This window comes from Nyctibius grandis, chromosome 1 (genome assembly GCF_013368605.1).
Source record: "Nyctibius grandis isolate bNycGra1 chromosome 1, bNycGra1.pri, whole genome shotgun sequence".
Lineage (NCBI taxonomy): Eukaryota > Metazoa > Chordata > Aves > Nyctibiiformes > Nyctibiidae > Nyctibius > Nyctibius grandis.
The window spans coordinates 114,359,112-114,503,290 of record NC_090658.1 but is presented as its reverse complement, the minus strand read 5'-3'; the positions used below and the strand labels follow the sequence as shown (position 1 = coordinate 114,503,290).

General features: G+C 41.7%; 3 protein-coding genes across 4 annotated transcripts; 1 reads left to right on the top strand and 2 right to left on the bottom strand.

The window, feature by feature from the left end:
• Positions 1-43,035: 43,035 nt before the first annotated feature.
• Positions 43,036-115,585, bottom strand: RNF144A (ring finger protein 144A). 2 transcript variants are annotated; one of them, XM_068403709.1, is made up of 10 exons: positions 115,460-115,585; positions 94,546-94,635; positions 93,741-93,780; positions 70,912-71,057; positions 54,987-55,091; positions 54,723-54,783; positions 53,493-53,700; positions 52,429-52,576; positions 51,043-51,132; positions 43,036-44,949 (listed from the first exon to the last, which is right to left on the bottom strand). In XM_068403709.1, the coding sequence occupies exons 4-10, from the start codon at positions 71,044-71,046 to the stop codon at positions 44,818-44,820; spliced, it is 879 nt and encodes a 292-aa protein (XP_068259810.1). In that variant the 5' UTR covers positions 71,047-71,057; positions 93,741-93,780; positions 94,546-94,635; positions 115,460-115,585; the 3' UTR covers positions 43,036-44,817. The 2 variants fall into 2 exon arrangements, with proteins under 2 accessions (XP_068259810.1, XP_068259820.1); XM_068403719.1 differs by lacking the exon at positions 93,741-93,780.
• Positions 115,586-120,085: 4,500 nt separating this feature from the next.
• RSAD2 (radical S-adenosyl methionine domain containing 2) lies at positions 120,086-125,515 on the bottom strand. Its single transcript, XM_068413654.1, has 6 exons — positions 125,173-125,515; positions 124,809-124,970; positions 124,132-124,361; positions 122,711-122,860; positions 120,813-120,845; positions 120,086-120,250 (listed from the first exon to the last, which is right to left on the bottom strand). The coding sequence occupies exons 1-6, from the start codon at positions 125,513-125,515 to the stop codon at positions 120,086-120,088; spliced, it is 1,083 nt and encodes a 360-aa protein (XP_068269755.1).
• A 9,430-nt stretch (positions 125,516-134,945) lies between these two features.
• CMPK2 (cytidine/uridine monophosphate kinase 2) lies at positions 134,946-139,963 on the top strand. The gene is made up of 5 exons (XM_068396538.1): positions 134,946-135,041; positions 135,133-135,247; positions 136,424-136,625; positions 137,762-137,995; positions 139,843-139,963. The coding sequence occupies exons 1-5, from the start codon at positions 134,946-134,948 to the stop codon at positions 139,961-139,963; spliced, it is 768 nt and encodes a 255-aa protein (XP_068252639.1).
• The last annotated feature ends 4,216 nt before the right edge of the window (positions 139,964-144,179 follow it).

Here is a 144,179-nt window from a genome sequence, read left to right as displayed (position 1 = left end):
TTAAGATCTTTCCAGGAAGATAATACAACTGATTTTCACTACTACATACATAAATCACTCATAATTCCTGTCTTAATTTGGTTTTCTCAGTCTAATGAAGAATTTCATATCTGTATTCTGGAATCAGATGCTTCTATTGAATCAGAGGCTTTACAGAAGGCCAGATAGATTATATCTTCCAGATTTTCTTTGTCTCAAAAATCAGATACCTTCTCAAAAACAGTGAACAAGCTAGTACACATAATCTACCTTTAACTCGCTTTTTGTTCAGTTTTCAGTTGTACCTTTCTATGCTTAACTTATTCTTTTACAGTTTGTTCTACAGTCTTGCCTGCTTTTAAGGTGAGACCAGCAGACCCCACCAGTGCCTGCAGCAGCCAGATGGAGGGAAATCCTGGCCCAAGCCCTTCTTTGCCCAGACTTCTGCATTATTTAATTTGTCGGTGACTCCAGTGGTTATCTCTGAAATGGAACCGCCCTTCCTTTCAACAAGGTTGGGAAGAGATTTACAATAGTGATCAGTCGCACCCTATAAAATACTTACATAAATAGCTGCGTACATGCATTTACATGCACACACTCAGCTTTTTCATTGACATTTTACAGCTTTTACAAACAGTCTAGAAAGTGTGAGAGTACTAGGCAGTATTTCTTCTCAGGCAATTCTGTGCATATTCATGTGGTTGATTGATAGACACATCTAATCGGGTACCAACCAGTCTCTGATAAAGGTTCTGGATGGCCTATAGGAAAGGAAACATGAAATGCAAAACATTTATTGCTATGCTGCAGAAAAACACTCTAATGCCTTTTGATTGTACATGCTACCAGCTATTGTCTTTGCAAAAGGAGGCAAAACATGAAATTCAAGGCACTTCTACATTAGAAGAGAGATGAAAGGAAGCAGAAGGAATAAATCTTGCAAGTGTAGCTGTAGAGAATAAAGTTATCCTCTTTCCACTAAATATGTCTGCAGAAAAACACTTGATAAGCTTCATTGTCTTTCTATAAGCACTTTTCTAACACAGGTGGGAGTCACTTAGGTAACTAGTAGGTGAAGGGTTTGCTCAAGGTCAAGCAGAGTCTGTCAAAGTTGCTGTTAAACCCAGTGAAAAAAATTATATTGAGAGCCTCCTACAAAAAAAAAAAAGAGGCTCTTTTTTCCTTTTAAAAATGCAGATTTTCTCAGAGAACAGTTTCATTATTTTTTTTCAGTTTTTCCATAACAAGTGTGAATGAATGTTTGATTTTTAATTGTGATTTTTTTTAAGGCACTGCATTTTTCATGTCTTTCCACTGTTTTGTGTGGACAATACTGCTTCCCTCTTAGCTGTAGTCAGTGCCAGCAGTGGAATCTGGAAGCACTGATTTCCAGACCCTTGCACTTAAGTATTTCATTTTATGTTACAATATTTCAGAAACATTATGTTTAAAAAAAAAAAAAAGGAAAAAAAAGGAAAAAAAAGGAAAAAAAAAAGGAAAAAAAGGAAAAGAAAAAAAAGAAAAAAGAAAGAAAAGAATGAAAAGAAAAAAGAAAAAAGAAAAAAGAAAAAAGAAAAAAGAAAAAAGAAAAAAGAAAAAAGAAAAAAAGAAAAAAGAAAAAAAAGAAAAAAGAAAAGAAAAGAAAAGAAAAAAAGAAAAGAAAAAAAAAAACAAAAAACAAAACAAAAAATAAAAAACAAAAAAGAAAAAACAAAAAAGAAAAAACAAAAAACAAAAAAGAAAAAAGAAAAAACAAAAAAGAAAAAAGAAAAAAAAAGAAAAAAGAAAGAAAAGAAACGAGAAGAAACAAAGAGAAGAGAAGAGAAGAGAAGAGAAGAGAAGAGAAGAGAAGAGAAGAGAAGAGAAGAGAAGAGAAGAGAAGAGAAGAGAAGAGAAGAGAAGGGAAGAGAAGGGAAGAGAAGGGAAGAGAAGGGAAGAGAAGGGAAGAGAAGAGAAGAGAAGAGAAGAGAAGAGAAGAGAAGAGAAGAGAAGAGAAGAGAAGAGAAGAGAAGAGAAGAGAAGAGAAGAGAAGAGAAGAGAAGAGAGAAGAAAAGAAAAGAAAAGAAAAGAAAAGAAAAGAAAAGAAAAGAAAAGAAAAGAAAAGAAAAGAAAAGAAAAGAAAAGAAAAGAAAAGAAAAGAAAAGAAAAGAAAAGAAAAGAAAAGAAAAGAAAAGAAAAGAAAAGAAAAGAAAAGAAAAGAAAAGAAAAGAAAAGAAAAGAAAAGAAAAGAAAAGAAAAGAAAAAAAAGAAAAGAAAGGAAAACCCCCCAAACCAGCTCCAAATTACCTATGCAAAGCAAACAGAAATTTAGATACTGGATTGCGTCCAGGATTCCTTGTTTCCTGTGACACTTACAAGACAAAATTTAGGGCAGCATACTGCAAAAAGATACCGAGCCTTTCCAACACGGACAGACTTTCCACCTCTGCAATGCCACGGCTATAGAATTAGCTATCAGACCCAAATTATCTCTACTGCAGGCTCTACTGCCCAGGGTTTGCAAGGCCATAAATCAAGGGAAAGCTGGGCACTCCCAACCTCAGCCCTGCACGAACCTCCCACCTCAGCTCTTTTCTCCCCGGCACCTCACTTGGAGGACTCCTCTGCACCTCATTTGATGCACATCAGCCTGCTGAAGTTATTGACGGATCTAAGGGGAGAGAGACCAGGGCTAGAGCTTTAAAATGTGTTATTCCAATCAACTTTTTAATCTTTCTGACGTTTTGTTTTGTTGCTTGGGGTTTTTTTCCCTCTTGCTTATTTTTTTTATGAAGTAAGCAGCGGATTCACTCCATGAGAGATGCTGGAACAGGCAATGGTGGGAGAAGAACAGCATGCCTTCAGAGCTGACTTTTAATTAACAACTGAGGATAGTCTAGGAGCAAAGACAGGCTAGAATAAAAATCTGGATTTAAATATGGCTGAACTATGACCAGCTCAGGCAAAAACTTCAGATACAGACTGGTACCTTCAGAAGCAGCTCTACTGAAACAGCACAACTGAACTCAAACCTGGTTTGAGCCAGGTCCAAACTAAGCGGCTTGATCTTACATCTCATTACTTGATACTTGTCTTTGTTGACCCCTACATTAATGGAAAAGCAATGCTTGAGCTCACTTTTGATTTTAAATTTTTCTGGCTTCAGAAAATTGAAGGGTTTCATGGGAGGGGAGAAAAATATGTGTGTGTTGGGGAGGGGGGCTCCTGCATTTCTGAGGAATCAAAGTGAAAAAAAATTTTCTTCAGAGCTGGAAACCTGAACATACATCCCAGTAGGAAGGCAGCGGGCAGCTGAAGTGCTACAGCACCATCTCCTGGAAGTCGGACATTTCTGAATTTCTAAACCCAATTTAATTCACAGTCACACAGACAGATGAAATTTAATGGTCAAAACTTGGGGTGAATTTAATAAGTTTCTCTTTACAAAAATGCTTTAACAAAATATGGAGCTAATAAAAGTGATTGCCATGACATAATCTTTGCAGATATTTTCTTCCGTATAGGATATTTTAATTGTTGGGCAGTACTTACGCCTTAAATTCAAGCATTTGATACTAAATCATGAGAAAATGGGAAGTCACAAAATTTGACAGCAAAGTTAGTTAGAAATTCTTCTTCAACAAAAAGAATTTGGTTAGTTCTTCATTGTCTATGGTGAGACAAATAATAATAAATATATTTAACTAATTCTGCAAAAAACATTAAAAGTAATCTTTGAGGTTTTGAGAATTTTTAAATTATCAAAATCTGCTGTCCTAGAATCGTCTTTATAACATCAAAGTATAAATTAGCCTTTTGAAAAAAATGTGATAGTTAATGTGTAAATATGTCTTCTAAAAACAAAATACAAGTGCTATAATATTTTTCTGTTGTGAGGGTTCTTGATGATTTCCTCAAAAATACCTACCAAAATTTTTTTAGCTGATCATATATCAGTCTATGTAAGTTTTTTCCTGAAATCAAAGGTTTTCCTCCATGTTAAGAGAGCAATTTCCCACTCCTGCTGAGGACATGACTCCTTGACTAAACATGCCCTGTTTATCTCCCATTCCGGCTTGGACTCTGTCCCCAGTGTGAATTGCCCAGAGCTTCTCCTAGATACTGTCAGAACACCTACCTGAAATTATCTTGGCTCTCCCCACATATAGGATGGTGCAGAGCACAAGCGGCAATCTAAAGAGACCTGAGTGAGGCAATTCACAGACAGGATTTAATAGTTTAGCTCTGTTTTCCAGTTCAAATATTTTGTGTTGGGACAAGATCTTCTCTTACTCTGCTTTTGTTCTGTATTCATTTTATCTGCAGATGGGTGGACCCCACTTTGAAAAAAGAGTGGAAAATAGTGAGTTTAAGAAGTAGAATTTAGCTGATGCCCTGCATGAAATAATAATTCAAAGAGCCCTGGAAAGGAGTACCTTTTGCTACAACTCAGTTCAGCAATATTGATGAGCATAACAGTCACTCAACATATCTCAATGAGCTTTATGACAATTTGCCCTCATGTATCACTGCTGCGGCATATTTTGGTTTTTTACACTGAATTCTTCCCTCTTTGCCACCTGCTCTCTGCAAGAAGCCGTGTCTTGTTGAGACACATCCAGAAACAGCTTATGTTTTTGCTGTATTCAGATTTCTGTTTTAAATTTACAGTGTGAAATGTACCAGCCAAGTTTCTCAGTTTCGGACAGATCGCTCCATCCCGCGGCAGCACTGCTACTTGCAGCAGTGCTCCCAGGCTCCCCCCAGGCGGGCTCCAGCGAGTCAGACCCCAGCACCCAGGCATAACGCATGGCAGCACATCTCTGCAAAAATCCACACTGTCTGCAAAATCTGTGAATAATGCCGCGTGTTTTTTAATGCCATTGGCACCCTGTCTATAAACACTGCACGTTCCCTCTGCAGGGTGCCTCTTGTAGCGTTTGCCTTGCTGTTATGGCTCACTTCAATGTGCCAACTTGGAATAGCATCTGGGTGCATCCCCTCACAGCCAGCTACCAATCCCCTAAATGACATGAGAGAGATGACTCAGAGGGAGCACGACTTCAAATTTTACTCCTCTGAGCATTTCTGATCCCAGCTAGTTCCACCAAGAGAGGAACTTGAACTGAGCACACAGAGGGTTAATACAGTAGTGCATTAAACATGGAAAATAAATTTCTGTGTAGACAAATAATGAAAAAATCACATTTAAATATAGCATTTAGCACAGGGTTTTTCCAAAATTATTCCAATAGTGAGAGAATCATGACCAAACATTGAAGTCCTGTTTCATTTAAAAAAAATAGAGCCATAGAAAAATAGGATTAGAAGGGACCTCATAAACCTACTGCTGTATGATGAGATCAGTTATACTTTCTAATTATACCCTAACTATACCTTCTAATTATAAATATATACTATTTCTATACCTCCTAACCTCCAGGCAACCTCTTCCACTGGTTCACTAACTTTATTTTAGTAAGTTTTCCCAGTGTCTGACATGAATGTCTCCCGTTTTTCTTCAATTCCCTTGTTTTTGAATATATCCCTACTGGATGTGAAAAATAGATTATCCCTTCCATCTCTGCACCAGCTCTCTACATCATTGAAGCCTGTTATTTTGTCTTCTTTCGGGTTTCTTTTCTTCAGGTTGCCGTCCCCTCCCCTTTCACTATTTACGTCAATATTTCCTCATGCCTCATGCTTTTTAGACCTCTAATTCAGCTTTCAGACTCTCCAGCTGGTCCACTTATTTCTTGTAGTATAGTACTCAGAAGTACGGTACTCAAAACTAGCTGTAGTGGTCCAGCTGAACCCTTACCAACAAAGCAGAAAGCTTTTGTTAGCGATTATTCTGCCTTGCTTTTTTTTTTGAAGATACGTAGATGTCTTTTTCCTCATGTACTCTTCTGGTATTCTGTCATCAAATGTAGAATATATTTTATTATAATTATAATTCAAAATTCAAAAATTAATAAAAGCATATCCACCAGCCTGAAATCCACAGTCTTCAGTTTTGTATGTGAGCCCACTGAAGTCAAAGTACTCTCGTCCTTGAAACAGAGACTCAGTGCGTGTCAGATATATTAAAGATTGACTTTGTGATGAGTGTTACAGTCTAAGAAACTAGAAACCAAACAGGCTGAGAACTTGGTTCCATTTAGAACAATGGCAAAATGCAGTTGCCCTGGGTTTCTATCCATCATACCTGGCTCAAAGGATTTCTAAGGTAAAGACTCATGCCAGCATCATCTGTAGATTACATATTTTTATGATTTTTGTGAAATTTAGGAGAAAGAATGTTGAAACACTGCACATTTTACATATCAAAGCCACCTGGACAGATGCTGCTTCAACTATTGACATTACATCATGACAATTGAAATAGCATTACATAAATCTCTCTAATACACTTCATGAAGGTCATCAATCATTTTAAAATGTGCATAACACTGAAGTGTAAGATAGAGAAGGTAGCATAGATCCTTCAGATTTCAGGAAGCATGGCACTTAGCCACAGCATTTTTAATAAACTCTCAGGAATGAGAAAGTACATAGTGGTATGATGATGACCTTGATTTATAACTCAGTTACATCTGACAACTTTAATATTTTATTTTTAAGCAACTTTACTTGCAGTGTTTCTCATTCTCTACTTTCTGACAGTTGTAAAATGGACTTACTTTAAGATATAGTTTGAAATTGCTTTTTGGTCAGAAATACATAAGGGACCTGGAAACATATACCTCTTATTTTCACATCTAGATAATCAGGATAGAGCTAAGTGAAAATTAAAGTCTTCCCTAAACAAATAGTTTTATGAACTTTACAGCCCTCTGTTTGCTTGGTTTAGGAAGAGCAGAAGAGGTATTTCGTTGTAAATGTTGTAAGGATCTTGCAATCTAAAACAGACTGGTAAAGAGCAGGGCTTTGGGCTATCTAATAAAATGTACTAGGAAGAATATCATCAGCTGGACATATACTGAGGAACAATATTAAAAAAATGACATGTCGTTAGATGTGCAACTTATTTCCCCTTTCTTCTTTGCCTTGGAATTTTTAGTCCATGAATTTCCTGCCCTTACCCTGATATGCGTGCTGAGCAGTGCCTGCCCGCAGAGGCAGGGAGCTCCACACATGCTGCTCTGCCCACACCGGAGAGCCTTGCTGACCATGGACAGACCTGACAGCACTGACAGGTCCAAAACCCCAGGTGCCACATGCAGACCACCCCTACATCATCTGAATGGCACGGGGAGAGGTTGGCCCTGGTTTACTTCCGTGCACAGAGGTGATGCTGCAGATCACTGTGCCAAGCAGGAGGGACAGGTATTCCTCCTCAGTGGGGTAGTCTGTCTTATGGAGATAAGGGATCAGGAGATGGGAGGAAAGGAAAAATAATGCTGGGAAAAGGACACTTCAGCTAATGAAAGGAAAGGTGATGAAAATCATTGGTGTGAGAACTGAAAGAAAATGTTACACAGGATGAAGTGCTGGAGTTTGAAAAGAGCCTAAGTATCTCACCCTCCACCAGGCCCCAAAGGGAGCAGAGATGCTGGGAAACCTTGTAAAGCACACGCTCCTGGAGCAGGTGCCCCACGCCGGCTCATCCCTCCTCGCTCCCCTCCTGGCCAGGTAACCCATACCTCCACAGCTCTCTGTGAGTGGGAAGTGTATTAGATCTCTCCCTAGAGAAATGAAGCAGCTGAGTTTGATTGAGGAGAAGGACAAAGAGCCTTTTACTCCCATTGTGCTGAAGGCAATGGTAAGGAAGAGGAGTTTCCATTTATACAAACACAAAATCCAGGCTGAATCAGTGGGAAGGTCAGTTTTGAGTCATTGGCCCTGGAAATGTGGGGGAATAGACTTGACCACTTATGGACAGAAAGTGGTGGAGGCGAAAACTGTATATAACCAGATGACAGGAAAAGTGGGGAAAAAAAAGGTCTTGCTAAAGGAAATTACACATTAAGGGTCAAAGTGACCGAAGGGAAACCAGGAGAGGACAAAATTGTAAAATTCCAAAAAAGGACAGTACATCTGTACTAAAACCAGCATTTTGTTAGGACTGGTGAGAGTTTCAGAGAACCTGAAGAGTGTCAATGGTACAAAGAGGACAGATTATATTAAATTAAAGACATATTAAAGATCTGGGATAAGCTTAGGAGAAAAACAGCAACTTGAAAAAAATAGTCACTGAAACAAGACAGACAGCAGGTACAGGAATAGTAGCCTTTCAAAACTAAAATAATGCTGCAGTTTTACCAGATTCAGGGAAATCCAAGAAAACTCCTGTTCCCTTTCTCCTCCTGATTGGAAAACCAGGAATCTGATAGGACAGGCACAAAAAAAAAAGTGAGATTATATCAGAAATTGTATTTAAAGTACAAACAAACAAGATAGGAGGAAGAATGGGAGGAATTAGATTGAGGACACCACAACACTCTAAAGTTAAAACCAGAACAAAACTGTAACTATTTTTCTGGAATTAAAATAGCATATTTATTTTTTCTCTCTGCCTGCTGCCTATGAATAACATTTAGCAACAGCTATTCTGGTCCTTTGCCCAAATGTGTACTGGGACCACTGATAGCTCTGCGGTAACCAAAGAATTTAAAAAACTCTGTCAAATTTAATCAGATGAAAATATACTAATGCTCATCAAGAAGAAAAATATGGCAGCGGGAAAAAAAGCAGGAGAGTATATACTGCATCTTGTTCTGGAAAACCTATCATACTATAGACATAACTCTGGTTTGATGTAGAAAAGTAACCACACAGCAAGCTGGAAAAATAAACTTTGCCACTTTCCTACTTTTTCTTCCAATTTCTCCACATCTTCCTTTGTCATCACATTTCCAGCATTTAGGTGATCGAAGAATACCTGAGAGGATTTTTTAGAATATGAGATTTTAAGAACCTTTCAAAGTACTTTGCTGAGGTTTCTGACTGAAATAATAATAATCCTAGTCTTATGCCATGCTATTTAGCAGTAACTTTCAGAAGATTTTCTAGAATAGGTCTGTTAATTTTTTTTTTCTATCAACAAATAAGTAACACCTAGCTCATGTGTGGCTCTTCTTTGAAAATACTTTTCTTTTAAAATGTGTTTGGAATAGCAGTAGACCAACAATCAGCCTGCTCTGAAGACTACTGAAATCAGTATAAAAAATCCCAGTACCACTAACCCCAATGGCTTAAGTCAGACTCAACTGCAGCTTTCTTTTAGATTCCTCTCCACATCCCCTGCCAAAAACTATTGAAGTTGTTTTTCTTCATTTGCCTCATGAAAGGTGCCGATGTAGGAGCTGCAGAAGAACAGGTAGGGAGTTTAGGTGCAGCCCTGCACATATGCAGAGGGGTTGCTGCTGAGCTCAATGGAGAAGTCGGTTCCGGAAATGAGTGGGGCCCTGGACAGCCTGTTGTGCTTAAGCGCAGAGGTTTAGTCCAGACTGTTCATCTGATCTTAACCATGGTGGCTCAGAGACAGCCTTTGTGAGGGGTAGTTACCACTTGAGAAATGCTGATTAGAAAATGTGACTAAAAACCTTTTCAGGTCATCAGCTGACAGAGTATCACATTTTGATTTAAAATTCAGTTTCAGCTTTGAAGTATTAAATCAGAGACTTACTTAGAAACCCCCTTTCCCATAGAAAGGTTGGGATCACTTAACCAGCAACAGATGGCAACAAGAGAGAACTTCATAAGGAGATTGGAATAAACCAGGATTCAGAGAGTTTACAGGGCTATGGAAAAGAGGGTAATAAGACTGAGTAATTTCTCCTTGCTAGAGCTGACTCAGCAGTCAGCTCTTCATCTACCTGCCCTCAGGGGAGCTATGTCCAGACTAGGATCCCAACCATAGATGCTTTTATCTGGGTCACAGTCTGGATTTTCAGTGAATGTGGTTTATAGCAGAATCCAGAAAGCCAGGAAGTGTAATTTCCTAGAAATCAAATGGAAGAATGACAGGAAGGCAGGGTGGGCTGAGAAGCATGAGGGAATGCAAAGACTTCATAGATGTACTAGATGTGGAGATTCCAAGAACAAAGAAGCTGAGGTCTGCAGAAGCCCCAGCAAAGGAAAAGGAACACATTTCTCCACGGGGAGAAAGCTGGCTGTGATCTACTATTGCTGGCAGATGGAGCTTCAGCCTCAGCTGGCAATCTATCAAGCTTTAAAAAAAAAGTAGTAAACTGTCTTGGCGATGAGTGGGAAACCAACTGCCGTGCTGAAGGAAGAAAAACCACATGCTCTGATGGCTAAGTGTTTTATGACCCCTGCTTGCAAAAAGAAAATGAAAGGTGGTAGTGGTTGGTGACTCACTTCTCTCAGTAACAGAAACATCCATTTTTTGGTATGACCTAACACTTACGGAGAGGTTCTGCCCAAATCAGAGCTATTGCACAAGTATGCCAGGGCTCATTCAGCCATCTCACACTTCCTCCATGTGGCTCATTCACTTGAGAGCTAATGCTACTGCTCTAGGAACAAGCAAGAGAAAGCCATAAGAAACAGCAAGGCTCCTGAAGTGAAGATGAGAGAATCGGAACCTCAGCTAGTGTTCTTATCAATCCCATCAGAGAGGGTAAAAGCCTGAGCAAGGACAGACACATCCTGGAGATAAATATATAGCTATACAGATGGTGCAGCTTAGAGGACTTGAGTTTCCTGAAGGGGAGAGGAAGTATTCATAATAGGGTCATAAGAGGGGCGAGAAGGAAATGACTGAATTAGTTGTAGATATGTGTAAAGTATATTGCCTCATATGATGCAGGATGCACATGTTCACTCTGAGATCTGGAATCTGGTGGGAGACAGACCTGTTGAAAGTCTCCAGGGTAATAACAGAAGGAGGAAAGGGCATCTTTGGGAAAGAAATACATCAGGACACAGAGAATGCAAAGCTGGGTATGTTTAATTTAATTTTAGCCTTTTCATAGTTAGGTATCTAATTTAAACAAGTCATGTAGGCTCGTATTGCAATCAGACCCTTCCACCTGTCTTAGACTGCTATTTTAGGATGGGAAGAATTGCCTCTGGATGAGTCTCTCTCTCTCTACATAGACTATGGAGGAAACCTAGATAATAAAGTGTCTAAGATAGTTAAAATCAGATTAAATGATTATCACTTATACTGTAAATGTCGTAAAAAAGTGCTGAGTGGAAATCAAACCTCTTCTTAATTTGATTCTGAGCACAAAGGAGAAAATGAGTGAAAATGAGGAGAAGCAGGCAACTTAAGGGAGAATGATCAGTGAAGTGGTAGAACTGATAATTGTTCGAAATTGAGGAGGAGAGAACAGTGAAAAAAAGGACAGTGGGCTTCAGGAACACAGATTTTCATAACTCAGAGAACTGATCGGTAAGACCCATTAGGAAACTCAGCTATAGGAAAGAGAGTCCAAGGTAGCTGGCAGTTTCTTAAATAAAGGCACAAGAAAGATGAATGGCAAAGTAAGTATAAGGAAGAGTGGCCACCTTGGGGACTGATTTAACTTTTAGTTCAAGGGATCCAATAATGTATTCAGCAGCCTTGCAAATCATAACAGAGAAGACTCCTTTCACTTCCTCATAAGTTTCTTTCTCCCTTGGCGCTTAATTTCCCTTTAGTTGTAATGAAAAATAATCTTAGTTATAAGCTCCACCTCACATTCTCCTTAATAACAAATATATGAACTTAACAGCAAGAGGCTAAACTTGGGTTACCTCTTCAGTACTTCACTCTTAAGAAAGAAAAGAATATAAAACACAAACTGGTCAAATTGTTACTGAGAAGCGTGAAGAATGACATAAACATGAAGTGGCAATGCCAGAAAGACCAAAGCACAGGATAATTTCAGTACAGTTGCTATGAAACAGTAACAAGAAGAAGAGTAACAGGAAAGCATTCTGTAATTTTTTCAGTAGTAAGATCTAGTCTTTTGCTTAATGGAGAGAGAAGGCTAATGACAGATGTTGCCAATGGATCTGAAGAGTTTTGGGTTTTTTGGCTTTAGTCTTCACCAACTGTGGTTAGATAGCTAACACAATTAATGTCAATGTCAAAGAAGTATGAAGTCAGCTGGCATAGAAAAAGAGCAACTCAGAGGCTATGTAAATAAGTTAAATGTTTTCAAATCATTTGATACCCTGTTTAAATTCTTCTCAGGGAAGTTAGGACACTGTCTAGAGAAATACCAGAAAATCTAGTCATTACGGAGGATAGCTGGGCTCCCGAAGAGAGAAAAGATAAAATACAGTGTAAAATGTATAAAAAGGAGAAAAGGAATCCTCAGTCATTTATAGACCAGTGGAGCTTAACTTCAGCTCTAGAGTGACACTGGAATAAATAAAAAAGGTCATAAGTATTTGACACATGGATCTGTAAAGAAAAAATACTGTTAAATCCATTGAAACACCTTTGATGACAGAATAAAAGGCTATGTGGATAGGTTGCATTAAATTTTCTGACTGTAAGGAGAGGAAAATACCAGATTAGCTTGACAATTATGATTGTAGAATCCTAAAAGTTTGTAGACCAGGTTAGGCAAACAGCTATTATACACAGTAAGTAGGTAGGTAGGTAGGTTTAGACAGTTTGGATTACATCTTTTAGGCTCCTTCCTACATATTTTCTTTGATTCCATAATCTTTACTGGATACTATTCTTTCCTTCTTAAGGAAAAAATAAGATTCAAAGCAATTTTAATCTTTTTGTTGCTTCAATCCTGTTGTCAATTACTGGAAATGGTATCCACTTTGAGAAAGATAAATGTGAAGAAGAGAATATAACAGTCATGACATTGGGATTACAATCTGCTCTGGAAGGGGGCAAGATCTGTGATGGACATAACTACTGCTCCTCTGAGAAACTTTCATCTCACTTGCAGATGAGACTTACTGTAAAGCATGCGCTTATTCCAAAGGAACTGAGCTATCCATGAGCCTAGATTTAGAGAGTTATTTTCAGATATCCTTGGTTTAGACTATAGTGTATCTCAAAAGCTTAGAGCTTGGAAGACAAGTTGTGTTGCTGACAGATTCATATTCTGGAGTATGGTATGAAATTAGTCCATTTGGAGAGTGAAAAAGGCATATATAACTGTTCCTTTTTCTTATCTGTCAGGTAGAGCATTCTTTCACCAGCAGGATATAACTGAAAGTTTTACCCATGAGCATTTCTGCTTGAAATCTTTGCACGTAAGTCAAAAATCCTTTTCATCGGGAAGAATAAAAGTAGAGGACTACACTCAGTTTTAAATATATATAAAATAAAAAATAAAATTAAAAAGAAAAGGAAAAACAGACACAGCAGAACATTTCCTTTCAGCTCTCTGTTTAGTGAATTTTGTCTCGTAAACTCTAATGAAAAACATGTATGACAAGCCCCTAAAAATATGTTTACCCATAAGTTGTGTGCTATAGACAAAAAGAAATTATGTTGCTTCCTTGATTTAATAAAGGTTGATTTCTCATTTTATGTGAGAAGCAAATAAACACAGGTAGTCTCCTTTACAATAATAAATAAATAAAAATTAAATTTCAGTTCTAATTACTGTGGAACTGTCTTATGTCTCTCCTTTTTTAATACATATCTTAATCCTACAGTTTCATCCTTGCTGAGGGCAATTCTAATTTTTCTTGTGCATGTATGGGAAGAATTAGTATTTCAGGGAGGGCTTCACTGATTTTACTTATGTACTTCAAGAAAAAGAAATTAAAAACATAATTAATAGAAAAAAACGATAGTTTTATGTGTCTAGAGAATATATCATCATATAAAATTATTTCTAACACTTAACTGCCCTGGTCCATTTACATTTATATACTAGCTGAGGAGGGAAAACTCAAATAAAAATAAGTTTTCAGCAGTCCCTTTAAGTAGATGAACACTTTTTTCTAATTTCAGGTGAAACATGGGAATATACTGTAGACCCTGATAGGCCTTTTTGGTGTACACTGATTATCAATTCTATCATCTAATGCAAATTTAACATCTAGGAACTAATAAAAAAAAGAAAACTTGATTCATTAAAGACAGAGGAATTTTTTTTACATACATATTTTATTACGTCATTGGAAGTTTAAAGAAACTGATTTTAGAAATCTTTTAAGGGGGCAAAGATTCTCATACATCTGTCCTATGAAAATACATGAGGCTTAGACTAGGGTAAGTCAGGCAATGATTTCATTCATCCAGCTTTTACCATGTCAGAGGAAAAATGGTCCACACCTTTATTGTTCATTTCAGCTGACACTGACTTGCTTTTTGAGAGTGGTATGCACTAGAACTGACTGCTAGTTCACTTAAAGTGAACACTGCTAGTGTTTCTTCATTTGAAAAGCTGGAAAAACAGACCTCAGCTACTCCTCTCCCTGGCAAGGTTTTTCAGTGCAAATAAGCAATACCAGTAAAACCAAGGTAAGAGAGCTAGCTGAGCTTAAAGTTGACTTTGAATTTTTCTTATTCATAGGAATATCACAGTAGTAAAGTCCAGGGATTAGTTTAACTGGATAAACTTTGTGCACTTTGCAATGCACAAAGGTCTGGAATAGAGGCCACTTATTTTACATTATTTTTGTACTCTCTCAGTGACATTGCAAGGAAAGCATGAGGATGATACAATCTCTACAATGTAACTGTTGGATAAAATCCTCTACCAAAAATGAGAAAGGTAAGTACTAGTGAGGCACTTCAGAAAGATTGTGGAGCAGCAGCAAAGCCAGTCCATGTGTCTGTGTCTCTCGGGCATTGAATGGGCAACATCAGCGGTTCTAGAAGTCTGCTGAGTGCATTTAAGGTAGATTTCTGCTTCCAGGTTTCTAGTGTGACTGACACAAAATCAAGCAAAATGCTGAGCAAATAAGAAATTCTGTGCACCTCCATCCACAGAAACATGCATTCACAGAATCACAGAACTGTTGAAGCTGCAAGGCACCTCTGGAGATCACCTAGTCCAACCTCCTGCTCAAAGCAGGGTCAGCTAGAGCGGGTTTCTCAGGACTGTGTCCCATCAGGTTTTAAATGTCTCCAAGGATGGAGACACCACAATCTCTCTGAGCAGCCTGTTCCAGTGTTCAACCAGCCTCACATTAAAAAAGTTTTTTTCTGATGTTAAACCAGAATTTTCAGTATTTCAATTTGTGACCTTTGCCTCTTGTCCTCTCACTAGCTACCACTGAGAAGAGTCTGGCTATGTCTTCTGATCACGTATTTATATACATTGACAAGATTTCCTCTAAGCCTTCTTTTCTGCAGGCTGAATCAACTTTTTCTGATGTATCAGATGCTCCATTCCCTTCGTCATCTTTGCGGTCCTTCACTGGGTCTGTTACAGAATCACACAGAATCACAGAATGTTAGGGATTGGAAGGGACCTCGAAAGATCATCTAGTCCAATCCCCCTGCCGGAGCACGATTACCTAGATCATATCACACAGGAACGCGTCCAGGCGGGTTTTGAATGTCTCCAGAGAAGGGGACTCTACAACCTCTCTGGGCAGCCTGTTCCAGTGTTCGGTCACCCTCACCGTAAAGAAGTTTTTCCTCATATTTATGTGGAACCTTCTGTGTTCCAGCTTGCACCCATTGCCCCTTGTCCTGTCAAGGGATGTCACTGAGAAGAGCCTGGCTCCATCCTCATGACACTTGCCTTTTACATATTTATAAACATTAATGAGGTCACCCCTCAGTCTCCTCTTCTCTAAGCTAAAGACACCCAGCTCCCTCAGCCTCTCCTCATAAGGGAGATGTTCTACTCCCTTAATCATCTTCGTGGCTCTGCGCTGGCCTCTCTCTAGCAGTTCCCTGTCCTTCTTGAACTGAGGGGCCCAGAACTGGACACAATATTCCAGATGCGGCCTCACCAGGGCAGAGTAGAGGGGGAGGAGAACCTCTCTTGACCTGCTAACCACACCCCTTCTAATACAGCCCAGGATGCCATTGGCCTTCTTGGCCACAAGGGCACACTGTTCCAGTAGGTACATGTCTCTCTTGTACTGGAGAGCCCAGAACTGAACCAAGCACTCCAGGTCTGATATTCAGGGCTGAATAGAGAGGAAAGATCACTTCCCTTGACCTGCTGGCAATGCAGGCCTAATGCAGGCCAGGATGTTGTTGACCTTTGCCATGAGGGCACATTGCTGGCTTATGGTCAACTTGATGTTCAACGGAACCCGCAGGGTTTTCTCTACAGAGCTGCTTTCCAGCTGGCTGGCCCCCATGTGTGCTGGTGCATAGGGTCATTCCTCCCCAGCTGCAGGACTTGGCATTTCCCTTTATTGAACTTCATAAGATTCATGTTGGACCATTTCTCCAGCCTGTCAAGGTCCCTCTGAATTGCAGCACAACCATCTGGTGTATTAGCTACTCTTCCCAATTCTGCAGCCACATGGATACAAGATGACACCATGGATTTACGTGCAGCGTTGGTGGTTCTTCTTTACACAGAGACATACATAAGCACAAACGTACATATTATGCACTAGAATACATAGAACAGGCGCATAGGCAGTTGGACTAGATGAACGTTGTAGGTCCCTTCCAACTGAAATATAATATTCTATTCTATACTGTTCTGTTCTGTTCTATTCTATACATATATATATATATAAATGTGAGCATGTGTGGGTGTATATATATATAAAAATACACACACTGATATTCACATAGGTATACATTAGGTGTAGTAGACAAGTTCATGGAGTGTGAATAGATTTTAGGTAGATGAATCTCATTTCAAGCACATTTTAGAAAGTGTCAGTCCCATCCATATTCCACAGACAATGGAGAGAAGTATGCTTACAGACAGTGAGGTCCCCCCACCCAAATCTAATCACCAGCATGTGCCAAGCACAGCCACAGGGACAGCACACCCTAACACTCTCCTAGTCCTATCAGTTCTTCAGAAAGTCTGGAGATTGCTGTACATAGTATCAAGGTTCATTGAAGCAAACACATACTGTCTGTCAGCCAGCTGAGACAAATATACCTACCTTGACAGTAAATTGTTGGGAAGATGGCATTAAAATGCCTCTTTGCCTCTACCCAGTGCAATGTGAAGGCAAAACTCCTTTTAAAAATTCTCTGCACTGCAAGAATTGTGCAATTTGTGAGGGTCAGATATTCAAAACTCAGAAGTGAGCCCCACTTTGATGAGCATTTTAATTAAATGGTACCTAAAGGTGATCTGACATTCCTGAATGTCCCTTAATAGGACATTCCAACCACCACCAAATCTAGAAAACAAGCTGTATTTAATGTCCCTAGTGAAAGGGTTTGAATGACATAGCCACAGCAAGAAGTAAAACTGGGGTTTATTTAGAAGCAAGCGGATGATTAGACTGAAATAGATTTAAAGATGAGATTTAGGCAGAATGGACGGAAAAGATGTAGATGGGTAGACACTGTGCAGAGATGGAGAGATGAAGAGATAGATATAGCAGATAGATTCTCATGAAATAGTCTTTCCGTGTTTGGTGTGCAGCTGCATAGCACCTGCCTGACATTTACAGCAGATAGCTTTTATTCATTTCATGGGATATTCATCAAAATGTGGTTGAGAGATGGAGAAAATTCCAAGTATGTGTCATCACTTTACTGGCTTGTGCAGCTGTTTCCTAAAGCACACAATGATGTTGTGTTGTTAAGGAAATACACTGTCACCCCGCTGAACAAATAAAGCATTTAGTTTTATTGAGTAACATTACAATAATGATGGGAGATAATAGGCTAAAAATACTGTTTATTCAGTGAGAATGGACAAAAACTTTACTGTCCATGAAAGAATCACTTCATGTCCAGAAAATAAAAATTGTGTTATTTAGCTAATATTAAGTAATTCAAGCTACCTTTTTAATAGTACTGGTGTAAAATACTTCCTGACACAAGCTTTGATCAAGGATAAGAACCGGCAAGGATCCTCAGCAGCAGAACTCATCAGAAATATCAGAGCTCAGACTACTGGAACCAGACAGAGGACTGTATCTATTGAGTCTAACAGACAGCAAATAATTATGCTGGGAAATGCATAAGCCTAAGATAGATAGGGAGGCTTGTTGTTTTTGGGATATTGAATTCATAAATTTCTGATCATACCAAAAGCTCAAGTTACCCTTTACTGGGAAAAAATCTGTCTTGATTTTACATCTTTTTATAAGATGCTAAATATTTCTCAAAAACTGACACTTTTAGAAACATTTATTTAAGATATTTCTGATGATGATATTTCAGCCAAATCATCTAAGCCACAGCCCCACAGGACTAGACTGTTACTTGTATGGGACTCTTTTGCACCAGCAAATCTAGCCCTATGAGGCAACATTTTCTTTCTTTCTATTTTATTTCTTTAGATTTTGCAACTGTTGCAGAAGAAAAAGAAACCCGCTGTAGTATTTCCTTTCAGAGGGGTAGCTGGGACCCATTTTCTGGTCACGGTTTCATTTGTAACGATTCTTCATAGATTTTTCTTACGTTTGAACCTATGTTTTAAGGCTCTTACTTGAATTAACCAAACCTTCACATGAAAGCTCAGGGAAAAGTTACAGGCCTTACATGGTTTGTATGTGAGACTACGTGTTGGTCCAGACTGGGTCAAAATCAGACTTAATTTCAAGCAAGGTCCCATTCATGCGCTTCACCTGCCTCATCCTGAACCTGTCACCAACCTCCCACACATCTGAACTGCCCTTCTGGGAGAGTCACCATACAGCACCTCGCACCCCGCACCGCCCCATGCTAGCTCAGTGGCATTACTTCACAATATAACGACAAACCCCATCCTTGGGCTCAGAAAAGCATTCCCTTGAGGGCAATCTCGAAGTACACACAACTGGCAACACAGCTGTGAGACAAAAGCAAAAGTAACATCTTACCAGCCCAGGATTACCCAGCAAACTAGTGTGAGCTCCCCTTACATGGCTAAAGGCCAATGTATGAAGGCAGGACACCAGCAGTATGTGATCCTCTACACCTGCCTGGATGGCACAAAGGACTGTAATGGTGCTGGGAGCCAAGAGAGATAAAAAGAGGAAGGCTTCTACAAATGAGAGAGAGGGAAACAATAGCGTTCAATAGATTTATGATGATTACTTATTTATTGCAAATATAAAAAAAAAAATCTTCTGCAAAGAAGCTGCTGCAGGGGGCTGAATACTGAACTACTGATGTAAGCCCTTAGGACGATCTCTGCAATCACAGCTATGGTGACATGCAATTACTGAACCCGTCCAGGCCATCTGTGGCAGCAGCTGAAGAAGGGAGTTGAGATGCACTGTTGTAATTTATGGAGAAAGCTTCAGAGTTCCCTGAGAGCCCTGACTGTTCTAGAGGCAGCCCTAACCACTACAACCACAAGCTCTTCTAACTTGAGCACGCACTTGGTAGCATCCTCTCAGCTAAAAGAATAGTGGATCCAATTCGTAATGCAAACTGCCCATTGAAGCCACTTGCAGCTAAGAAAGGAACTCACGAGGGTTGGAACATTTTAGGCTTTGTCCTTTAGAACAAAGTTGCTAAACTGTAACCTCGTGGTGCCTCTGTCATTACCGTGGCCTAGATCCAAAGGCAATTGCAGTCAACTCCTATTGACTTCAGTGGGCTTTGGAACAAGCCCTCTTCCACTTCAGCACAAGGCTACTTTTAATGAATCAAGACAGCCTCATCAGAATCCATTTTGGCCTTTAGAAATGGAGTGTACTGTTGCACTGGAACTGACAGTCTCATCATGATGCTTGGCTATGACATCAGGATGGAAGGAGAGATAAAAGCCCTTTTCTTGCATCAAGCTGCTCCTGTTGGAGCTGCCTTTTTCTTGTTTCTTGTTGCTAAAATAGCAGTACTATTGTTTGCTTTTATTGGTCTCATGCTTTGGGATTCGGAAATCCCTTCTAGGGGAGAGGAGGATAACCTGCATGTGCACACAGACACACATAGACACCTGTCTTGTGTGCTTATTGCCGTGTATATTTCTCCAGAGCTATTTTATCTTGTCTAGAAGTCACTGGTTGTCTATTCAAAATGAAATTTTTACTTATTTATAATCCAGGACAGATTTCCCAGAAGAATCCACTATCATATTGCTCTGCACAAGCACTTTTTCCATTCATTAAACATGTGGCAGAACAACTTTCATACTACTTTTTGTGGTCAAGGGAGACTTTTTGACTTTTTTGTATTTAGTTTTCATAGTGTGTTTTCCTGTCTGAAAGGATCAAACAATTTCATTGTAACACAAACTGGAGATACTGATCAAAAAAAAAGAAAAAAGAGGAAAGAAAGAGAGCTATTTAATTTGTTACTACGTTACTAAAGAGCAGCTCCCCCCACAATTTATAAAAAAAAAAACAACTAAGCAAACTGGATTCTTCAATCATATTTCTGTCACATTATGATGTGTTAAAGGCAGTGATAGTTTGCATTTCAGACAGTAATTAATGATAGGTGTTGACTGTCATATGTACAAAAGAAGAAAATCCCATTCCGTAAGTAAAATATAAAACTGAACTCTGACTTGATATTTCAAAATCTGATTAACTTCTTAGGTTATTATGTTTTATAATATTTGTTTCATAAGAAATGAATTTTCTAAATCAGAATGAGAACACATTTCAACACGTTACTATTTCTTATTCAAAATTAATTACAATTTTCAGCTGGCTCTGAACTGTGAGAGTCATAGAAGGTAAGAATATCTGTATTTCAAGCCAAAAGGTCTTTATCTTGCTTGATATTAATAGAACTCATAAGAGGAAATATTGTGAGCTTTCACTGAGCTCTGTGGATGGAAGTCACTACAGAAGTGGAAAGTGTTGTTATTAAAAAGAATAACAGTGATTTCAGGTCCCGAGCCAAAATGAGCCAGGATATGGAAAGAGCCCGATCCAAAGCCCTCTGGAGTCAAAGTCTTTCCATTGCTTGCTGTGGAATTTGATTCAAATTGTGAATTTCTCATGGTGACATCTGTGCATCCTTCATTGATGGATGTGGTGAAACAGTGCTGAAGACAATTGCAGATAGATGCCATTGCTGCAAAATGACAATTTCCTGGCTTTGTGTACCTTTTCTTCAGTTTTTCATGCCTTTCTTTGAATGTCATCATTCATCTGTTTCCCATGGCTCCTTTCTGTTTCCTACTTTGATTTATTTCTCTCTCTTTTTTTTTTTCCACAAGATAAAGTAATAACATACACAATCAGATGTAAAACATTTTGGAATGTGACCAGTCAGACTTTATACTCTGTTTTACTCTGCAGTGTTTTGTTTCTTTGCAACTATTGAGATTGCTTTTTTAATTCCATATATTACAATACAGGTAAGAAGGGTGGAAATGAAGTACAGTATTGCATTTGTGACAACCTGAAGAATAACACCTTCCCTCCTTTCCCATGTGAGATTAAATTATGAGTCACATCTTTTCCTGCCACTCCTCCATATGTAAATTCTGCTGCTATCTTACATTATAAATATGCAGGAAAAATGAAAGTGCAGCTGTCTCCTTGCTTTTCACCTCATAGGAAAACACATTAATAGGATTTTGTTCCATTGCTTTGGGAGTAGGGGAGAGTTTAGGTCCAGCTGGGGTCTACCAAACACGTGCAATATTGTGTGAGATCAATATGTTTAAGGCTTCCATAAGTACTACCAAGACCGACTACTGGTCCTCAGTCCATGTATTGTTCTGCAATATAATTGTCCAGCTCATAGCTAGCCCAAAGGGACTATGCAAGAATATAGTACACACCTGGAAAACAGTAACTTGCCAGTATGTGCCTGGGAATGTTATCTTTACTTTGATCTACACAAAGTGGGAGCAGGAACAATTTGGTTTTGTGCTGTGTGGATGTGCAGGTTTAGAAAGGGTCTCTAGATTCCGGAAACACCATGGTATGGCAGGCTTTTGAGAGATGATTTCACTCCACTAAAACAATAAGAAGACAAAGAGAGCAGAGATTTAGTCTATTAACTTCCCAAGTAAGTCTGACTTGACAAACAGCACTGCCTGCTATTTCTTTTCCTTCATTAAAAGCTTTCCTTAAGCACTGCAGCCGATATCTGCAAAGACAGCAAGTCTTGCCTCCAACCAGAGAAGTATTTTGTTCTGTTTTAAATCCAGTCAGCCTGGTACAGTTGGTGTGCCAAACTGTCCCACTGTTTGGTTATCAAAAAGAGAATAAGGTTATTGAATGTGTCTACACCAGATCTTACTTTCTGGACAAGTAAACTCCTCTTCTATTGCAGGTTTGATAAACAGCCTTTGAAATAAGTCTTTCCCTTACCAGCATTTTTGCCTAAATACCCCTTTCTCAGTGTCCTTCTTTTCCTTGAACTCTCTTCACTCCCAAGCTTTTCTTGAAACTATTTCGAAACCAGGTATTTTGCCCTCTTACTATCTTTCTCAAAGCCTCTGTAAAACTGAGCCCGTTGCACGGGATGGTCTGTCCTTTCATTTTCACTGCCTTTATTGTGGGCTGTTAGAAGGGCAAGCAAAAGCCTCTTCCATTTATTAAGCAAGACTATACCTCTTTTGTTCACAAACAGCCACTTAGTAATGATATGAACACCTACACCCCCGTAATCATGTGAAGCAGCTCCTGGCACAGGCTCAGACTGTTGCCTTCATTTGCTGTCTTGAGTACTTGCTGCCAGGGAGTGAGGTTTGGGTAGCCTTCCCATATTATTACACACCTTAGGGGGCATAATGACTCACCCAAGTGTCTGAACACACTTCTGAACTTCCCTGAAGGCTTGGAGTAGGTGCTACTTGAATGGTTATTGATAACACAAGGTCTCATCATGGATTTAGACTTGTTGGACAGCAGAGTTTGGAGATGTTTCAGAAGGTCCCAATCCATGACCAGAACAACCTTCCTATGAAATATTTGTCCAGTCTGTTATTAAAACCTCTAACACTGGGAAACCCCAAAATCCTTAGCCTGTTCTCGTGCTTCAGTAACTTAGCCGTTAGTAAATCTTTGATTCTAGCTTCATTCTCCTTTTTTTTTGCAGACTAGAACCTTTGTTTACCTATCCACTACAGACAGAACATGCCTCAACAATCCAGCATCTCGCTCTGAGGAAAACAAAGCAGCTCACGCATTGCAAGATAGCATGCTACAGTGGGAAAAGGTGATAGTTAATGACCACAAAGGCCTGCCAGGTGAATTTTGAGATAATCTTTGATTTAGTCATATAAAGTACATATTTTCAAATGACTCCATGACTCCTGGTTCATAACTCAGAAGATTACAGTTTAATTTTTCAAGGGCTGAATACCTGCAGATGCAAGCTATTGGCTGGGTGGTGACCAGTTTTCAGGTGGAAACTCAACACCTACCCAGCCATTAGAAGGACTGTCCAAACTGAAGAGAGCTGAAGAAATCCCCTTCTTTTTGTCATACAGCCAACATAACCCCCTGTGCAGCTGGGATTACAGGCTACAGCCCACCCAACAGGCAAGAGCTGGAGCATCTTCTCAAGACATCTTCACATTTGCTCAACTCAGCTTCTGGTGTGGAGGGTTGGAATAACCTTCCTCAAATGGCACATATACTTCAGCAGCCTTGTAGGCTGCCAATTGCAGAATCCTAAAAACACTCACATGACTAAACAATAAACTATTTTATTTTCGTTCTGTTTCCCAGAACCTTGTCACTTTGAGTTAGAAAGGCACTTGGCGTACAAAACAAAAATTTAAAAAAGGAATAGGTGTTTCATCCTAGGTCTTACTACTCCAGAAATAATGTTATTGGTCATGGCCTTCAGATTTAGGAGATTGTGTTTCAAACAAAAGTGAATCTAAGATGTGTGAGCCTTGAATTTAGCTAAAATACATTAGAGAGATAAGGCTTACCACGTTAGTGGCAACAGTAAGAAAATTTAGTTTGACCTGTATTTTTTGAACTTCATTTTCATTAATAAAATATCATTTTGGAATATCAAACTGCTCAGAAACAAATAAATACTTTCGTTAAGTAAGTCTTAGAGAGTTACACCATTTGAAGAATTATTATTTAGCACATTTTTGAATAAGAAAAGATCAAAGCATTCATCTTTCATTGGGGTTTTTGAATGTAACACACCCATCTATTTTTAAACTGATGAATTGCTCTAAAATCAAAGATCAGTCAGAATCAATAAACCAAAGGGGACTACAGTCTACTTATAAATATTCAAAGTGAAGACATATGGCTTCTAGCATTGGTGTTCTGTGGTTATGTTGGAAGAGAGACACAGGAACTAGAAGACAATGGAAAGAGGGAATATTACCTAAAAAGATATTGATTTAAATTTATATATGGGCTACATCTGGATATATGAAATTGTGAACTGTTAGCTGGAAAAAGCACACCTGCATACCTGATGGGTATAAACAACAGTAAACAGAGGAGTCTCGAAGATGGCCCCATGTGGTTTAGATGAGTTTAGGCAAGTCTGCTGCACAGAGAGCTCAGCTGACTGTTTCTAATCAAAGTTCAGAACAGAAGACACAAAAGTTTAACCATTTGCTATTTTTACTCTTAATCAAATTCACTTTGCATTTCCATGTATGGCTGTATCAAGTTCACTGTTTCCACTTCCTGCAGTATCGAGTGCTTCCCTCAGGAATTCAACTGCTGAAATACAGAGCGCGTACAACACTTTGTTTTCATTTCCCAAAAAGGTTTCTAGACTTTTTTGTCTTTTTCACAGAAATAACACTTGAAAACAGAAAGTGTATTCTGTCAGCTCAGAAACCAGAATGGGAACCGACCTCTGTAGTCAACAATCGGGAACATAACCAGTCCCATAAATGCAGACACACAAAAGAAAACAGAAATAAAATTATCCCAGAAAGCTTAAGCAGCTAAAAGTTATTCATCTCAGACTGCTATTTCACGGTGACTTCAGTGATACTTCTGATGACTTGCTAAATGAGCATGTGGAAAAGGATCCCACAAGCTCCAGTGTCGGTTCTTGGGAAGGGAAGAACCAAATGACTTTTGGAGGAAAGGCCCATACCAGCCCTCAGACAGGCTGGCTTGGTCTATGGGAAACCAACCCCATGTTTCTTCAACATCAATGGGCTGAAACAGCAAGCAGTTCATCTCATCTCATCCCTCTTAGACACCAAACCTAGAGACAAGTCTAGATCTCACTGACTTGTGAGATAAGGCCCCTCTGGAGGCAACTGTTTCTTTCCATTGAATGTAACAGGAGACTTTGCTGTCCAGCTATCTAATTTGCAGACATACAGTCTGGGCAAGATAAAAACCCGTAAGAATCAGGGCGAGAAACTCAGTTTTGGGTTCCTCACTACAGCTCTGTGAAACAAATGAATGAATAACTTTGCAGAGTAATAGAAATGAAGCACATCAAATGTAAATACTGGAAATCACAGAATCACAGAATCAATCAGGTTGGAAGAGACCTCTGGGATCATCGAGTCCAACCATTGCCCTGACACCACCATGTCAACTAGACCATGGCACTAAGTGCCACGTCCAATCTTTTCTTAAACACATCTAGAGATGGTGACTCCACCACCTCCCTGGGCAGCCTATTCTAATGTCTAATAACCCTTTCTGAGAAGAAATTCTTCCTAATGTCCAACCTGAACCTCCCCTGGCGAAGCTTGAGGCTATGTCCTCTTGTCCTATTGCTAGTTGCCTGGGAGAAGAGGCCGACTCCCACTCCACTACAACCTCCCTTAAGGTAGTTGTAGACTGCAATAAGGTCACCTCTGAGCCTTCTCTTCTCCAGGCTAAACAACCCCAGCTCCCTCAGCCGTTCCTCATAGGTCACACCCTCCAGACCCTTCACCAGCTTGGTCGCCCTCCTCTGGACTCGCTCCAACACCTCAACATCTTTCTTGAAGTGCGGGGCCCAGAACTGGACACAGTATTCAAGGTGCGGCCTCACCAGTGCCGAGTACAGAGGAACGATCACTTCCCTAGACCAGCTGGCTACATTATTCTTAATAGAGGCCAGGATGCCATTGGCCTTCTTGGCCACCTGGGCACACTGTTGGCTCATGTTTAGCTGGCTGTTGATCAGCACCCCCAGGTCTCTTTCCGCCGGGCCGCTTTCTAACCACTCTTCCCCCAGCCTGTAGTGCTGCATGGGGTTGTTGTGTCCGAAGTGTAAGACCCTATATGTATGTATGTAAAAGGAAGAGAGAGAGAAAGATTTTAAAGAAATAAGGCTGCCTTGCAGTTCTCTGTTTCTTTTAGACACATTTTCACTGTTGCTACCTATATCCCAGTCCCCAGACTGATGCAGGATGGAAACCTGCTGTGTTACTGCAAGGGTTTGTTGCTTGTTACGTGACCACTGCTAGAGCCACCGCTGCTGTTTTGATACAGCTTCCTTTATTGTTTTTCGACATCAGAAGTTTCTCAAGATATTTAAGGATTTGCCTTTTTGACAGAATTAAAGTAGAAGAAAGAGAAGATGCTGAATAATATAAAACAAAGTGACTTGTGGTTGCCTTTTCGGTCCATTTCTCTACTGGTCCTAGCATTTGCTTCTAGCACCGAACACAACAAAATGCTCTTACAAACCAAGGATGCAAAAATCAGGGTCAGAAACTTTGCAAAGGTGGTATGCAGCCATTTTTTATTGGAAAGACATCAGGATCTATCAGCAGGGCCAGCATAGGCTGGGATCTAAATGTCCAGTCTCCTATGAGAGGCAGCAGTTCCCAGCCCTGTCTCCTCAGGGGTTTGAACCTCTCATGAATAGCACGTTGTCTGGCTGAGTAGCAGTGCCGCTGGCTCCCATCAACTTCCTACCAGCATGCTTAACCTCTAATTTGGGCAGGAAAAATACTGACTGGCACAACACCCTTGAAAGGGTGCCAGTCCCTGATTTCAGTCCACCTTCTGCCAAGGCCAAATTCTTCTCCATTTCCAAACTCATTTCATTCAGTTTTATCCCCTGTGGTTGAGAAGAGTTTGCCATGGACACCTTTGGAACTGCTTCATCATTCTTTATATCGACATAACTCATAATAAATGTTAAGCTATGAGATGCTAAAATTACAGAATCACAAGGTTTGGTTCTTGAACTTGCCTGCATGAAGATGCAAAGTGCCCCCTTTTTGGTGACGCTGGCTGGAGTGCAGAATGAAGGCAAGTCTATTTGTGCTCAGCCAGGTGGGAGTGCTGCTGCCACTGAGGGAAGTATCCTGGCAGCAGCCCTGGCTTGAGTAGATTTGCATAGCGGGTGCAAAGTAACCCTGATACGCACTTTTCCGCACAGACAGTTTATCAAACAGAGTAAGAATAGTCTTTCACACAGGTGGGGAAGAAGATGCATCCCGTAGTCTGAGGGGGATGAAGAAAGACTACAAGGCCCTAGGACGGTTGGTGAAAGAGTCTGGGGCACAAGTTGTTTTCTCCTCCCTACTTCAATTTTCGGGTGATGACATGGGATGGAATAGTAGGATTCTCTCTATAAATGCCTGGCTACGAGACTGGTGCTACAGGCAGGGCTTTGGGTTCTTTGATAATGGCTGGTTTTATAAGACACCAGGCATGACAGTAATACATGGGAAAGGTTTATGTCGTAAGGGCAAAAGGGTTCTGGGACAGGAATTAGCAGGGCTCATTCGGAGAGCTTTAAACTAGATTCGAAGGGGGATGGGGAAGTAGCTGGGCTTGCACCACTGGGGCAACGCTCTAGTATTGAGGTAGATCAGGAGACCTCTCATCCCCCTGGGGTGAAATTGGTGTGCTCAGCTCGCTCCCTGAAATGCCTGTACACCAATGCACGCAGCATGGGGAATAAACAGGAGGAGCTGGAAATCCGTGTTCGGTCGGGGGGCTATGATCTAGTGGCAATTACAGAGACTTGGTGGGACGCCTCGCATGACAGGAATGTGGTCATGGATGGCTATGTCCTGTTCAGGAAAGACAGGCCACTAAGGAGAGGTGGTGGAGTTGCTCTTTATGTGAGTGAGCAGCTAGAATGTATTGAGTTCTGTCCAGGGGCGGATCAGGAGTGAGTTGAGAGTTTGTGGGTGCGAATGAAGGGGCAGGCTGGCAGGGGTGATACTGTTGTGGGTGTCTATTACAGGCCACCGGATCAGGATGAGGAGGGTGATGAGGCCTTCTACAGGCAGCTGAGAGCAGTCTCTCAATTACAGGGCCTGGTTGTCGTGGGGGATTTCAACTACCCTGATATTTGCTGGGAGGCCTACTCAGACAGCCATCCTCAGTCCAGGAGGTTCCTCCAGTGCATTGATGATAACTTTCTGATGCAAATGGTGGATGAGCCAACTAGGACAGGAGCACTGCTGGATCTTATCCTCACTAACAAGGAGGGTCTGGTTGAAGCGGTGAAGGTTGAGGGCAGCCTTGGTTGTAGTGACCATGAGATGGTAGAGTTCAGGATCTCATGTGGCAGGACCAGAATAGCTAGCAGAATTACAGCCCTGGACTTCAGGAGGGCCAACTTTGGCCTTTTCAAGCAATTGCTAGGGGAAAACCCATGGGACAGGGTAGTAGAAGGTAAGGGGGCTCAAGATAGTTGGTTAGCATTCAAGGACTGCTTCTTCCGAGCTCGAGATCAGAGCATCCCAGCAGGTAGGAAGTCAAGGAAGGGTACCAGGAGACCTGCGTGGTTAAACAGGGAACCGCTGGGCAAACTCAAGTGGAAGAAGAGGGTGTACAGATCATGGAAGGAGGGGCTGGCCACTTGGGAGGAATATAAGTCTGTTATCAGAGGATGTAGGGAGGCAACTAGGAAAGCTAAGGCCTCCTTGGAATTAAAACTTGCAAGAGAGGTCAAGGACAACAGAAAGGGCTTCTTCAAATACATTGCAGGTAAAACCAACACTAGAGGCAATGTAGGCCCACTGATGAATGAGGTGGGGGCCCTGGAGACAGAGGATAAAAAGAAGGCGGAGTTACTGAATGCCTTCTTTGCCTCTGTCTATACTGCTGGAGGCTGTCCTGGGGAGCCCCGGACCCCTGAGGCCCCAGAAGAAGTCAGGATAGAGGAGGAATCTGTCTTGGTTGATGAGGGCTGGGTCAGGGACCAATTAAGCAACCTGGACGTCCATAAATCCATGGGCCCTGATGGGATGCATCCGCGGGTGCTGAGGGAGCTGGCGGAAGTCATTGCTAGGCCACTCTCCATCATCTTTGCTAAGTCGTGAGCAACGGGAGAGGTGCCTGAGGACTGGAGGAAAGCGAATGTCACTCGGGTCTTCAAAAAGGGCAAGAAGGAGGACCCGGGTAACTATAGACCGGTCAGCCTCACCTCCATCCCCGGAAAGGTGATGGAACAACTTGTTCTTGGTGCTGTCTCTAGGCACATCAAAGATAGGGGGATCATTAGGGGCAGTCAACCTGGCTTCACCAAGGGGAAGTCATGCTTAACCAACCTGATAGCCTTTTATGAGGACATAACCCGGTGGATAGATGATGGTAAAGCTGTGGATGTGGTCTATCTTGATTTCAGTAAAGCGTTTGACACGGTCTCCCACAGCATCCTCGCAGCTAAACTGAGGAAGTGTGGTCTGGATGATCGGGTAGTGAGGTGGGTTGTGAACTGGCTGAAGGAAAGAAGCCAGAGAGTGGTGGTCAACGGGACAGAGTCCAGTTGGAGGCCTGTGTCTAGCGGAGTCCCTCAAGGGTCGGTACTGGGACCAGTTCTATTCAATATATTCATTAATGACTTGGATGAGGGAATAGAGTGCACTGTCAGCAAGTTCGCTGATGACACAAAACTGGGAGGAGTGGCTGACACACGGGAAGGCTGCGCAGCCATTCAGAGGGACCTAGACAGGCTGGAGAGTTGGGCGGGGAGAAACTTAATGAAATATAACAAGGGCAAGTGTAGAGTCCTGCATCTGGGCAAGAACAACCCCAGGTATGAGTACAAGTTGGGGACAGACCTGTTGGAGAGCAGCGTAGGGGAAAGGGACCTGAGGGTCATAGTGGACAACAGGATGACCATGAGCCAGCAGTGTGCCCTTGTGGCCAAGAAGGCTAATGGCATCCTGGGCTGTATTAGAAGGGGTGTGGTTAGCAGGTCAAGAGAGGTTCTCCTCCCCCTCTACTCTGCCCTGGTGAGGCCGCATCTGGAATATTGTGTCCAGTTCTGGGCCCCTCAGTTCAAGAAGGACAGGGAACTGCTAGAGAGAGGCCAGCGCAGAGCCACGAAGATGATTAAGGGAGTAGAACATCTCCCTTATGAGGAGAGGCTGAGGGAGCTGGGTGTCTTTAGCTTAGAGAAGAGGAGACTGAGGGGTGACCTCATTAATGATTATAAATATGTAAAGGGCAAGTGTCATGAGGATGGAGCCAGGCTCTTCTCAGTGATATCCCTTGACAGGACAAGGGGCAATGGGTTCAAGCTGGAACACAGGAGGTTCCGCATAAATATGAGGAAAAACTTCTTTACGGTGAGGGTGACCGAACACTGGAACAGGCTGCCCAGAGAGGCTGTAGAGTCTCCTTCTCTGGAGACATTCAAAACCTGCCTGGACGCATTCCTGTGTGATGTGGTCTAGGTAATCGTGCTCCGGCAGGGGGATTGGACTAGATGATCTTTCGAGGTCCCTTCCAATCCCTAACATTCTGTGATTCTGTGATTCTGTGATTCTTTATTCTGTGAAATAAACTACGTAGGTTTTTTCACATAAACATTTTATACCAGCTCAATTTGCATTTGGTGTTTTTTTTCTCCGTTCACTTGTATTTGCATGCTGGTGTTGTTTTTTTAATTACACTGCTGTGTGTTTCCCTTTTTTATTAAATACAGTGTCCTCTTGTACTCTGCTGCTCTCTCTCTCCTAACTCTTTGAGTTTTTTCCTTGCCCCCACTATGAATCTGCTCTGACAAGTTTTCTGCTGACATAACATCACCTATATCCAGGAAGTTACTGGGCTCCTACTGCTTTCCCACTCCTGGTTAACTGTGGATTAAATATACAGACTCTTTTCAGCTGCCTGCAAGGTCTCACTGTTTTGCTAACTGGGACCACATTTTTCAGAAGTGACAATTTGGGAGCATGCTCCTGGGAGAGAGGGGTTAGCGGTACACGTCCATGCTCTTGATCACTGCTTGCTTGCCAATCCATATGGAAAAAACCTGGGTCTCATTATCTCCGTGCATAAAAGAAACACAGTCATTTAAAACAATATCCAAAATAAATGGCAATAGTCATTTGTGGAACTATCTGAAAACATGCTAGAGCAATTCAGATACTATAAAACCTCCAGTATCATCTGTGGCTATAAACAGTGCTGGCTACAGGCAGTACAGACATAAAACACAGAAAAAAGAGCCACAGTAAGAGAGCCACAGCTAAAGCACTACTCCTCAGAGTCATTGCAGACTAGTAAATCTGGTTGCTTCCTTGTCTCTTATTCACTCTCCTTTAGCCTCCCAGGTTTCTTCAGAAAGCTGATCCTATAGTGGTATCACACACCAGAATATCTCTATCCTCCATCCTGGGGAAGTGTCTACACCCCCCAAATATTTCTGTTGAAGAACTGAGTAACTTTTCTTCTTCAAAAATGTGGCTAATGGAGTCTTTGTTCATCTCTTTGAAGCTCCATATGTGGAGACATGAGGAATTGGGAAAAGTGCCTGGACTTCTCTCATACATCTGGTAAGTGGATCAGTTCTCCAACACTCTGCCTGGAGGACATGTGTCAATGTGTTGTTCAGTGCTTGTTGCTACTTTTCCCACATGTTCTTCCTCAGTTGTTGCAGTGAGTAGCTGTTGTTCTGACATAGAAACTAGTCACAATATTCAGAGATTAGTTATGCAATACCACCGATCCCCAATGCCAAAGTCTGGGGTGGCATTATCTTCTGGAACTTCCACTGTCATCAGCACATCTTGTGCAATAACTCCTAGAAACTGTGTTGAGACCACAGAGGCAAATAAGGGTGGAGAGTCTTATGGTCCAAGTGCCCTTCAAGTAGCTCTGACTGCATGTAAAGGCTTGAACAACAGTGATGTTCACAAGCCTTCAGGACTGCCTAGTGCCTAACTCCTGAGGGATTATCAACTTAGTTCAAGATCTCTTTCATTCTTCATTTAATCAAGAACTAAACGCATAGTAACACCTGAATATAGACTTTTTTCCCCAGGTGGACATAGCTTTCCATTCCAATAAAAACTAGCATTTCTCCTTCCATTTAAAAAGAAAGAGAATATCCTGTTTAGTCAATGGTAGGTTGTTTGTGGCTATCTGATACCTGGAACATGTAATTCAGGACTGACTTGGCACAAAGGATGTAAGCTGCATGCAAAACATTTCATACAACAAAAGAATAAAAAAGCAACACCTTGTTGGATTTATTATTTATTCAGAAATCCTACTTTTGGAGCTTGTGCTGAATCTCAGTTTTGGGTTTGGTTTGTTTGTCCTGGTTTTTTTTAAACACATTGATTCTGGGCTTCATAATGAATTAAAACTTGCAGATATGGATGTTTATGGTTCAAAAGCCGATAGATAGACATAATCCAGAACTTCCATTTTCTTTATGATTTAGGCCTTTACACCTCTCATGTTTTCCAGGAAGCTGCCTCATAAATGGGTCACTCATTCATCATATGGGGGTTATTTCTGTGTTACACAGAACAGAGGCTGCAGGTGTCTGCTGCAGGGAAATCTCAGTCTTCGCAAGATCTCCTGCCATCTGGTCCCTTCACAGGACGCAAGGTACGTCTGCAGGTGGAATGGCAAAATAGCCTTGCTGGTACAGATTTGCAGAGCTGGCTTTCCAGGTGTAAGAATGCTATCTAATGGTTAAAAACTTGAATTTAGCCCTTTATGTTGGAAAATGTAGGCAATATATGACTCTTTAGCAATGCAGAGCAGAAGAGAAAAATGGAGAATTTGGGACTTCATATTTGAATGAGCAAGTGAAACACCTGTCAGGCTGGAAAGACTAATTGAATTTTCATTGAGTTCTCTTTGTGTACTATCAAAGTGTCTTTAAGGTTAAAGCCTCAACATATCAAGGCAGGTACTGAACATTTCTCAGATGAAACACATTCTCATATCTGATTACTGAGCCCATAAATCAAATCTTTTTAGAGAAATTGGTAACTGCAATGTTTGCTGAGTTGTTCCTATTAAAAAGAACATGCTTTGTTTTACTCATAGAGTTTACTAGTTTAACAAGATCTGTTTCTCTTATTCACTTACTACTGTTTTCTGCTTGTCCATTTGAATATTGTTTTGTCTCATATCTTTATATTAATTCAAAGTCAGAATTTTCATTGGCAGCTCGCTACCTGTTCAAATTAGTGACCACAAGATTTATTTACCAGAGAAAGAAAAATCCTTAGTAGCAAAGAGCACTTTTGTTATTGTTTTGGCAAAAATAAAATCACAAGGCCAGGCTAAACCCAACATATAAGTAGAGGCCATCTTGCCTGGATTATAATTAATTTTGAATTCTTCCTGTTGCCATGACACCATGCATGAAAATAAATAAGCCAGGCATTGTGCAGCACTCAAGAGCTTGTCGGAATTTTGGGTTTTGTTTCTTACGTTTAAAATAGCAAGAGAATTCCATTTTAGTGAAACAAAGTCAGCAGTAACACCAGAGAGGTTTTCCTCTCTGTGGAGTGGGAAAAGGGTGGATGCCAGATATCTTTTGAAATCTTGCTCATTGAAGAAATAATAATTATTCAGAGTTGTTTGCTTAAATTGCCTTATTCTACTCCTGGCAGATCAAGTGATTATCACCTTTTCTAATCTTTGTGGACTACCCTCATTTAACATTCCTCTGTGGCCACCGCCTCCCAGCTGCTTCAGGGGCAGCAATTAGCCAGAGCGCAGTGCACAACCCGCACACCCATCACACAAACCTTATGTTGAGCCTTCAGTAGCTCTTCAGAGATGCTAGGAAAGGGTGAGTTCTTTAGGGTGGAAATACCTATATGACACAAAGGACATGCTGGACACTCTAGAGAGTAGTGGAAATTTTTTTTGGACCTCATGTTCTGACTGCTTTTATGGCCTTTAAAGAGATTATGATATATTCCTTCACCTGCCAACACATTGAGTGCTCCTCGTATCCAGGAGCTTTTACAGTTCGTAGTGTTTCACACGTGGTTGTTGAATACTCAGAAACATAAAGCCCTATAAAACCCCTCCACTGGGGCATCGTGAGTTGTTTTACTGGCAAATCCCACCTGATGCAGCCTCCTGACTGAGACCAATAACTGTTTCTTGAAGCAAGGCACAGGAACACCACAGTCATGTCTGTGAGGCTGCTGCCCACCCGTATTTGGAGATCATAATCTATGAGCAGAGACAATCATGACCATTTCTACTGAGTGCTCCATGGTGCTGTGAGCTATAGCAAAGGGGCACGCAGGCAGCTCCCAGCTGCTTTGCTGGCACTGGATAGCAGCTAGAGCTCCTCTGCAAGCTTCATATTCGAGTTGGAGTGAGGAAAGTCATGGTCCATCCAGCCAAAAGAAGTGTTATAACCTTATTGAGCTGTGCTGACAGGCTGCACTTTTGAGGTTGCCATCAAAAACTTTAAAGACCTTAAGTACTGAGTGTCCTGAAGGGTCATTAAGGTATCCTGTGATTTAAAGCAGATGTTGGTGGAACCTCAGGCATTTCATGGTTTCCTTTGCCTTGCAGCCACAGCCTCTGGCCAGACCCTGTGGCTCAGAAAGGGTTTTCTCAGGCACAATGGTAAAAGCTATCGAAGGGAGATGGTTGCACCCTACAGAACTCCCTGGATTTCAGGGGAGCCCTGGGACGTCTCTAAGAAGGAACAAGGATCCTGCTTGAAGGTACTGTAGCTTTTCACATTCAGTTTGTTTCCACAGAAAAATGGCAGAGAAAATATCTGGGTTAATTGCTGCAGTTCTAGTGCAGAGAAGCTGACTCAGAGGGTCGGCTCTCACAGAAGGCACTCACATTTTAACCCAGTCACCCCACCTCTGCCTCCCTTACCAAGTCTTAGTTGTAAGGAGATGCCAGGAATTGCCTGCAGAGCCTGCAACACAGCACATCCAAAGATCACAAATGAAAGGATAAAAATTGCTGGTAAAGGTGACAGAATTAAGCACCAAACTTACATTTCTATCTGTCACTGCATACGCAGAGGTGACAGAGAGAAAGGTGCTCTTTCCCAGTGCCTCTCCCTTCTGCTGCCCTGGATCTCTCTGCTTGCTGTTTCCTACTGTGGGAAGCAGTGAGATGGCCCCTACAGACACGCCTTTTCCAAGGGCTGTTCTTCAACACATAATGCTGCTCTGCACCTAGAAACTGTACCTTGCTGCTGGGAAGCCAGGAGGAGTTCCAAGCAGCACTGAAAACTTGTGGCATCCTGCACGGAGAAGGTCCTCAGTCTGTAACCACCTGGTCAGCGCTGGAGGCTGGGGAAATCTGCTGAACAAAATGCACTGATACGATGGGAGCAAAGTGTTAGCAGTCTGGTAAGATAGACTGTGCTACCCCAATCCTCTAATTGTACCATTTTGCATAAGATAATTGCGAGGTCCTGGAAAGGAAAAATGGATCCAGCTGAAAAACATGCTCCAAACACATCCCTAACAGGTTGTAATTGGCATGAAACAGAAGTTTCCCAGGAGTTCCTGGAAGTTTGGCAGAGAGATGGTGGCAGCCAAGACAGTACATTATATTTTCTTTAAAAGCTAGAGTTTGTGTTAGTGTTGGTAGGATACTGAAACATATCTCTAGGCCACAAAAAATTCAAGAAACTAACTTTTCACTTTGCTTTACTCAGATATACTTGAGGGGGTGGGGAGAGGAAAGACACACGAACATAGGAACATATATAAATAGAGTGAGGTAAGGCAGAAGGACTCACAGCAACCCCCCCGTTGCAGCTTGCCTCCCCTGCCAAACATGCTGACCACTAAACGGATAGTTAGAGTTATTGTTTGGACAGTTGCATTGTTTCTGCTGAACATCTGTATTGAGGAACACAGCTACGACAGCAGGCGTGGGTAGGAAGGGAGAAGAGAATAATTTGGCTCAGTTACAACATCCGTCAATTATAAAATATAGAGAAGATGCAACGTTATTAGCCAATACTTAATCTGTTTTGAATCAACCGATTTTTAGTGTTCCCCCTTCTTTTCTCAGTGCTCTCTGAACATGGCATTTTGAAAGAGACCTCTGCTTTGCACCTCTCATGTATATTTGCAGATTGAATCATCTCTGTGCGTATATCAGCTTCCTGAAAGTTCAAATACTGAGGCTTTTTCACTTTCAGAAAAGGTTTATATACTCTCAGAGAACAGGAGCAATAACATATGTTAATACCCAGAGACTAGAACAGCCCCAGCAGAGTGTGCAGGCCCATCATAACATCGTTATTTTTAGCCATGATATCATTACAATTAACTCTGCAGAGGTTTTGAAATGGAAGCTTCAGAAGCTTGAGATAGAAATCGTGTTAGCGTGGATTTCTCAAAGGAAGCCAGCCCTTACTGCTGGCAACGGCGCTCAGAGACTGCGCCCTGCCGGCGCACAGCAGCACCGCTGACCGCGGGGACCTGAAACACCCCTTCCCTGGGCTTTCCTAACGCATCGAGAAAAGTTTATCCATGATTCTATAAAAAGTTTATCCGTGATTCTATAAAAAGTTTATCCATGATTCTATACTCCAACTCAGGTATCCCTCATTTGACCTAACCCATCATAAAAGTTACTTGAGATGTCAACAAAATGAGTACACTAATAATTACGGAGGCATGAAAATAAAGAAATATGCTTTTCTGCCAAGGCAATTTTAAAATGAAATTTTGCACAACATCTCAAGCATTTCTCCTGTGGGTAATCCCACAAAATGACAGTGTCATTCTCAAAATATAATGAGACCTCAGGATTTTGTGGCAGCTCAAGCATCTCTGCCACCCACCAAAACCCAAAACATCATCTCAAGGGAGCAAAGATTAAAAATAAAATGTGTGCTTGTTTGTAATCGTTCTCAAGAATAAACCACAGCAGTGTAGATCTCAGGAACTGCTGAGCCCGCAGACTTTAATTTAGACTGGTATGAGCAGGTCAGGCCTACAGAACCTGCTAAATTAGTGCATTATGTTCACTCTAATGATATATAACTTTTTTCTCTTAAAGTCCACAGCAAAATCAGTCTCTCATATTCTGTCACGTAAATCATGACAATTGAAGCAAATCACTGGCAGAGAAAACTGTCAGAAAAACACAGTTCTCTGTCACAGGTGCTTTCTTACACAGCAAGATGAGCTCATTGCTCACCTAAAGCGAAAATCCAAACTCACTAAAAAGTAATGGAAAGACTAATCTGTTTTAATGGGCTCTGAGCATCCAATTCATTCCATACATGGACACCCACTTACTCAAGCTTATAGGTATTTGTTTTCACTTTCCCAGCTACTTGGGGGAAAAAAGGCAGTGTTTTGAAGGAGGAAGTGATTTAATTCTATTCCTAATACACTTCTTTCCACTTAAAGCTACAAAAAATATCCCAGAACGTTTATCGGTGTATTTAATATGGGCAATCTGCATTGCTCCAGGATCAGATTTCTTGCTCTACAAAATTACGCGGTAGAATTTCATCTTCCTGTAGACATATAAGCTACATCGACTAGAAGCCACTTTTGACATTTAAGGACATGCTGTGCATAAAAATAAAGTACCACACATCAGCTAGACACACATATTTACATTCAGATTTTAGAAAACAGCATTGAGTCAGGACACCTAGAATTTACTCCCAGGGGCTCTCTGCTTTGGGACCTAGGTTTAAATATAGTATTTATATACTGATTATAGTGTCCATTTCATTTTTGGCTTTGGAAAAAAAAAGTGACCAAGGAACACCAGCAATAAATTACCAGTTAGCACATACAGCTTGACATTGTTCTCTCCTGTGCACACACCACAAAAGAACAGGACTATTCAGTCTTTCATGTGCATTTCCATTGCTTGCATGTGTGAGTTGGTTTGCATGATTTACAGCACCTAAACATTTTGTATATGTGCCACATATGTGTTAAGTTATAGTCATCACACACATACAGACACATTCATCTGAGAACACCATATGGGAGCAGAGTAACCTGGTTCTAATTTGCACCACCAAGTTCTGCCCTGGTATCTGAAAGCAGTACTGGTGATAAGGCACTCTGCGACTGTTTGACTCAGTTTTAGCCATGTAAAAGTTAGGTGCCTAGACAAAGACAGTTGCCTAGACTTCTTCTGTCATCAAAGTGGGTGGAGAAAAAAAAACACACCTGAGAGGCATCCTGAGAGGCTAAAAAAGCTAAGTTATCTAGACAACCATCTTAGTAAGCAGCATAGGATGGGAAGGGAAACGTCCCAAGGACCCAGGAGATGTGTCTTTGCACTGACCACCATCAGTTAAGGCTAGACACCTGAATGTTAAGACAAATCTCATACTTAAGTGGTGTAAGATTCAAGGCCGAATCTTGGTTCCCAGAGCGAGGAGCCTGGGTAGCAAAGGCTTCCTTGTGCAAAATAGCCTTTTCAAAATCAACAAAAGTTCCATGAGTGTCTATGTATCCTGCATAAAATAAGACTCTTGGTATAGATGCACTGCTAACGGGCAAGTACCCACAGTGCAAGATCTCCTATGAGAAACATCCTAGATGATCTCCAATACAAACAAAAGAACAATAACAACAACAAAAAAAAAGATGCTTTGTGGGTGTTGTGGATGCACTGTGCTTGCAGGTTGGCAGGGGCAAGCTGTAGCACTACCCCCATACAGGTGTGTGTGCACAGTTCCATTTCTAGTCACAGCTCTATTCATACTATTATAACTAGCAGAATGCTAGAAATAGCACAATGTGTTTGTGCTGTGGGATTCAATTATCTCAGTCGTTCAGTTCTTACAGGACAGTTACTGGCATGATTTTGACCTGAACTCTCCCATCCAATGCCCAGGTACAGGAGTTATTCTGGTAGCAGAACTACCTCCTAGCAGAACTTATTACTACAGATGTGGGTCACCTCTGGCAACTGAATGATCCTGGACACTATTTATTAGAACATACATGGGCTAAAAGTTTGCCATTTAAGAATTCAAATTAAATGCTCTAATTTTAGACAGTTGGGACCCTGAAGTCTGTTACTCCACTTACAGTTTCTGCAGTGCTTGATTTGCTGATTACAGACCTGTTGTGAAGAAACCCAGTCACACAGCTGAAGGCACGGGTAAGAAAATCCTCCTATAGCAAGGTAAGCTGAACCTGGCAGAGAGACTGAGGAAATGCCCAGGAGCTAAACATTACTAAACTACACAATAATTACCAGTGAATGAGAAATAATCCTCCTCTCTAAAACAAAACTGCAAAGCAAAGCATATTATAATTGGAAGCAACAGACTGTGGGAGCAGAGGAAGAAAGCAGGAAGATTGCTTTGTTAGTAATACCTGCTCCTAGAATAAGTCAAAACCCCTTGTGGCATTTATAGACTATTTTCTGCCCAATTAATTGAACATAATATCTAAACTGATCTTTCCCTTATGGAGAAAAATCATTCTGCTCCATGAAAATGAAAGAAGGAATGACTGAGTAGCAGCTATCATGTGGCCCTGATTTTTCTTAAATTGTCAGGTATAAAGCACATACATGCACACTAGTTATGCACACCATTTTTTTTAAGAAATTGTGCCTATGCTTTTTTTATGGGTGTAGACAAATGTGTCCTAACAAATGAGAAAGGAACTATGGGGATGAAGGAAACGCTGAATCCTTAACCGCAGTTCAGGCAAAATGCAAAGTGCCTGTTGATGGGAGTCAAGAACGTGAGAGCCAATTCCCACTGTTAAAGGGAGTTAAGTATGCTCTGGTGTTCAGGAGATTGGGCTTTGCCTTTAAAAGTTTCACCTCCACAACACCAAACTGAGGGGAATACAAGCTACTCACACACACCTCTCCCAGACCTATACCTGTGGTGCAAGAACATACACGCATCTCAGAGTGATCCTCGCAGCAGCACATTCACCGGGCTAGAGCGTGTGTCAGTGGATCAAAGACCCAGCTGTGGGTCAAATCAGCTTTAGATACCCAGACTTATTCTTTTGGCTAAGCTGGGAGATGATGAGGCAGAAACTGCAGTTACGCCCAGAAGTGAGGCAGGAGATCTCCAGGCTACAGGCTGTGCTTGCTCGGAAGAACTGAGAGGCAAGTAAGCATAGGGAGTTCAACCATAACAAAAGCACTTTTCTTTAGTGAACGTATAGCACTGAAAAGTCACTATGAAGAATCACAGGAGACACATTCATTTAAAATATCTATTGAAATTACAAATTAAACTCTTCAATATGATTCAAAGTACAAAACACAACATTAAAAGGCATTCAACAGCTCTTTTATACATCACAGTGTTAGTGGCACAAAATGTACTTACTTACATTTCAAATACATTGACAGAACTATTTTTACACTGGTCAAATACATTATTTATACATACGCATGACTCCTTTCATGCTTATCCCTACACAAGTTTAAAATACATCCGTGATAAAATGATCAAGAAAGGCTCAGTTATGTACCACGTATCTGTACCTAATGTTCCTGGAATTCTCATCAGAGAGAGATACAAATCAAAGCAACAATGGAGACCACAGGGCTCTAAACACAAACAGCATGCCTTACTTAGTATAAGTGCATTAGCAATTAAGCACTGATGCAGCCTTTTTTGATGTCTTTAATATCACTGTCACCAACAACCGTGTTCTATCTGTTTTCCTCAGGATTTTAGATTATGTATGTGAAATGTACAAACCTGCACAAAGCTTTATGCATGCTGCACCTCACTGGGATGAGAACGGCCTGTATTAAACATATTTATTCCTATACAGTAAAAGACCTACAGAAGAAATGCACAAAACTTCATTTTTATTTTCCTGCCCATAACAATTTTAAATCAAAAGCACTCCATCTTTTCCTGATCTACGAATATTTTATCCTGTCAGCTCCATAAACAAGAGAGCTTTTCACTAATTTTGATTGTGTTTCCTGCAGGTCAGGAGATCAACTGTAAGCTGAGAGTTTATCCAATCAGCTCTTATATAAACTGGAGTATTTGAGGAAAGACCATGCTGCTTGGTATGTGAGGGAAAGCATCCCAAATTCTTGGCATGATAAAGTCAGTAGTAGGAGGATTCAGGATGAATGCCAACACGAATAAAATGGAAATATTAACATAAAACTACAGTAAGCATTTATATATAATCTTTCATCATAGAATCCTGAAGAGCCTCAAACCCAATGAATGTGCCCTCACAGCCCTCCTGTGAGGTAGGTAAACATTGGTCCATCCATTTAAAAGATGGTTAAATTGAGATAAAAGGAGATAAGTGACTTGTCCAATGTCACGTGGGGAAAACCCAATGCTACTGCCACTGAAGTCGGTGCAGGCTGTGGTACTGGTCTCTCTCAGGACTGAATTCAGCCCAACTAATGGATGGCAAGTCTAGGGAGATGCAGAGCTTCTGCAGTCTGGACTCCACACTCAGTCCCATGCTCGCTGGACAGGACACCACTTCACCCCAGCAGAACATGCAAATGATGTACTGTTACAAACACCATTAAAACCAGCATTTAAGACAATGCAAAAAACCTAAATAATAGCATAACTGTAAAAATGCAACAGAACTCATGTAGTGAATCTTTTTCTGGTGAAAATCTACAAAGACAAAGCTGTTGAAACAGAATTTGATCTGAAAAGCAGCAGAGACAAACATTCGCTTTTCCATGGAAGGGGGTTTAAATGTCAGAGTTCAAAATAATGTATTTACAATTCAATTTCAGGGTATTAAATGTCACACTATCAATGCAAGTTATAACATAAAAATGCCCCAAACTCAATACATCACCACCAGAAGCTGCTACTTTGGAAACAAATCAGCATTTAAAAAAAAAATTAAAAAAACAAAACAAAACAAACAAACAAACAAAAAAACACGAGAAGAATACAGATGGAATGATATTTAGCAAGCTGGAAAGGCTTAGGTATTTGGTAAATATCTGTAGGCATATAGTCTATCTCAAGACCCAGAATGTGAAACAAGAGATATGTCATAAAAATCTCCAGCAGCAATGCAAGTATGTTGAGATCAGAGACAGAGATACTGACAGAAATACAGCTTTCTGATTACATATAATGTTACCTGTGAGCACTAATTATAAACTATCATTTAAAAATGTCTGTATTTGTGAAGGACTTCTTTTTCTTTTTTTTTTTTTTTTTTAATTTGGAAATGCATTAACGTTGACATTGATTATTAACTGGCCACAGTACCGTGGAAAACTCAAGTTTCGCTACATTGCCACATAAAAGGCCGTCTCTAGAAAGGCACAGAGAAAATAAACCTCATACCAGGACACTCCGGTACAGTTAACAGGACGCTGCACCTCTGTTGTTTTCTACCATCCCAGGAGAAAATTGGTCATTAGAGCCACTGCCACATACAGCAAAATCCCTTAGTGCTCCCAATTAGAAAATCAACAACGCATGAAATCCTTACGTCCTGTTGTCCAGTTTTTTCTTATCCAGTTAAATAGAATTGGAGGGACAAGGATGAAAGGCCACACTTCAAGCTTACCTGCAGGAAGCTGTCCTTCGCAGAAGGGTTTCCATTACTTCTGCACACTGAAGCTATGACTTGGGACAACCCAGGTTCTCGGCTCAGGGTACCTCTGGGGAGATGGACCGAGCTGCTGCCAGAGCTGGCGTTCACTTCGCTGCCCACTGAATTCATCAGTGCTTCACACACCCCTTGGGGGCTGGCAAACAATGATTGAACACACTACCCAGACTTCCCTACGGGTATTTTTGAACAGCTAAGCAATTTTCAACAACAAAGATAGCTAAAATACTAAAAATACTGTGAAAACAAAAACAGATATTATGAGTTAAGATCTGAGCTGTGCATTGCCATAAACAATCTGAAGACATCACAAGGAGTTCAGATTTGCTGGAAACCAGCTATCCTTTTTCTTCACGTTATAATGGCTGAACTCATTAAAATCAAGCCAAATAAGTGAATTACAGATAACTTCCAGCTCCCGGAGCTAAAATCTGTGGTTAGATACAGTTTGAATTTGGATACCAATAAACTTGGAAGAAGAGGGAGGAGAAGAAATTCAAGAGTAGTTTTACAAAAAGACAGTGGCCCTTTACAAAATTGTACCCTACAGTCTTTTTATTTAACAAATAGACAGTATAAACCAAAAGATAATAAAGAAAGGAATAATTTCCTTATGCTTGAGCTATGAAAACATATTCCCAGCCTGTAACAGCAGCCAGAAGCAGTTGCATTTAAAGGTTTTAATACATTTTCAGTGCAAAGTTATTGTGGCTTCAACATATTCATTCATCTCAGTACATTGATAATGCACAGAAATAAATGATGATGGAAAAACCGCAGTCAAACTTCAGTCCACGAGCCATTCAAAAGAACGTTTTCCTTCAGTACTACACACAGACATACACACTGTTTCAGGTGCTTCATATTTCATGGCAAGAAGTTATTATTCAAATTCTTGAAGGCTTTTAAATCAGAGCAAAATGGTTTTCAATGAAATATTTCTAAAGAGAAACTACGATGACTAATAGTATGTTGACTAGCACGCTTTACTACCCTGGAAACACAGCACTGCAAATTTCGCAAAGCTATCAAATCAACTGATTATTTTTCAAATGAAAACTTGTTTTGTCACAGCATTGCTATTAACAGCATACACCATACATCATACGATATCAACTCTGAAAATGGGCTAAGTAGTTTAAATGTAAAGTACAACTTCCACAAATATCCCAGGCATTTTTATTATTAACTACAGGGATAAACCTGATGCATTTTTATACTTAAAAGGAAAGATTCATTGATAGCCCAAGAGTCTGCTAAAGAGTAAAGTTAGTCTCGTATTTTTTAGTAATTGCCCTAAAGACAGAAGCAAGCTATCTTGAACTTCCAAAATATTTCAATAGCACAGCTATTTACACATTTGGTTTAAATAGGATTTTATATATATCTCTCTATATAAAAAGATTAAGATACCTGGATTAGAAGTTACGTAGCCCTGTAAGTGTAGCAGAACCCTAAACAACAGCAAAAAATAACAATTCAGAAAAACACTAGTGCTCCAGCGGTAATCAATACCATCAACGCATTTTTAAAAGAACCTTGGTTAGATAGCAGGTTTGTGTCACCACTCAACCTTATAGCTTCATCAATCCTTTTTTAAAATGCAGCTTTCAGACAAATTTCTTATAAGACTTCAAAAAATTCCTGGAAGGCAACAGGACCAACTTTGTCCTTCTAACCCTCCCCAAATTTCAAGAAAGGCATAGGATGGCCTATATGCACCTTGTTGATTTTGTTACACTTGGAAAAATAGATACTAAAAAGGACATTGTGATGGCTTTAACAAAACCAGATGCGTAATAAGCATGGTAAAGTCACACTAAGTTGACTATCTGATCTAAATGATAGGCAACATAAATATCTACAGGAATAATACACCAAATTTGGAAGCAAACGGATATGCAGAAAGTTTAGATTTGGATGTGTTCTTAGCTTGTTTTGCTGATGTCATTCAGCACAGTTCCTAGTCCATGAGCAGGGCAGCAGAAACCTTTTGCAATATTTTTAGCAGTATCACCTCTTCATTTCAGATAGCTACCTGGGTCCACGCTCTCCCTTTAGCACCAAACTTGCCTTCCATTACCCTCCTTGTCTGTTATCAATTGATCTATGCAACAGTAGTAACAACAGTTCCTGGAACCAAGGCTGTGTGTCAATGAAAAGCAGAATGGGGCAAGTAAGGCTACAGCAACGTAAGTGCAAGGGGGGAATATCAACAGCAACAATAAAATCAAAACACATGTTGTGATGAGTCCAATCTTCTCTCAGTCTAGGTAGGTAGAGGGTCATCATCTCCTTTATTACATTTGCACTTGCAGCACAGAACAAATGGTGTAGCAAGTAGAAGGAAAGGGGAGGCCACCAAAAGTAGAAGACCAAATCCTGCAAAAATTCCTACCACCTGCAAGAGAAGGGAATAGCATTGCATTAGGGATAACAATTGTCTAGATTCTGCTGACACCAGTGCATCATCAGCGTCCTTCAAAAGGATCTCAGCAAATGATATTGACCTTAGCAGAGCTAGGACATCCCCCCCATGTGTACGCTACAGTCAGCTCCTGCGATCAGTAAACATGAGTGAAATCAGAGAGCGAATGTTCATGTTTCATTGCTCCAGTCAGAACTGTGCCACACAAAGCAGGTCCACCACACAAACTGATGCAGATGGTTATTTGCCTTTTTGAGTTTTGCTGTACCTCCAACAACTAATGAAAGAACTGACTAGATACTTTTTCCTTCATCAAACCTAAATATTAAATATCAGGATCAAGACTACAAGAGAGTTAGAGACTCCCACTTTCAGGTGCTCCCCTTTTTGCTGGAGAAAGCTCCAAAAAGAATCAGTCAAAGTTCTGGTGTTGTTCACGGAGAATCTGGGTAGACTCCCACAAACTTCCCACCAGCAGAAACACAAGCTTGGGAATCTCAGCCACAGATTACAAACACTATGGATCATAGGAGGACTTTGCATATGCCAAACACCTTTTGCAGTCAGACCTGAGCTCGTCCTGCTGCTTCAGGGGACATGACCTAACTCTATCTAAAAGCATTGTTTTCATTTACATTTATTGATCACCCTCTTCCCAGCATGGGCAGAGGACCACAGACCTACCCATCCTGTCAGTGTGCCAAACTGCATTATTTTCTACAGTTTAAATTTGGAAAATTATTAAAAAAACATTCAAGTTGAAGCTCATTGCCTGAGGAAGTTTCCCATTTGCCATAGGCAACTGTAAGAGTAATGCTGCAACAATATGCCCACAAATTATTTGAGAAAATAATTTAGATTTATTCAGATGAGAGTGTCCGTGAATAATTTTGAATAATGAAGGCAGGAGTGGAATGATAATCTGCAAGCAAAACCTCACAACAGAAGGCAAAACGAAATTAGAGTGCAGTACTCGCTAAAGAATTCTTCTAGCCAGGGCTTCAATTAACTGGCAAATATTTAATTAGCCATGGCATAGACGGGATGATTTACTAGTACTTTTGTCGGCCACGGACCATTTCCCATTCTGATTACTACGGTATTTCTTTCTGCAATTCCACTCTCCAGGGGTTTTCAGGCGGGGCTGAGAGGAGGGGCTGGTTGCAGGAGATGGCGCTGTGGGACAGCACTCACGGCCCTGGGGCTGCCTCCCACTACCCGGATCCTTTCAGTCTTGGCTTTTGTCTGTCCAGGGAGAAGGATCTCAAACTTCCTTGCCCTAACAATATTAATTTCTTGCCAAGAGCAATTTCTTTTTCAGCTTCAGAGGTGTGCACGTTTCATTACTCATTCTTTTTTTGGAGATGCTGACAAGCTGATGCAACTTCCATTTACATTTATTTATTTGCATTTATTTAGTACAGATATAAACCAAAGCTAAATTCTAATCTCCTTTTAAAACCGTGAGCTGCAACTATTGCCATGCTGCTCTTTGTAGACAGCATGCCCTTGCCTAGCTCTTTTCAGCCCAGGCTAAGGGTGCACTGGTCGGACAGACCCAAGTTGGCAGTTAGCAACTCAGAGGACTGGATTGACTACTGGTAATTTTTACAAGATATCTATTTACACCTTCCTTTCAGCCTCAATATGCCATCAAAGAATTCTTTAAGTTTAGTTTTGTTTGTTGTGGGGTTTTTTGTTTATTTTTTTGGTTTTGTTTGTTTGTTTGTTTTTTAAGCAAAACTGCCTGCTGAGTATTACTCTTTTTCTACTTGATTCTGTTGCTTCTGAAGAAGTTGATGCGCTACTTGGCATCTCCATTCCCTCTGGCCAAAATAAATATTTTTTTTTTAAATCCACAAACAACAAACCAAAGGCTTACCTCAATTTGCCTTGGATAAATACTCAAAGAAACTTAACATAAGGAAACTATTGCAATGTTGATTTGGCTTTAGCAGGTTTAGCAAAATTATATCCTGATAGGTAGAGAGTTATCACTTCCTTTCTCAATAATGACTAGAACATCAAATATACTGTCTATCAAACATATTTGCACTAACGGCTGTGGCTAAGAACAGATTCCAAATATCAGATTAATCACCTCATATTACAGGTGCATCAAGAAAGCTTATGTACCCACACTCTTCCTAAGATACCATTGGCTAAGCCAAGCAAAACCCGGTCTGTAGTTCAGGCACCCAGGGGTGTATGTGGAGGGAGAGGGGTGTGATCCTTCTCCCTTTATTTCAGTTTAGTTGTTTATCCAGACTTAGGGTTTGTTCTCTAGACTTGGGGTTTATGCTCAAATGGGAAGAACTCTGTACTTCAAGAAAAGCACATCATCTCAAGCTAAGGTAGCTTTTTACTGGCACACAGCTAATTTAGGAAGAGATGACTCAGATACCCAGATGTCCCTGTATCTCTGAAGTGACTATAAAGGCAGTAGATTGGACCAAGTCACACACTGGCATTTATATTGTACGCATCAAAGTAGTGCAGAGAGCTCTTTCATTACCAGCATTCATGCTGGGTCCAGCAAGACTGGATGTAGACTACAAGATGTATCCCCACACTCTTTGTAACTGTCAATTTGAATCTGTGTTTGAAACTACTGATAAGCTCACTGGGTTACCTTCTATCCAACCTACATGACTGAGTCAACTGGAGTCACAGAATCACACAGAATCACAGAATGTTAGGGATTGGAAGGGACCTCGAAAGATCATCTAGTCCAATCCCCCTGCCGGAGCACGATTGCCTAGACCATATCACACAGGAACGCGGCCAGGCGGATTTTGAATGTCTCCAGAGAAGGAGACTTCACAACCTCTCTGGGCAGCCTGTTCCAGTGTTCGGTCACCCTCACCGTAAAGAAGTTTTTCCTCATATTTATGCGGAACCTCCTGTGTTCCAGCTTGCACCCATTGCCCCTTGTCCTGTCAAGGGATGTCACTGAGAAGAGCCTGGCTCCATCCTCATGACACTTGCCCTTTACATATTTATAAACATTAATGAGGTCACCCCTCAGTCTCCTCTTCTCTAAGCTAAAGACACCCAGCTCCCTCAGCCTCTCCTCATAAGGGAGATGTTCCACTCCCTTAATCATCTTCGTGGCTCTGCGCTGGACTGTCTCTAGCAGTTCCCTGTCCTTCTTGAACTGAGGGGCCCAGAACTGGACACAATATTCCAGATGCGGCCTCACCAGGGCAGAGTAGAGGGGGAGGAGAACCTCTCTTGACCTGCTAACCACACCCCTTCTAATACAGCCCAGGATGCCATTAGCCTTCTTGGCCACAAGGGCACACTGCTGGCTCATGGTCATCCTGTTGTCCACTATGACCCTCAGGTCCCTTTCCCCTACGCTGCTCTCCAACAGGTCTGTCCCCAACTTGTACTCATACCTGGGGTTGTTCTTGCCCAGATGCAGGACTCTACACTTGCCCTTGTTATATTTCATTAAGTTTCTCCCCGCCCAACTCTCCAGCCTGTCTAGGTCCCTCTGAATGGCTGCGCAGCCTTCCCGTGTGTCAGCCACTCCTCCCAGTTTTGTGTCATCAGCGAACTTGCTGACAGTGCACTCTATTCCCTCATCCAAGTCATTAATGAATATATTGAATAGAACTGGTCCCAGTACCGACCCTTGAGGGACTCCGCTAGACACAGGCCTCCAACTGGACTCTGTCCCGTTGACCACCACTCTCTGGCTTCTTTCCTTCAGCCAGTTCACAACCCACCTCACTACCCGATCATCCAGACCACACTTCCTCAGTTTAGCTGCGAGGATGCTGTGGGAGACCGTGTCAAACGCTTTACTGAAATCAAGATAGACCACATCCACAGCTTTACCATCATCTATCCACCGGGTTATGTCCTCATAAAAGGCTATCAGGTTGGTTAAGCATGACTTCCCCTTGGTGAAGCCAGGTTGACTGCCCCTAATGATCCCCCTATCTTTGATGTGCCTAGAGACAGCACCAAGAACAAGTTGTTCCATCACCTTTCCGGGGATGGAGGTGAGGCTGACCGGTCTATAGTTACCCGGGTCCTCCTTCTTGCCCTTTTTGAAGACCCGAGTGACATTCGCTTTCCTCCAGTCCTCAGGCACCTCTCCCGTTGCTCACGACTTAGCAAAGATGATGGAGAGTGGCCTAGCAATGACTTCCGCCAGCTCCCTCAGCACCCGCGGATGCATCCCATCAGGGCCCATGGATTTATGGACGTCCAGGTTGCTTAATTGGTCCCTGACCCAGCCCTCATCAACCAAGACAGATTCCTCCTCTATCCTGACTTCTTCTGGGGCCTCAGGGGTCCGGGGCTCCCCAGGACAGCCTCCAGCAGTATAGACAGAGGCAAAGAAGGCATTCAGTAACTCCGCCTTCTTTTTATCCTCTGTCTCCAGGGCCCCCACCTCATTCATCAGTGGGCCTACATTGCCTCTAGTGTTGGTTTTACCTGCAATGTATTTGAAGAAGCCCTTTCTGTTGTCCTTGACCTCTCTTGCAAGGTTTAATTCCAAGGAGGCCTTAGCTTTCCTAGTTGCCTCCCTACATCCTCTGATAACAGACTTATATTCCTCCCAAGTGGCCAGCCCCTCCTTCCATGATCTGTACACCCTCTTCTTCCACTTGAGTTTGCCCAGCGGTTCCCTGTTTAACCACGCAGGTCTCCTGGTACCCTTCCTTGACTTCCTACCTGCTGGGATGCTCTGATCTTGAGCTCGGAAGAAGCAGTCCTTGAATGCTAACCAACTATCTTGAGCCCCCTTACCTTCTACTACCCTGTCCCATGGGATTTCCCCTAGCAATTGCTTGAAAAGGCCAAAGTTGGCCCTCCTGAAGTCCAGGGTTGTCATTCTGCTAGCTATTCTGGTCCTGCCACATGAGATCCTGAACTCCACCATCTCGTGGTCACTACAACCAAGGCTGCCCTCAACCTTCACCGCTTCAACCAGACCCTCCTTGTTAGTAAGGATAAGATCCAGCAGCGCTCCTGTCCTAGTTGGCTCATCCACCATTTGCATCAGAAAGTTATCATCAATGCACTGGAGGAACCTCCTGGACTGAGGATGGCTGGCTGAGTAGGCCTCACAGCAAATATCACGGTAGTTGAAATCCCCCACGACAACCAGGCCCTGTAATTGAGAGACTGCTCTCAGCTGCCTGTAGAAGGCCTCATCACCCTCCTCATCCTGATCCGGTGGCCTGTAATAGACACCCACAACAGTATCACCCCTGCCAGCCTGCCCCTTCATTCGCACCCACAAACTCTCAACTCACTCCTGATCCGCCCCTGGACAGAACTCAATACATTCTAGCTGCTCACTCACATAAAGAGCAACTCTACCACCTCTCCTTAGTGGCCTGTCTTTCCTGAACAGGACATAGCCATCCATGACCACATTCCTGTCATGCGAGGTGTCCCACCAAGTCTCTGTAATTGCCACTAGATCATAGCCCCCCGACCGAACACGGATTTCCAACTCCTCCTGTTTATTCCCCATGCTGCGTGCATTGGTGTACAGGCATTTCAGGGAGCGAGCTGAGCACACCGATTTCACCCCAGGGGGATGGGAGGTCTCCTGATCTACCTCAACACTAGAGCGTTGCCCCAGTGGTGCAAGCCCAGCTACTTCCCCATCCCCCTTCGAATCTAGTTTAAAGCTCTCTGAATGAGTCCATAGCAAGATAACTGAGCATACTCAGGCTAATTCCTTTTCTGTTCTGGATCTGGAGCTAAAGATCCCTTGCAGGACGAGCTTCCCTGTTAACAATATGGATGGTGGTAAACTAGTTTGTCCTCCAGGTTTACTGAGAACACATCTGGATTGACACTGAACTGGCTCTGCAAACTTACCCCTTCTAGTTCTCAGTGGCTTTCTGCCAAGGAGTGTCCTCTCTGGGAGAGCTAACTGCTCCTCTCCAAGCTACTGCCCTCTTTAAATCTGCTACGAAAATCAGTTACCATTTGGCACAGAATTTTACCTTAAGGTGTTAAAATGAGTAAGGCAAAGGAAGGCACTATGACAGTAGTAGACCTGTACAAAGCTTTTCAAGATCTGCGTTTTACCTGTGTTCTGTGCCAGATAACAGACGCCCTGGAGTGTCCCAGCTTGTTTCGACAAGGTCCTTTGTCGTAATGTATAAGGAGAAAATCATCCTACAAAATATTAAATGAAAAGGTAAGCAATAAACACAAGCACAAGCTGTTCTTCAAGTTATAAAATATTATTTCCTGAGAACTTATAACCAGGAACTGTACAGGAAGATAAAAGCTTATGGCCAGGTCCAACCTTTTCAAAGCGCTTTGTTTACAGTTAAGCATCTTCACAAAGAGGTTTGTTTAGCAAGTGTTATATATCTATAATGAATTCTTCTCCCAAAGGATCTCAAACTGCATATTTAAATGCTATCATGGAGTTTAGCAAAAGGATCCAAGAAGATCAGCTGACCATTGCATATATTTTACACACATACAGAAAGAGCAAAGGAAAATGAATACTTGTACTGCAGACTTCCCAAAGGTGGCTCCTTTTACTAGTTGAAGAATAAAAGCACAATACAGATTCTTGAGAAGTGATGACCCTGTCTGTGCTGCCATCCTTTCACAAACCAGCCAGCATAGCAGGCCTAGTGCCAAGGGAATACTGCTTTTTAACTGAGCACACAAGAAGCCTGTGGCTTTAGGACTCTTAGTAAAGTATTCAAATGGGACAACCACAGGATCTGAACAGTCACAGTAGCTTTCGGGAACCTAAAACATTTCCTTTGCTATTGTTAACAATGCTATAAAATAGATGACATGGAAACAGATGTTGTATATTGTATATACTGTGGTCCTTGGGCATGATAACAGGCTGATTTTAAAAAACCATAAACATAGGACAGCAACACCTTATAGAATGACAAATTTCGGGTGTTAGGAGAACATTGTATTCTTTTTCATATGTCAGATCTATTTCTTGTCCCACAGAATACAATGAATGGTAAACAAATCTGATGGCCAGTCTCCTGCATAGTGACGCATCAAATCTAGAGTTTGTCCGTTAAACTTCCACAGACTAAGAACAATGCTATACACATCCTGTAACTCCTTCAAGAAGGGGAACATTGAAAAGTCAGTAGTAAACGAAGTATTATTTAAAAAAAGAAGCTACGCCCCTCCCCCATGTTAGGTGCCACAGAAAGACTGTGAACAGAATATTTTCATAAAATTTTACTTTTTAATGATTATTTACTGACTCACACAGGCAAAATGCTACGATCACACAGGTCACACAAGTAAAACAGAGCATACAAATCCTAACAAACTACCAGCATCAGCTCTGGTGGGTTGCGGTTCACCAAATTGGGCAGAAGCTAGTGAGCTACTACTTAATTGATTAATGAGGCAGCTGGATGGCAAAGCAATGAACTTCTAAGCTTCTGAGAACCAGAGTGCATGGCATGTACTCACATCAAGAGATTCCAGACAGTACCAGCAAAAGGCATGTTTGCAGTTCTTACACATCATTTGGGCACAGCCTTCATCTCGTTCAATGTAAACTTTACACTTTGGACAGCGTTTGATTGGAGCATCATCTTCTTCCATTTTAAAAACTGAACTGTGGAAGAGAGTGAGGAATTAATAAGATACGTGGCCATGTCAGTTTAAAGAAGAATGTCTAAGAATTCTGCTACGAAGACAGGCCTACTCTTTCATTTAAAAAAAAAAAAAAAAGAGAAATTACTAGAGATCCAGGTATTCAACTGAGTTTTATTATTCAGATATTTTGGCTATACTTTATTTTTCAAACATATGTCTAGAAAAAAATGTTTAATGACTACAGTGCCTATGTAGGAGTCAGGACATTTTCTTTACCACGTATTTTACCAGCTGTTTTCGTTATCTAGTGATACTAATAGATATTATACAGTTTTCTCCTGCAATATATCAGATGAGCAGCAGCTAGTTCACACCTAAATGCTTCGAATGTCCCGGGCTTTAATGATGCCTTGAACTGCTATACAGTCTTTGAAAAAGCCCAGACATTAAGTGGAACACATGCATGACAGCCTTTCTTATTCACTGGCTGCAGTACACCACTGGAAACAGCCCGAAACAGAACTTAAGATCATTGGCCAAATGTGCAGCAGTTGGGATGATTGACAGAGCATCCTAAAAATCACTGTCTGGCCTGATGTTACCAACCCTTACACTGTCCAGAATAGAGCAGCAACAAGATCTTCTCTGAAGGGAAGCTCATGAGCTGCCTGGATATCATATTTTTCCCACTGGGGCAAAAGGGCGGCTGATAGAGGCTCAAGCAGCTCCTTTGTGCTTTGCCAGGAATGGTAGCAAGGAGAGAGGCTGCCAAGAGCTATCCAGTTTTGGAATACAGCATTAAAAGAATAGGAATGACTAAGTGAAGGAAACAGCTTTAAAACAAAATGTCAGGAAAATGCCTCTCTACTGTTCATACTCCCATTTGTTCAAAGATAGTTTTGCTTCTAAATACTTGATCTTTGGCAATACTTTACCTTGTTTCTCCTGGAAGAAAAGAGATTGGCATGTTCTCTTGACAGCCTTGACCTGGATGCCAACTAGATTTGCAAGCAGAGCAGAACTCAATGTCACAGGCTTTGCACTGGACCAGCTGAGGGTCCTGTGGGCTTGATTCCCGGAGCTGGCAAACTGCCTGGCAAGTAGAGGATGGACACCAAGTCCGGCACGGATCCAAAAGCACTTCTGTAAAGGGGCGTAAAAGAAGAAAATTCAAAGGCGGTTACAAGACCGGCCTTCCATAACAATGTATTCCAGCTGAGGTTGACTGGCAGGGCATTTGAAGACACATTTTTTCAAAAGAAGCCTTTTAATTTATACTACCCACTTAGACTTAAATCTGGCCTGCTTTGCAAACAGGCACCAAAGTGAGTTTCCCAAATTTGAATTAATTGCCCACATTCATTCACTGAACTAAACTAGTTCTGAGAATGAGATGTTGTATTTTTCTTTAGTTGTACTTGAAGTTAAATAGAGCATATACTATACAGGTATAACCCATAAGAAAGTGTTTTTACAGTGCCTTGCCCAGTAGGACTCTATTTCAAGTTGGTCTCTGCCCTAATGTAACCACATGATTAGCAGTAGCATAAGACTGTTATACAGTTTCATCCCTTTCTTGAAGGCTGCTTAATGGTAAGTCATTTCATATTTCAAAGCCCACTAAGTCAATAAAAACCTACCAATGACTTCAGTGGTCTCTAGGAAGGGTCCTATAAGTTCTCTATGGAGGCATAATTCCACATCCCCACAGGCACCCAGTCAGCTTATATCCTTATAAAAAATATCCAGGTTCATGTTATCATGAAGTGCCTAGCAATTCTGCACCAGATGCCACCACAAGAGATAATGGTTGCTCCATAACAGGGGTCAGTCTATCTTCCCAGCCTCTAGAGTGCTGGTAATCAACTCAAACAGCAAAGGCTGAAATAGAAGTCACTCCCTCCCTTAGTCATAGAGCAATATAATACACAGCAATTTTCTTTCCTTAGTTTATTTCCAGAATGTTACAGTTCTGGGAATCACATAGGCAAGAACAGAAACTTTTTTTGGTTTTAGTGATGTTTTGGTTTTTTTTTTTTTTGATGACCAAACAATTAATGCGCAATGATACTGCACGAACATGTGCAGAGCCAGATTCTGATTTATGGGGTCGCTCTGGAGTGATACAATTCCCATAGTCTCTCAATGGCTGTTACGTGTGTTACCTCTTTCAAACTGTAGCTTCTTATACCTTTGCATGATTTCTGATGCAACCATGCACTCAATCTGTTGAAGGAAGGAGAAGACAAATTTCCAATTAGGAACAGCAATAATCTAAGGCATTTTCAACAAATGGAGACAAAATATTTGACTTTAGAGAATTATTAAAAACGTATGTTGGCAACAATGGCAGCTGTAACATACAGAGCAAGATACATTTAAACAACCTGGAAAGAAAAGAACCTAACCTATTTGCAATAAAAGTGTACCTCATTTTCTTGCAGATGACCTTGCTTTGGGCAGGCAGCATCAGGGCAGCTGATTGCTGTTTCTAGACCTTCTTTGATCAAAAGTTCCACATACTGTTTTAGGCACTGTAAGAGAGCCAAACACTGAGTTAACTATCCCACCAAGAATAAATCACTCAGTATTTTAACAGCTTTCCTCTGAAAATCTGAAGAACTTAAACTTCTTTGAAAAAACAGATACTACTGTGTCCCTTTTACAACCATGGGCCATGCTCACAGCTTTTGCTACAGTCATACTTTTAAATAGAAAAAGTAAGTTCATTTCCCCATCAAGTAACTCTCTCTCAATTTAAAATATGCAGCAAATTAAAAAATAACAATAATGGGGAAAAGAACAAATCAAACAGGGAGCTAGGAGGGGGAAAAAAAATAATGAAACACCTCCAAGATAAAATTAGATTAACCACACTCCAAAAATCTTTATGTGACTGGAAACCACAACACAGCTTAGTAAGTAGTAACTACCCATAGACAGACATCTGTCAAGCACAACAGAAAGCAAAAGGGAGTGGCGTATCTTGCCTTCTATTTCTAGAAAATAACTATCTGAACTTCATGGTTAAAGATATATCCTTTCCATAAGAAGGAAAAATGTGAGAATTAGGAGTCCCAGAAGAACTACTGTTTCCATGGGGACTGAATAATAAATAGTGGTAATACTAATGCTTTTCTCCCCTAGCAACCACAGCATTTTACGCAAGTCAAAGATAAAAACGTAGCATCTAACACAGTAGTGCACAGCACAACTGTCAACAAAACAGAGAAGAAAGGCAGATATTTCAGACTAAGGGCAAATTAAGGCCAAACCTTGTTATATCTGAAGAGCAACCACGCCCCTCACCTCCACACTTCCCACATCAAGGTGAGAGCTATCGCATAGGTGTCTGCTGCGGGGGGGCAAGCAGAGCAATGGAGAGAGAGATAGATCCTACTCCCTGCAGGTACCGTGCAACTTCTACCAGCCTGACACTACACAGAAAGACCAAACAAGGGTCTGCTTTCCAGCGGATGGGTCACCTTTGGTGTTCTAACCCTGCTCATGAGCTCAGCTGGCAGTGGTAAACTGGAGACAACTACAGAAAGTAGGTCCCTAACCCTCTGTTACCAGATATGTGAATGGAGAGTGAGGCTAGACCAACAGCGGAGTGAAATGAAGATACAAAACAAGCTCAGCACACAGTTGGGTGGGAGGTGAGAGGAATTACACACTCTGCAGCAAGCTGGCAAAACAGGGACTTCAAGTACCATTTCAGACAGAACTTGCAAAAGGTACGCAGCTGCTGACCCGTCATCAGCCTGGGAAGGCAAAGGGCTGCGTTGACCTTGCCGAGTCCTGCGTGCCTAATTGCAGGTCAGAGCACAAAGCTGCTTCTTCCTTCTTCTACACCATCAAACGGGCCCATCAACGAGCACATTTCCAGACTAACCCTTTGAATGCGGCTTACAGCTGCTAAGGTCCAGAATTTGAGTCTACCCATTCGGACTCTTCTCTTTCTGTTCTGCCTCTCGATACATCTCTTCCGCTCCTTTCAGGGACCCTATCACCTATATTAACATTTTATTTTCAATTTAACCTCTTGCAGCTTGATTGCAGCAAAAACTTCACTTCCTGCCCACGTAATTTCTGCTGCTCTGGTACACAGCTTTTGTGGTGGCAGCATGACACCACCTTGACAGCACAACAAATCATTTCTGTCAGAGTCCCCTTCCCTGTGTCTCCTACTCAACGGAGAAACAGATCTATTTTTTGGAAAAGAAAAACAGAGACTGGATAACTGATATCTTCAAAAGTTTTACATGTGTAAAAAATCCATGTGTGATAGATTATGGTCTATGTCTTCCTCTTTACCAGTAGGGATTTAATGAAGATAACTGTTCACTTAGTAGGTGTTTGACTTGCAGAAGGTTTCAAGCCTTCGCTTTGAACTCTGCAGGGCGGGTAGTGGAGCAGTTCAAGAGAACCACTGGCAGCAACCACAGCAGGCTGAGCTCTGCAAGAACCAGGTCCTAGGTTGTGTGCTTTGGCAAATGGCGATTTTAGCTGTAGTGAGGTATTAGTGTTGCCATAATGACACTGCTGGCTCTTCCCTTTCCCCTCCATTTGCAGATGCCAAGTGTGGATTAAAATGAAAACGCATACATTTTTAATGCCAGCACTTAGCACTTACAGAAAGTACTTTTCAAGCTGAATGAGCTTTGCCATCATTAATCATTAATGTGGTTAATTCTCTTCCTCAACCTGTCTGGGACCATTGCCAAAGCCCATTCCATTTGTTTCCCTTTCCTCACATCTTCCAAGGAATGACACAGTTCATCCCTGCCACGAGCAGTGTCCAAGGCCTTCCCCTTCCCCTGATGTGGCACTGGCCCCTACCTCCTCAAAACCAGCATGGCCAAAGCGCACTTCTTATGCTACACCTCCTGGGAACACAGATGCTGTCTTGAGGCCATGAAATATCACTGTAAATTAGGCAGAGGATAAAACACTCTGTCCACTCAAGACCTCCTCACTCCAGAGATTTCTTGGGTGGAGAAGGAGTAACCCAAAGTGGTTGCAAGAGAATTTGAAGCACAAGGTAGTTGTGGCTTCTCTTGAGAGTGGACACAAGATGTGCCACTTGTGTCAGAAAATTTTAAACTGGCTACAGTACTAGAAATGCACCAGCATGGAAGCAAAATAACGCAGTAGGATTAGGTGCTCAGTTATATGCTATGAAAAAATAATTACAAAACAACTACAAAAAGATGACAAATAAATTGTTGCTCATTTTCTATGCAGCTTGTAGTTGATCCCATGCTGGAAGAAAATATCTTCATAGCCTTTCCATTAAGGCAATAAAGTACTGTATAGGATGAATGAAAAAATGTGGTTAAAGTCACCCCAAACAACTTTCAAAATGAACTGTATTAGTTAATTTTTCTCAGAGAAAACAGGAGCTGAAATTAGGTATCTAAGGGCTGAGGTTGGAATCAGGTCTCAAGATATCCTTCTTGTTATTTACTGACCCTTATAAAACCAGTATGCTGAGGAGCATCTTTATTCTTCCTTTTAATGGATGTGTATCAATGGAAAGTTACTTTTATTTGAAGCAATACTTTTGCTAAATTCCAGTTGTTTCTTTCTTTAAAAAAAAACTCATCGTGTTTCAGTAATTAAATAACTAAATATTTAAGTAAGTCACACTTGGAGATACGCTAAACCTATCAAAAACTGATGGTGGTTATTCTGTACATTTCTGCTTCTGCATGTAGTCTGACATGATGAAGACAGGGTAAGACTTGGCGTTTCACAAAAAATAACTCTTTACTGAATTAAGTAGGTCATAAGAGGAAACATTTCCTTTGCATTCAGTTTTGTACTTCATTTCTATACTCTGACAACCTTCACCTGGGGTGATGAAGACCTGCCTAGCCAGCGAGAAGAGAGGACCAAGTGTGTAAGTTTTTAGTCATCAGTCCAGCTACAGTAACAGACCATCTGTGTGCTCCTACTCCTTTCCCAAACCAGAACGAAAACACGTCAATTTGTAACAAGCGTTAGGCAAGTTACTCTGTTTTACAGTGTTTGCAGTTGCAACAAGGGAACAGGTAAATGTAGTAGCTTAGATTTCTGGCCAGCATGCACACTCTCAGCATATCAAATAAGTCAGGGGAGGAAAATAACAATTATTATATGATGGCACTCTAGGACACTACTGAAGTTGTTTGGGTTCCTTAACTATACAGATCTATACCATAATATTCATTTCATTACTTCCTATATTTTTAAATTAAAAGGAGATTGTAATATTCTACCATATATTAATGTTAGACAGGGAACCCCATGAATACTGCCACACAGCTTTTGTAATTTCCTCTAGACAAAGGAAAGCAAAGCCCTGCACAACCTATGTGTTGTATATAAACTATATATAGACTATATAAACTATATATATAAAACACATATATATAAACTATATTTAAAACTTTATATAAGGTTATATAAACTGCAGGTCAAGATGCATCGCATGCCTCAGTTGCTGCTAAGATCAGTCAGAAGAGGCTGGTTAGCTCCCCCGAGCGTTACACCTGTATTTTTCCCTGTGTATGCACACTCCTTGAGCATCCCTGCTCTCCTCTTTCTGAACATCACTCTTGTCCTTTCTGGTGTCTGGATGGCTTTTTCTTTCACCTAGTAACCCGAGAATCCTACTGTTGTTTGCTGTCCCCATGAAAAAGGGCAGGAGCACATCCACTTTGAGAAGTTTTGGCCCAGATCCATTTTCTCACAAGGATCAACCGAGAGAGCCCAACTCAGCAGCGGTTTTACTGCTGCCTTTATAAATTAGGAACACGTTTTTTCTGCCTGAGCCTCAGACAGATGGCTAATAAAGGGATTACTTCCTTTCTGACGCTGCCAAGCATAGCCTAATATTTAAAGCTCTTGCAAGATGAGTTGTACTTCTAACCTTTGTACATCAAGGATTGCGCCACACAGAAAGGTATATTCAGTGACCATCGATGTGCTGTTGCTTTAGAGCTGCACATCATTTTGTCTAACGTTATAAAGATCAAAATACCCTATAAGAATCAAAATTTCCAAACCATAAAATCAGAATTTCCAAACCATAACAGATAATTTTACTCTGCTGTATTTAACTCTAACAAAACTGCACAGGCCACAGGAAAATCTCAATATAAAGAATTAAAATGTCTGGCTTTTAATTTTCTTTTAGGAGAATTCGAGCAAAAATTATACCTATTTTTGATAATGGTACTTTGACTTATTTCTCCTGACACCCAAAACCAAATAAAAAACTGTCATAAGAAGGAATGTGACTTTCATTGTTTCCATGTGGAGCAACATTTATCTACTGTCTACTTCGACAGAAAAAATATGTGTTCACTTGGTGCCTAAGGTAATTTTACAATACAAAATGCATGTAATTAAAAACACTTGAAGATATTTTTGGTGAACAACTTCATTTTTTAAAATAGAAGAGCATACCTTTTTGAAAAGTTATAACAAGTTTACTTTTAAGAACATGTTATTGCTGCCATCACAGGAGACAAGGAATGGCTTTTAAAGACGTCACCTTTTATTTGAGAGTTAGGCAGGCAAAAAGATTACCCCGTATTATTTTCTTAACAGCTGCTAGGTGGATTTTGTCAAAATGCAGACTTCTGACTACACTAATGAACAGATCATCCTGAGTGCCATTACATGGTACATGCAGGACAATCGGGGCATCGGGGCCAGCCAACATGGATTCATGAAAGGCAGGTCCTGCTTGACCAACCTGGTCTCCTTCTATGACCAAGTGACCCACTTAGTAGATGAGGGCAGGGCTGTGGATGTAGTCTATCTAGACTTCAGTAAGGCATTTGACACTGTCTCCCACAGCATCCTCCTAGACAAACTGGGGCTTGGATGGGTGGACTCTTCGATGGGTTAAAAAGTGGCTGTATGGCCGGGCCCAGAGAGTGGTGGTGAATGGGGCAAAGTCCAACTGGCGGCCGGTCACTAGCGGTGTTCCCCAGGGCTCAGTTCTGGGGCCGGTGCTGTTCAATATCTTTATAGATGATCTAGACGTAGGGATTGAGTGCACCCTCAGCAAATTTGCAGATGACACCAAGCTGGGTGAGAGTGTCGATCTGCTGGAGGGTAGGAAGGCCCTACAGAGGGATTTGGACAGGTTAGATAGATGGGCCGAGACCAACGGCATGAGGTTCAACAAGAACAAGTGCCGGGTCTTACACTTCAGCCACAACAACCCCATGCAGCACTACAGGCTGGGGGAAGAGTGGTTAGAAAGCGGCCCGGCGGAAAGAGACCTGGGGGTGCTGATCAACAGCCGGCTAAACATGAGCCAGCAGTGTGCCCAGGTGGCCAAGAAGGCCAATGGCATCCTGGCCTCTATTAGGAATAGTGTAGCCAGCTGGTCTAGGGAAGTGATCGTCCCTCTGTACTCGGCACTGGTGAGGCCGCACCTTGAATACTGTGTCCAGTTCTGGGCCCCGCACTTCAAGAAAGATGTTGAGGTGTTGGAGCGAGTCCAGAGGAGGGCGACCAAGCTGGTGAAGGGTCTGGAGGGTCTGACCTATGAGGAACGGCTGAGGGAGCTGGGGTTGTTTAGCCTGGAGAAGAGGAGGCTCCGAGGTGACCTTATTGCAGTCTACAACTACCTTAAGGGAGGTTGTAGTGGAGTGGGAGTCAGCCTCTTCCCCCAGGCAACTAACCTGATTCTGTGATTCTGTGATGGAAGTGCCAAGTCATATGGGAAATTTTATAAATAAGTCAATGGATTTGGAAAGGCCAAAAAAGCATGACAGGATTGCAGAGCCAAGTATATCATCACTGTATCATTTGATTTATTTCTTAAAACTTCAAATGTATTTTAGTTGTGGCACTAGGCCACAGCCATACCAAAACGAAATGTGCACTACACGTAAAATCATCACATGTTGGTATTGGCAAAACATTTTAAAAAAACCAAACACTTACTGATAAAACTGAAAGGGAAAAAAGAAGAAATAAAAGGAAAGAAATCTAGCATTTACCAAGTTCTAAAAAACAAAGGGAATGAATTTTTTACAATGCATTTGTTAAAGGTTAATATTAAAAGTAGACAAAGGCAGATGCTGCTGTGCACAAATATTAACCGGGTAAATAACCCTTCACTTTGGGCAGACAATCACTAAGAGTTTTGCACCGCACTTCAGGAATACAAGGAAGGGCTGACATGCTTTTTCAACAAGGGAGATTTTTAAAATATTTTTTTAACCAAAAAATCTGATTGTAAAATAAGCAGGCCTAAGTTTCAATGCAAAGAGGGGAAATGGAAAATAATATTGGGAAGAAAGCTCAAACTGAACAAGAAAATGTTTCCAAGTAAGATGATTATTAACTGAATTGCTCAAGTCTTTCAAATTCTGTATCATCTGCAAACCAGGATTAGATGAACTTCTAAAAATATACATACATATTTATACATGCACACATATTCACATAAAAATTGCATTCAACCACATGAAGAGTCAGGAAATGCTGGCTGGTATTTTATGATCCACATTACAAATGAGATCAGGCTGGATGAATGTAATGATCCCTTTTGGCCTTAAAATCTAGGAAAGAATATGAAAAATATAAAAAGATATTGAGTGAGAAGCACTTATTTAGCAGTGGTTTGTAGCTACAAATCTAAAGTTTGGCTTATGGGTAAGTTTTTGTGCTAAAAGGATACTAAGCCAAAGCTCAGAATTCATGTGATAAGGCCGTACAGGTGAACAAAACTACTACAACAATTACTTCTGGCAGTATTTTGTAATATTCTTATGTTCTGCATACCAGGTATTTTTCTTTACATTACTTAAAAATGAATAATGAGGTGGTGATATTTTTTCTTGCCAGAAGACAGTGGAATACCAAGGTTATTCCACTAAGCTAATTCTGCAATCAGTCTGGTGAATAGGTATTTATAGTGGTAGAGAAGTTGTCTGTTAAGTCTTTTGGGTAATGTGATGTAATGCTCATTTTTAGCTTTGGATTAGAATAGTAAATATCGATGCAGTGTGCAATACTCACTGGGGCAGGGAGAGAGAGTGTGCATGAGAGTGAGTGAATGTCTCTCACCACAAATAAATCAGAGACATGAATCTGGGTGTCCACATCTCAGGTGGAGGCTAATACTCCTGGAATAGAAGCTCCCCTCCCTTTTGGCCAAACAGCAAATTCACTCCAGACTAGAGAGCTTTTCCCTGAAGAAAACATCACTTTCTAGAAAGACTTTCCATTTAGACAAAGCTGAACAATCCCGAGAGGAAAAACTCCTCTAAAATAAGCAGCCTACAGCTGGGGTATTCTCTAAAGAGAAGGGAAGAACGACCAAGTGAGGTTCGAGCCTGAGTATTCCCTGTTCCTGTAGAGCAGGGATTCCTGTAGCCATATATAACCGTCACATGCTACCTTTTCTTAATATTTCAGTGGACACTTCTAAAAGCAACAGGAATGCTCATCTGGTAATAAGACAAATGCACTTTTAATCTGAGTGTTTCATAGAAAAAGAAAACTACTTTCTGCCAGATTTCAGTAGTACACTTAGAGCATGCAAGAAAACATGAAAGAAAAAAACCAGTAGGTTCCTTGGAGGGCTTTTAAGCTTCTTTCAAACTTACTACATGGCCTTTTTGTCTAAAGTAGCAGCTATAATCCTGTTCAAATCTATTCTTATTTAATCACAGGCTCAACTTTGAAATACTCTTGCATTGCTGCCGCAGTGTGCACAATTCTCTATGGCAGATCTACAATCTGGCTTTTTAGTATCACCCTAATCCTACTTGGTTGACAAGTGGCTTACTGGAAAATACCTATGCATACTTAATCACAGAGATCTGTTTGAGACATACGCATGACTGTGGGAGAGATCTTTTTTCTCTTTATTAGATATACTGTCAGCTATATTGACCAAATCCAAGAACACAAGTTATATTCAACCTCACAAACCACCTAGATCTCAGAGACAGATGTACATTAGACAGATGTTTAATGTTTGTGATGCTACTTTGAACTTTAATAGAGCATTTTCACATCTATAGACATCTTCTCAGAGACAATAATCTACTTTCAAACAAATCTTCACTATCAAAATTCCAATTTTTATAAACAGTGCAGCTGATGCATCATCCTTAAGAATAAATCAAAGGACAAAACAGTCACTTATCTTGACATTCAGTACTTCAAATCTACAAATAAGAAAGCAGTAACAGAATAGTCTTACATGTTTGCTCTTTATATTCTTTGTTTCGCTGCAGAGACAAAAATCATGCTACGCAAGCATACAAAACCTTGGCTCTAAAACAAGCACCTACAAGGCTCTCCAGAGCTCTGCAACGGGGAAATATCTAGTGCCCAAATTTGGCCTCCCATGCTGTGAACAAGAAGGTACACACCAGGAAAGGGACCTTGGCCAGGACCAGAGATGGATAACGTCACAGGTGATAAAAGTTTTCCCCAAAGTGGCAAGTAATTTGAAAAAGCTCTGTTTGACAGGCTTTCTGCCTCTACCTGCCCAACACTGGGCCTCTGTTTAAGGATATTTTTTGTTCAAAATTGCCAAGGGTAAATGCCTTTTCTTCCCCCCTGAACCAGCTGTTCTGTAGCCGTGCTAGTGCCTATGTTGACAGCCTAAATCCAGTCACATTATCGTGCCTGTGAATGATGGCCAGACACTGTCTTGGCTGGGGAGGATAAACGCAACCCATGTGCTCTCATGTCTCAGGACAAACCACCTGAGCATCCTTTCCTGAGCTCTAAAAATTGGTCTTGTCCAAAAGTCCTTGTGCTCCCATCAGCTGGTAGAATCTCAGGATGGGAAATAGAGAACAGCCTGCCAGGAGCAGGGACTCACTCATTGCAAATGCCACTGTGGTTAGTGCAAAGACAGCTGTTGATTTAGCCTGTGGACAGCAGTGCAGATTTTGCTGCTTTGGCTCTACCTCTGCCCAAGTATTTTCTGACAGTACACCCAAATATCACAGCAGTCCCTGGTACAGACGACTTAACTGATGCAAACAACTCACAGACAAGGCAGTCACACTAGGGACGAGGTGCAGCACCCCTCTGCTCAAATGAAGCCTCCAAACCGTCTGCAGCAGAGTAACTCTGCCAGTTTGAGTACAGGGAAGTGTCAGCATCAGGCCATGAGTCAACAAATGATGAAGGTGAGGCAAGAAGAAATGTATCATCAAGGAGGCAGGTATTTTCAGTGAGAGCTATCCCTGAAAGAGGAGCCCTGCTGACTTCTTCAGCTTGAGAAATACTAGACCATGGCAAATACCCTTTGAGACACAGCAATCAATGGTTGTGGAAGTCACAAGCAGGACCAAGCAACAGGAAATAAATGAACCTGAAAAACAAGTGCCAGTTTCCAGCTGAATGTCTTAATAGAGAAAAGGAAGGCAATAAAGACTTACAGCTGCCTATCCTTTGAAATGGTGGGTTGGGTTTTTTTGAGGGAGTTTATATACACATTTATATGAGTGTGTACTGTAAAATATATAGAAGATGAACAATTTTTCTTCAGAGAAATCTTTCACATCAGTAGATAGTCAGCAGAGAATGGCCAAATGAGACAAGGATAATATCTTGCGGTTTGTGCGTATCTTCATCTTAGAATAGATACTTCAAGTGGATGTATATGTAAACATTTTTTTCATGTTGGATTTTTACCCCTCCATTATCTTGCATAAGCTGCTTGTTTTCACTTATTGAGGGCTGCAATTGGTAGAAACACACAGAGTAAACTTTAGAAGAAGAAATTTGTTTTCAAATGCCAACATATGCAGGATGAATCTCAAACATTCAGGAGGCAAAAAGAAACAACAAAAAAATTCAGTCTTCCCTTATATGGTTGTTTGGTAAAAGTTTATTCTATTTCAGAACAGAATGAATATTTCTGAGTGGGAGGACAATATACCTGCCACAAACAAAGGACCTTTCACATGCAAAACATTATGCAAACAAAAATGAACTAGTTTTCCCAACACCCAGATGAAGACAGATAATGTTAATCTCACTTAGTAACATCACACAGGAGAGGGGAAGAGCTGAAGGCTCTGGATCAAGTTTAGTTTTCACTCATGGTTCTGCAGTTCCCAACTGTACATTAATTATGCTGTAAATAGGTGAGTTTATTATATAAGCAAGAAGTTTTGTCATCACAGCACCTACAAGACAAGTCAGAACCCAGACAGCCATGTGAATTGCTATGCAAACACACAGTGACCTCTGACCATGAGGCCTCTACTGACACATCACATGTCAAGATCCGTATCAGTTCTCTACTGAGGTTTGGGGGAAGTGAGCACAAGCAGCAAGCTCTAAGCTTTGCCAGCAGCTGGTGGGAAACAGGAAGACATTACAGCTGCTGAAAAGTACCCAGAGCTCTATAAAACCTCACAATCCATTAGGTCCCCCCTCCCTCCTGTTTCAAAGTAAGCAGGGCAACTCCTCTTGGTAGAGGTGGGGGACAGCCTGGCCTCAGCCCAGTGCTGCCCTGCTGAGGCAAGTTTCCCTTGGCAAGAAGGGACAAACCAAGGAAGGCAGCCAAACCCACCTGCTCCCATCCACAATGCTCTTGGTATCTGCCGTGTCCTAGGGGAAGCAGAAGCTGGTGCTGCCTCATTTGGAGTGAGGGAGAACACTAAGTAAATCATGCTTTTTCCTGTCTTTCAACCCAGAGGCCAGCAAAGCTCTATGTGCTTCCAGTCAATCATGGCAAGAAGAGGGGGGAAAAAAAAAAAAAAAAAAAAAAGATGCCTGCTGCCAGTTACAGGCAGGCTAATGATATTTGCCTTGCTGATCACAGGGTCTTCCCTTCCTTTCAGGTCTTCAGCCTCTGAAGAAGCTCAATTAGGGGAACGACTAGAATTAAGTAGACATGTATTAACAATCATGATTAGGCAAATGCAGTAACCCTGGTTAAAGAGGGCTAGTTATAGCAGTAGAGTCTATCACTATCCTACTGTCATTCTACTTGAGATAGAATACACTTAGATATAGACTTAAATCACCATTCTATCAAACTCAGAGGGTCACCTAAAGGTCCAGGGAATATTAACCTGCTGTCTGAAGGGCTTAAGGTAGAGCCTATGGGTAAGAATCAGAGTACAAGTATCTACTAAACAGTTATAAAACTGGCATAGCAGTATTAGTTTCAAGCACCACAAAGCTGATCTACATGTCCACAGCTGCCCAACAAGAAATCACAAACAAGCAGGGGAAGGTAGGTCTCAACATTAGCTTTGTTATTTTCTTTTTGATTGTAGGACTTCTCTCATATCTGACCAGCACTCTTTCCTTCCATCGGTAACAAGCTGGACTGCAGATGAGTAACCAAAATAATTTTTTCCATCAAAGACAAGTTCTCTCTCGGGCCTCATATTTCTTCTAGATATTTGCTTGTCTGGACTGCCTATTTGACTGATTTTCTTTTTAAATTTGAGAAAGGTAAGAAACGAATCCTCCGGTACCAGAATGATCAGCACTGCATAAAATCTTGAAGGGGAATGAACAATCTAATGTGAAGCCAAGAGGAACTTAGCCTGTCTTGAGCAAGAGTAGTGGCAAAGCTGTGCTTGCAACATGTTATTCACTTCTATGTGTATGTTTATATATAGAAAAATTATATATGTACACACACGTACATGTAATCCTGAATCACACATTTCAGCAACTGATGAACTTCCATGCAAGAATATCAACTGGAACAAAACCTGTTGTAACTTTAGCACACATACAATTAGTAACACATCAAGGGAACATCCTGTCCTTTAAGACACATGAGAATAGCATCAATAGATTATAAAATGGTCAGAATTTCAGGCAGGAATTGGACTAAAATTGCTCCCACCCTATCTCCCCTCACCCCAAAAAAATCAAAGGCTAAGTCATAACTGAAAAATTTTGGTACAGTAACTAATACAAAACAAAATTAAAAAGAAAGAAGTGATGCTCTGTTTGATTTACTCTCCCTTTCCTTCCATAAGGAGGTAAGTGTCATAAAGAAAGAAGAAGAAAACATGCAAAATCAATTACTTCTCCTGGGGAAAGCAACTGCTAAGTGACTATCTTGAAATTTAAGGTTACTAGATATCTGCTGTGTGCTATTTAAGTACGAAAAGTGATTTAATAAAAAGCAAGACACATAAGCATTTTGGTCCAGAATTTCAAAAGCACTCTTAAGATTGGTCCTATTGCTGACATGATTCCAGAAGGAAAGATATTAGTTTGCCCCTCGACAATACTCGGAAAAACAGCCAAACAAAAAGCCAACAGCAGATAGCTTGTTTTCCTTTCTACTCTCTAGACTTCTGTTCCTCTGGTACCTTGAGCAATCCAACAACGGATACATTCCTAATGGATGAGATACACAAAACTTGAGAGAGCTCACAGCATTGTGTGCGCATTAACGATCATAACGATAAAAACTATAATGGAGTATTGTACTAATAGCTACAACTGGCAAAATAATACGATGTGAAATTGCAGCGTCAATGCCTTATCAGCAGAGGAGCGGCAGTCTGCTCTATTCAATCCATGCACAGCTCTGCCAGGGAGCAAAAGGGAACAGTGTGCCCATTCTATCTTTCTGAATAGCAATGTTGCGGTGTTGTATCAGTGTCGGGAAAAGACAATCCTTCATGAGATCTTTACCACAGCACTTCTATGGTCATACAGAGTGAAGACTTACAGACAGAAATATTACAGGATTGAGAAATCTGCATATTGATCTAAATTCTGCCTACATACCAGTAGCACTGCACTTGAAAGATGTCTTTGTAATACATACTTGTGCTGTCTCAGCTTGCTGTGATTTAGACAGAAGGGCTAGAGCTAGGAGCAAGAGCTGCAGCAAAAATAGTTTTCACACTTGTAACGGACATCCCTTTTTCTTTTTTTGCTCACGTCACTGCAGAGGCCATCAGTTACCTCAGGTCATTTACACGAAGCAAGAAGCCAGAACAAAATTATATATTGGTCCAGCAAGAACAAACTAGAGATGGTCAAATATTTCTCCAATCGTATTTCCACTTATCTTAGTATAACATACTGTATCTACTGTACGTAGACTTCATCCAAAGTCTTGAGTCAAAAGGATTAATTTTTTTTTATCCTGTTGGTTTTCAATAACTTTAATTTGGCTGTTTACAAAACACAGTTCACATTGAGGACTGCAATGATGATTTCCAGAAACGCCAAATTTCTGGGAATCATCACTGGAGGAACACCAGTAGAGGAACTGGTGCGTGGTTGTCACACTTCCTTAACCATTGCCAATGGGCTAAACAGACTCGCCTGACTCGTTACGGGAGTATTTTCTTAGGCACTTTATTAACCTGAAGGCTGTCCACAAGGTAGAGGTCGAGGCCTTGGGTTTCAGTCATGCTGAATTCCTGGGCTGTAGCAGGTTTATAGTCATTGCCTCTTGCAATTATTGGGATTGATTCTTACTTCTTTCCCCACCACCATTAATGAAAGCAAGGGTAATATTATTTCCTATTAATTCACAGGAAAACTTGAAGGTAAATAATTTTTTCAGGGTACTCAGATGTCACTGTAGTGAAGCTCATACAAATGGCAGACAAAAGGCAGGCAAGGTATGCTGGTTCGCTTAATCAGGACAAAGCTGAATGAACTGTTCAAGATAATCAAATCCAAGTGGTAAAAATGGACTGATGATTCCACCTGAACAGAGTTCAACACAAGAATCCAATGTCAACACAGTAAGTTTACTTATGCCAGGTCCTCAGAACAGGTTATCGGCAAAGGTTACATCTTTAATATCTATAACAAGTTCTATGTTTTGAAACAGTGGTAAGAGTCAGTAACCGTATTTTACCAAGAAGAAATGGAAGATCAGTGATGGCAGCAAAAATCAGAAGGAACAAGGTGGAGAGGAAAACATGTATCTTGTAACCCAGCCTTTCTGCTGCCACTTAAATGTTACTGAAGAATGAAATTAAAATATTCTCTGCATCCAGGCAACAGGGAGAGACACAGAAAACTCAGCTGTAAATACTAGAACTATCCATTGTGTAGTAGAGAACAGTCTTCATGAAGCCTATTATTTTATATACTTCTGCATGCTTGAGCAAACACTCTTTTCAATATGCATAACGAAGCAATACTTATTTTTTAATTGGACAGGAACAGTGTTTGCAACAGACTGTACCTGTTTACCTGCCTATACACTAACTTTCTCTTTTCCCATGGAACATCAACGTTAAAGTTGGCTGTGACAACTTGGAGTTTTTAGAATATTACATGTATTAGAAACTGAGCTGTTTGCATTGCTGCTTTTTTGCTGTTTTCAGTAAGGAACAAAAAGGAGCTGTCTGTTCTGTTGGCAACGCCCTGTAGTTTCTCAATAACCATCAGGAAAAAAAATCTATTATTTAAAAAAATGGTAATATTTCCATGAGGAAAACTAAAAGATAGAAAAGATTACTTAAAAAAAATCCTTGCTCTTCAACATTAAAGAAACAAAACAAACAACTCCCCCCCAACTTTGTTGAAAAGGACTTTCAAATTAAAAATCACCTGATCCCATGTCTGAACCTACTATTTCTCAAGAGTTTACGACACAGTGTTAAAGTCTTTGAGCATGTATCCCAGAAGTTATATTCTTACTGATGTTACTGTAATTTTTCCACTGCTGAACCATTGTTACAAGGTCCTTTCTGTGTACCTGCATCCATTGCAAAATTAAAGGATCTAACATTTTCATTCCAAATCATTAGGGATGGAAAGCTACTACTACTTTTGTTTCTCTGTTTGTAAACCAACAATACCAATTTACTGTCATGATGATCTTTGATACATACTACACTTATATTCAACAAATAGTGTTTTATACTTAACTGACAAGATTCTTGTTATTCTAGGCACACATTTGTGCAATATGGTAATGCAAACCTGTTATATGATTGTAATTATGATAGAGTGAAATTAGAATCTATAATATATTAAATACTTTTCTAGTTGCAAGTGTGTGCATGGCTCTGTTCCAGAAAGACTTGGGGATAAAGTTGGAAAAAAAAAAACCACAACAAACAAAAAACCCAAGTCCAAGCCACTGATAGATAAAAGGGAAAATGTGAATAGCCTTGCTAAGGAGGTAACTGTATACAGCAGTACATGGAAATGCTGAGTAAAAACCTTTTTTTTTTCTTTAAACAGGAAAACAGAAAAGTTTACTTGGTAGCATTTGTGTTAAGTACACAGCAACTATTTATTTCCACTGCAGCATCAATACTTCAGGGTGAAACTCACTCAGCAGAAACACACATGGTTTCTGCAGTTAAAATTGTGCATTGCTTTTTATGCCTAACGAAAAAGCAAACTCACCAGGGTACAGAAGATGCATTGGCATTGTGCTATTGTTGTCATCTGCTCCACGGGATATTCACCAAGGCAGAGCTTGCAGGACACTAATGGATCAAGTACCAAGTCCCAGGTAGGCCTATATCTTGCTGTAGTCATTGCAGAGCAGTCTGAAAAACAGCACAAAAGGAAAGATGCTCCATCATTTCCTTATATTGATATTCAGTACTTTTCTGCCACTGAAAAGCTCATTGTCAGCTGCTTCCTGTTAGCTATTTGGGAAAAAAACCCTATAAACAGCACTAGCTAATTTGACAGTGTCAGCACTTGCAGTAGGCTATACTTCCCCTGTCAGATAGAACATGCATATAGCAAGCAGAAGGAAAAAAAAACAAAACAAAACACCAAAAAACCCACACCCACATAATACACTGACAAAATATGAGAGCAATCAGGAAATATCCTTAGGTCACAGACTTCTGTCTGCCATTATACATGAAAAAATCTCATTCCCAGTTCCTGACATTTTCACCTCTAGTTACAAGCTTTCTTTCACTAACATGGATTAGACATCACTTAAAATACATTCCTTAACCCCCACAACTCCAGCTACCCAGACAAAACTCACAAGGTCTTTTATGAACTAAGCATCTATTATGCCCCTTTTCCATGATGATATTGCAAGTCACAGAGCTGGACATTTTTGTTCCTAAAAGCATGACAGATCGATCAGTTTGCTAAGTTAATTTTAGAAATAATGATGAATATTCTGAGTACACTCAGAGTTTTACCCTTGCTATATGTCAAGAGCACAACTTTGTTGTAGCAACAACGAACTGGGGCAAATAAGAACACAAAGTGAGCTATAAAAAGAGGCTATAATACCTATAAATCACCCTCGACACAGCAATAGGATAGGACCATGCAGAGCATCTTTATCTAGGCTTCAGGGCCCAGATGGAGAGTTGTCAAATGGCTAACCAGAAAGAAAATAATCTCACACCTAACAAATGTATTCCCACAAAGAGAAAAATCTAATTTACAAGTTACACATATGGGGGAAAAAAAAACAAAACAAAAAACCACACACTCCTCCAAACATCTAAGGTTGTATATCCAATCTTAACACCATATTTACTAGCATTGTTTTGTCACTGTGATATTGACCTTCCAAGTGTGGGAAACTCACATCCTGAGGCTGCTGGGATGTCCACATTATGTCGCTTCCCTCCTTCCCAAAATTAGCTGGTTCCTTACCTTCCTCACACAGGCAGTTATGCTACTCCAGCTATGATTACAGCCTTTTTTTTTTCCTATTGGCACTTGCAGCAACTGCTTATATCTAAGTCATATTATCTGTGAACTTCCTAAGACCTCCAGAACTGCAACAAATTACTTTTATGCTTATTAAACTAGGTTTAGGCAGATGTTCAAGAAAAATATGCTTTTTGCCCCCAAACAAGTCACATGGGGAGTTCAAAGAAGTGTTTGTGAAGTCTGAATCTTTGATATTCAATTCATTGCGGACATGATTCTACCAAGGTCTCTAAATTCTCTGAAACAAAGTGAAGATTTTACATTAGCCCTCTGTTCAGTCTAACTCATTAGAAGATGCCCTTTAAAAGGTACATAAAGGACACCGAAAGAGCAGAGCCTAATAATACTTATTTTGAGTGCAGCCATCAGAGAGGAGAGGGGGGGAGAAGAAAGATTAAACAGTCCCATTTCCAGGGATGCTCTGGATCATTTCCTCCAAAAGCCCACACACAAGCTCCACACTGTTTCAAAGGAAACAGATGAAATAGTCCTGCAGAACAACACATGAGTAAGAGCTCCACAAAGTAAGACTTGTGCTATGCTCTCTTTTCTGAGACTTTAACATGAAATCTGACCTGGTGATATGAATGAAAACTCAAGAATTTTAAGGCTATCAGACTGCTTTTTTACTGTCATTTGCCACTACTATTTCATTTAACACAAAATATCAGTGAAAACTATTTTCTTCTTCCAAACCTCGGTTTATCTGACATTTGCAGATAGTCTCATGAAGTATTTGAGAAGCAGTGACCAAACACACCTGAACTAACTGTTTGCTATTAGTTTGAATGTCCTTTGCTTGTCCTGCCCAGTTTATTGCATGTCTGTTGCTTATGGCAGCAAGCAGATGAAACTAGCAGATGAACAATGAAAAGGGATAAAATTAAGGATGCACTTGCATACATCAGGCAGACCAAAATCCTAGCAAGTTTTATGGCAAAGATGTAAAATCTGACACAATTCAGACTAAAAGCTCACCAAATATATGATACAATTCAATCAAGACAAAAAATAAATTTATATATAGTCAGTGTGGGTCACTAAGTGATGATAAAGAGGACAATATTAACCTTTCAGCTCCAAGGCTTATACTTGTTCCCTGATCCCCAGGACTTTCAACAGAGGCTTACTGGTATCAGTGTGGTAATTCCTCTTTTGCAGCACAACTGTACTGCAGTAACACCTCACTGGGAAATATTTCTCCTCTTTGTCTTTTCCTGCAAAGCAGAAGTGAATTAAAGTGAAACTTCTTCCAAGCTGGCATCTAGCAGGCCAGCAGAAATTGGCTGCCCAATACAGTTGGCATGTAATCCATGACGAGCTCAGCCACTGTGATAACAGAAAGCAAAACCTGAACACAGCTCCAAATGGCAGCAGAGCCATTTCTGCTCACAACTCCTTGCCAAACACCTTCTGCCGAGACAGTAATACGTGCAGCAGAGGCTGATTGCCTCCATTCATAGGGGCACGTTAAAAAAATGCTTAGCTGTCTCCTAGAGGCTTCTATCCCATGCTGCCAAAGAAAACAAGTTCCAAGTCACCAAATTAGTCTTATATTTATTTTCTGTATGTCACTTTTTCAAACAGAGTACAAATAGTACAAGATAGCATTGTATCCCTTTACACCTTTCACTTTAGCCTACTGCAGCATTACATGCACACACAATCATTAAAGCCTCAATTACACACTACACCTATGCTAAAATAGTCTTTAGTTTGAATAATGAAATCTTACATTCACTTGCATGGAAATAAATATCTGTTGTCACTGGTGGTATTAAAGCAAGGATCAAGAAATCTGCCACCTAGCCTTGGAAAATGTGTACAGAAAGCTACCGGATCCCCGTGGAACATCTCTGCTGGGTATCCCTGTAAAGGAACACAGGGAATGAAGCTTTCCAAAGCACTGACATGATCATCTGGCCCACTGTTGAAACTAATACTAAGCTTCTGTGTTGCTTCATGATGTTTAAGAAACCTTTTTTTTAAAAAAAAAATCAAACCAAACCAAACCAAACAAACTCACAAGACAACAGCAGAGAAAAAACTACCTTCTGCCAAAATCAGATTAAGACTCCTACTGTGCCACTGCTATGGTCTCTTACGGCTTCAGATTGTATTCTCATGCTTTCTAGTGAAGTAAAGTGCTTCAGGGAGAATGTAAAGTAACAGCAAGAAGAAAGAGAAGGCAACTGAAAGGACCTCTAAAGGAACAAAATGTTCCTAGAGTTCAAGGCCAGGTTGGATGGGGCTCTGAGCAACCTGGTCTAGTGGAAGGTGTCCCTGCCCATGGCAGGGGGTTTGGAACTAGATGATCTTTAAGGTCCCTTCCAACCCAAACCATTCTGATTCTATAATAAAATATTGAAAAATATGTACTGATATGCCCTCAAGCCAAAGGCCGCTAGTTACAGCACCAGCCAGCAGAAAATTTTGCCTCATGGTTTGGCTATCTGCTAGGAGGCCCCAAGAAATACAGCTAGTAAAGGTACAGAACTGCAGTCCAATCCACCTACTGAACAGATCTTAGCCCAATAAATATTTAGTTCATTAGACATTTAGTGTTGATTACCAAACCCAGTACAAACATCAATACTTCACAGGCCCTGATAACAGATGGGCCAAATCAGACTTAAAGACACAGAAAACCAGAAAAGAAGTTGGTTGTCAATTCAGACTCCAAGCTCTTTTGTGGTCAAGGTCAGTCTCATTTGCATATTTTTGCAGACTGTGGTCCATAACTGGTAATACTGAATTTGTAAGAAACATGGTAATGCAGCCCATCATTTTCTAGGACAACATCCCAAAACAAGCTGGAGGTAGGAAGCATCGGAAAGAGCTTTAGTGACAGTGCATTCAGAGCAGCCTTTTCATAAATAATCAGCAACTTGACTAATGACTATTTAATTCTGCAACCACATGCAGGTCCACACAAAAAAAAAGTAACCACTGCATAAAGACACAGAAGTGACTGAAGTCTTGTTGCTGTAACAACATGTTAATATATTTAAAACGTGACTGTTATGCGTTCTGGAAGATGGGTATGGAGGGGAAAGGAATCTTTCATTATTTCTGCACAACAATTAAAGAACTAAGTGAATACAAACTGGATTTCTGAACAGTAATCCCTTAGTTTTGGTCCACCTACACAGATTACACTTTCTAGTGAGAACAAATGGCTGACTTGATCTCTGGTAAGTCAAGAACAGAACAATTCTTTATTTCCAGGCTTCAAGAAGTTGCAGCAAACAGTGAAACAGAAATAATGTGAAAACTTCTGAAAAATTGTGAAAGCAGGAAATAATGCAACTTTCTTCCATGCAAGTCATTCAAGAAATTATAAAACAGTATGATTTTTCTCATTGCACTGTAGTCAAGTATTTCATGGCACCGTAGAGTCAAACTTCAATTGCATCAAGTTAATACTTCAAGGATATATGACCAGCTACGTGAGAAAAAAAGTGACTAGAAAATATGGTTGAATAAAAGACTCATACACAGCACGCTTTAACTGGGGTCTTTCTCACCAAGCAAGACCCAAAATAGAGCTTTCAACAGAATGTAAATTTCAGCTTTACATCAGGGATCGGTTTAATTTATAAATAAAGGGCTTCAGTCCCCTCTCCTACCAGACAATCAGTTAATCATGTACACTTAGAGTCATCAGCCTTAAGGAGTTATCTTAATCTGAATTTATTAACATGATGGAAAACAGCTCTTTTAGAAGCCAAAGGAAGGGATTTAAATGGGATTTAAAATTGCTTATCATTCCTGTTGTCCCTCTTTGATTTCATCTAGCAGCCTTGATTATTTTAACTAGAGTTATTTTGACAAACACATCTGCTATAGTACAGGTTTTTAATGTAGTTCATATATAAATATATATATTTATATAATCCAGGCTACACTTCTTCCTAAACGAAGTCAAACACGTCTGACATAGCACAGTTTTATATAAGTATATTTATATATTAGATTTATACATTTAATATTTATAAATATATAAGAATATAAACCTATAAAAAAAAATCTCCAGATATTTTACTTATGTGGAGAAAAAAGTGCTCATTTCTGAAGTGGAGTCATCTGCAGAAAGGCTGTTACACTACACTCTGGAACTGGCAGTGCCTGACACATCTATTAAGTGGATATTTTGACTCTGTGACCTAAACAATTCTGAGCTTTCCTGTGTAGCCACAGCTGTAGCTCACTGCACACGATTCGATAGCTATCTCCAAGACCCCCAAGTCAGCAGGGACTAGCTTACACGATCGAGATTGGTGGCTGAGAGTGTTCAGTTGAAGTCCTGCCACTTGGATTATCCGTTACCCCGTTGTCAGAGTTTCAGCCTGATTCTATTTTCCCTGTTCCTAGGCTTTTCCAGGGATCCTCAGTAGGATTCATATTTCCCTAGCAATATAAAGAAGCCTGTATGACCAAACTGACCTATTAGCAACTATTTTTCGTTGGTGTTGCCAGTTTTTATTATGTAACTGTACCATAGACTGATAAGACCATTTAAAAGTCCCTCTATAAAACAAATTAAGGAATAAATTCATCCACTAGGTAGATTTTATGGTTATAAAAGTTAGCAGGCAGACTAAGTGTCTCTCACTTACCAATCCTAGCTAGCTACTGGTGTCTATCACTGCATTAACTGTCTGTCTCTGAGTCTTCATCCTCACAGAACTGCTTGGGCGGTAAAGTAGAATAATTCTCTTTGCTAAACATCAGGCAAACTAACACACAGAAGACTGGATTTATGTAGATGTTTAGAGATGACTAGCTTACGCAGGTCTGGTGACTTCCTTCCTTAGGTTCCTAAATCCTGCCAAATGCCTGTCTAACTCCTAAGGCTCACTCATAAATCTGATCCACAATCAACCACACAAGTCCAGCAGACACCAGTCATCCTTTGAATTCCAGACAACCCCAATCAGTAAAGCCATGTTCTCTTTCAGCAGTATAACAGGCTGCTGTTTTCAGGCATAACTCTTTTCAACACATAAGAAACTTCAGCTTGTACAGAATGCTGCAGAAAGTCATGTCAACACACAGTCTGTCATGAACTCTTCAGACCTGGCCTTTAAGTCCTTACACCAGCTAACCATCAACTCCAAGCTCACTGTCTATGTTCTTATCTTCAAGCTGTTCCAGGGCCCGAGCCCAGAAGAGAGAAAAGACCATGTAAAAGCTTAGAGCACTGTCAGCAACTTCAGCCTCTTGGCCAATATAGCATGTGGGAAACAGGCTCTTTCTTGAGTTGAAACTGAATTATTCCAGGGACTTCGGTCGACCCGATGAATAGCCGCTATGTTTCTTTGCTTTACCTTCCTGATTGATACAAAACATATTTTAAAGATATTTATATATCTAATATATAGGCACATGTATATATAATATTAAAATATATACATGTATAAATATTACATTCAACCATTTCAATGCCCAAGAAAAAAAAAAAATAAAAAAAAATAAAAAGAAAGAACAGTTGGTTTCTCACTAATAAAAGGTACCTGAATAAAAGCATAAAGAGTGCAAAAAAAAAAAAAATCTACTGGACCACTTCTGGGACAAGTCACTGAGTTAGGGGAAGTAAAAAAGTTTTCTTTGCTAAACACCTGGCTAACAATTTGTCTTCTTTTCTTTCCTGAGAAATTAGAGTATTATGTAAGGCAAAAAAAAAAAAAGAAGAAAATTTACACAGCTTGGTTTGATTACGTCACAGACTCTGCAAGATTTTAAATATTAGAAAAGTAATGGACAGATTCTACATCTATGGATGTATATGACAACATTCCCTAACAAATACATGGGTGGGTAGAGACTAAAAGATACTACGGAAACAAACACAGAAAACAGATTTTTAAAGTTCCAGTTTCTAAATACTACAAATAGACAAGCCACAAGCTCTTCTGTCCATGCAGAAGTACCTCAGAGGGCCTAGAAAAGCCTAAACCCTGTAGCACAGGTGTATCACCTGGATCTGAAACTGGCATGAATGCAACACATTTTGGTCTGGAGAGAATGAGCCTGCCCATCTCATTGGCTTGCTTTAAGACTCATGAACCCATTAGATCCTCATTTCACGTATCCCAAAAATACAGCCGCTGAACAATGCAGCAGAGCCAAAGACTTTTCCAACCTTGCATTTTCCTGTGTTTGTCACCAGCTCTGGTGCTACTGTGGCTCCTCGAAGCACTGCCAAGCAGCAGCAACCTGAAATAAACTGGTTATGGCTGTTATCCAGACCCCATAGGCAGGGGTGAAAATGTTTCAAAGAAAAAAAAAAACAACACTGTATTCCATGTGAAAGAAATTGTGGTCAGGCAGAAGGGAAAGAACTGGAAGACCCAAAGGTATGGAGAAAAAAAAAACAATATGTAATTTAATAAAAAGAAAAAAAAGTGGTGAGAAGGAAGACAGAACACAGAAAAGACAAGGGAGAAATGAGAAGAAAAGAGGGGAAAAAGACTTTTTTCCTGTCTGTTCCCAGAAGTGTATTTTGTTGTACAGAGTACAGCAACAACTGAAGTGGAATTCCACTGCTTTATGCCCCAAACATTCAACATCCCCAAAGGATGACATGAATAAGATGTGGTAATATTAAGGAACATTGCTCAGAATTCGCATGTCTAGTCAATGTCTGCTATCCAAGATATTATACGAGACCAGGAGCAGCAGAGCACCTCAGGCAAGAGCTCGGAAGTCCTTGCACCATCCCATTTCCCAGCAGTGGAGTCCCAGACCCTCAGCACACCTCAGGGCACTCTCAGCAGCCAGAGAGACAAGGTCTCAAGTTAATTTGAAACAGCTAGGCCAAGATGATATGCATTTTAAAAGCATCCTACTTCATGCTGAGCAGGAAAATTCCACCCACCATTGTACTGGAGAACAGCCTAGACACCGCAGCACAGGTATATCACCTGGGTCTGAAACTGGCACAAATGCAACACATTTTCATCTGGAGAGAATAAGCCCACCCATCTCATTTGCTTGCTTTAAAAGTCATGAACCCATTAGATCCTCATTAAAAACTCCCATGAACTTTAATGCAATTCCTCATTAAAGACTCCCATCAACTTTAATCCAATGAACCACTACCTTTGAATACTAGGGCCAAGACCAAGGTACCATCTATGAATTATTGTGGCAACCACTAAGCTCATGCAAAAGTGTGGAAGACTACTGGTTAAATCATTAACAGTTGAAATGTTTAAGCTCTGTAAGTATCTTAGAGACAGGAAAATCAGCTGCACACAGAATCTAGGAAATAAGAAAGATTTTCTCCATATGAAGAGTGACACTACACTCCATTGTTCCTCTTCTCCCCAGATTTCAACAAACCAGAACAAGACTACATGATTGAAATAGTAGTGAGACTCTGAGGCCAAGTACAGATTAAAACACCTTACTGGCATCATGACCAAACGAACAAGAGTTCAGGAAAAACATCCCAAACCTTTCCTCTCCACTGAATACCACAAAAGCAGTGTAATCTTTCTTGAAAGGAGTTATGATATGAATAACCATTTCAGCAGATGCCAGCAACAACCAGGAGACTTTCAGAGTGAAAAAGCAACATCCTGTTGACTTGGCTTTTTTGGTTATCAGAAGACAAAACCAGAACCAGTCAAACACATTTTCCTGGCTGAACGTTTTCAGATTTTGCTTCTACTGGAAGAAAGCTGATGGTTACTAAGTTTTCAGATTTACAGAGTATTCTGAACCTTGTAGCCACTACCTTTGTTAACAGAATTCTTGCTCAAAACCATGGACACACCAAGGGTGATGCAGCTAGTGTTCATCAGCGAAGGCAGGCAGTTCAGAACGCAGTTAAGTTCTACTCCAAATTAACATGGATAAGAAGATAGTTTCATGTTTTCCAGCTGTGAGCTCCCATTGTAGTTATGGGCTGTAGATGCCTACTTTAGGGTGAGCTGACTATTTTAGCAGTTCTGCTGGCCATACCAACTAGAGCTCTACTACTGGCTACAGGTAACCTAGTAGCCACCTGCATTTAAAATACCTTAAATTCCACCCATATGCCTTGCCCTTGTGCTGGTCCTCACTCTCCCACAATGAAAGGAACCTAGGGTGAATCGATCAAACAACATCTGTAAGACATCTTAAAGTGAGGTGTAAGATGAAGCCAACCTAAAAGAGAATGGTCTTAACCAGAGCCAGTTGTAATCTAAGCATGCAACTCGCAGCTGCAACAAGCCCCAAACACTAACAGTGAGAAGTCACTCATGACTCAATTGTTTTCTAGCTTGTGAAGGCAACAGCAGTAACAAGGGCACAGACAATTCCACTGCTTTCTAGGGTAACATCTTATTTTATTATTTTCCAGAAACTCATGGACAACCCAGTCAAAAACAACTGCCTTGCTATGCCTTTCCTCCCATCCCTAACATTTTTCCATGTTTTTATTTTTCTCTTCTCCAACTCCTTCCTCCTCCACCCCTTTCCTTGCTTCCTCCTATTCTTTCCCTCCTCTCTGCTTACAAGGAACTGATGAATTAGTGCACTCTGAGCTGTCTCCACACTAGCAACAAAGCTTCAAACTGCTCCTTACTGATTTAATGTACCACAAGGTTTTTCCTCCTCCACAGTTGACTCTCGCAAAAGTAAGAGCTATGTTTACACAAAACCCAAGTAACACCAAGCTTGAGCTCTGTGGGTTTTTAATTTGTTGCAGGGAAGGGAAGAGAAAATCCTTGGAAGTTTAAAGCTAAAAATCATATTTAAAGCTATGTAAAATTACTGAGAAAATGCAAATATAAGCAAGGGGAGTGAAGCCCTAGTTCTGACTGAGACACTCAGAGAGGCCAGCTGAGTAATTCTCTCGTTTCCACCAGTCAAAATTGTCTTTTTCCTTGCGACTATGGCAAAAACACATGCTTGGTGCGCTGCCCAGTATTGTACTTCCATAGCACTTGACAAGTCTCAGATGGAAGAACAAAGTACATGGGATTGAAAATACCCACTGCAAGCCCTCTTGCTGTCTTACACTTGTATACTAACAGCAAAGCTCAAGTTTGAACAACAGTTCACATCCAGCCTGTAAGACAACACATACACAAGTACTATCCCTTCATACACCACGCTTGAACCGCAAAGCAGATACGCTGGTAGCTGAAAACAGCATGCAGAGTGAGGTGAAGTCTGGTTAACTTACCCACAGCTGTCTTTGTTCCTGTGACTTAACAACCACCACAAAATTCCAGGCAGATATTTGTAAGAGCATTTTTCACAGCTCCCAGCGTGGACAGCGAGTTCCCAGTCTCATGCTCCAGATCTGCCCCTCAGATTAGTATGAAATTCTCCCTTGTTCTGAAGGGTTATCTTCCACTAACAATATTAAGAGGGAGAAGAACCAACAGAGCACATATAGTCAATAGGACTAGGAAGGAAATATTGCCAAAGTGCAAGAAAAGAGAAAGACTCTTCATAGAAAGAGTAAAACTTCATAGAAATGTCTTGTGCAGTAATCACAGCCATCTGGAAAATTACTTCTACTTTTTCCAAAACTATGCCTAAAACAGCAACTCTAGCTGGAAGCTGGATGGCTTCACGGCAGAAGTAACAGCTTCCACCATACCATATCGCACTGTGCATCAGCTATGAACCAGAACAGCCCCTCTAGTCTTCAGAGGACAGAAAAGTAGAGTGTGTTTGAATTAGATGTCATGGTATACAAACTCACTCACCATGTTGGTGGGACACACCAGACTAAGCATAAGGAGAAACCTAGGATGGGATTCAGGCTACCTCAGATAGTCACCCTATTTTTGGTGCAAAAAGAAGCAGATTTTCTAAGATAACTGCCTATATTACCTAGTCAGTGAGGAAGGAAAGTGATCTGAAGGCCTTCAGAGGGAGATTGTGTGTCTAGTATCAGGCACCTCAGCCAAAGGAAAAAAAGCCACCCAAACAGAAGAAAACCCACCACATCTTTCTGGAAGAATTCCATCTCCTGACAATAAATCCAATGGCTTGGGCTGTGTGCAATGGGCTGAATTACAGATCAGTAAGATCTTTTTTTTCCTCAGTGTTTGAGAGAGAAAAGGGCATGTAGTAATAGGACGAGAGAGAATGGTTTTAAACTGAAAGATGGTAGATTTAGATTAGATATTAGGAATAAATTCTTTACTGTGAGGGTGGTGAGACACTGGAACAGGCTGCCCAGAGAAGCTGTGGATGCCCCCTCCCTGGCAGTGTTTAAGGCCAGGTTGGATGGGGCTTTGAACAACCTGGTCTAGTGGAAGGGTGTCCCTGCCTGTGGCAGGGGGGTTGGAACTAGATGATCTTTAAGGTCCCAGCCAGGTTGGATGGGGCTTTGAACAACCTGGTCTAGTGGAAGGGTGTCCCTGCCTGTGGCAGGGGGGTTGGAACTAGATGATCTTTAAGGTCCCTTCCAACCCAAACCATTCTATGATTCTAAAACTCTGATACAGCCTGCTCAGTACATCCTGCAAACAGGATCTAGCCTGATCGACAGTACTAGCTACTCACTCTTTCTCTTAATAGTAGTACCAAACTTAATAACAGGTAACAGAGGAAAAGATTTGAGAATTCCTGAAGCTCTCACCAAATAGTCAACCCTTCATATCATCTGATGCTTCACATGATAAAAACTACACCTATCAGCTAAGACATTTTATAACAAACTTCTGTTTTGTTATGACACTTTATAACAAACTTGATGCCTCTGGATTCAAATTTCTCTCTGTGCACTGTTCAAATCCAGTTGATCATTTCCTTGCACCCTCCCAAAAGTTTTTTCTTTGTCTTTTTATCTCCTTTCCTATACATAATATTGATCTAATTTTCTCCTGCTTGAAGCAGCCTGCCCTCTTCCCATCACATCTGCATCACAATCCAGTACTTCAGTCTCACCTCCACTGCACAGTAGCCAAGGCAAGGTAGCCCAGGTCAGCCAAACACGAGAGGTCAGGGTGTTCTACTAGGAAACTGGCTTGGGACAAGTTTTCCTCTTCTCTCTGGGGAAGGAGCAGTTTGCCTTTTTTAAGCACAATGTTACAAAATTTAATTATATTATGGCCTATGTTAATATCTGAGCCATGCTAGCTTGGTGAATAACGTGTTGTTCTTCCCAAGTTTCCTTTCACACATTACAGAATTATATTTTCCAACTACTTTTCTCCAAGTCATGTCCCGATGTGACATTCAACCAGCACACGCCTGGGCACAGACCTGTCACTCACATGGGCTACGGAACTTACAGGCAGACTCTTATTATGGAATAACACCTTGATTAGAGGCAGACATCTAATTTGGTCTGGTTTCTTTCTACCCTCTTATTGATGGTCCAGTCAAGTCATTTAGCACAGGCCTTGGAAGACCTTCAACAAACACAATCAAGAGAAAGTTCTTATGTCACTGTGAACCACTAAGATTGCACACACCAAAAAAAAAAGGATGATCTAGTGATTAGAACATCACCCGAGTTATAAGAAACTACTGATAACCTCTTCTGCCTCAAACTTACTGCATAACTGAGCAGTTCACGCAGTTTAGTAGTGCCTCAGACAGACACATCAGCTGGTACCTACCACACCACATAGGCTGGTAGGGGGATGAGGAGTGCATTAGCTGCCTGAGCGCATACTTTCCTTCTCCTCTCACTCTGCAGCGTGAGAATCAGCATTTGCAGCATTTTCAGAGGTATAATAATGTATTAGCTTCAACATCAGCCCCAGCCCTAGCCCTTCACAGCAATATTACTGTTGCACAGTAACGTTTCCTGCCTTGCTGGTGGCTTTTTTTTTCCCTGCCCGCATTTAACAATGTTTGCAGTTTAACACGTGGACCTGTGTACTGCAGAAAGCAGAAGCACTGTAGCAGCGTGTGGCAGAGGCCGTGCACAATGCCTCTGCAGCAGCAAAGACCGAAACCGAAGGCTGAAGCTTTCAGGCACAGAGAGACAGCATAAAGCATAAGGGGAAGAAAGGAAAGAGCATAGGTTCACCACAGTGGGAACACTCCCTTCAGGGCTCCCCATGCTGCAGTTGTCTAGATAACACGTACCGATAAGTTACAGACCTTTGATTTCAGGAACACATGCAGAGGAATGCTATTGGGATTTTCTCCATACCACTTTGTACACTTGAGCATAGATCGTAAAAATCAATAGGTGTTCGGCCTTGGTTTATTACTTCTAGTTTTCATTTAGTTTTCTCCTCTTACTCATTGATTAATTGTAGTAAATTAAGATGCTTTTGGAGGTTGAACTATAGTTTTTCTTTCCTCATTTATAACATAACCTTAAGAATAAACTACTGGCAGTTCTACATTTGTAAATGGCCTTCCTTGCCAATTAATTCATTTAGTAAGGACAGTATTGAGCTGATTAGGACTTTTTGTTTTTTTAACCTTTAATATTATGGAAGAGACTTGGCTTTTGAGTTACCTAAACAGAACAGATGTTGAAAATTATTAAAGGCAAATATCAATATAGAATAAGAAAACATCAGTATAGAATAAGCTATCAAAAAATAATTTAAATCAAGCTTTTCTAACATATCAGCATAGTTGATTGGAATTGCAACAAAAATATAAATAAAATAAATTAAAAAAAAAAAAAGCATGTTGATTTACATGTCACTGCATTGCTAGAAAGAGAAAACTGAAGGTACTTAAGTCAGTCCCTTAGACCTTCTACATACCCATATAATTCATCCTGCTAAAGAGGGAACACCTCAGGTAACAACGAAGCAATGCAAAAACACCCAATGTGATCAGAGTACTTGACTTTGCTATAGATTTGATATACAGTGAAAGTGACAGCCTACTCAAGACAGGAATCGCCTGCTAACATTTTGCATTGCCTTTTAGCACTCCTAGACCGTATTAACCCCTTCTCCAAATTAACGCACACATTGCAACAGGTACTCAGTTCTGGCGTGTTGGGTATATCCCATGCTGCGCATTTACAGGAACAGTTTTGGTTTGTGGCTCTGTGCGAGCCACCTGCACTCTGCTCAATCTGTAACTTCTACCTGCTCATGAGAGTGGGCAGGGAGGATACTGAAACACAGCCCTCACTGCATGCTTCTTATGGGTGGCAGTGCTGACCTGCTTACTAGCAGAGAGCACGCTGGGCACAGGCATGGAAAACACATTCTTCACAGGTTCCCAGAAGAGAGATCTGGCATGCAGCATAAAGTGAGAAATTTGCATAGATTTATTCTGGCAAGGATGAAAAACATTTCTAGGGCAGCTTAAGTTTGTGCTCATCATTCTAGGGGTTTATAAAGAAGAGCTTTAAAAACAAAACAGTCAAACAATGAGTTTTCTTCAGTGAGTGTTGATGGTTTTTAAAGGAAGCTAACATTACCAGAATTAAGTAATTTTACTTCCTAAAGAAGGAAACAAAATAAAGCAGCGACACATATTTAAAGCATTGATATATATAATATATTCCCTAAGCCACTTCATAAGATGAGCTCCTTCCACAAGTCCAAGTGATCAGTCCATTACCTAAAAGGTAAAGTTTGTCCCACAAAAACAATACCCAGAAAACAGCTAATAGCTCTTTGAAGACATGCTCCTCCCTACGTAAATAATCTACTTCAAGCCTTTCACCTTGGACATCAGTTATGTTTGAACAGTCCTTTTCAGAAGCTCAACAGATACTCAGATGGTTGCTCTGCACTGTCACAGCCAGTTCACTAACAGTAATCAAGCAAACTACCTTAAACACTAGGTCAGGTCTTGCTCCATATTGTAGGATACCCAGAATAGGGTCAGTATCACCCACAGACTGCAATCTCCTCTGTGGGAATAGGTTTTACTTTTTCTTTTTTTATTTAATGTTTGCATAGTGCATGCGGCAGTGGACCACAGGTTTCAGAAGTTAACATCAACACAAAGTTATAAAACTATTAAACTAATTTTAATACACTTGGTACTACATTCTCTGCCTCAAAAAATGGATGAGTAGCCGAATTTAGGGGACAATCATTTTCTCTAGACCCACTTGGGTGTCAGAAAGTATCCTTGAAACAACAGTATTTTTCTGAGCTGTTCTGACTCCTGTAGCTTTCTCCCTTTTGCATGCAGCCTAAAAAAAAGCAGAAGTAATCACATCAACCATTTAACATTATTTCAATGTTAAAAAATAAAGCAGAAAAGCCTTAGTAAAACAAAATTTTTCTAGAAAAAGTTATTATTAAAAATTCTTAAAAAGGCTGAATTAAAAAATGGTAGTTAAAGATATTCTGCACTTTCCAGAGGCCACGTGTTGAACATTTTAGATAGTAGGAATCTTTCCAAGTTCAACTTGTGCTTTCCCAAACCAAACAAGACATAAACCACAGAAGCCTGCCCTCTTTTCAGCTTCTGGGAAGATCACAGATGAGGTCGTTCATTATGGTCCCAGCCACGTAACGTGGTACATACACACACACCACCCACCCAGCTCTTGAGACATACCCCCCTATTTAAAGGGAATCTACTGTACTAAGAAATGAATCTTTTTTGGTAAGTGCTGTAATTGTTACTTTTTCCTATTTACTTTCATGGTCACCATAGAGTTTTATGTTAAGGAGATCGTGAAAGAGCAGCCACATTGGTCTGACATACCAGTTTAAAATAGAGACGTTTGGAAAGGAATTGCTCCAGAGGTTCTAAACTAAACACCATGGATTGCAACCCACTGCTTAAAATTAGCTTTTGTGGTTTCTTTTTAGATATTCCTAGTAACAAACTCAATCTGCTTGCTCTCTCTTGGTTGACTTTATTGCACCTAGCAATCTAGGAGGCCAATAATAGACATTTCATTTAAAATATCGCTATTAATGTTCCTAAAGATAGCCTATTACATGAGTAAGCTGTGTCCCAGGCCTGAAATCATTCTCTAGATTTTTTTAGTTTCCAAAGGACAATAAGCACTTGGCTAGGAGTTAGGAGCTCTACATGCTTTTAAGATGAAATAATTTGTCAATATTAAAACTAGACAGGAAAAAACTTTCAGAGGGAAGGAACTGAACCCTGGAATGTCTTTCAATTCCTATTCTATATTTAATGAAAAGAAGCCCCACCAAAGAACAAGTGTTTAACCATCAAAGGTATCCCACATTTCTTTCCTGAAATCCTTGGTTAACCTACATTGTCTACTAATAGAGTATTTTGCCCTAGTTAATTGGCAAAGGCAGCCCTTTAGTTTCTTTCCAGCAGGAAACCAATTAAATAGATTCAAGAGCAAAGCAGTGCTACTTTAAAAACAAACAAGAGGGAGGAGCAGAGAAGCTGGCTGCAGCTTCTCCAAAAGAATTGGAACAAGCATTTGTTTAAAAATTGGAGACACAAGGGCAGTGCATCTCCTTTACACCAGTCAGCACAAACGGGAGCAAGAGCACCGCAACTTGAACAAAGGTGCCTGGTAGGCTTCAGATCTCATTTAGGTGGGAAAGGGCAGAGCACAGCAGTGTAGGAACACCCCACAATGCAACAGAAGGTGGGAAATTCAGGGTTTCTTTCATCCATACCAAACTCTGTTCTAAATGGCAAATAAGGAGATTTTTGCACCAGACTTACTGCACCAGCTGTAAGCCAAGGCAATGCTACATAAGCTTTAAGCTTCTGAAGTCTAATAGCTGAAGTCACACGGTTGAGTTAATGGGGAGTTTGGGAATATGACTAACAAAGCAACTAGGTCAGTAACACTAACTACAGGCACATTGGTAGTCTATCCATACTTTAGAAGTACAAAAAACCCAAACCCCACTAATGAAGGTCTACAGAAGACAGTGAAAACACGAGAAGGACATGCAGACCAGGAAACATCCAAAGACAAGATTTAACAACATATAAACCATATGCTGACCACATTGGGCTTCTATGTGGTTGTTAGCAAATGAATAAAAGTAACTAACCATTTGTAAAAATGCCTAATAAAGATGACAAAAAAAATCAGTAGGAAAAAAGTAATCATGAAGCAATATAAAAGGAATCAATTACGGTCACAGAAAAATAGCACGATCGCGAGGATTCAGGCTGCTGGGCAGAGACCTCTTCCCCCACTTACTGGTCAACAATATAAGCTCTTGCGCTTGCACACAACACTTCAATACTGAGTAACAAACGGGACTTAACTTCTAACTATAGATTTAAACCAATGGAGGTGGTTTAAGGAGGATGCACCAATACCTGCTAGCGACCTGAAATAACCAGGAGGCCTGGGTTCCTGCAAAGCCAGCAGTGGTCAGAGACTCGTTAGATGGAAAAAGCAGGCAAAGTGGTATGCAGTGCATAAGGCAATATAATTATCCTGTGTCACGGGCAGTTTGTGTTCTTTCTCCTGCCTTCTCTAATAATACTCAAAATGAAACATTTTCTTCTGGGGAGACTGGCTTTGTGTTTTGGTTAAAGAAAGCAGGGTTGAAAAGTGGGTGGTGTGCTTGGAACAGCAAGTGGTGAGGTTTGAGAGGGCTCCAAGTTCCTGGAGAAGTTCCTTCCACAGACCCTGAGAAAACTACTTTGCTTGCACAGCTCAGCTTGTGCCTGTGACAGACCAGCCACCAACCTGTTTCTTCCTCAGCCCTAGGCTCTAGTCTTTACAGAAATGGGAACCAGGACCTCAGAATTATGACAGATAGATACATTAAAAGGACTACCGATTAACATGGCAAGCTGTAAATCAGCCTTTTACCATGGTGGCAAAGCAAATGGATGAAGCTGACAGGTCCTCTTTCTGAGATGCAAAGTTCTTTGGCAGCTTCATTCCCACTGACAGTTCTTATCCTGCAGGATGGTTTTAAGCCAACCTTCAAATTTTATAGAAAAGTGAAACTAGATGGAGACATGCAGAAAACAAGACAGAATTAAAGAGAAAAGAAGGAAGAGCTCAGTTTCTACCTATTGGGGTGGGAGGAAGATTCAGTAATACTGAGACGAGAGCAAACACGAAGGGAGCTTTTGAACTGGTTTCACTTGGAAGGAGATGGCATCAATATACTAACAGGAGAATGAAAGACTGATCAGAGATAAAATCACAGGCCCCAGTGTAATGTCTGAATCTAGGTAGGGGCAAGAATATTGCTCAAGTACTGTTGTAATAAATTGGTGTAAGTTGCATTCAAAAGAAGTAGAAAAAGTGGAAGTTCTGCTTGTGAAAGCTTAGGAACTGGCTTTGTTATGCAGCAACGAGATCCCTTTGCACCAGACAGACAATTGCTACAAGGACTGGTATGCAGTGGTTGCCTAACTCTTCTCTATGAAGGTCAAAACACACAACAGCAGGCAAGTGTCCTCTTTCCCTACTTTGTACATTGCCAATACATTCCAGCACATTTAAGTACTGGAATGCTACTGCTTTTCCCTGTTGCTTTGTGCATCTGCAGTAGTCAGCATCCCCTACTCCCTTCTCACTCGCTGGACAGGAGAAAAAAAATTAACTATCCCCAAGTCCACTGACTCTTCTAATCCATTGTTAACAGAAAAGTGGCCAGTTATACAGAACCTGGAACAAACTATTCAGAGAGACAATTTCACATATACACAGAATCTGTTCAAAAAGTAAACATTTGCAGCCAGATTTCAGTTCTACAGCATGCAAAAGGAGAGAAATAACTCCCATTTAGGTTTTGGCATATGGTACAACCCCAAAACATTTTATTCAGTCTGAACTTACTAGAAACTAATACTAAGTTTAAAAAAAAAAAAACAACCAAAACCCAGCAAAACCAATAAAAAATTAAAAAGAGAAAATTACCTCCAATATTTGAAATAAAACCTCAGAAATGCAACCTACAGCTATTTATTTCAACAGGATGATAAGTTCTTCTGTAGTAATAGTGAGACATTCAGAACTAAGAATTAAAAACCTTGAAGACTGAGAAACCCTTGCCTGGTTAAGACCACTCCATGTTGCTCTGCACAAGCCACAGACCTGCACATACAAACAACCAGGCAAACAAAGGAATGCAGATGGCTCTAGAATGAGTTACTTCAAAAATTTTGCTTACTAAAAAGAGTCCTTTCCCACCTTCAAACCTTTCTTTGCTATTGGGGGAGATTTTTTGTGAACTAAACCAAATAAACAGGTTTAGTTTTACATTCTGTTTCACAAACTATAATTAAAAACAAACTTTATTTTGTGGCTGCTGCCACAGAATGAGTTTGTCACCTCTGGAGTGCAGTTCTTCCTTCTGGTCACAGGCTGAAAAAACACTACTTGACTTATGCAGGCAGATTTTATTTACATCTTTACTAAATTTCATTTTAGCTATCAAAGTTTTCTATATTGGACCGAGCCAAGCTGTGCCTTTGGCTACTGCTACAAGATACAATAATAATAATAATGCAAATTATGAATGTGTCACTGGAGCTAAATCATCCCCACTGCACACTTGTCACTAAATTATGGTACACTGACTCACTTATAGAGGTCTCAGCTGCCATTAGGGTTACAGACAGCTATTTAGAAAATATTATCTTTATCTGAAGCAAAGCCAAAATATTTTGATTGCTTCCTTCCACAGCAAAATGAAACATTATAACTATTTTTAGGTTATAAACAATGAAACAGAAATAAACAGCTCCATAAGAAAGCCCCACAATTTCAAATCAACACTAGATCGTTAGAGAAGAATTTTGCCTTTTACTGGCAAACTCTGACTTTCCCCATCTGCTCCCTTCTAACAAGCTGGAGCAAGCTACATCTCTGAAAGCAACTCTAAATAAGATGCACAAGCTTTCTCTCTAGATGCTTAGGAAATATCAGTGAGTTCTGCCACTATGTTCACTACCACACTGACTGAAGTGGTGGGCTCTTGCCTGATAGACAAGGAAAATCAGAGGGCCACGCTCCTCTGTTTTGCATTAATAGTCTAAACTATGTATGGTATGTTCTTGTTCATTACACAAATACCTCATGATCATCCGTATGCCACAAATATTTTCCAATTTCCCTGCCAAGATATGCTCCATTTCAGTAATCCTTCAGAACCATTTCAGCGAAATAGGGTTGGCAGGCAGCAGAAAGATTCAAAACTCAAGGCACATTTCAGCTATGTATGTGCACAATGTCAGAGCTGCTCTCACAGAAGCCCACAAAAGATTGTAGAAGTCCGCAGTTGTTTCACATTTGGCAGAACAATTACACTAAACTGAGGTTTCTACTTATTTAAGAAGAAAAAAAGACAGACCAGCTCTGCATGCTCTTCCAAGAGATTGGACAAAGGTCCCAAGAGTACTTTATGCACACTTTTCCCCTTGTGTTTCAGAAAAGGGGATATGGTGCCTGGAGAGGTTTGAGGATCTTTAGAAACATCTCAGAAGAAAACTAAACAAGCAGGGAGGCTGGAACAAGCTTCACTGCTGATAAGAACATGGTGGGGAATGGGTGCAGAGGCAGACCGCTACGCCTGAAGGCATGGGACTCTTGAGGGAGAGAAGGCTAACGGAGCTTGGCTTCACATAGGGAGCTCAAGAAGAGATACAGTCACTCCCTGCGTATACGTGATGCATGGTAATGTACATCACACAAAGGGAGAGGAATTATTTACGCTAAAAAGACATCATTGACCACAAGGACAGACATATATAAACTTGCCGTTGTACATTTATTATAGAAAATTTCTTCAAGTTTCTAAGTATCAGCATTATATGTTTCTATTACAGCTTTCCAAAAGTAGGGAAAGCAGAAATACTGATTACTTGTAAGCTGAAAGTTTATGAAAAGAATTATACTATCTACAGCCCAAACTGTGAGGGACCCAAGAAATCATTTCCACTTCTCAGTATTTAAATTTTAAATCAACTAGTTAAAAAGAAAGCAATGAAACTATAGAATTGTTTTTTGAACCTCAACTTGCTTTTTAAGCAAGGGACACTGAAAACAATATCAGACATTTTGGTTTTAAGTTAAATTTAATCTCTCTTCCTTTTTTCCCCATTTTGTTTTTCTGCTAGTAAAAAAAGATGAAACAAAAAAGATTTTTTCACTTAGTACTAAAAAAGTGAGCAGAAAAAAAAAAACAGATGAAAAATATTTCAACAAGCTTTGCAATGAAACAGTACTTCTTTACACTAAGACATGTTACTCAAGCTGAGCATCCAGCTTGTTATATTAAAACCTCAAATACTTAAATGCAAGCCAATGAGGGCAGGATTATGTTTTCTTCACAAGAGGTTTTTCCTGTGATCAGAAAATGTCAAGCAAGAACAACATTACACTTCAATAATTGCTGCCCGGGGCTTGGATGGGTGGACTCTTCGATGGGTTAAAAAGTGGTTGGATGGCCGAGCCCAGAGAGTGGTGGTGAATGGGGCAAAGTCCAACTGGCGGCCGGGCACTAGGGCCCAGTTCTGGGGCTGGTGCTGCTCAATATCTTCGTAGATGATCTAGACATACGGATTGAGTGCACCCTCAGCAAATTTGCAGATGACACCAAGCTGGGTGGGAGTGTCGATCTGCTGGAGGGTAGGAAGATCCTACAGAGGGATCTGGACAGGTTAGATAGATGGGCCAAGACCAACGGCATGAGGTTCAACAAGAACAAGTGCCAGGTCTTACACTTTGGCCACAACAACCCCATGCAGCTCTACAGGCTGGGGGAAGAGTGGTTAGAAAGCGGCCTGGCAGAAAGAGATCCAGGGGTGCTGATGGACAGCCGGCTAAACATGAGCCAGCAGTGTGCCCAGGTGGCCAAGAAGGCCAATGGCATCCTGGCCTCTATTAAGAATAATGTAGCCAGCTGGTCTAGGGAAGTGATCGTTCCTCTGTACTCGGCACTGGTGAGGCCGCACCTTGAATACTGTGTCCAGTTCTGGGCCCCGCACTTCAAGAAAGATGTTGAGGTGTTGGAGCGAGTCCAGAGGAGGGCGACCAAGCTGGTGAAGGGTCTGGAGGGTGTGACCTATGAGGAACGGCTGAGGGAGCTGGGGTTGTTTAGCCTGGAGAAGAGGAGGCTCCGAGGTGACCTTATTGCAGTCTACAACTACCTTAAGGGAGGTTGTAGTGGAGTGGGAGTCGGCCTCTTCTCACAGGCAACTAGTGATTAGGACAAGAGGACATAGCCTCAAGCTTCGCCAGGGGAGGTTCAGGTTGGACATTAGGAAGCATTTCTTCTCAGAAAGGGTTATTAGACATTGGAATGGGCTGCCCAGGGAGGTGGTGGAGTCACCATCTCTGGATGTGTTTAAGAAAAGACTGGACATGGCACTTAGTGCCATGGTCTAGTTGACATGGTGGTGTCAGGGCAATGGTTGGACTCGATGATCCCAGAGGTCTCTTCCAACCTGATTGATTCTGTGATTCTGTAATAATTAAGCCAAGAACATGAGTTTCAAAGGAAAGGAGGAAAAAAAATTTAAAATCTGCCAGTCTGTAAATATATTACTTTTCAATAATATTTCCAGAAAATGCATGCATGAGAAAGTGGCATTGCTTGGGGAAATGGAAAGCTACCAACAGCAAATCACGACCTCAGGCAAATGAAGCATCTAAAAATGTCATTATTTCTGCATGCAGCCATGTAGTAGAGTAAGCATAATACAGCACTTACTTCCAGCTCTAGTGATGTTTACAGAATCATCTTTTCCAAACTGCAAACAGAGAAATTGATGGACTTTAATTATTTAAATAGGATTTTTACTGCCTTCTAGAAGACAAGATAAATATGGACTACTTTTTTTTTATTAAGTAGAAATGCATTTATCAAATGTATCAACAATTTGCTATGGAGTACATATAGATCTGTAGCCACCTCAAAAAGAAAATAACTTCTCTATTATCTCACTTCCTTATTTGGAGTATTGTTTTACTGCTGTTTAAAATTGAAAATGTAGTGTTGTGGGACATTAAACTATTAAGTCAAGAACCATATATGAAAGTAAAACAGGCTCTGTTATAGGGATATAAAGATACATACTATATATGTTATAAGAGATAAAAATAAAAGCCTAGTGAATCCATTTTAGGTAGTTCCATAAAACTGTGCTTCAAAGACAGTTATCAAACTGCACCAAAACAAGTCTTTCTGCGCCTTGGACTTTGCTAGGAAGTTAACTATAACGCAGATTTTGTCTCCATTTAATTGGTAAATGAGCCAACCCTTTTCATTCTAGGGCTCCATAATTAAAAGCAAACTTTGACAAATTCACTCCTCTGGAGTAGTTTGGGCTATGTGGTTTTGATTTTCATGGGGGAACACAACAGCAGTTCCAAAGACTATAAAACCCATCTCTCAGGCACTTTCCCCCCCCAGCTCCCATTGGCATAAGAGCCCTATGAAAGAGCGGCTGCATTGGAAACTGCATCTGTCTGTACCCACGCCAAGTGCTGTCGAGACAGTCAATGCAAACACCTACCACAACAATCTCTCCTTTGTCAGTCACAGGGATCCCATGAGAAAGCACCAACCAGTCTAGGAATTTGGCTCAAGGTAGCATTAGACAAGCCTGCAAAACAAAAAATAAAGGTCAGACTTTATTTAGATTGACTGTGTAAAACCGGAACTAACAGCTCCATTCTGTCAATAAGCTTTCCAAATTGCATGGTAGCACAAATGGTCTTAGTGCAGAAAGAGAAAATTCACCTCTTAACCCGTTCTGCTCTCTGCACTTACTGGCTCAGTTTGCACTTACCAGCTTGGGAAGACTAATCCCATCACACAAGATTTTTTTTTTTTTAATGCAATGGGTTTCCAAGCCTGAAGGGGGAAAATGCATTTTACTATCATCTTACGTAGCGGCAGCCCCCATGATCCAGAACTTCAGGAAAACATACTCTGAAGGATCACAAATAATCTCCAGCACTAGCTTCAGGGACTTCTTATGTACAAAACCAACAGTGAACTACAACTGTCCACGCACTTAGCAAAGCGCTTCTAGAAACTGTTCTGGGAAAACATACATACAAAATCACATGCAAAGCCCACTACTTTGCGCAAAGTCAGTCTGTAGGCAGAGCATTTTAATAAATGTGATGAGATGCCAAGGAAGAGGAGGAATTCAGAACACAGGAATTGGCAGGAGTCCTAGTTTCACTTCAAGCTATTTCCCATTTTCAGGTTTGTCCAACAGTGTTATTTCTGTGAGAGAAATCATCGTCTCAGTTCCTTACCAGTGAATACTCAGAAAACCTATATCCTCAAACTGAGTGTGTAGATTTTTAACATAAAACCTGTCCTTTATTACCAAATCTAAAAAATGCAGCTTGGAATTAGTTTATAGCCAAACACACAAGATTCTGGTCTTCCTTATTGATCTTATGATTTAAACAACATGTTATTTAAAAATATTTGTAATTATTGAAGCATGCATTAACCTTTGGAACTTCTAAAATGAGCATTTAATTCCTGCAAAATTCTCATCCTCCGCTCTCCGATTTCCATTTACAGAGATGCGATATGGGAAAAATATCTACCATACTTTAAAAAAAAAAACAAAAAAACAAAAAAAACCACAAAAAACGGTAGTTAAAGGAATGGCCTGACAGCTCAGGCAACCTTTACTTGCTCAAGTTCAGATATAGATGCACGGTAACATTTTAGGCTACCAATCGGTTATTCAACCAACAGTTATGTCACCATAAAGAGGTTCCCTTCTCCCTTCTTGCACATCCTTCTCACTTTAACCTTCCCCTCCTACCTGCTTCTTGAAACAAATCCTGCTTGAAAATTAGGAAGTCTGACAAAATTGTGTTATTGCCCTCTTCCCACATTCTTTTGACATTTTAGGAGGAAAAAAAGTGACAAACAAAATCATTTTCATTACGGTATATCTGCTTGTAAAATAAGAAAACTGCTTCCTGGAGCTCAGGGTCAGAAGGACCATTGGATGCATTAGCTTGTTAACCTGAACACCACTAATTACTACGCATTTCCTAAGTACCCTGAAAGCAAGACAAGTAATTTGTACATGGCTAACAAATACTGCCCGGGCACACGACCTGCCTTGGGCTGGACGCCTCAAGAGATCCACCACTTTCTCTAATGGTGGGAAGGGAAATTTACTGATTTGAAGAGCTGCAGCCATTCACCTTTTTCCATTTAGGACTTCAGCCAGTGGTTCTAGTTAGGCCTCTCTGTACTGGGTTTGCATGGCAAGGTTTTGGTAGCGGGGGGGCTACAGGGGTGGCTTCTGTGAGAAGATGCTAGAACCCTCCCCTATGTCTGATAGAGCCAGTGCCAGCCGGCTCCAAGACACACCTGCTGCTGGCCAAGGCCGAGACCATCAGCGACAGTGCTAGCACCTCTGTAATAACATATTTAAGAAGAGGAAAAAGTTGCTGCACAACAGCAACTGCAACTGGAGAGAGGAGTGAGAATATGTGAGAGAAACAACCCTGCAGACACTAAGGTCAGTGAAGAAGGAGGGGGAGAAGGTGCTCCAGATGCCAGAGCAGAGATTCCCCTGCAGCCCGTGGTGAAGACCATGGTGAGGCAGGCTGTTCCCCTGCAGCCCATGGAGGGTAACGGTGGAGCAGATACCCACCTGCAGCCCATGGAGGACCCCATGCGAGAGCAGGTGGATGCCTGAAGGAGGCTGTGACCCTGTGGGAAGCCTGCACTGGAGCAGGCTCCTGGCAGGAGCAGTGGACCCATGGAAAGAGGAGCCCACGCTGGAGCAAGTTTGCTGGCAGGACTTGTGACCTCATGGGGGACCCATGCTGGAGCAGTCTGTTCCTGAAGGGCTGCACCCCATGGAAGGGACCCACACTGAAGCAGTTTCTGAAGAACTCCAGCCTGTGGGAAGGACTCACGTTGGAGAAGTTCATGGAGGACTGTCTCCCATGGGAGGGACCCCATACTGTAGCAGGGGAAGAGTGTGAGGAGTCCTCCTCCTGAGGAGGAAGGAGCAGCAGAGACAACACGTGATGAACTGACCACAACCCCCATTCCCCATTCCCCATCCCCCTGTGCTGCTGGGGGGGAGGAGGTAGAGAAATCAGGAGTGAAGTTGAGCCTGGGAAGAAGGGAGGGGTGGGGGGAAGGTGTTTTAAGATTTGGGTTTTATTTCTCATTATCCTACTCTTATTTGATTGGCAATAAATTAAATTAATTTTTCCCCAAGTCGAGTCTGTTTTGCCCGTGATGGTCATTGGTGAGTGATCTCTCCCTGTCCTTATCTCAACGTACGAGCCTTTCGTTATATTTTCTCTCCCCTGTCCAGCTGAGGAGGGGAGTGATAGAGCAGCTTTGGTGGGCATCCAGCCAGGGACAACCCACCACACTCTCGCTCTCTAAATAGGAGTAGGAGGAAAATAAAAAATAAAAAAAAGAAAGTAAAAGAAAATTAGTACAATATACTTTCTTGTCAAGGCAGCAAAGATGCTCAGTCTCTTCCCATACCGTCAGGGTATGGTTAGTGTTTACGATGCCTGCAAACTCCTTTCCTACAGCTCTACCACAGATGTTTTCCAGCCCTTCTGCCAGCCCTTCTTCCTTAGCACAAAACTTGTCCTGGTCAGTATTCTCAGTCATTGCATCAGCTTCATCCGACTTGGGTGTCTCCTGACCTCTTTCATCCTCTTAAAATCTTGCCCTTGCCAGCTCCTCACTCAGCACTTCACTAACCGCTCCACCAGCACTGCTTTCCTGGGGCACCCTCTCCTACTTCTATCTTTCAAAGGCACGATGGATTCTGAGGAAACAATTCCCCTTTTTATCAGCAGTGTTTGTCTCTCCTTCTGTTTGCTCCTAGGCAATTTCTTCCAGCCACAAAAATTCAGTTATCCTCTCTACAGAGAGACCTCACAGATTTACCTTCTATTTCAGGCCTCTCTCTCCTTATCCAAACTGGAAATTTCAATGCTCCTCCCTGACATTTCCTTGGAGATATCCAGCTACTAGGTTAAGCTCTACACAGAGACAGACAAACCTCTTATCTCCTCTCCCACACAAGGCTTTCCCAAGAGGCTCTTCCTTGATTAGCCAGTGTCCTGCCAGCTACCCAGCCTGCAGGCTGCTCATGATATTCAGCAAGAACCTGTACATCTAAATCCTGTAGAAAGAACACTCATAATATACATAAAATACAGTTTTTTCCTTCTGATCTCTCAGACAACTAAAATGCTCATCCAGGCACTCAAGATCTTCCTCCTTTTCTTGGGCTTCAACCAACAAAATTTGACTTTGAGTATTTCTGAAGAGACATAAGCATTGGTCATATCCTCTGCGTGCTGCCTTGCTGTTTCAACCCTTTTTTAATATTTAATTCATGTAAAAAAAACAAACTCCTTCTCTATAATTTTAATAACCTTCTCAGCCTGTTTTCTCTTGATCATGTTTTACCAGTGTTTAAGAGACAGCTGCCTACTTCTGATCAGCTGGTGACATTGTCCTCCATCACCAACAGAGCAATCTGTCTCACAGAGATGGACAGAATCACAGAATCAATCAGGTTGGAAGAGACCTCTGGGTTCATCGAGTCCAACCATTGCCCTGACACCACCATGTCAACCAGGCCATGGCACTAAGTGCCATGTCCAGTCTTTTCTTAAACACATCCAGAGATGGTGACTCCACCACCTCCCTGGGCAGCCCCTTCCAATGGCTAATGACCCTTTCTGAGAAGAAATGCTTCCTAATGTCCAACCTAAACCTCCCCTGGCGAAGCCTGAGGCTATGTCCTCTTGTCCTATCACTAGTTGCCTGGGAGAAGAGGCCGACTCCCACTCCACTACAACCTCCCTTCAGGTAGTTGTAGACTGCAATAAGGTCACCTCGGAGCCTCCTCTTCTCCAGGCTAAACAACCCCAGCTCCCTCAGCCGTTCCTCACAGATCAATCCATCCAAACTATTTTAGACATTCATCTTTGGATAAGATGAAGTCTGTCCTAAAATTACCTGCACAGGGATCCAATAGTTACAAATAAGACAAAACCACGGAAAAAATAAATAAAAGCTGCTCTCACCCCATCCTTTCCACATTAAATCACTACCAGGAATTTTTTCAGCACTAATAATTCTTGTGGCTGTTTTTCTGTACCTCCTGCAGGTTTTCAAAAGACCTTTTAAAAATGTGAAAACTAGGACCAGATACAGAATTTCAGTATTACTGTCATTAATGCCATGCAAAGAGAAAAACGTTTCTTTTATAAATCCCATCTGCCAAGGATTAAATTAGCTGTCTCTCCTCTCCCTGCAACTGGTAAAATTCTGTATCCAGCCTTATCCCCAATACCTCTGCAAAGTTGCTGCTTTCCCAGATGCAGTCTCCCATGCTATGGATGTCCAGAAACCTTGTCACTGAGAAATCTGACTGCATTCAGCAACACCCTGCATGCCTACCTTTGGTTTTACTCATCAAAAAGAAATCATTCTTTGTGACTGCTTACTTATCATTAAAATCTGGGAATGACAGACTGGTAAACAGCATAATCAGCTTTTTTTTTCCCCCAAGCTTCTGTCTTACAAATGAAACTGTTAAATGGTATACGGTCTTGGCCCTGCCCTTCTGGAGCATCTTGATACCCAGTTTATTTCCCACAGAAATCTACTTGTTTATATTTCGCAGTCAGCTGCTGCTCCATTCGCCTGGTGCACTTTCACTGACGTGCTGTAATGGTTTTCCCAACAAGAAAGCTCTATTGTACAGAGCCACAAGCTGACAGGCAGAATTAGGAAACCTGTGTCAGGCTCAGCACAGGACCAGTGACAGATGCAGAAAGAAAGGCTGTGGGATCTGCTCTCTATTTGTGTGACAGCCCATGGTTCATCTGGTTTTTGTGTCAGCCAAGAGTAGCTAGGAGGCATGAATGGCCGTGAAACTCATCTCCCTCCACTTCATGCTGTCAGAGCTGATGGTGCAGCTCACAGCCCAGCAGCCACAGGGTCCAAGGACAAAAGATTAAAGACACATAGGAAAAAGGATAAAGTTTGACAGGTTTTATGCATAAGAGTAAATTTCATCTTTGGATTCTCACCTTTACTTATGGCAGTGACATCGTGCGATTATGCAAAATGCGATGTCCTCACCAGCCTGCTTAGCCTTGTCAGGAGACCGCACTTCATACGGTCCTACACTGTCACCCCTACAGAAAGAGGGAAAGACTGCAGTGTGAAAGATGAGATCCCTCGGCAGCGACAGCTCCCGCAGGAGCCAGGGACGCAACGCACTCGTCAACGGGAAGTTCTGCTGTGCAAGGTATTTACATGCCGCAACCAAAGTCCCGTGATCTCTGTGCCAGAGAGGCTGCACAGAGTTACATCTTGAAAGACTTAAGCAGAATTTAAGCGTACAGTTTAGTGAAGAGAGAAGCGCATATGACCTTTGGGTAAAGCTCCTTGCTGCTCAGTGTCAGCCTAACTGTGCTGTCATTCAAGCCAGGAGGTGAAATTCCCATGGAGCAGAGTCTGAAGCTACCCACCCACGACAATCCTTCCCCTCCTTCCCTCAGATTTACATATCCCACATCATTTTCTCTTGGCAAGCGTTATTCAGGTTACCACAGCTGAACAGTTATTCGTCTGGCTGGTTCATGACAATAAGATGCTTTTGATCATATCAGATCAGCTGTGGGAAGCTCTTTAAAGGCTTTTTACAGAAATCAGCTACATGATTTCATGAAGACAGAAAAGCTCAAAGTATAGTGATAAAAGGTATTTTAATAGATCCATTCATACTAATACATGAGATATGGTGTGCTGGAAACAGGGAAATATATTACATTTCTAACATGATCTGGCAGAAGATTAATTGCTAGCTTTGCTTTGAACGTGACGCCTATTACTGCACTACTAACTCCCGGATGCACTTGCAAAAGAAGCCTTGTCATTTTGGATTTGTAACAAGAGGCGGTGTTAACTTGGATTTAACTAACAGTTGTACTACAATATGTGCAGTAGAAAAGCACACACAATTAAGCCTTCATGAGAAGGCAACTCCCCTCACGCACACACCTGCTCATTAAGAAGTTGGATGGAAAATGTCTTCCCTATATTTATTTTTCCCTGCAGCAAAGAACAATCAAAACCTACTGTTAACATAATGAAATCAGCATTTCATATTTATCTTACTGGAGAAGGTGTTGTAATCCTTCCAGATGATCTTCAAATGCAGTAAAGCTGATGAAACGTTGTATGGATTCCTATAACAAGGGACATGTAGGCACATCATACCACTTTGAGCAGTCTTAATACCGTGTAGGAAAAAATGGTTTTTCTGCATGGCTTGCTAGTCTAGTTTCTTAAGGAGAAATATTAAAGTAATTTGACTATGATTTGGATGGAAGTCCCAAGTGGTGTAAAAAAGTCTGATTTTGGAAAATTTCTATCCATCCCTCAGACAGGTATGAGAACATAAATCCATTTTTTTTAGTTCCTGCATTTGCAAATATTTTTTAAAGCTATTGTTCACTTGAAATACTAGAGAGAAATTAAACAGGAGTCTAAGGGCAGGTTCAGCCTGACCTAGAATTCCACACAGATTTAACCTGACCTCATTTTGACAGTCAATCACAAAGGGACCAGAGAAGTTGCTGCTCATCTCAGATACTTTGAAAAACACAAAGTATTCGACTGGAAAAAAGGTAGTATTTTTTTATGAAGGAAATTTTCATTTTAAATGCCCTAGATTCACATTCCTGCAGTCCTGAAGCACCTACATTCCTCCTTGAAACCTGAGCATACAAGAGATTGACTGGGTGAAGAGAAACACACGGGGCAACTCCTTTCAGGCCACAAAATGTCCACAAAACATGCGACAGGTACAACTGCATTTTATACAGCCTACAGACAGATGGACAGGCTCGGCAGTGGTTTGATCACTGCTGACTGGCAGCGAGCTACACAGCCAAAACAGAGGCAAAATAAGAGGCAAGAAGAAATGGATACAATGGCGTTATCCCAAAGCATACACTCCCTATAGCCCCGGAACTTTGCAGGGATACTCTCCCTACGTCTGCTGGATTAGAACTGTACAGTGACTGTCAATGCTCTTCCCCTGTATCTTGTGCCGTATCAGCACATTTACCAAAGGCACTGTATCAGTTAAGAGAGGGCTATGGTCCTTTGATGGAAAAGGGAATTAGATATGTGATTTATCTCAAGTCTTCTGCCTCAAGTTTCCCATGCAGCCTCAAAACCAAGCCAACCAACACCCCCCCTACACACACAGGAGAACACAGGGAGAGGGTATAAAAGAAGATGGGGGTGATCCAAACAAGAATTGTCACGAAGGAAAATACAGCTCTCTATACATGGTTCACAGTCCCTTCTCTGTGTACACTGCTACTCATCTGTAGCATGGCATGCAATGCTGTAACTTATAACACCACAGTAGTCAATGGCCCCATTCAGCCTGGTTGCCCCCATGGCTAACACCAGACAGTCCTCCGAGAAGGTTCTGAAGTAACTCACATCTTCCCGTCATACAGTACTGCTCACTCATTTACAGACACACCAAGTCTTTTACACGCTAAGAGTTCATACACTTCTAAGATGTACCACCAGATGCCCAGTGCTCTTGTTCATTTTGACACTGATTGCCCCAAAGCCACGCTCTTTGCATTTCCGTGCTTTGCATATGTAGTACTTCCCCAGAATAGATGACATCTGCAAAAACATACTGCATTGAGAGGAAAACCACTATATTTACATTATTCTTTTCTGAGGAACTCATATCTTGTTTTCTTTGACAGTTCCATTATATGACTTAACTGTTAACATCCATAGGAAATGTCAACATTCAAAAACAGCAAGTATTTTTGGAAATAATTTATGCTAAGTATCCCTATTTCAAAATATCCTCATTTCCTTGTTTCAGTGTACTGAATGGCTGCTGAGTAGGAAGAAAAAAATGAAACTGGAGGAGGTTTTCTGTATTATTATTATGAAAAGTAACTGTTGTTTTAGAGAAATATGAGAACAGTATATTCAGAAAAAAGTTCTCAGGCAAATCAAGGAATCTTTTCTAATCCCTGCAGGCTTCCCATCACTGTAGGTATCTATTAGTTTTAAATGGCAGGAGCCACATCAATTAAAGAGAAAGTCAATTTGGCACCTAGACTCCCTAACCATATAATGATGCAATGACAGAAGACAACGTTATCACGAAGCTCTCTTCGGCATTTATAAATGCATCAACACGTGATGTGCTTATATCTGATTTATGTATTCAAAAATAAGATGTCCATACCAAATAAGAACATAGGTCTTTTAAATTATTTCTCATTGTCATGTTACAGCATTTACCATTTTCAAGTAGAATCACAGAATTGTTTGGGTTGGAAGGGACCTTAAATATCATCTAGTTCCAACCCGCCTGCCATGGGCAGGGACACTTTCCACTAGACCAGGTTGCTCAAAGTCCCATCTAACCTGGCCTTGAACACTGCCAGGGAGGGGGCATCCACAACTTCTCTGGGCAACCTGTTAAATAGTAGAGTTCTGCATATTTTCACTGAATGGAAATAATCAAAGCTCTGATGAATGTCTGCGAAGGATCTCATTGACGAACCTCTGGTTTTCTCCCACTCAAACACTCCAGTGCTTGGACAGCAGACACAAAGACTTTGGCTAACATGAAACACCTAAGCTTAGGTCTACAGCATCTATAAAGAGTGTTTCTCACACGTTTCTTCGAAGACCTACTTGCTGATGGTCATATACTAACCTCCTGCAACCTTCCAGCAACTTTCAAGCACACAGGTATCTACTCTCTTCTCAATCACCACTCCAAATACCTGTTTAGAGGTGGGCCATTCACTTTTAGCTACAGGTAGTTCTCAGTATGTCCTTGAAGCTGCTCTCTGCTGTCAGACAAACACTGACCCCACAGCCTTACTCTGTGTGTGTTTGTTTCCCCTTTCCCTTCCCAGAGGGTGGGCAAGCAGCCTGCTACGAGAAGGAACGGGCCGTTTTGACTTGCTAGCCGTTTTACATGGGCCTTGCAGCAACACAGGCAGTTACACAGGGAAAAGATAGGGCTGCTGTTTCTGAAGAAATTAAGTTGTACTTTACTTAAAGATTATAGAATGGTCAGCCTCACCTCCATCCCTGGAAAGGTAATGGAACAACTTGTTCTTGGTGCTGTCTCTAGGCACATCAAGGATAGGGGGATCATTAGGGGCAGCCAACATGGCTTCACCAAGGGGAAGTCATGCTTAACCAACTTGATAGCCTTTTATGAGGACATAACCCGGTGGATAGACGATGGTAAAGCTGTGGATGTGGTCTATCTCGATTTCAGTAAAGCGTTTGACACGGTCTCCCACAGCATCCTCGCAGCTAAACTGAGGAAGTGTGGTCTGGATGATCGGGTAGTGAGGTGGATTGTGAACTGGCTGAAGGAAAGAAGCCAGAGAGTGGTGGTCAATGGGACAGAGTCCAGTTGCAGGCCTGTATCTAGTGGAGTCCCTCAAGGGTTGGTACTGGGACCAGTACTATTCAGTATATTCATTAATGACTTGGATGAGGGAATAGAGTGCGCTGTCAGCAAGTTTGCTGATGACACCAAACTGGAAGGAGTGGCTGACTCACTGGAAGGCTGCGCAGCCATTCAGAGAGACCTAGACAGGCTGGAGAGTTGGGCGGGGAGAAATTTAATGAAATACAGCAAGGACAAGTGTAGAGTCCTGCATCTGGGCAAGAACAACCCCATGTACCAGTACAAGTTGGGGACAGACCTGTTGGAGAGCGGCGTAGGGGAAAGGGACCTGAGGGTCCTAGTGGACAGCAGGATGACCATGAGCCAGCGATGTGCCCTTGTGGCCAAGAAGGCCAATGGCATCCTGGGCTGTATTAGAAGGTGTGTGGTTAGCAGGTCAAGAGAGGTTCTCCTCCCCCTCTACTCTGCCCTGGTGAGGCCGCATCTGGAATATTGTGTCCAGTTCTGGGCCCCTCAGTTCAAGAAGGACAGGGAACTGCTAGAGAGAGGCCAGCACAGAGCCACAAATATGATTAAGGGGATGGAACATCTCCCTTATGAGGAGAGGCTGAGGGAGCTGGGTGTCTTTAGCTTAGAGAAGAGGAGACTGAGGGGTGACCTCATTAATGTTTATAAATATGTAAAGGGCAAGTGTCACGAGGATGGAGACAGGCTCTTCTCAGTGACATCCATTGACAGGACAAGGGGCAATGGGTGCAAGCTGGAACACAGGAGGTTCCACATAAATATGAGGAAAAACTTCTTTACGGTGAGGGCAACCGAACACTGGAACAGGCTGCCCAGAGAGGTTGTGGAGTCTCCTTCTCTGGAGACATTCAAAACCCACCTGGCCACGTTCCTGTGTGATATGATCTAGGTAATCCTGCTCCGGCAGGGGGATTGGACTAGATGATCTTTCGAGGTCCCTTCCAATCCCTAACATTCTGTGATTATTTTCTTGGTTTGCTTCAGACCTCCTTCCTTCTCCTCCCCCTTAAGTCTACCAACTTCTTAGCATAATTGGGAAACATTAAAGAAACAAAAAACAAAGTCCATGAGACATTTATCAGAAATCTTTTAAACTAGAAAAGATCTAAACCTTACTGTAACCTAACAGATTTCTACTGTCTTTTATTTAAGCATACTTCCCTTAAGTTACTTTAACAGTAAAGAATTTTTTTTATATTTTTTGAGAAGAACAAGGATTTCCTCTCTTTCACACCAAACTCCACATACTGTGAATTCTTCAAAACCTCCATAACCAGTAGGGGTGGGCAATCCATGTCACCCATGTTAAGGAAATCATATGAAAGCTCCCTTAGTATTTAGAAGACAAATGGATTTTCATGTTAGTTGATGTGACTTTGACAGGACATCCTGATGTGCACGTCCACATATTGTTGTACCCTGGCATTCTCTAAGTTGTAATTAGAGTAACACCCTCTCCAGGGTAGCACAAAAACTGTTGTGGGTTTGTTGTTGTTGGGTTTTTTTTTGGGGGGGGGGGGGGGGTTGCTTTTTTGGGGGGGGAAGGGGTGCCTTTTTTTTTACCCCCCAAAAAAGAACTATCTTTGACCTCCTTCCACAGTTCAAGATCAGAATTAGTTGATATGACAGTGGGAAATACACAGTTATTTCAATGAAAGGAATGGGTCAGTCTCAAGGGGTGAGACATGAAGCTGTATGAGGAAAGATCCTTAGGAGAGAAGAAAAAGCAGAGATCCTGAATGACCCTGCTGCCCTTCCAGCAATCCCTCCTGAATCTGCCACTAGCAGCAGCATTGCCTGCCAGAAAAATGGTACATCACTATTATTAGCTCAATGAGGGGACATGATGGTTTGACCTTCCTGAGGGTATGAAGACTCTGCAGAGGGATCTGGACAGGTTAGATAGATGGGCCGAGACCAATGGCATGAAGTTTAACAGGGCCAAGTGCCGGGTCCTACACTTTGGCCATAACAACCCCATACAGCTCTACAGGCTGGGGGAAGAATGGTTGGAAAGCGGCCCAGTGGAAAAGGACCTGAGGGTATTGGTGGACAGCTGGCTGAACATAAGCCAGCAGTATGCCCAGGTGGCCAAGAAGGCCAACAGCATCCTGGCTTGTATGAGGAATAGTGTGGCCAGCAGGGCTAGGGAAGTACATGTCCCCCTGTACTCGGCACTGGTGAGGCCACACCTCGAGTACTGTGTCCAGTTCTGGGCCCCTTACTTCAAGAAAGACATTGAGGTGCTAGAGTGAGTCTAAAGAAGGGCAACGAAGCTGGTCAAGGGTCTTGAACACAAGTCTTATAAGGAGTGGCTGAGGGAACTGGGGTTGTTTAGCCTGGAGAAGAGGAGGCTCAGGGGAGACCTTATCACTCTCTACAACTACCTGAAAGGAGGTTGTAGCAGGGTGGGGGTCAGCCTCTTCTCCTGGGCAAGTAGCAACAGACCTAGAGGGCATAGCCTCAAGCTGCACCAGGGGAGGTTCAGGTTAGACATTAGGAAAAATTTCTTCACAGAAAGGGTTATTAGGCATTGGAATGGGCTACCCAGGGAGATGGTGGAATCACCATCCCTGGAGGTGTTTAAGAGAAGACTAGATGTGGCACTTAGTGCCATGGTCTAGTTGACACAGTGGTGCTAGGTCAAAGGTTCAACTCGATGATGCCAGAGGTCTCTTCCAACCTAGTCGATTCTGTGACTCTTCCTTATATTTGGCAGCTATGTTGAATCATCCCGTCCAAAAGCAACGATTCCCATTAATGAAAGGTAAAAACAACAGGCCTGCATTGATCTGGAGACCAGTACAGCAGAATCATAGAGGACAGGAAAACAAAACAAAAAAAAAAACCACAAAACCAGATTTACCTGTAACTATAATAAGGCTTCATAGCAGTAATCTAAATTGAAAGGCAGGAAACACAGCCATAAACAGTAGATTTCATTCAAATCTGTGAACTTCAGCTGTTTAAGGAGCTAATGGAAATGTGAAGTGACTGGTGAAAATATTTAGCACTAACTGACAGTTTGCTAAGAAGACTATCACACTCTTTGGATTCATGAGTTGTCTAAGGATTTGTCATAACTTGATTTTAAGCTAAATATCTAACGTGAACTGTAGCTAGAACTACATTGCTGTTCCCTCTGAGGTAAGATTTTTTCAAAGGCAATGTCAACCTGGAACAAAAGATGAGAGAGAAGTGGGTTATCATCCTACTAATGTCTCTTTGCAGATGCAAAGGGGACAGGAAAACAAGCAAGAACTATATGTTTTACCCTAAAAACACTAGTGAAATATTTGAGAATGGATTTCCAGACACAAATTCATGCAAAGTGCATGGCTGATGCTGCTGCCCCAGTGGGACATCACGTCATGGAAGAAAGAAGATAAATACAGGAAGTTACATATTCTGAACACCATCACAGCTGATACCAAGTGATGGCAGCGACTCGATGCAAGCCAAGCTCTGGCGGCATTTGCTCAGGCAAGAAGTGGAGGTGAGAAGCTGCAGTGGAGAGAAGGATGAACTTGCACTGTGGAGAACTGCTCCCTTGGAGCCGCACGGATCCAAAGTACAAGGCACAACCAGACAGACATACCGGAGCCAACAACAGCATGGAGAGGTGCCAGGGTCAGCAGCACCATGCAGTGCAAGACTCACACAGCACAAATGCTCCTAGTATAACCTTTCCCTAGGCCAGGGACTGCCACATCACAAGGTAAAGAAAAACAAACTACCTTGGAGCCTCGAGATAAACTTAAAACCCTGCAGGTGAGTATGAACAGATGAAAATCCATGAACTTAAGGCTTTTAACTGTTTACCATCAGAGCTGCAGCTGAGGTAATACACACTGCACCCTTAGGAAGTGGTCGGTGTCAACACGTGTAGCAACTACAAAGTTCACCACCATGTTGTGCTTAACAGCTTTTACAGATTTCGCCTCTCGGTGATTAATAGGAAGAGTTGCATGGTCTATTTTACCTGCAGCTTACCTGAGGCACAAAGGCTATGACCCCAGCTTAGTCTTGGGAGCAAGCAGGAGCCCAGGAGGCTCCAGACCTGCTTGCCCCACACACAGTAAAGTTGTAAGTCTCACCTTGATCCATCAGGAGCCCTCCTGCACCCTCCCAGACATCCCCCCGCAGCACATTTGCAGTGTTCCTGCCTGCACAGCTGCCATGTCTGGTCCCGAGGATCCGCCGAGGCTAAAACTCAAGATGCAGTGAGAACCAACAGCTCATCTGAGCTGGCACAGGCATCCTGCAGCAGTGACCATGGTTATGCTACCTCTCCCAGCTTTCCAGCTGCAGCTAGTGAAACCTAATGGATGCCATCACTATGTCTTTGCTAGAAAGCCACACACTATGTGTAAAGAGAAATGTCATCTGCAAGCCTTTCAAAATCTAAGATGTCAATAAATACCAGAAGTACAAATAGCATCAGGAAAAAAAAAAAATGGAAAGCTTTATTAAAAGTTACTTTTTTTTTTAATTTAAATATGGACTGCCTCTCCACAAATCTAACACATCTTACACGTATCCTCAACATGTACATTTGGTCAGCACTTTTTCCACAAAAGTAAGAACAGATGGTACACATCAAAGGTAAAAGTAATGCATAATTAATCTAAAGAAAGTAGGTGTAGGTGTTTTCTCCTCTAGGCTCCAAACGCATGACAAGAAATACACCATACATGAAGGACGATGATGGTACAACATTAATCAAATCAGCATGAAGAAACAAGCAGAAGACTGTAAGATGTATTCAACAGATAGTGTGCAAAAGTGATCAGCTAATTGAAAGGGTCACACAGGGTATGTTTATGCAAAACAAATACAGAGGAGAAATATGGAAATAAGACTAAACTGTTTCAGTTTGTGTCCTGTCAAGTAACATGCTCCATTCGGGGAACAATCTTTATACAATACAACTACAAGAATCCTAAAAGTTTCTGGGTGTCTAAAGAATTGCTATTACAAGACAAAATTAATAGAAGAAAAAAGAATTAAAATAATTATTTTATCAAAAGGGAATTCACATAAGCAGAACATTATTATGATATGTGAAGAACAGTATTATAATATAAAGTTTAGAAAAAACAAAGAGCCTTTCCTTTCTCATCATGCACTTTCTGCAGTATTATAAAGCTGTTTGGGGCTAAAGACTAAACACTTGTTCTTCCTCCATATTCAACATTGTTACAAAAATATCCAAAGAGGAAGTAACAATCTAATTTGAGATAGGATCAAAATAGGAGCACAATGTAAGTTGATTCATAACCAACTGAGCCAGTAAAATCCAGTTTCCTAGGAATGTGTGTTAAAGTTGTAGGAAGAGTTCAGACCGCAATCTCTCCTTCAGCACGCATCTTTCCATCTGCCTAGGCTGCCTGCTGCCGGAAAACTTGTAGGTTTATTGGAGATAAGCTTCTAGCCCTCCTCACAAACGCAACTGCAACTGGTCAAAAGGTTTAAAAGTTATTAAGAGCACGAGCGAAAGACAGACATTCACAGAGAAAGTTGCACATAATCTCTATTTTTGCAGAAAACCAGGCTAAAAATATATATATACTGACTGCAAATAGCTTGGTCTTGAATGCGCAGTCGCTGTTTCAAGATTGCACTGGAGACATAAGCCTGACCACACAAGTCACAGAGCATTGCTCTCATTCCGTCTGGATGGATATATTTCTTAATACAGGTATAGAGAGATGAAGGGAAAACCATTTCCTTAAGTAGCAATAGAAGGAAAACCAGAGTTAAGTAACTTTAATTTGCCTCCTAAGAAGACATAAACATTGTCTAAAGCATCAGGCCCAGAAAAATACAATTGCCTTAAGCAATGTGGCATGACCCCTCCTGTCGCCCCAGGGAGCAGGCATTTGGGCAGGGAGCAGGCTCTGCACACCCACGCCACCACAGCTACCCTGTTTGGTCACTATGGGTGGGCAGCCCTGCCTGCAAACAGGGTGTGAATTCCTCCTGGGAGGGCCTGATGCCATGTAACACCCCTGGCAACAGCCAGGCATTTCCCAAAAGTCCTTCAAGCAAGAGCATCTGGCTGGACTGCAGGCTCAAGGCCACCCTGAGTTACTCTGGGGATCGCACTGCATGTGTAGCTTCAGCAGTCATCTAGCAGGCTCATCTATGGTAAGAACAGAAAGACTGATCTGCCAGAAAGATCCTTTTAAATACCAGAAAAAAATAAATAGCCACAGGTTCCTCATCATTGGAAGTGTTCAAGGTCAGGTTGGATGGGGCTTTGAGCAACCTGACCTAGTGAAAGATGTCCTTGCCCATGAAATGAGGGTTGGACTAGATAATCTTTGAAGGCCCCTTCCAACCCAAATCATTCTGTGGTTCTATGATTTAATAACCTGTCTTTCTGACCACTTCTGCTACCCCAGCAGGAACAGGCTGCACAGGTCTGCCACAGTTTGTGCATACCAGCTACCTGAAACACGAGGAGGCTACTCCCAGTCTTCATTGCTTGACAAAAACAAAAGCTTTGTTATCAGCATACCCAAATCTGGAAAGTATGTACCTCAAGGACAATGTGCTGAGAAAAAGAAAGACATCAGAAATCATAATAACGAGTGCTTCAGGAAAGCCAGCGTGGGTGGGACAGTATGCAATCACTTTTGACAGTTCTGCTAGATCCACCCCCTACCAGACACTGTTTGGAGAAATTAAAGGGTAAAAAAATACTTTAGAGATATATATATATAAAAAAAAATATATATATATATACACACTTTATATATATATATATAATATATATATACTTTTTATACATATATATAATATATATACTTTTTATACATATATATAATATATATATACTTTTTATATATATACAATATATATACTTTATATATATATACAATATATATACTTTATATATATATACAATATATATACTTTATATATATATATACACTTTAGAGATATATATATATAAAATATTATATAACATTTTTATATATGCACACACACAAAAGGAGATTTTTATATATGCACATACAGAAAAGGAGATTAATATCTGTGAGATGAAGAAATCCACCCATGGTTCCTTCTCTGTGGATCCTCACCAGCACTAAAACATGAAGCAGACTGTCTGGTAAACAGCAACAGCAGAAATAATAAGCATAGGAAGAAGCTGATCACGTAACAGATTATGGTGGACCAATAATGGATTGTTGCCTTAATATTTTCCCAAATTCATCTTCATATTTCTCATTAGCTAAATATAAGAGTCCTCCACCAGGGCTGGATGTTGTTGTCAGGTATTATCCAATTCTTATGCTGCAGATGACCTATTTACGAGAGGCTGGAGCTGGGATGAAGGCAGGTCAGCTGAAACTTTCTCCAAGAACCACAGTGATAGCTTTCACAGATTGTGGAGTTTTATAATAACAGGAAATAACCTCAATACTCCAGAAACAGAACAGTCAGTATAATTTCCAAGTGAAAGTCAAGAGTAAATATAAAGACTCCAAAAATGTATAACCTAGCTGCTCACAAGCAAAGCTGTGATCAATGCAAACAAAGCTGAGCTCTTGTATATAGTGAAAAAAAATATGCCTGAATCTGCTAAGTCAGAATCTGTTGTTTTCCAAACAACCTGCAAGACCCATCTTTACTCCGAAGTATTTCAGTTGATCCTTTGGATATCATGTGATAGAAAAAGGTTGTATTAAGTAAGCTTTAGTCCATTTCTTTAATCATAAGTCATTCCCATTCAACATAAACCGGATGTAGTTTTATTAAACTGTCATAGTGGTACCTGCAGGATAACAGCGAAGTATTTTAATGCAACAAGCTACCACTCACTTGCTATTCTTTGAATGAAAGCATGGAAATGATGCTATAAAAAGGAAAAAAAAAAATTGTCTTGCCAACACTAGAACTATCTGATGAGAACTTTTTTCCTCACAGTAAATAAAACTACCAGGCACATGGGTTCACTTTCTCTGTTCCTCATTTTCTTCAGCCTTTTTGAGAAAGGACACTTATGCTGTCACCACCATAAATGGCACCATCAGCAAACAATCAAGCTATTTGAAAACCCATTTTGTACTAGCGCTGCCAGCTCCATTATTCACTGACTGCATATGCAGAAAAACTGTAAGCATTTCTGATCTGATTATGAAATAGAAAAATCGTTCCCATTACTTTGCAGCACGCAAACAGAGGAGCAAGTGTATTTTCAACAGCTCCTCCCAGCCATCAGAAGATAAATTATCATTATGATCTTTTTGTCCCATCTACTTCAAAAGGTCAGGGAAAGATGAACATTATGAGCGCCTTTCTGCAAAAAAGAATAGAAAAGGATCCTGTCTTATAAAAAGAACAGCTGACCACAGCCTCGGTTAGACACAGCAGAATTGCTAGACCGTTCAAACTGAGTGGTGGGTTGGTTTGTAGTCGTTTTCCATTTACTTTTTGTAATTAATATACAAAAACGAATACAGTTAAAAGCAAGTCTCTTAATCAAACCATAGACTACTAACTCAACTGCTTAGCTATTAATACTACTCCACAGTAAACACAGTAAGAAATGTAACAGGTCCCGATTCCCCTGCTACATCAGGTCTCTAGAAGAAAAAGAGTCTATGTGCGCAGATCAAGCTGCGGGATGATCAGAGTCGTTGTTTTTCCCTGAATCAGCACTGGGAGGGCAAACAACAGTTTTCTGCCAGCCTATGAGAGCATTCTTGTAAATACAGCAGATACACTGAAGCCATTCATATCCCCAGTATGGCACTGCAGCCAAAACTCATGGTTAAGACAGCAGCCTTGTCCTTTGGCTTAACTGAAAGGAAAGTTGTCAGAAGTTATTAAAAAAAAAAAAAACACAGAAAATGTGACAAAGACTTGGAATATAGTACTGGAAAAAAAAAAAACCTTTAGAAACAAAAGCAGTCAAGCAAATACATACACTTTTGTTCCCCAAAGTTATTACCTTAAAATACTGAAATATGCAAAATTCAGATTTTAAGTAAAGATAATGTGTAATACCAGACTGTGCTTCAATGGCAAAAATTTACAATAACTGTTTGTAGATGACAAACACATGATTTGATCTAGCAGCTTCTAAAATAGGAATCAGGGTAATTGGGTAGGGAGGGGGAAATCAACTCTGTTTTACCTAAAGGATGTCTCACTCAGAGTAGTTATATCAGATTGAAACATCCATTATTGTACTCGTATGTCAATCACAGATGGTTTCTCTCCCTCATAAACAATATACAGATTGCACAAGAGGATAGTGAGACATGGCTAGGGAAAGGAAGGGTAAAGGAATAAACCTTCATCCTGGAGGAAAAAAAAAATCCTGTCTTTTTCAAGGAGCTCCTCAGCAAAAGCAAAGATTTTCCCCACCACCATCTCTCTTTTCTCACTTGATCTTGCTTCTGTTGGGTATTTAACAAACTTCAAGTCAGGTCACTTTGATGCTCTAATGTTACCAGGAGACAGCCATTTAAATTCTCTCACACTGTAAAGTCCCATTTAAGTATAAACACAGCAGTTTCTTTAAAGGCACAAATCTGCCCCTCAGCAGACCACATCCCTACACACCCTTCTTCCCCCCTCCACTACATCTCATCTCTAATAGAGAAGTGCGCACAAGCAAGCAGAAAGGCCAGCAACCAGGACTTTAACTGATGTAATCTCTCCAGTAGCACTCTGCCCAAGAACATTGTAACTTCAGCTGTAGCCACTCCTGGGTCAGCGCTGATAAGCTAATGCGAAATGAAGCAATCCATTTCACAATGTAAACAGTTGTTTGGCTACACTGCAACAATATAAACACATGAATCTATTTATAAATCATCATTTATGCTTGCTGTAGAACAGAGAATAATATGTTCCTGGGCAGAAATGGCATTATTTCCAAGAACACAGTGGAAATGCAAAGAGCTTGTATCTTCTTCCACCATCCTGCCCCACTGAGACTCCCTGTTCCAGCTTTTCAGCAGCAATAAAACTGGATTGATCCAGGGCCTGATTTTTCAGGAATAAGATACCCTTGATTTAAAACGACATTGGGGATCCAGGGGGTGTGTGCGTATGGGGACACAAAACCTCATTATCATACATACGGTTTCTTCCAACATCTCAAAAAAAGTCAACGGTAGCATCTCTTACACACAGTGAGGGAAGAAGAAAAAAAAAAAAAAAAGACCCACAAGCATGAAAAAAACGAGTCCTTCTCCTACTTTTTCCACCCCTGCAACTCAGACAAACCAATTTCTCCCCAAACCGCACACTTCACTTGTATCGGAGAACATTGGCGGTGGATGTTAATCCACACACCTCCTCATTTATTATTTTTAACCCCTGGAAGAGCGGCTGTTGCACTCCAAGGCACTGAACTGCTTCACGAGGCTTTAGCTCATTTATGGACATCACAGAACAGAAAACACGCGAGTCCAAGTAACCATTTTCATCCCGTGCCCGACAACACGGGCTAGAAGCCGCACCGCCGGCAGCCCCTGGGATCGGCCATGCCCCCCTCACAGCCCGGCACCGCTCCCAAAACCGAGCGGCCCCCGCCGCGTACGGAAAGGGGCACCCACCGGGGCGGGATGCGGGGGCAGCCTCCCGGGCGCAGGGAGCCACCGGCAGCAGAAATAACGCTGCCTCTGCCCCGCCAGCACCCCCGGAAGGAGGCCGGCAGCCCCGGGGGAGGCCCGCAGCCCGCTGACGGCCATGTGCGCCCGCCGCTGTCCGCGGCACCCACAGCCCTTTACGTAAGGGGACGTGGGTGCCTCGCCCGGCGCGGCGCCGCCTCCCGCTGCCCCACCGCCGCGGCGAGGAGCGGGGACACCCCCGGGGCTCAGCGGAGGTACTCCCACCCCCCGGCCGCACCCCTCCTGCTGCGCCCATCTCCCCCCGCCCGCTGCCCGGGAGGCCTTACCCTGCCGCTCCAGCCTCTGACGGCAACGGGGCGGCCCGCGGAAGGTGCGGGGCGGCCCGCGCTATCCCGCGGAGCCGCGGCAGGGTGCCGCCGCCGCCCCGGGCATGATCTCCACCCCCCGCGGTGCCGTCAGCCGCGGAGCCGGAGTGTGCGCGGCGGGCGCCGCTCCCGGGCTTTTCTCCGGCGGGGGCGGAGGAGGAGGCGGGAAGCGTGGGATGAGGGAGGGCGGGGGCGGGCGCGGCCGCGCTAGGCGGGCGCCATTAACCGCCGCGCTGCCGCCGCCGCCCGCTTTGAAGCGGCCGCCCCGTTCCGCTGCGCCGGGCACAGCGGCGCCCCCTGGCGGCGGCGGGCGCGGGGATCCCGGGATTTCCCGCCTGGCAGCGCCGACCGCGCTCCCTGCGCTGGTGCGGGCGGCGGAGGCGTACCCGGGCCGTGCCGCGCTGCCCGCTTTCCCGTGGATTTTCTAATATTTTTAAGGACTCGCACCCAGGTTGTCCCGGTGTGACGCCCCCTGGCCCAGCAGGTTGTCCAGCGGCGGGATTTCACACAGGCGGGCAGAAGGGTTAGCCTCGCCTACAGGGAAGGGAAACGTAAGGAAACCGTGATGGTCACGGCTGTTCTGCCAGCCCTGTGTAACAAAACCAGCTGCTTTCCTGTTGTTGGTTTATGTATGGCGCAAGGGCCCCCTTTCTTCCGTAACGCACGGAGACACAAAAGGAAGAACACCGAGCCGGAGCGGTGAATAGGGGCCGTCTGGCTGATGTGCTAAACGCAGCTTACCCCGAGCCGCAGCAGGGGTGACACGGCACAGCAGGACCCGGGGGGCACCTGGCGAGGGCCGCGGGGCCGGGGAAGGCAGGCGGGGAGGCGGGAGGCCTGAAGCATCTTGCTGCAGCTCTGCTCCTGGGCACCTTCGCTCTGCTGGAATATGGAGAAAACAAACCGGCAAAGGCAAGGGGGGAAAAAGCTAAGCCTCCCATCACACCCAACCAGTTACTGTGAAAAGCTCCGTTTCAGGTGGTCTAGAACAAGAGTTTATTCTGCAGCCTGAAGGCAGGAGATGAGCTTGAGAAGCTGTTCGTCTTTACTCCTCTAAATTGACTAGCTTTCCTCATATTTACCATAACAGAAGATAATATTTTTTTCTCCTCAGATATTTACGGATAGTTGTGTCTTTCATAACGGCTGTCATCTGATCAGCACAAGGTATTTTAACTGTCTTCTCCCAGCACAGATGCTTTTCATCACAAGGAGAATCACCACTATTGTTCTCCATTTGGGCCTAGATGCTGCCCTTGGCACCATGCAAGCAGCCCCCTGTGCTAAATACAGACAGCATCCACAATTACAGATCTCTTGTGAATGCAGTCACACATTCTGCTATTATTGTTCTGGGTTATATTTTTTAAAAAAGACATTACAGGCAAACTTAAGAAAATAGAAAACATTTATTGAAATGTGCAACATACTTGTGAAATATTTAACACTAATTATGTGACAGTATCATTGAAAAATTCATCATTTGTAACATTCAAATATATCAAGCATCCTTCACACTGAAAAAGAGGGCATTTTAAAATGCATCTTAAATGAGTTTTATTCGTTACCCAAGGTATACTCATGATTATTTTAACTGAAGTCATTCTCCCAAACACTCATTCTCTACAAATTTTACAAATATGAACAGCTTTATAACGCTGGTAAACTACTAAGCTCCTCCCCAATTCAGCATGTTGAGCAAGTGCTCAGCTGCAGTACTATGAGATTACACATGAAAATAGAATTAAGCATATCTGTGGTTACAGGACTTAAATTGAAATCCTGACTCTTCCGGGTCACAATGTGCATGTAATCTCTAAGCCTGGGAGTAGTCCTATTAAATTCAGTATTATTTTTCTAGTCCCATGCTGAAAGTTAGGCCCAACTACAGAATGAAAGCCTGATGTCCATTTTTGGTCCAAAGTGAACTATATTTATAGATAAAAAACCCCCTAGGTTAATCAAACTGTAGCCAAAAAAAAATTTTGAGATTTTACACAAAAATGAATTTTGCATATAAAAATACCAATAGCTATTCATTAACTTCAATAACTGTCTGTCAAACTGTGTTGTGTCAAATTCTTCATTTCCAATGAAGCACACATCTGGCATTTCCTTTGCAAAAGAGTATCACACAGAGCAGAAACTTTTTCTTAATTATGTATGGTAGCAAGAGGTGATGTAAAATGCTTAGATTTTAAGAAAAGAAGACCTTAAAACGTTCTGATAAAAGCCATCTTCAATGTCTTTACATTATTTACTGGATTTTCACATTTTCAGCTCCAGTTTGTTTATCCTGCAGCTTCCTCCACAGGCACAGAGGATGTCTTGCAGCAAAAGAATAGCCATTTACAGAGTAAAATGCAAAGCAAAGAATGGCAGGATTTCTGGATCTGAATGGGAGTTTGTGTACCTCGCATCTGCGTGTTGTGATACAGCTGACGTTTTCTGCAGAAGCAGCAAGCTGGTAGATTTACTGGTACACTGATGCACTAAATCTTTCGCCATGCTGGGACTGAGCCAGCAGCAAAGGAAAATGCTTCTTTTTATCACGCAGTGTAGATGCTGAGGAAGAGGCTAGATGTAACATTTGAGCAATGGGAACGCAGAGGAAGTCAAACCCCACAGTTACACAAATTTGCGCTGCCCGTAGTTGCTACTCAGGCAGAACTCCAACTGAGGTCAGCGAAACAGCTGCCAAAAGACTGTGGGGTTAATGTGTGTGGGCTGCATTTTAAATGTCACTTGGTATTAATACAAGAAAAAAATACTGAAATGTAAGTGTCTAGGAAGTGTTGTGATTGCAAAAGGCAAAATACAAAGAGAAAAGAGCACCACTGAGACAGTATATTTACAGTTAGGATAGTAAAAATAAAAACTGAAGGAATTATAAATGGAAACATTTTCACAGTGTATTCAGAGATGCACCTTCCTTTATTCAGAAGTAGCAGCTCCTACTTAAGCGCTTTCCCCTTCAACTTTGAAGGTGCGTTAGGTGAATGCAAAACGTTTCTCTCAAAAACATCTTTTAAAAAATCAACTAACATTATCAGAAATTGAAAGAAGGTGTAATTTTCTCTACATGGTACATTTAATGCATGCTGGCGCCCAACTGCTGCAAATATTTAAACGTGTGAGACAGTGCAGGCATTGAGTTCAATGGACAGGACGAATGAATGAGTAGTGCCAGCTCACTTCTGCTTTGTGCAATGCTTAGCCCCGTGCCCTTCATACAGAGCTTTGTGGGGCAAGGGATGAGACTAGTCAAATTGGGAAAATTGCAATTATAAAGCCATAACAATTGTCAGAAAACCAAGAATGAGGGCAGCATATTAGATTATAGTTTTTGCAGAGGTTTTTGACTTTTCCCTATTTTATGTTGATGCTGCCAGCTCTTAAAATCAAAGACAGCTATCACAAAACCCAGTTAGTTTCACTTAATACCTGCACATTTGTAACAAGCAAGCGAGAATGATTACTGAGCCAAGCAACCTTTAAAACAAGGGTACATGATATATGAACTTTGCTGTTTGTAATTCCATGGCTTAGCAAAATAAAAAGCATGCAAGTAACACAGTCATTGTGCAAGAGAAGATATGTGTTCAGTATGCTACATAGTATTAATTAATTTCAGAAGGAATCTTCATCAGAACTGTATGTACGGGCGGAGAAAAAATGTTAAAAATAATAAATCAATATTTGCAGATAAAAGGAAAACTGAGGAAGTTATTAATAAAATACAAACATTGTTTTCAGCTGTAAATATTTGTTAGAACTAAGGCCATTGCCAATGTGATAAGAAGTTGCTTGTCATTGGGTAAAATGCAATTTTATGTTTTAGGGCAAATACAATATTCTTTCATAACTAAAAATACTTTTTCACAGAAAATTACATCCCCCAACATTTTTGCAAATGTTGTGTGTGTATATGGAGCAGAGGGAGAAGAACAACAGACGCTTTTACAGTTCAGTCTTCAAGAATGAAAACTGCCAATTTTTTCATCTTGGTTTCCTTTTAAATATATCATTACAGATAATGATTCCTAGATTCTGACCCTCTATTAGCCCTGAAAAAGGCAGGAGCTGCTTCCAAAGGGCTGCCTGCTGGCCCTCTTGTGATCTACTGAGGAACTGCAACCCACCTTTCCACGTGAACGAGGCAGAATATGTTCCCTGATAAAGTTTCCACTTAGCCATCATAACAGCTGTTTATAATGAATTAAGAGATCAGGGTGATTTTTCGTTTGTTTTCTGGCATGCACACTTACGTATTATCTCAAAACTGTTTCCTGTGTGACATTATATCAACGGTTTGCCTTTAAGTCCTTCCTACAAGGGACTAGAAAGTTGATTTCAGAGATCTATTTATATGAAAGCTCTGAAAGTACTTGGTAATGTTCACCCAAACAATAGATAAGAACATAATCTACATTCTAAAAACATTCAACACATTCACATATAGAGTTATACTGAACATCTGTATAATATACCAAGTGGAGTTAAAAGCATTAGATACATATATACATACACATATATACACATCCATTTTCTTTAAACAATGCATCTACCCTAATTCGGTATATTGAGTTACCAGTCCAGTTTCATGTCTGCTTTACTCCACACATACTTTCCTCCTCTTTTTAGGAACATCTGCTCATCAAATCCACTGAATTTTATAGCTGCTTCTACGCCAACATCTAGGATAGACTTGGAAGGCTCTTTCCGTCCATTTCTGCAGTTTAGAAAACGCATCTGGAACATCAATAGATTAGATGTTAGAAAGTCAATTTGTAAAAGCTCGTTTTTTCTACAGAATTAAACAAGTTGCCCTGCAATCCCACAACAGCCTATGCCAGTGCATGAACAGTTTCACTGCAGTCCTTAGAAGGGTCTGAAGCTCATGGTTAGACACATTGAGACATCTTAGCAGGAACAAAGCCATACCATAATTCCTGAAGATTAAATGTTTGCTCTTCAGTTACATGTAAGCTAAGTAGGCTCTTTGAAACTTAACTTTCAGGACAAGTTCTGTATTTTTAAATTAAAGAAAACCAGCAAAGATGTCCTGCAAAGATACACATCTACACTTTCAGATTCATGATGCAATGATTATACATGCAACCTGACGGCAACTTCTCCTCAGGTCGTACTTATATTCAAGTTCTCAATATGTTTGATGGGAAGAAATTACATCTATTCCTTGTACTACATGGTAAAATTATTTTCTAGAATGCACAGTAAATTGAGTTGGTTATCACTGTTGTATACATACATATATTAGCCTATAAATAGCAAGTATCAAACAAAGACTTACGTATTCATCCAGAATGAGGTACGAATCCTTCATCTGCAATAGATCAAAACAAAAAACTAAATAAATATACAAACTAAAATTCTATTCTAATGAAAAAATCAAGGACAAAACAAGCAACTGTTCATTCAAAGCCTGATCCAAATCTCCAAAACACATAGTGTCTTACCACTATTTCAGTGAGCTTGGATCAAATTTGTAGAAATAAATGACAGGATTCTTAGCATGACTTAATGCGTGAATAAACCAGTAATTCTTGGAATATGACCTCTCAAGTGTCTAACCGAAATATGGGTGCCCAACTGGATAAAGGTGTTTTAAATAAAATCCAAGTTTTCTACTAACTTCTACACCAGCAGAACTTACACTGTTTTGCATACTGGAATGATTTTGTCATTTTCCAAACAAATGACATGACCATTTAAGCTGGGGTGTTTAATTATCACCCAGCAGACAAAGGTGTTCTCCCAGCTCAAAGGTGTTCTCCAGCTCAAAAAGCAATCAGGTCTGCACCAAGAAATAGGCCAACAGGTGAAATAAGGCGTTTGCTCAGCCATCTGGGCATCTCCCACATGATCCTCCCTAAAATTCTCTGGGTAGCTGGAGCTTGCTTGCTGTGTAGAAAGGGAAATCAGTTTGATCCGTTTGGTGTCCATCTTTCACAGAGGTTTAACAGAAACCAGAAACAGTCTTCTAGAACCAAACCTACTGAGGGAAGTCTACTCTTTTTTGTAGGACTTGTTACACAGAAAAAAAAAATGTAGAAACAGTTCTAGGTTCTCATCTAAACACCTTCTCTGAGGAGTACTCTCTCCTACCAAATGCCTTAAATGCTAGACTGCACAGTCCTACTTCTGTGTCTTACATACTAAAGGCAACCCAGTCTACTCACTTGAGCTCTCTATACATTAAGAAGTAAAGTGTAAATAGAGAGTCTCAACCTGTGGAGAGGAAAAGGAAGGTGAAATGGGAGATTTTCAGCATTCCTGAACTTGCTTCAACTTAGTATCTCCTCACTCAGTTCTTAAACTTTCTTAACAGTGAGCCTTGTAACTCTCCTCATGCCATGTATAGGGTCTGTAGGCATCTTACAAAATGTCCTGAGCTCCACCCTTAGGCACTAAAGTCTTTTACTGCAGCTAATGTCAGCTGGATGGCAGCTCATCAAGTTAACTGCTGGGATCTGCAATAGCACAAGGAGTTTCCTTGTGAAGAAAGAGCCCAAACATGCAGTCCAAAGGAGTTCAGACAGACAACGTTAAAAATTCAACTTTATCGTGGGAGGGAGTACCTAGTAAGATCTGGCAGGCAAAAATACTAGTTCTCATTCCTCAGTACCCAGTATAATGCTGACTGGGATGGTATCTTACTTCGTGTAGGTCGGTAACACTGCCATAGCGTAACATCATGGTGAATTTCTATTAGGAAACTATGCTTAGAGTATAAAGTGTGTTTACATCAACATTCAACCTTTTCAGGATCTTGTGCCCTGGTGGGAAAGAGCTACTCAATTCCAAAGGGCTTAATCATTGTTTAGAGTTCACTATTCAGCTGTGGAAAACTCAGTTTCTCCAGTTTCTGCGCTGATACTTTACACATCCATCTCACTGAGCGGAGGCCCACACAACACTGTGAGAGGACTCACGCTGGTTTCCACAGGACTGGGATCAATGAGTTTTTACTCTTCTATTAATAACTCTGTGCTCAATAAAAAGCCTTAAAGAAAATTAAAAACCTTGGCTTCCACCATTACAAAACCAGTTGCTGACAAAGTTGTACTGTACCTCTTCTAAGCCAATACTAATAGGGAAAGTGTTAATTGCCATGAAAACTTCTAGTTCCTTTCCATCTTGCCAACTTAATTTGAAAATAAAGTTACAAAAGGACGGTTTCAATTTTACCTTCTGATTAGATTCAGGTACCAAACAGGAGACATCTTTGTGTCGATCCAGGAATCGTTCAAAGTCTTCATCGCTGGTAACAAATTTCTCTGCTTCTCTCAGGGCATCCTCACCACAGTTCTCCCCTTCGATGAGCAGGCACTGGAATACCTGAAGACAGCACGCACCTGGTTAAGATTTAATGTTTTCACTTGCCTTGAGGATAAGAGACTGTCACCATGGCAAAAACCTTTAGTTGTCTCAGTGGCAATGACGTCTTTAATATTTCTGTCAATGGAGCCAAACTGACACAAACTGTGACAAGTAAATACTATACGAAGGGCATGGTGCAGATTTATTTTAGCAAATTAACATTACATAGTTCTAAATGCAATTACACAGTCATGGTTTCCACAGAAATCTTAACTGCTCTGGTCTTAATAAGGGCACAGATAATCAAAGCTCAAATAAACTTCTGATTGAACCTCAAGTAGTACAAATGCCAGTAAGTACTATGTACAATAAAGACTATTGAGTCAATCTTTATTCTGATTGGTGACTGTAAATTTAACTAGCTTCAGATGGTAACAGAAAAGATAGAGATGACTCCAGAGAAACAAAATGTAATAGTTTGTCTACTTAACAGCCTCCTTTTAAAGGCCAAGTTCTCAAATACATTCAGAATAGACTTCGGTGGAAAATAGGTGCCTTTGCCATCAACATGCTCTGTAACCCCAGGAAGAAAGTAGGCCAGGAAGCTTGATAAAATATTAAAATGTATGTCATATTTTCCTTACACTCCTTTAGTATGACCAAGATTTCGCTTACAGTGATTTTTTTTTTTTTTCTGGGAAATCATATGTCTGTACCAATTTCCATGAAGCAAATAATGAGAAATTATACCACGAGTTCTTCCATATTTATAAGTCACATCATCTCTACCCATTTTCAAACTGATAACATAATGTATTTAATACATTTCTAGTAGAAAATATCATAATATATGCTCACTAACCACTAATACTCTAACGGAATATTACTGTCTAATGTACACTTATATATTGCTAATGATATATTAACTGTAAGGTATCATTTTACTCTAACTTTTGCTCATTTTCCCTACACCATGACACATTTTCAAATGTTAAAGACGTTCTACCTTATTTTTAATATAATAAAAAACCTAGATCTACATATGCTGAAATAGTAATTTCCTTTAAATATCACAAAAAAAAGATTGACATATTGGGCTCTATTTAAGTGCAGAAAGAGACAGAACCTGTCTCAACACCATGTAACACTGACAAGAAGTTCACTAACACCAGCCCAAGCAGGAGCTGGAGGTCTCACTGAGGTCATTAGAGGTTCAGACAACTCCATGACTTCACTTCATCATTACTTTTCTCTGAACAGGAAACCTATGGCATACACTACTTTCTTACCTTCCAGCGCACGGGGTTGAGTGCTTTGATCTGCTCATTCATATCTTCCTCAACATTAAATCTGTTGATCACTGAATTTATTTTGAAAGCAACAGCATACTCTCGGCACCACTGTCTCAGTTTATGCAGATTTTCCACGTGGTTCTTCTTTCCTTGACCACGGCCAATTAAAACGTTGACATCCTCATCAAAACTATCACACGAAATTGCCAGAATGTCTAAATATTCACCTGAAAACAAGTTTTAAAAATTGATTAATAGTCAGTCCCTCAGTTAAAAGCTGACAGGAGCCTGCCCACTTTCACTTCCTCGTCATCTGTCACGAAGTGCCATGTAAATACTGTTCTGTGGAGCCATCACAGGAACCACAAAAGCTGCAGCAGCAGCAGCATCAAAACACCTAGTTTGTATGTGTGTGTGTCCCCAGCATTACGGAGACAGTCTGAGCTATTATTTTATTATACTTTTATACCAAAGAGGCAATGGTACAAACTGCCTACATTCGCAACATATAATTAACAGTATTTGACTGATATTTACGCTTGATTTGCATTTACTGTAAATGAACAACTAACAAACCATCTCCCACTCGCACCAAAAACCATCTTTCGGTGCGGCTGCCCCGAGGAGGCTCCCAAACCCCGCCAGCGCTCCTGTGCGCAGTGGTTTCTCCTTACCGTACTTCTTGAACCACCGCTCTCTAATCAGGCTGCCGTTGCTAACAATGCTGACACTTGGTAGCTTCAACTTCTGCTTGCAAAACTGGACCAGTTTGCCTACAAATTCGCCTCTGTCCTGAAGAAACGGCTCTCCTCCGGAGAAATTTATTTTCTCCATTCCTAGAAAAGGACCGAAGAAAGATGCTGTGAACCTCTGCCCGCCTATCGCCCGCTCCCTCCACACGCTGGCCGTGCCCGACTGCAGCGGTATGAAGAGGGAAACCCTCCGGGATAACTCCTCCGACGCCACTTGGTCCAGCTGGGACGCAGGGCACGGTTGCCCCCCGCCCCGGCTCCCACCGGCGACTCCCCCCAGACTCACCCGCCTCCTTGAGCATCGCCAGCCCCCTCTCGGCCTCCTCCAGGGGCAGCACGAAGGAGGTCTTGGCCGTGTGGAAGCAGAAGCCGCACTTGTAGTTGCACTGCCGGGTGAAGTGGTAATTGACGCTGGTGGGCGTCGGGAACGCGTCGTCCCGCTCCCCGTCCCGCCGGGGCTCCGCCGGGGCGGCGGGGCTGGGGGCCGAGCCGCGCCGCCAGCCGGGCAGGGGCAGGTGGAGGGAGAGGGGCGCCAGGCTCCAGCACAGCGCGCCCAGCCGCCCGCGCAGCGCCGCCAGCACCGCCCGCGCCACCGCCAGCGGCAGCCGGCCCAGCGCGCCCAGCCGCATGCCTCGGTTCGGCTCGGCTAGGCGCGGATCGGATCGGATCGGCTCGGCGCGGCTCGACTCGACCTGGCTCGGCTAGGCGCGGATCGGCTCGGCTCGGCGCGGCTCGACCCGACCCGGCTCGGCTCGGCGTGATGCGCTGCGGTTCACTCAGACCCGGCTGGGCTCGGTTCGACTAGACTTGACTCGACCCGGCTTGGCTCGGCTCGGCTCGCAAGCTGCAGCGAAGGGCCCGGCGCTCCGCGTTTAAAACCCCGGCGGCGGCCCCCTCCCGTCCCGTCCCGCCGCGCCGGGGCGCGGGGAAACGCTCCGTTTCGTTTTCCTTTCTCGCAGAAGGGAAACTTGGCACCGAGCCGCCGGCGCTCGCTCGCTGTTTCGCTTCTCACGCCCCGACCCACGCCCCCCCTGCAACTCCCCTTCTCGGCCCCGCAGGGCCATCACAAAGCCCACCGGCTGCCCAGGGCTGGTAGGTGGTTTGGGCACCTCCAGGTTTGAGCACCTCCAGGTCTGAGCACCTCCAGGTTTGAACACCTCCAGGTTTGAGCATTTCCAGAATCTGAGGACCCCTTTTGATGTGTGTGGGCTCAGTGGCTTCAGTTCTTCTGGTCAAAAAGGGTGTGTGACTTGTGATGCAGGGGGAAAGCTGAGCTTGTGTAACTCCACCGCATCCTTCTCAGAGACAGCCATGAGCTCTTGTGAGTTTAAACAGATTTGCAGTGCAGAGCACGCCAGGTTAGGGAGCCTGATGACTTCAGATTCATGAAAAGAAAATACATGAAGGTTCTTTGATTCTTGGTCTCCAATACTGCCTAAAGCACCTCAGGCAAAGCTACTGCACCAAGTTGAATATAGGTTACCCTTAACAGCAGAAAAAGTTGGCAGCTGCCTGAAGTGGCACATTGCTGGGGCAGATGGCTACGCTCTCACGGTAACAACAGGAGAGACAGGGACCAAGCTGCCAGTTCCCATATTCCTCAATTCCTCGGTGACACAACAGCTATCGCTGGAGAGGAGCACCTCCATCATACCACCAGTTGCCATCTGCAGTCTTCCAGTGTGTCTAGACACACCAGGAGGCCCTCCTCAGCTTTTCAGCCCCACACTGCCTTCAATCAGTCTGTTCTCAATCTTGCATGGGCAGTTTAGTGTCACCGCTGCTGCCAAGGTACAGTCCCATACTCAAATCTCAACACCAACCAACTGCATGTTGGCTATGGCAGGCTTAAATTGGAGCTTCACCATTGACCTGTCACAACTGCTAACATATCAGGACAGTCTTGCTCTCATGTTGACTTCTTTTTTTTTCCCCCTTGAAAAAGGGGTAGGAGAAGTAGCCTCATCCTGTTTGCAAATTTTAGTGCAAAACAAAACCTGCTTGTGAATAAAAGGTGTTTCCTTTATGTACTGCCATTTGCTATCCTTAAATTCCCATCATCTTTCCTTCACTTTCCTGGAGATGCTCTACTGGCTCAGTAATGGCTGGATCAGTGAATAACAGGGCTTCAGGTTTTCCCCTTCAGCCAGTATTTATTGTTATTTCTATCTGCTGTTTCTTGCCCGCAGGGCAGGATGGAAGGCGTCTTGCTGTGTCTAGCCCCCGTAATGCCACCAAATCTATTGCTGCAGCATGATGGGAAATGTCTCAGTTCCTGAGGCTTTCCAAAACTGACTCAGAGCTTGTCAGCAGAGACTGTTTCGGCGAGTTATTATGGGAGGAATTATCCACGTGCCCTTCCAGTTCCTTGAGGTTTATGTAAGACACAAGCTTAAGGATGAAGGCAGGATGATTTTAATGAAGTGAAAGGTTTGTTGATCACAAACTTGAAAATGGGATTACGAAAGGAGAAAGACAAGACAATGCAAGTTTAGATTGAAACCTGACATTGAAGTTGCTCCTTGGTTGTTTCAGAGTTTCAATTAATTTGGAGAAGTTCTGGTACACTCTGTTTGCCCCTCGCTCCATACATCCTTTCTGCTTCGTGTTAGGAACTCTGTCCCATTTCATATCTTCTCTGGCCCCAATTCAAATTCCTTTCTCACCTCATTCCTACCTTTTGTTCATGTGAAGTTGAGCCAATGCAGATATAGGGAGTACATTTACTAAGAATACTTGGTAAACACAAGATCTTAAAGATGATCACAACACTTCAAATTGTGCATCTCAAGAAATACTCTGTGTTGTGTCTGAGTATATATGTGTGTGTGTGCATACATATACATTTATGTATGCCATCAAGCTCACAATCTCTGCCTTTAGCTTTACATAGAGATCTTATTGCAGGTGACAAATTATCACTTAACTCACCTTGACTCAGAAACTTCCCTGATCTTCTGAAAGGTTGGGAATCACAGAAGGTCCACTGAGGCTGGCACAGTGACCTAGACCTATTGCAGTCTCAGTCCTGAGCTCGTTGCCTGGTGCCTCAGCTGGATAGGAAAATGAGGTTTAAAATACTTCATTTCCAAAATCAGTAAAAAATGCTTGATGATTACCAGTTTGTCTCAACACAAGATTTACATGTGATACACAAACACTCCAAGAGCATGTCAGAAGAGTGTTGCTCAATGACTCAGTAAACTAAAACATTACCATATTTTAACTGTTTTTCTTTGAAAGGGAAGAGCTCTGTCTCAAGGAACAAAGCATGCAGAGAACCTAACAGTCAAGCTTACTCAAGCCTTGAGTTCTCTGTGATTTTATCTGTGCTTTCATAGAAAATGGCAATTATAAAATCTCTATTTTTTCATAGAATCATAGAATCATTTTGGCTGGAAAGGACCCTTAAAATCATCAAGTCCAACCATTAGCGCAGCACTGCCAAGTTCACCACTAAACCACGTCCCTAAGCACCACATCTACACGCCTTTTAAATACCTCCAGGGATGGTGACTACACCACTTCCCTGGGCAGTCTGTGTCAATGTTTGACAACCCTTTTGGTGAAGAAATTCTTCCTGATATCCAATCTAAACCTCTCCCCGCACAACTTGAGGCCATTTCTTCTCATCCTATCATTTGTTACCTGGGAGAAGAGACCGACACCCACCTCACTACAACCTCCTTTCAGCTAGTTGTAAAGAGCAATAAGGTCTCCCCTCAGCCTCCTTTTCTCCAGACTAAACAACCCCAGTTCCCTCAGCCGCTCCTCATAAGACTTGTCCTCCAGACCCTTCACCAGCTTCGTTGCCTTTCTTTGGACTCTCTCCAGCACCTCAATGTCTTTCTTGTAGTGAGGGACCCAAAACTGAACACAGTATTCGAGGTGTGGCCTCACCAGTTCCGAGTAGAGAGGGACAATCACTTCCCTAGTCCTGCTGACCACACTATTTCTGATAGAAGTCAGGATGCTGTTGGCCTTCTTGGCCACCTGGGCACACTGCTGGCTCATATCCAGCCGGCCATCGATCAACACCCCCAGGTCCTTTTCCACCAGGCACCTTTCCAGACACTCTTCCCCAAGCCTGTAGCGGTGCATGGGGTTGTTGTGCAGGACCCGACACTCAGCCTTGTTGAACCTCATACAGTTGGCCTCGGCCCATCGATCCAGCCTGTCCAGATCCCTCTGCAGAGCCTTCCTACCCTCCAGCAGATCAACATTCCCACCCAAATTGGTGTCATCTGCGAACTTACTGAGGGTTCACTCGATCCCCTCATCCAGATCATTGATAAAGATACTATAGAGAACTGGCCCCAATACTGAGCCCTGGGGAACACAACCTGTGACTGGCCGCCGACTGGATTTCACTCCATTCACCACAACTCTTTGGGCTCGGCTATTCAGCCAGTTTTTTATCCAGTGAAGCGTATGCCTGTCCAAGCCATGAGCAGCCAGTTTCTCCAGGAGAATTCTGTGGGAAACGGTGTCAAAGACTTTACTAAAATCTAGGTAGACAACATCCAGAGCCTTTCCCTCATGCAGTAAGCAGGTCACCTTATCATAGAAGGAGATCAGGTTAGTCAAGCATGACCTGCCTTTCATAAACCCATGCTGACTGGGGCTGATTGCCTGGTTGTCCTGTACGTGCTGCGTGATGGCACTCAAGATGAGCTGCTCCTTAACCTTCCCTGACACTGAGGTCAGACTGACAGCTTTTGCCTCAACGGAGTATGTTTTCAGATGACATTCTCTGCATTACAGTAAAGCCCCACAAAGTAAACCCAGACCGGGACATGCCCCCTACAGCTGTACAAGTCCTAGCAGCAACAAGAAAGACATTCACATTTTACTTCCCAAACTGTTCTAGCTAACGTGCTCTATGGTGAGACCTACAAGAAAACACAAATATGTGTTTTTATGCACTAGCTTTGAATTTACAAGGAATGTTGCAAGCAAGAATTTTAATGAGATTTTCTATCCTGGAACCTTCTAGAAGAGGCTCAGAAAAGCATGATGTTCTTTGAAAGCAGTAGGAGGTCTGATTCCTTCCCTTTCCTTCCTATAGAAGTCATCCTACAGTGGGACATTGGAGTCTCAGTACTCAAAATGTTTCAGTTCTGCAAATCTGCACCAAAAACCTTTTCAACATAAATTTTTCAAAAAATGATTGAATAATAGTAGTAATGTTCACTGGATGATACATAGGTACACAACTAGAATGGAAGAATCCAAGTGGATAAACATGGATAATGCTGTTGTGCTCCCTAGTTGCTAGGAAAACAAAACTTTAAAACAATGATATATTATTTATCTAAATAACGTATATTTATTTACTTATTTAAATAAAGAGATTGCTTTCTCCAGTGTGGCTAGTTGGCAGTTCCAGACAAACAGTTTCTTGCCAGGGAAAGCAAATTACTGACATGAACTAGCAACATATATAAGATTAAAGGAGGAGCTATTATCATGTCACCTGTGAGGACCAGAAATGGTCCAAGGACAACCAGGCAAGTCACACAATGGCAAATGTAGTTTTTAGCATTTGAGACATGTATTACTTCTTGCTCCATTCCCAGCTGGAAATGATCTCCCCCATTGCATCTCCAGCATCATAAATGGGATTCTGTCAAGGACTTTGTTCTTGCAGTGACTCATCCCTCCTTGGGATGCATAAATCCAAGGGGTGCCACTGAAATTACCAAATAGAAAGTTAAACCCCACATGCAATCAAGTTATGAAACACATATGAAACACACAGTGTAAATACAGACACAGATTAGGCACATTTGAAAGATGTCCACTGTGGGTCCTTAATGGCATGTATGTGAGCTCCAGCTCAGGAAGCATTTGGACAGATGACTCCTAGAATCCGGGACAAGATGTTGGGAGAAGGATCCTTCTGTGTCCTTTCCATACTCTTCTCCAAACATCTGGCACTGGCCACTGTAATGGGCAGAAGAGGAGGGTCTCTTGGCCTGACACTATACTAACTTCTGTGGTCTTATGATCTTATCTGTAGACCTTTATCTTTACTGGAGGGTCCTTTACTGGTGCCCTTTAAAGTTTATTCTGCATGAAAACAGCTATATTCTATTTGTGTGTATTTTACATACCTATGCATTTTATAGGCCTTAAACTTAAGTAATTCCCGCCTTGTGTCTCAGACAGCTGTTTATCTACATTACAGGTCTGTACACTTAGATATATTTTTAAAGTTACAGGTTGATTAATTTTCAGATTTGTTTCCTCTTTTCCGCTTCAAAGTTGGATCAAAAAGTTTTTGAATGGTCATACAGCTTCTTGTTGTGCCTGTATCTCTTCCCTGTAACTACATGCAAACGCAAGGGGCCCTCAAAGAAGTGAAGAGGCTCTGGAACAGTGTTTTTCACATAATTAGCACATTTACTCTTCAGCATAATTTCATATTACATAGAGGACAAAATGATAAAGGTTCTTGTGAAGAAACTGAAAAATGCTTACCATAAGTTAATTTCAAAACAGATTCATACTATCTACACTGATTTTAAATACAAAGACCTGTCTTGGACATAAAAGGCAACTCTCTTTTCCTATATTTTTACCGCAACTGTTTGTGTATAATCTGATGGGAAAGACCTAAAATGTTGCAAGAAGATACTTTTAAATAATTAGCCAGGAGGACAGACATCACATGCCTATTATAAATGATCTCATAAGCATATTGTAAAGGAGGAAGGGAGCACCAACAACTTGGCTCAGGAATGCTTGTAAACAAGGTTAAATCAAAGCAGTGGGAGGGGAAAACGTAAAACGAAAGTAAGCTCTTTCCATTTAGTCAGCAGGGAGGGGAAAGGCAACAGTGGCATCAGAAAAACAGAAAACCAGAAGAGCAAGGAGCCAGACAGGTCAGTGAGGAACATGGCCAGCTTTTCAAGTGCTTTTGAAACGAAACTTGGCTGCAAGTCAATTGGACCTGAAAAAAATGAATGAACAGAAAAGTGGCAGCTAAGCTTCAGTGTAGATGAAGGTAAGGCAATGCACATCGGAAAGAATAATCGAAACCTTGTACACCTAGTGCTGAGCTCAGTAGTGACGCTTACATCTCAGGAAAGAGATCTCAGTCACTCTTGCTACCCCTCTGAAATCAAGGGCTCTGTGGGAGGCAGCAGCAAAAAAAGTCAATGAAAAGCTCAATATCATCCAGAAAAGTATTGAGAACAAGGCAGATGGCATTATTTTGCTGCTCTGTGAAACCTTGGTACGTGTAGCCATATCTTGACTAGTGGTGCAGTTCAGGTCTCCACATCTCAGCAGGACCTGACAGCATCGAAGAAGTTATCCCTGCATCTAAATTATCAAGGAGATGAAGCATCTGCCTTACAAGAGATGGGGGCTCTCACTTCTGACATAATAAAGCTGAGTGAGCTTTACAAAACCACGAAGGTAATAAATAAGCTGAATGTTGTACTGTTATTCACAAAGTCAGTAATATTATTTGAGGGGGCACTTGTTGAAACAAGTAGGATATGAATTTAAAAGTTATAAAAGGAAATTGTTTTTACGTAACAGGTTGTGCATTGCTAGAAATTGAGACCACGGGGGGTTTGTGAAGGTAGACTGTATCGCAGAGTCAAAAAGGGATTTAGACAGATGTATGAGCAAGGGTCCATAAATAGGTGCTAAAAGGAAAAGACGAGGATGTGCTGTCTAACATTCCTAGTTTGGTGGCTGTGGATGCTGGAGGAGTACGAGGGCTAGGAGAAGGGACCACAGATAAGCCAGGCTTATGCACAGCATATCATTCTGCCAGACAAAATACTGCATTTGAAAAAAAGTTACCATCTATTAGCTTCTTGTATAATGAACCATGTTTTACCCTGTGTCTTCTGGCATCCATACCCAGCTGCCATAGCCATGTGTTTGAGTGATGTGGAATGATGCAGGAGTTCTCAAGTATGAAAAAAGACATGTTTTGCCTTTAAAATAAAACAGTTTTGGTACCTGCTGCTGAGACTGTATTGAAGAGCCTCCAAGGCTGAGTTCCCAGTTCCTGCTCTGGCCCAGCCTTCCACCAGCTTACTCAGTGTGGGCCCTTTCCAACTAGTATAGCTGATCTCTAACTAACCCATACTGCCTACCAGCTGCTCCCCTCTCCCTGGAGATAGCTAAGCAAAAGATGTTTGTGCAGCATGTTTGAGCTGACCAGTGGGAAACATCAAGTTTTTGAGGAATTCTCATAGAGTGTACTCACTTGTAGAGTATATTCTGTCAGAAGATGCATCAGAAGCTTAACTTTAGATATCTCTAAGTGGCAGTTTTCCAACTGGGAGAAAAAGGGGAAAGGGAGAAGTAGGATTCTGCAGAGATGCTGGTTCTCCTACATTTCGAGTTACATATTTTGAAAACTCAAACATTTTAGGCAACATTACTCACAACAGCTGACATGAACCTAACCATTACAGCTATTTGCAGTGCTTCTGGTTCCTGCCCCTGAGCTGAAGAAAGCTGAAATTGGCCAACACAAAGTTATGAAAACACTGAGGCTTGTAAAAGTCTGGTTTACTTCCAAAATTAGTTGAGTCCATTGGTCTTGTTATCAAGGCACTGAATCATAGAATCACAGAATATAGAATGGTTTGGGTTGGAAGGCACCTTAAAGATCATCTAGTTCCAACACCCCTGCCACAGGCAGGGACACATTTCCACTGGACCAGGTTGCTCAAAGCCTCATCCAACCTGGCCTTGAACACTGCCAGGGAGGGGGCAGCCGCACCTTCTCTGGGCAACCTCTTCCAGTGTCTAACCACCCTCACAGTAAAGAATTTCTTCCTGATATCTAATCTAAATCTACCATCTTTCAGTTTAAAACCATTCCCCCTCATCCTATTACTACATGCCCTTGTAAAAAGTCCCTCTCCCACTTTCCTGTAGGCCCCCATCAGGTACTGGAAGGCTGCTATGAGGTCTCCCTGGAGCCTTTTCTCCAGGCTGAAGAGCCCCAACTCTCTCAGCCTGTCTTCATAAGAGAGGTGCTCCAGCCCTCTGATCATCTTGGTGGCCCTCCTCTGGACTCGCTCCAACAGGTCCATGTCCTTCTGTCCTGGTTTCATTGGGATTTAGTTTCAGTTTGTGGCCGGCCATGGTGATCAAGGCCCTTAGCAGTTAAATCCAGGGCAGCTGACCCAGGCTGGCCCACAGGTATATTCTATATCGTTGAGGTCAAGTTCATTGTAAAAGGGAGGGCTTGCTGCAGAGAGGTTGGGCTGGTTTTGCTCTCTTCTTTTCTAGTCTCCTTTTTTTTTTCCTTAATCCCAATGATTGGTATTCCTGGAGCAACTTGCTGCAATTTTGTAGCTAAGTATAACATTGTGTGTTTTGTGTTACCATTTATATTGGTTTCTTTATTTTGTTAAATCTATTTAATTTTAACCCACAAGTCTCCCTCCTTTTCCCAGTTCCCTTCCTCTGTCAGGGAAGGGACATGGGGTGAGAGAAAAAACGTTATTGTTTAGCCCCCAGGTGTGGGATAAATGTAGTCACCTTCTTATGTTAAGGGCCTCAGAGCTTCTGTTACTTATTCTGAGTAACAGACTAATGGGGTTAAGTTACCAATAAGCCCTGACAGCTCGATGCTACTTGGGCACGGCAACAGAGTAAACCAGTTCAATTTGGTTTAGGGCTTGCTTGTCTCTTTGGGCCAGTCCAGAGCAGCAGAGTGTATTTGCGCTGCTTCTTTTTGGAGACCACCGGGATTCAACCACGGGAGCCCGTGGGAATGTGACCCTCTTTTTTGCCGGGGGGGGTGCAGGCAGGCCGGATGCCGAGGCCAAGACTTTATTTTTCACTTCCAGCCCATCCACGCACAGAGCCGTTTCCCACGGGGACCGAGCCCGTTCGCTCCAGCGCTACCAAAGCGGGGCGGCGAGGCAGAAAACCCGCCCCCGAGGCGCAGCCCTTGCCTGCCGCGCTCCTCCCCGCGGACAGGCGGTTTCCCGGCCAGCGGAGCTTGTTTCATTTCCCGCTGGCCCCGCCGCGGCCGCCCACCCCTCTCCGCCCCGGCCCCGGCTCCCGGCAGCGATGCTGCGGCGCTGCGCCCCGGGGCCGCCGGGCTCGCAGCCCCTCCGCCGAGCCCTGCCGCCCGCCGCCCCCGCCGTCCGCCGCCGCCTGCGGGAGGTGAGGGGCTGCGGGGCCGCCCTTCGGCTCCCCCCGCTGCCCGGGGTGATGCGAGGCGAGCGGGTGCGAAGGGTCGCGTCTCTCGTTGCAGTGCGCAGCGCGGATCCCCGAGGCCGGAGCGGTACTCGAGCTGCTGGAGAAATGTCCCGAGCACCAGAAGAAGGGAGGTTTTCCCGTCGTGGTTTTTGAGGGGCTGGATGCTACAGGTAAGAGCAATGTGTGGTTGAAGAACCACAAATGAGAAATTGTTGGAGGGAGCAACTGCTGTGGCTTTCAGCCAGCCGTAAGGCTTAAAAATGCAAAAAATCCTGGAAACGTGTGACAGATTTGAAAGAATTAGTAATTATAAACACCAGTAAGAGAAGTCCAGGCTCTTCTCAGTGGTGCCCAGCGACAGGACAAGAGGCAACAGGCACAAACTGTCCAGGCTCTTCTCAGTGGTGCCCAGCGACAGGACAAGAGGCAACAGGCACAAACTGTCCATGCTCTTCTCAGTGGTGCCCAGCGACAGGACAAGAGGCAACGGGCACAAACTGAAACATGGGAAGTTCCATCTGAATATGAGGAAAAACTTCTTTACTTTGAGGGTGACGGAGCACTGGAACAGGCTGCCCAGGGAGGTTGTGGAGTCTCCTTCTCTGGAGACATTCAAAACCCGCCCGGACGTGACCCTGTGCAATGTGCTCTAGGGGAACCTGCTTTGGCAGGGGGTTGGACTAGATGATCTCCAGAGGTCCCTTCCAACCCCAACCATCCTGTGTGATTCTGTAAAAGATCAGTCTATGCTATTTTCATTCAGTGGATGAATTCATTATCTACATAAATGAAAGAATACAAAGAGTGGAGTACTGGAAATTAAATTTCTTGTGCAGATGATGAAACATACTTTTATCAGAGATTTTTCAAATTAATGAACTAGAATAGTGGTAGTCTGGGAAACTGGTGGCATTTGTCTCGGAGAGAAATATTAGTTGCCTCTGAGTAACTTTGTTTTCTGTATTTTCAGTTAAAGGGAACTGAAAATATCCTCTAAAAACAAACTATTGGGTGACAGCATTGCAACATCCACATAAATTGTGACATAGAAAAGTATTGTAAATAGATATATAGAGCAATTGACATGCATTTAAAGGCGTGAAGACAGAAAGCTGGCAAGAGGGAGGGGTGGAAGGCCTTGAGAGTAGGAAGTGGAGTGGTAATTCCTCAAACCAGACACATAACAATTTTCCACTGAAAATCTTATCACAAGATACTCAGGTTACATAGTCAGGTGTCACAACATGTGCTCCAAGTGGACAGATAGGAGCATTTTTCAGTTTTTAAAACTCAGTTGTATCTAATATGTAATATAACAAATGTTTCCTTCTGTAAATGAAATGCAGGCAAAACCACTGTAACCCAGTCTGTTAAGGACACTCTGAATGCTGTTCTGCTAAGGTCTCCACCAGCTTGCATCAGCCAGTGGAGGGCAATATTCGATGATGAGCCAGCACCCATTAAAAGAGCATTTTATGCTGCGGGCAACTACATTCTTGCTTCAGAAATAGCTAAAGCATCCACTCGGGCACCTGTGATCATAGACAGGTTTGTATATTTAAGAAGTTCTCTGGTATCAGTGCTATCATACAGTTGTTCAGTGTTACAAGCAGAAGTTGTCATTGAGAGTCTCTGGGTTTCTTCTTTTTTCTTTTTTTTTTGTAAGTGCTACTTTGCAGGTAGGTAGATAAATATTAAATCTTCTAAAGAGTAATACTTATGATAACAGTCAGGTGGGGGATTTCTGTCAGTGTAACACTCATAACTGGCTTTCGCACACATGCTATATATTCAGTTAGGAACAGTGGAGGCATGGACTTCGCAGCCTGAGCCAAGCAGGGCTCTGTGACAAACGTGAAGAGAACGAGGGCTGCTGATCATAGCTATCTTTAACAAGGGTCTGAGATATGGGTGGATTAGAATGACCGAGTTTTAGGTAGACTTACTCTTTGAGGATGTAAAGCCAGAAATATGCTTCCCACTTCTTTGTTTTGTTTATGTCATTTCTTCTTTTCATTAACTGCAAGGCTGCTTTCAGTATTACTCTTAATAAAGAAAGTCTAGATGCACTTTGAAATCCCTGGCTTGTTTCAGTACATGTACTGTAACCTCTGCCCACAACACACATACTCAGAAGTTTGCATGTTTGAGTGCCATTTTTAACCAGCCTCAAAACCACTGAAATATATAAAATACACTGCCTCATAGTGGTGGGAACGTTAAATGCAAGTGAAATGCATAACCGTTAATAGAAGTCTCTCTTCGTTCACATGTGGTTGAAGACTGCATGTTCTATACCAAATCTGTTGCATGAAGTAGGATGGGAACCACAAAAAAGGGAGTATTGGATTTTGACATATGATGTAACTCTTCTTTTGACCTCTCATTACATGAGAAGACTTTCTTTTGATAGGAGTATCTGGAACACTTGTTGCCTAATGTGTAGCTTCTGCCATATGTTCTAATTAATAATTCACAGTAATTCTGAATATTGCATTATTATTGGTCTGTTAAGAAATAATGGGTGGCACAGAACAGTTCTTTACATTTTCCTTCAAAAATGACAGTGTCACCTACCTCATCATTATTGCACTTACTGTTACACTGACACCTGTCTCCTGTATTACTGAAAAATTAGTGTCTTCTTTAAAATTTGCACTCTCTGTTTGGTATTTTTCTGACAGATACTGGCACAGCACAGCTGCCTACACAATTGCCACTGAAACAAATGGGAAAGTGCAGGATCTTCCACCAGCTCACGATGAGGTGTACCAGTGGCCTGAGGATCTGCTTAAACCCGATCTTGTACTTCTCCTGACTGTTGACCCTGAGGAGCGAGTCTGGAGACTTCAGCGTCGGGGGCTGGAGAAAACAAAGGAGGAGGCTGAGCTGGAAGCTAACAGCTTGTTTCGCCAAAGGTACACTTTAATGAGGAATAAGAGGATGGAGGCAATCTTTGCTCCTGTGGGATCAGTAGCAAAACGTCCCAGTCACATTACTGGGACAAGAATTTCCTGTGTCTGAGCTTTTTGAGTTTGTTTTTTTTTTTTTTTTTTTGGAAAGGATTCATGGCTGACAAGGAGGCTAAATTCTGTCACTTCTAACTGAAAGTGTTTGAAAGCTGCAGGTGAACATCTTCATTCTCCTGCAAAGGATCTTAGAGTTAAAATACTTGTATTTTGCTACTTGCTGCTGGTACTGTAGCACCTACCTTATTGAGGTCATGAAGAAGAGAGACCTAAAAGTTCCAGAACTGCAAAGCAAGAAGCACATAGCTTCCCCAGAGAGGTCTGGAATTGAGCTCCAGACTGAGAGAACAAAATTTAGATCTCCTCTTTTAGATGTCTTTAGTTGTGCTAAGTGTCTCAGGTCCCAATATAGTCAATACATTCAATGGAGCCTTCGAAGTGATTCAGCACACCATGCTTGGAGCCCAGTGATCTAAGCATACATACCTAGAGCCATTTGATGTGATCTGAGACATCTGCATGAGGCTGGCAGATGTGATGCAGAACCTGTGGACCCTTTCTGGACCAGCAACTGGAAGCAACCTGCTTCAGGGTGCACTGAATTGCTGTCTAGGCTCTGCCAAATGTATTGATTAGAACATCATTGTCTACAGTGGAAATCACACAGAATCACAGAATCACAGAATCAACCAGGTTGGAAGAGACCTCAGGGACCATCGAGTCCAACCATTGCCCTGGCACCACCCTGTCAACTAGATCATGGCACTAAGTGCCATGTCCAGTCTTTAAACTCAAATACCTAGTGCTTGTGTAGATACCTCAGTACAGACACCCAAATGTTGGTGTCTGTATCTACAAATCGCAAAGCTGAAATCTACCTCTAGGGTTTTAACATTTCTGATGATGATATACCACAAAGATATCCATTGCTTAATTCTGACAGAAGCTCTGTGCAGACACATGGTTCACATAGTGGGACCTGCAGAGGGATGGGTGAGCCAAGGGAACATGCTGTCATTTAAGAATCTTTCATGTTTTATTTCTGTTACCTCTTATTCCCATCAGAAAGCCTTTAGTTATTTCTACTTCTTAATTATGTCAGCCTGGATGTGAGAACATTCCGAATCTTGCTTGATTCACCATACAACTTGTAGCCTGAATGTTTGGCATTATTAATTCTTGTGGGAACATAGAAAATTATATTCACATTCTCATTCACATCCTCATAGACTAAATGTGGGAGAGTTCTGCCTTATGAGAAGGCTTATAGTCTAAGCAAGGAGGTTTTCATCCTGTATTTCATCCCAGTATTCATCCAGTTAGCAAAGTTGATTAGAGGAAAGGATTGAACGATGTGTCAACTCTGTAATTCAGTGACTCAAAGCTGATATCAGTCAGTGAGCACACCTGCACAACGTCATGCCATACAGTTCAGAGATACTTTAGCAGTCTCTGAATAAATTAACTCAGGTGTTAGAAGCAGGCTGTCCACCGTACTTCTATACTAGACTGTATCCAGTGCTAAGCTGTAGAGAAAGAAATGCTTTAATGCCATGCCATGTGAATATGGATAGAGCTCTGGGAATCAGTGTCAAGGAAACTCTGTGCTTTGAGGTTCACATTGTAATAGCTACTAATGGTTTATAGCTCTTTGCAGTAGATTTCATTCTTAGCTTCATATTAGATTTTTTCCTTTGTCTCTGCAGTGTGAACACTTTCTTCAGAGACGGATGACTAATGCCATTTCATATCCCTGCAATTTGTAGTTTTGTTTCTCTTGTTTTCTGTTTAAATAGAGTTGAAGAGTCATACAGAAGGATGGTGAATCCTGCATGCCAAGAGGTCGATGCCAGTCCCTCCAAGGAAGAGGTTCTCAAGACAGTGCTACAACTAATTAAAAAACACTGTGCTTTGTGAAAACAACTTCTGTGTAATAGCACTTAAGATACTATTTAGTGTACTTAAAAGATACTTTTTATAGCCCCTCTGGTTTTGGTACCTGAAAATGCACTGTGTTGTGTTTCATCCCACAGAAGAATCTTATTTTTCTTCTGTTGACAGTAATCTGTGGAGGTTATCTGTTTCACCGTTGCCTACTGTACTTTTCTATATAAGGCAAAATACTACATACATGTTATTCAGCATTCTTAGCAAAGCCACAAACACGCTACAGTCGTGTACAAAGTAGCTCAGAGTGTGCTCTGACACTGTGACATTTCAAGACATTATCATGTTGCATCTTCATCACCAGGAGAACCTGTTTCTGCGTCTGTTGTGTACCAGAATTTGCTGGACTGCAGCAGGAGTATTAGGTGCCTAAGGAGAGGCTGAAATGTCATCCAGCAGTAAAACAATAAAATGATCATAACATTGAGGAAAAAAGAATCCAGTGGCCCAGTGTTGTTTACTGGAACAGAGGATGAGCAGCTGCTGCTGTGATGGGCATCCTGCAAAAAATGTGCCGTAGATGAAGGCCAATAAGCATCTAGGCCTCTAAGTAAAAAAGTCCAAGCCTGCCAATATATGCAAATAAAATATCAATTAATTTCAGAGGGAAACAGGAGAATGCTGACATATTAGAAACAGAGACCTGAGAAGAACTTGAAATTAAAAAACATTTGATAAATGATTGCTAAAATATTTTTCTACAAAACATTTTCTATAACCTACTAATAGCTTTGTTAACGTGAGTTTGTGTTCTTTTGAGAGAATGTGAAAAAAACCATAGAGAATCTGAGCAATGGGAATGATTGTATCTTTTCAGTTCACCTTTTCTTTCTTGTGTGGGTTTTTGCACATGTTGAACGTGAAAGCAGGCTACCATCAAGACTTCAGCTCTGCAAAGGCTTAATTTTATGTAAGTTAGTTTCACTCTTGTTACTCCTAAGTATAAAACTAAACATATGGATAAGCCTTTGTGGGGTCAGAAATGAACTATAGATCCAGAAAGTAAAGCACACACACAGAAACTTAATATCAAGCTTCTCAATAGTTCTGTGAAAGTCAGTGAATCCAGTTCTTACTGAATAATAAGCACTATTTGTGAAGTTTCGGTGTTTCTTGAAGTACAAAACAATACTTTCATTTGCCCAAATTAAACTTTTTGTACTTTTTAGTTATTTTTAAAAATTCTCTAAGAGTTTTATATGAGATAATTTTACAAGGTATTTTATTTTATAGAACTCACCATAGTATTTCACGCACATTTTTCTCATTTTTAATCTCATTTCCTTCCATTCTTTTGGTCTAGAGGGAAATGAATACTTAAATAAAATAATATTCAGTTGCCTAAACATAGACATCCATAGCCAGTCAGTCTCCCTAAGGTATCTGAGATGTCTGTGTGGGGCAGCCAGATATGACTCGAGACATTTGGTTGAGCTGTTGATCTGCAGAGTGGCAGCTGGAGGCCTGCAGGGATGCCATATGGTGCCTAAAATGGCACTACTCACCCATTTAAGCAGTGAAAGGACTCGAAAGCAGCAGTGCAGCCCCTTTGGGCTGTGCCTCTATTAGCAGGTGGCCTGGAACAAGTAAAGCAGATCCATAGCACTGAGGAGCTGGTGCAGAGGGCTCAGTGTGTGCCCTCCATATATTTCAGAGATTTATTTTAGACCGGCTCTAATCTGGTCATGTGGGCTGGTCTCACATTAGCGGCTGTAGTGCAGTAAGTGTGCTGCTACACCAGATCTTTTGGTTTAGCTTTGGATGGAGTCCAGTTCAGAGATGCCAGGACTGTTCCACAATGTGAAGCAAAGCATGGTGAGGAGGGGCAGTCAGGAGGAATGCTTCCAAAGCGCGTTCCTGATCCAAGCTGAAATGTTAATGTGGATGTATTATGTAGACGTAATGTAGAAGCAACATGTATTTCTTGCAAAGGTTTCCTTGGAGCCAAAACAGACTCTGTAGAAGTAACAAGCAACTTTAGATACAAACTGATGTTTTATCAAGCAGGAGTTCACTGTGCTGAGTGCCTGGAAATAACACATGACACCTAGAGAGGCCAGTTCTTCAACAGGTTTTCTTCACTGCTCCTTATTTTATGTCTTTTCCCCTTAGAATTACCAGCTTCTAGAAATTTCACAGAATCACAGAATCACAGAATGTTAGGGATTGGAAGGGACCTCGAAAGATCATCTAGTCCAATCCCCCTGCCGGGGCAGGATTTGCCTTAAAATGTGCATGCTGCCTCCACTACCAATTCCTGACAGTTTCAGAGGCAGGACAGTTAGGACATTCCATGGGACTTTGATTGAAGGAAAAATGTCTCTCTTCAAGCCCAGGATAAACAAAGGCTCCAAAGAGTTTTTATTTTTTTTTTCCTTTTTCCTTTTTTCTTTTTCTTTTTTTTTTTTTTTTAAGGAACGAATAATTGCTAGCTCTCTGTTAAAATTCATTAGCTTTTTCAGTCCCTGTTCCTCTATTTTCTTAATTTGAATATTTGAAGAAACACATAAGACTGAATTGTTGCTGTGGGGGGCTGCACTGACTTTGATCTTTTAAATGGAAAGCTATGTCCAATAAAATTAAATCAGCTCTTTTGTAAAGACAAAGATCATCACACTCTGGCTTAATTTAACTGAACAGATGTAGGGTTTATGTAAATATGCAGTCACTGTAATGTGAAACAAAAGCTAGAATACCCTGCCATTAGTATAAAAATGCATTCTGTGTTACCAGCTGGTCAGTCATGACCTTTTTATTCAGCCATAGAGACAGTGCATGTCATGTACTCCAAAGCAGGGGAAATACGATGAAAAAAAATCCTATGTCTGCAAACTCATTGCTTATGAAAAGAGCCAGCCAGATAAAGCCCCATTTTAAGCACGCGGCAGGTACAGAATGAGTTCTAGTGGGGTAATTCCCTTTTCCTGCTGCTCTTCCCCTCCCCAGGGCCAGCTGTACATGTGAAAGGTTAGGGCACTCTGCGTATTTGCTTGGGCTTTCAGTTTTCTTTTGAGAAAGATGCTGTGATCAAGAGGGCACGTCTTTTCTTGAGAGGATGGAAGACACAACTTCTGCGGAGAATCTAGACCACCTCCCACAGCTGTAAGTCTCCTAGGCTAGAGACTCTGAGGCTTTTGTTGGTGATAGGAATACTCTTGTAGAGGACCATTTCCAAATAAGTCTTCCTTGACTCTAATGCTATCGGTCAGACTTGCGTGAGGTTGGGGCAGTAACGATGCACCATGCTAATGAGTGCAAAGTGCAAATCTGATGCAAGCAGGTTTCGGTGTATTGACACACAGAGATACTTACTGCTGCTGTCTCTGAAGTTTGGTCTCTGAAGTGGTATCCAGCTGCCTGTACAACTTGTTCCCAGCCTGTAAGCTTGGGAGTCCATGACTGCAGCTCCCACAAGCCTCCCTTTCCCTCCTGCACTCCAAAGTGCTGGCAGCACAAGCCTCAGCCACCCCTCATACCCATCTTGTCCCTCCAGAAAAGAAATCCTCAAACATCTTAAGGCTATTTTTATTTTTCACTCCAAAATGGGATGCAATGCTTCTGTGTCAGGTTGGCATAAATGTCTGTGTGCTAACATTTTTGTTTGAGCTTTCTAACTCTACAACAGTATTTTACTGGAGCTGATTACCTAAGTATGTTTGTTCTCATAAGAACTATATAGACATTCCTTAATAATGTTGTTCATGTATTATTTTTGTGTACCACATATGTGTATTGTCCAAACAATATAGGTTTTGCTCTGCTTTTACATTTTCCACGAGATTTGTTTGGTAAATGGAATATAGGCTATTTTAGTGAAGGGAAAGCAGTTACAGTTAGCTTTTATTTAGCAGTTCCCAGCTTCTGAACTGCCGTTGGGTTTAACTGTGGTATTTGGGATTAGGGGCCTTTAAAAGGATCTGACTCTTCTTCCCCGTAGCAGCACAGCTCCTCAGCTACCAGCAGCATTCCCATGTGGCTCTTGTAGCACAGCAAAGAGTTCAGCACTAGAGTTCATTTACTTTACAATTACAGCTGCCTCCCTTGGAAGATGCATCATCTGAGCAACAAACTGCTCTCAAGGTACTGTATAAAGCATCTCTTTTTTTCTGTGTGGGAGTTTTGCTGAGCAGACAGCTAGGAAATGAAGTGAATACGGGCTCTGCATAGGAAATTAAAACTTATTTAT

Excerpts from the sequence above, each read along its gene's own strand:
- RNF144A (XM_068403709.1), bottom strand. The coding sequence starts at position 71,046 with ATGACTACAGCAAGATATAGGCCTACCTGGGACTTGGTACTTGATCCA. Across the intron at positions 54,784-54,986 it reads GTCATCTGCAAGAAAATGAG|ATTGAGTGCATGGTTGCATC; the intron begins GTACACTTTTAT and ends TTCCTTCAACAG. Across the intron at positions 52,577-53,492 it reads TTTCTTCCAGGAGAAACAAG|TTCAGTTTTTAAAATGGAAG; the intron begins GTAAAGTATTGC and ends TCTCTTCCACAG.
- RSAD2 (XM_068413654.1), bottom strand. The coding sequence starts at position 125,515 with ATGCGGCTGGGCGCGCTGGGCCGGCTGCCGCTGGCGGTGGCGCGGGCG. Across the intron at positions 120,846-122,710 it reads TACCTGAATCTAATCAGAAG|ATGAAGGATTCGTACCTCAT; the intron begins GTAAAATTGAAA and ends GATCTATTGCAG. Across the intron at positions 120,251-120,812 it reads ACCTCATTCTGGATGAATAC|ATGCGTTTTCTAAACTGCAG; the intron begins GTAAGTCTTTGT and ends TTGATGTTCCAG.
- CMPK2 (XM_068396538.1), top strand. The coding sequence starts at position 134,946 with ATGCTGCGGCGCTGCGCCCCGGGGCCGCCGGGCTCGCAGCCCCTCCGC. Across the intron at positions 135,042-135,132 it reads TCCGCCGCCGCCTGCGGGAG|TGCGCAGCGCGGATCCCCGA; the intron begins GTGAGGGGCTGC and ends CTCTCGTTGCAG. Across the intron at positions 135,248-136,423 it reads TGAGGGGCTGGATGCTACAG|GCAAAACCACTGTAACCCAG; the intron begins GTAAGAGCAATG and ends AATGAAATGCAG.